Below are 144,179 nucleotides of genomic sequence, written 5' to 3'. Positions count from 1 at the left end.
TGCCACAACTAATGAGCCTATGCTGTAGAGCCCGTGCTCCACAACAAGAGAGGCCCCCGCAATGGGGGGCCCCGTGCACCACAATGAAGAGTAGCCACAGCTCACCACAACCATAGAAAGCCTGTGTGCAGCAATGAGGACCCGATGCAGCCAATAAATAAATAAATAAAAATAAATAAATTTATAAAAAAAAAAGAATGGAAGAAAGGTAATTTCCTACTTGTAAAAAGAGTGGGTCTCATTTGCTTTTGGTTGGTGTCTTGGTATCACTTCCACAGTTAATTACAAGAAAGAAAAAGTGTTCTGACCTTACAACTGCCTCCAGCATCTGTCTTCGGCTCTAAGTGCAGAAAGCAGGAGAATGCAGGATCTGTGCGGGAACATGTAACCTTGGTTTGAGCGTCTGTTTAGTCTGTAATTCTTCTTTCTGTATCTTTCTGTCTCTGTGTCTTTCTCTGACTTGCTTATTCCTCTTGTTTCTATTTTCCACTCTTTCTTCTTTACCCCAAACTTCCTGTTCCACTTCTGCTGACAGGCCAACATGTAGAAAAAATGATACATTTCTAATTTTTTTTCAAATTTATTGAATAGAATGTGATGTCTTTGTTCTTGGAAGCACTGAGAATAAACTTTTGGTTTTTACCAAATCTTACAAGCCTACCTCGTAAGTCCTATCTATCCTGAAATTCTTGGCTCCTTTTCTCTAAGTTCCATCCTTTCTCCAAAGTTCATCATCATTTACCCAGTTGCTTAAGCCAGAAATCTAGAAGTTATCTTTGATTTCTGTTTTCCTTATACCCCATTTCATTTTTTTAAAATTGACATTTAGTTGATTTACAATGTTGTGTTAGTTTCATGTGTACAGCAAAGTGATTCAGTTATTTATATATATATAAATATATATATATTCTTTTTTCAGATTCTTTTCCCATATAGGTTATTACAAAATATTGAGTATAGTTCCCCATGCCATACGGTAGGTCCTTGTTTATCTATTTTATATAAAGCAGTGCCTCACACCCCATTTCAAATCCATGAGCAGATCCTGCAGGCTCTATACCCAAAACACACCCCAAATCTATCCACTTCACCCCAAGCCCCCTACCACCCTCCTGTAGAAGACACCATCATCCCTCACTTGGACGTCTATAGTCGCCCCCTATTTAATATCTCTGCTTCTGCTCTTGCCTTCCTTAAATACATTCCTCAAGGAGTGTTCACAATGAAAATCTCTAACAGACACCAGCTCATGACCCTCCTTTGCTTAAAGGCCTCCCATCGTCTACCATTGCAATTAGCATTGAATCCAAACTTCTTATCAAAAACCCCACAGGTTGGGACTTCCTAGGTGGCACAGTGGGTAAGAATCTGCCTGCTAATGCAGGGGACATGGGTTCGATCCCTGCCCCAGGAAGATTCCACATGCTGCGGAGCAGTGAAGCCCGTGCACCACAACTATTGAAGCTGCGCTCTAGAGACCATGAGCCACAACTATTGAGTCCATGTGCTGCAACTACTGAAGCCCATGCGCCTAGAGCCTGTGCTCTGCAACAAGTGAGGCCACTGCAATGAGAAGCCTGTGCACCACAACAAAGAGCGGCCCCCCTCACCACACCTAGAGAAAGCCCGTGTGCAGCAACAAACACCCAACACAGCCAATAAAATAAATAAATAAATAGATAGATAGATAAATAAGTAAATAAATTTATTAAAAAAAAAAACCCCACAGGTCCACACGATCTGGGATCCCTACCAACCCTTCTGATCTCATCTTCTTGTTCCTCAAACATACCAAGCTCCTTCCTGCCTTAGGGCCTGGGCACCGGCTACCCCTCTGCCTGGAGGGCCCAGATCTCGCATGCCGGCTTCATTCTTGTCATTCAGGTCTCACTAAAACGTCACCACTTCCAAGCAGCCTATGTTGACCAACAATCTAAAGTAATCCCCCAAGGCACTCTATCATATACCACCCTATACTGAAGTTCGGCAGAACCGTTATCAAATATTTCTTATTAGACAGACTTTTTTTCTCTGTTTACTGTCTTGTTCTCCCACCAGAATACAAGCACTTTAAGAGCAGAGAACTGGTAAATCCTGTCCGCTGCTCTATGCTCAATACCTAGAGAGGATCCAGGAACTTAGTAAGGTCTCAACAAATCTTTTTTTAAAAAATATTTTTATACAATTGTTAAAGGTTACTTTCCATTTACAGTTAGAAAATATTGGCTCTATTCCCCATGTTGTACAATAAATCTATGTATTTATAGATAAGTCTATCTTACACCCAACAGTCTGTCTCCCACTTCCCACCCCTATATCGCCCCCCAACTTGTAACCACTAGTTTGTTCTCTACATCTGTGAGTTCACTTCTTCTTTGCTATATTCACTAGTTTGTAATATTTTTTTTTAGATTCAACACATAAGTGATATCATACAGTATTTGTCTCCTTCTGTCTGACCTACTTCACGTGGCATAATGCCCCCCAAGTTCATCCATGTTGCTACAGATGGGAAAATTTTGTTCTTTTTTTGTGGCTGAGTAGTATTCCATTGTGTGTACACACACACACACACACACACACACACACACACACACACACACACACACACACACCCCTTCTTTATTCATTCGTCTGTTGATGGACACTTAGGTTGCTATCATATCTTGGCACCTGTAAATAATGCTGCTATGAACATTAGGGTGCCTGTATCTTTTCAAATTAGTGTTTTTGTTTCTTTCCAATACATGTCTGGGGTGGAAATGCTGGTCATATGGTAGTTCTATCTTTAACTTTTTGAGAAGCCGCCCTCATGTTTTCCACAGTGGCTGCACCAATTTACATTCCCACCAACAATGTACCAGGGTTCCCTTTACTCCACATTCTCGCCAACACTTGTTATTTGTGTTCTTTTTGATGAGGACCATTCTGACAGGTGTGAGGTGTTAACTCCTGATTTTGATTTGCATTTCCCTGACGACTAGCGATACTGAGCATCTTCTCATGTGCCTGTTTGTCACCTGCATTTCCTTTTTGGAAAAATGTCTATTCAGGTCTTCTACCCATTTTTTAATCAGGTTGTTTAGTTTTTTGCGGGGAGGGGTCTTGTTTGGTTTTTTTTGTTTTTACTGAAGTATAGTTAATTTACAATGTTGTGTTAGTTTAACCAGGTTGTTTATTTTTTTGATGTTGACTTGGATGAACTATTTATACATGTTGGATATTAACCCGTTATCAGTCATATCATTTGCAAATCTTTTCTCCCATTCAGTGGGTTGTCTTTTGTCAATGGTTTCCTTTGCTGTGCAAAAGCTTTTAAGTTTATTTAGGCCCCAATTTTTTATGTGTACTTTTATTCCCTTTACTTTGGTGGGAGATGGCTCCAAAAAATATTGCTGCATTTTATGTCAAAGAGTGTTCTGCTCTTGTTTTCCTCTAGGAATTTTATAGTATCTGATCTTACATTTAGGTCTTTAATCAATCTTTGGTTTGTTTTTGTATACTGTGTTAGAGAATGTTCTAATTTCATTCTTTTACATGTAGCTGTCTAGTTTTCCCAGCACCACTTACTGAATAAACGAACAAAAATCCCCACAGTCTTCCCAAAGCCGTTCCTTACCACTCTAGCCTTCAATGATATTTTTCCTTTATGACTTCAGAGCATTAATTTGACTGTGTCTTGATACATCTCTTATACTGATGCTTTCAATTAATACATTATAAAACTTTTCATGATGTCACCAATGTCACCCACAAATATTAATTAACTTAAATATTAAATATGTACTTCCTATAGTTGAATGAATAGAGGCAGGAAACAAAAAATACTTTGGTCACAAAATTAATTAGCCTTTTTACCTGGGCATTCTACCTCAAGGAGATCTTTGAATTTCTGGCAGTCATGCTGTACAGGTGCTCAGATCATTAAAAATAAAACTATACCTGATACATTCTCCATACACCATCCAGGTGGGTCGTAGGCAAAACAGTACTAAGTATAAAGTGGTGTTGATATGAAAGAATTTGAAGAGAAGATGTCATGCAGGTGTTTAATTTGATCTATGGTAACAAGATAATTGGAGCAAGAGAAAAATAACTGTACAGATCTAATATAGCTTGAGAAACGAGAAATTGCTGGAATTTTGTATTTAGAGAGAAGGGCATCACTGCTCTACACATATCATTTGTTAATAAAGGTCTGGTGTCCTGGTTGCTGGTCACAAAAGGGTGGATGCCTTTAAAGGTAATTAATATTTTAAGTCTTGTCACCTTGACTTTGCCACTGAAACTATCTGTTGATGAGAGAGGGGCCTTTATTTTGTAACTATATCTTCTAGAAAACTGACCTTACTAATGAGTTGGCCAGCTACCACCATCTACCACAGTGTGGGCCACATTCCAGTTCAGAGGAGGCTCCATTAAAGTGGGAGCCACTCTTTAGTTTATAATCAGAGATTATCTGACAAACAAAACAAGACTTCTTTAGTCACCCATGCAGTAACGTGTATGTGTTGTAACATCACTGTTAAAAAAAAAAGAAAAGAAAACATATGTAGGACTTCTTAAGCAGAAGTGACACCTGATCTCTAGACACACACCACACACAACACGTCCTGAAGGAGAGAGAAAATCTGGTGCAATTTAATATCTGATCCAGCGTACGTGGTTGCTTATAAATAATGTAAGATGATTTGTGGAAATCAAACTTGGAATTGTTTAAGCCATCTCTGCAAAAGAACACAGCATTTTATGGGCCAGAACCCATGATCATATTTCCAGCAAATGTTACTATTTTAAAAGAATTCCTTTCAGGTTTTGTTTTTTTGTTGTTGTTTGTTTGTTTGTTTGCACCATTTCTTTTAACATCGTTCCAAAAGGTAATTTAAAATTTTTAATACTCAGCTAATAATACAAATTATAAGCCATTAGAAACAACGCTCCCGAGTTGCAGTTTTCCTTATCCTGTCCCGTAGGCCCCCTTCTCATCTCACTCTTCTAGCGCTCATGTTCTGATCACTCAAATTATTAACCTGTTCAAATAGGAAGACGAAACTTGCCTTCCGTCACTGTGGAAAAGACAGATCCGCTATTGTACAAAGTTGCGGGTTTTTTTTCATTTTTAAAAAAGAGAAAGAAAATTAAAAGAAAAAGTTATTAGGGGGACATGAGAAATAAGTTTGGTTTGGACCCAGATGCAATCAACAATTATTAGACAAAAAAACAAATTTTAAGCACCTACCCCATAAGCCATGTCTATTCCTACCTCCTCTGAAAAGGGGAAAAGAAACCAAAACAGTGTGATGATTCAAATATGAAGTAATTAAAAATCTTGTTTTTTTTAATCTTCCTTTCACAAAGAAAGGAGACAATCTTTGCACATACACCTTTAGAGCTGATGGTAACCTTCGATGTACACACTGTACTTAAAAGCCTATTCAGTCTCGCTCTGAAGTTGCTTTGGGAAAACCTCCAGCGCCTGGCGACTGGGCCGGCATGGTGCCTTTAAATGGCTTCCCCTGCCCTGGCAAGACACACTGGACTCCACATAAAAGGAGCCTTCTACCACCGCCAAGTGTCTGCAGACTTCATTTCCTGTACAGGCCAACTTCACCTGCCCAGTGTTTTTTGCTCCATTCCCTGGCCCTGCTATGCCTCTGAGAGTTCCATCTGTGGATTCTTCCCTTGCAACTAAAATAACCCAGTCTCTCCCAGGTCCCTCCCAGCCACCCTGCTGTCCTACCTTCTTGGTTGAATGCATTCCATTAATTGCATCCAGGGTAAACTCTCGCTGCCAGCCAGGCTAAGACACCTCTTCCCCATGTACTTCAGCAAATAACCCCGTTCCAGGCCTATCCTGGCGGCCCAGACAAGAGCCAGACAATGAAAACTCAAGGGGAAAGGAAACTTAGGGTCTGTTTAGCCAAAAAGGAACCAAATGGTATCCTGTTCTGTGTCCTCTCCATAAAAATCTGATAACAATTTAGTCAAAAGGGCAATACTAGGTTTTTAATCTGGATGTTAAATTAAGTACAATTACAGGCAACGACAAAGTAATTCATTCTAACGCTCTGATACAATCATCACAGGCTTTTCTTTCATTTTATTTTGAGTTATGAAAACAACAGAGCAACAATATTAAAGGAAATTCTGAAAAAGTAAAAAGAAACCTATTGATAATTCCACAACCATAAAACACCAACTATTCATTTAGGGATATTCTTTTTCAGTTTTTTTTTTTGCCACATACACATTCACTTTTGGACCAGATCTTTCCATAGGCTGGTGCCTTTGTATACTTCTTTCCCACTTTTCATCTGGCATATTCCCACTCTCCTTTCAAACCCAGCTCATATATGATGTCCTCCCAAAATATCTCTAGGCAGAGCATCTGCTGGGCTCATCAGACCTCACAGCATCCTCTTCCTATCTCTGCTGTAGCACTAAACCTGCGGAATTCATCTGACTCTGCAGAATCCATCTGTTTTCATGACTAGTCGTCAATAAACTGCACGCTCCATGAGAGCAGAGGCCTCCCTTAGTCACCTTTATAACCCAGGACCTAGCCCACCACTTGTATGTTGTACATGAAAAGAAGGAATGAAACAACTGTGTTGTACATATAATTTGGATTCAGCTTGGTCAGCTTCATGTTGTACCATAAACATTGTCCAATACCCACCTCAAGCAACTGCTAGAAGAAAGAAGGAATCTGTTTGCATCACAATCTCCAATGAGAAGTTACTAGGAAACTATAAAAGGACTAAAATGAGTCTTTTTCTATGTGGTGTGCATGAAATCCTCTGGGGAACAAGTCAAGGTTGAGTCCATTATACACACACACAGATACACACATGCACGCATGTGTACACACATACATGCCACACCAGCAGAATATGAAAGGGACCTACAGCACATGCAGAGCAGACCTCTCTAGTATCCTTTTGTACTTAGAGACAAAACCCACATCCATTATGACAAATAATTCAGATGACTTATTAGAGAAGCAGCATGGTATCATTGAGAAAGAGCTGAATTTAGATGTTAAAACAACTAAGTTTAAATTATTAGCTATATGATCTGATACATCCACAGACAAAACATCCTGGCATTCTGCTGGACACGGGAAATTCAGTGACAAGAGACAGAGTTCCCGTTCACAGGGCTGCCAGTCTAGTAAAGGAAACAGACAACAAACAGGCAACACAGTTCAGGTGGTTGGCACCACAGTGGGAAAATAGTGCTAAGAAGAGTGTTAGCAGGTCAGGGAAAGCCTCCTGAAGGAAGCTAGGTCCTGAAAGAGTTTAGCAGAGAAAAGGGGTGGTATGTGGGGGACGGGGGCAGGGAAGTGTCTCTCTAGGCAACAGGAACAACGTGTATAAATGCCCAGAGGCATCTATAAAATAGGAATCTGAACGCCAAACCACCGCACAGAGCAATTTTGAGGTTCAAATTAGATACTGATGTGGAAGGGTAAATTCCTTTGTGAATGGTACATATTAATAAGATTGTAAAATTGAAAACCAATTTTGCAAATTTTTAAAAAAGATTTATTATTTATTTATTTTTGGCTGCACTGGGTCTTTGTTGCTGCGCACGGGCTCTCTCTAGCTGCGGCGAGCGGGGGGCAACTCTTCATTGTGGTGCACGGCTTCTCATTGCGGTGGTTTCTCTTCTTGCAGAGCATGGGCTCTAGGCGTATGGGCTTCAATAGTTGCGGCGTGTCGGCTCAATAGTTGTGGCTCGCAGGCTCTAGAGCACAGGCTCAGCAGTTGTGGCACACGGGCTTAGCTGCTCTGCAGTATGTGGGATCTTCCCGGCCCGGGGATCGAACCCATGTCCCCTGCGTTGGCAGGCAGATTCTTAACCACTGCGCCACCTGCGAAGCCTGCAAATTTTTAATAACACGAGAACTGGAAAGAAATAGATCTGAACTTAAAAGAACATAAAACAGAGCAAGTTACTCTACACTGGCGTTTCTCAACCCTTTTGTCATGATTATCCCCCTTTATTAGTCCGCTAGAGATGCCATAACAAAGTACTGTGGCTTAAACAACAGAAAGTTATTCTCTCATAGTTCTAGAGACTATAAGTCCCAGATCAAGGTGTCAGCAGGGTTTTCTTCTAAGGCCTTCCTCCTTTGCTTGTAGATGGCTTTGTCTTCACATGGTCTTTCCTCCGTGCTCGACTTTGTACTAATCTCCTCTTCTTATAAGGACACCAGCCATATTGGATTAGGGCCCATCCTAATGACTTCATTTTACCTTAATTATCTCTATAAGGCCCTATCTCCAAATTAGTCATGTTCGAAGTTACAAGGGGTTAGGACTCCAACGTATGAATTTGATGGAGAAGCACCGCCCAAGGAACCTTTTAAGACATTCTCCTCCCTAATCACTCCCCTCACCCATGAAATGTAAATATCTGCTTATATACTGTGGACCTTTGGAAGGCCACAAACCATTGTTAGATCTAAGATTTTAGCCCCCCTAAGAACCAATTTTTGTGCCCTTGAAGACATTATCCTCCCTGTAGAGAACACACACTCCTCATTAAAAATAACCAGATCAAGGGACTTCCCTGGTGGTCCAGTGGTTAAGAGTCCATGCTTCCAATGCAACGGACACGGGTTCGTCCCCTGGTTGGGGAACTAAGATCCCGCATGTCACGCGTGGCACACCCAAAAAACAAATCAAAACAACCAGATCAAATGTCTGGCTAAAGGGCATGAAATGGTGAATAATTCTGAACTAGAATTACATGTGACCCCCAATGTGGCTAACAGGATGATTTTTTTCTTTTTTTGTTAATACTTTTCTGAGTTTCATACATATTTTACAATGATTATGTCATATCCTTTTTAATTAGGAAACTAAGCAAACTATGTTTTTTTTATTATCTATTGTTCATCCACCTCCCACTAGCCAGTGATCTTCTTGATGATTTTGGTAATCTGATGCTGGCACAATAAATGTTGACAGAACAGATCTAAACTCTAGAAACTTGTTAAAACATAGAAAACTGCTTACTAGTTGTTGGTAACGTTTGTGCTGAGAGAGGTCTCCTGCCCTGCCCCCACCCTCTCAAAAGATCCTTGTCTGGGTGAACTCAAGATAAATGAACAAGGCCATTCACTGACTGGGAGAGCAGGGGATATGGGTCTAGGACTGGGGAGAAGGGCAACCCTTTACCAGCTCACTGTGTGAATACCAGTCTTATTCATGATCTGTGCCTTTCCCACTGGCTTTATCCCTAATCCAATAAGAGACAACGCCACTGTATGTAACTTAAATGCCTCTTTCTACAATGTGAGTATTAAAAGGAGATGAGTAAAGCCATATTAATCAAGACAGTATGGGACTGGCATAAGGACAGACATAGAGAACAATGGAATAGAATGGATAGCCCAGAAGTAAACCCTCCCATTATGGTCAACTAACTTTCAACAATGGTGTCAAGACAATTCAATGGAGAAAAGAACGGACAATTCCACATTCACATGCAAAAGAATGAAGTTAGAGTCCTACCTTACACCATATACAAAAATTAACTAAAATTGATCAAAGACCTAAAATGTAATGGCTAAAACTATAAAGCTCTTAGAAGAAAACACAGGCATAAATCTTCATGACCACTGATTAGGCAATGGTTTCTTATGTTTGACATGAAAAGCACAAATGATAAAAGAAAAAACAGATAAACTGAACTATATCACAAAGTAAAACTTTTGTGGTTCAAAGGACACCATCAAGAAAGTGAGAAGACAACCCACAGAACAGAAGAAAATATTTTGCAAATCATATATCTAGAATATATAAAGAACTCTTACAAAATAATTTTTAGAAAACCAACCCAATAGAAAAGAATTCACAGAGAATCTCAGTAGACATTTCTCCAAAGAAGATATACTAATGGCCCATAAACACATCCAAAGAAGCTCTACACCATTAGCCATCATGGAAAGGCAAATCAAAATCATACTGAGATACCACTTCACCGCCACTAGGAGAGTTATAACCCAAAACACTCATAATAATAAGTGTTGCAAGAATATAGAGAAACTAGAACCTGGTGGGAATGTAAAACAGTGCAGCCACCTTGGAAAAGTCTGGCAGTTCCTCAAAATATTAAACACAAGTTACCACATGATCCAGCAATTCCACTCCCAGAAATACACCCAAGAGATTGTAAACGTACATCCACTCAAAAACTTGTACACAAATATTCATTATATACAAAATATAATATAATGTACCCAGATGGAAAAACTTATATAAAAATAACTTATTAGAGTGAAAGTATAAATAGAAGCATAATTTGTCTCTTACACTATGAACCTTAGCCAGAGTTCATACTTAATCTGAACCCAGATATTCCAATTTTGAAACTTTTGTAAGAATTAAAGAAAGAAAGAAATACAACCTGCACTAACAGTAACTGTTATCATCGCAACATATTAAGGTAGAGAAAAACAACCTAGATCTTCTATTGACAAGGTAAGTATAATTTTAGACAGAAGAGCAAAGGTAAATACAAGAGGATTGATCCTTCATTACTGTCACTCCAGAAGCTCTGATATTTCTCAGACCTTGAAGCAAGAAACAGTCTATTTGAAAAGATACCAATTAGCATGGGCACACATCACTGTCACCAGCATCTTTCTTGCAAAGAACCAGTGTTCCTTTTTCCTGGGTTGTCCTAAGTTTATCCTAGTGCAAAAACTCTAGGGGATAAAAGTCTTAACCAAAAGAAGTTATTTGATTCTTAGAAGTTGTCAGTACAAATAGGGTTATTATGCTAGCTATTTTAATTCAGATACTAACATGAGAGGGATCCAACTTTAAACCCTTACAAGGTCTTTTTACAAGGTAATAAAGACTGACAAAATGTCACACAGGCCACACCATACACAACACACAACTTCTGTTAGCAGAGACTCATCAGGGAGCTGCCAAGCAGAAAAGACGGTTCTCCTCTCCCTGGGAGCCCAAAGGTACACCTGCCCATGGGGGTGCCTGTGCACACACGTGCACACACACACACCCTGCACAGCCCCTGGGCTGCTTCCCTCTGTATTTATCTAGTAGGTTCTGCTCTGCAGCACAGGCAGGAAACATGTGCAGATTAGGGAGGCTAATAGCATCTTACTCCCCATCACCACCACCACCATAGCCGCAGCACCCAGATATTGTCCTGGGAATCACGCTAGAGAATTTCAAAGGGGAAGAGAGAAATGTGACTGGACAGGTTGGGAAGGAATTCACAGGTGTTGTCAAAGCCATGAAAATGGACCAGGACCTGGACAGGGAGAGAGGGAGTGGGAGGGCCTGCAGACAAAGCACACGTAGGGAAAGCATGGAATTGACAGGGACCAAAGGCGGCAGAGAGAGCGGGTGACTAGAGGCACCGAGCAGAGGGTCAAACAAGAGAGTGAGAGTGGTGGGGGAGGAACTGGAGTAGAAATGGAGTTGGAACCAGAAAGCAGAGAGCCTTAGGTGCCAAGCTAATTTCTTTTCACCGATTTCTCTCTTTGCGCAGCTTAAGGGAATCAGTGTTGGTTCCTGAACAACTGAGTTTCAATTTCCTTATCTATAAAGTGACAGTTTAGGATTAGAAAATAGCTATTAACTAATAACAATTATATATGTTGTTCACCCATTACATGTAGAGCTGTGTGCTGTACTTGTACACACACGATCACTTTAATTAAGCCCCTTCTAGTCTCAACCTGCTACGACTCTTTGAAAGAATCTCTCCCTCTAATTAATTTTAATTCCTCCTTTGATTTGGGGTATTCTCTCTTTGGAGTGGGAGAAGAGAAAATGGAAGACACAGCTTCTTTGCTGCTCCAGTTATATTCTGGAAGCTTTCTATGCAAGCTCATTCTTAAACAGGATAAAGGGTCCCCCATCCTTTCTTCCTCCTCTGATATAAAATATTCCCTGGTGGAAGATACCTGGGGTTAGTACAGGACAAAAACTAGGGACTTCCCTGGCAGTCCAGTGGTTAAGATTCCGTGCTTCCATTGCAACTGACTTGGGTTCAATTCCCAGTCGGGGAACTAAGATCCCACACGCCACACCACATGGCCAAAAAAATAATAATTAAGAGGAATCTTAAAAAAAAAAAAAAGAAACCAACTAAATGAGCACCTTAAAATTAGGAGGTCTCTAAGTCAACCCATAATTTTTCCTCTTGATACTCAGAAAGGGAGAAAGGTTCAGGGCTTCCTTCCCAGCCTTTTGTCAGAAAAAGCTCACTAGCTGGTCTTCCTAAATCTTCCTCACTGTCCAACCTCTGAACACAGCAGAGCCCCGGCACTCGGTCCATGGACCTAGTCTCTTCTGACACTTTCTTCTGGGGGATTTCATCCACACTCATTGCTTTAAGCATTACCTCTACACCAAAGGCTCTCGATTTTATATCTCCATAGAAAATAGCATGAGAACCTGTGACTGGTGTGATCCTAAATGTCACCAGGTTCCAGAGGCAGTCACCTGGAGGGCTCTGGGGAGCCTACTGCATTTGGTTAGTGTCCTCCACCCACTGCCCAAAAACCACGGCTCGTTGCCCCAAGCCACGAGGCCAACCCTCAGATGACTTCAGTTTCTTTAAGGGTGAAGAATCACTTCAGACATCAGTGACCAACCGTTGTTCAGATACAGATGGCAAAAAGGGCACTGCAATTTTTTTGGCTGGGATTTAAATTTTTGGTGAATCTGTAAAACATAGTAAAAAGAAGAGAATAAGGAATTCGTGGAAAATTAAAAAGTTAAGATGGAAATTGAGGCTATACTTACAGAAAATCTGTGAGTGAGTGAGTGAGTCGAGAGAAAAAGACAGAATGGCATCTCAAAGAGGGAGTAATTCCTGAGAGTTTGTATTTCAAAAAAAATTTTCACACTCTAAGTCAGGCCTAAGGATACTTATATTAAGAAGGGAAAGAGGGAATTCCCTGGCAACCCGGTGGTTAGGACTCCACACGTTCACTGCCAAAGGCCTGGGTTCAGTCCCTGGCAGGGGAACTAAGATCTCACAAGCCACGCGCCACGGCCAAAAACAAGAAAAAAGAAAGGGGGTGGGGTGGGCAGAATCAGTGAGGAAAAGGAGATACTCTGAGAAGATGGGAGGTAATAGGATCAAGAGAATAAATGCAAAGTTTGACTTCGGAAAAAGGGAAGTTTTTCTTCTGGGACACTAAAGAAGAGGAGCTTGGGTGATGGTTAAGTGAGATAATGTATATGCAAGCATCTTGTAGAGTGCACTGACTCCTCTAACATTAGTTATTATTCTGCAGCATCTACCAAATGCCAACAGAGCAGGCACTCAAAATGTCTTTAAAAACAAAAACAAAAACCATGTCTGTTAAAATAAATGAGATCTAGAGAAAACCTAAGATAGTAAGATAGTTATAGGAACTGAAATGCTTAAGAAAAAGAGAAGAGAAACAAGCTCGCGCTGAATTTCTTGAGAAAAGCAAGAGGCGAAGTCATCCAAAACTGAAGGCAGATTTGAAACGTATGGAAAAGGTTTGAAATAACGGCTTGGAAAAAAATGTGTGAAGGAGTCAAGTGCAATAAAATAAGTCACTGAAAATTTTAATTAGTATTTTATTGGAAACCTTTTAGTCCTGACAAATAATGATGGCTCAGCCAAGGACTGGCAATATAAATGTGTAATAGAACAGGGAAGAGGGCTAGAGGCAGAGGGAAGTGCTCCAGGGGTGTAGCAGCTGGGGTTCGGATGGGTGCCGAGTGCTAGGAGGGGAGTACTGCTGAGTATTGACATGTCTGCTCATGGAGCCCAGGCTGAGCCTGAGGGTGGGTAAAACTAGGAAACTGCTGCACTGGGCAAATGGGGGTGGGGGGAGTAGAAAAGGGGAAAAAACTCAGAATGAAGGCAAAAAAGAAAGACTATCACTATGAGGAGATGGTGGGACTGAAAGGCAAGAAGACTGTGGTCAGAGAAGAGGGCTCCATCATCCACAGGGTTTGGAGCAAGAAGTCTCAAACGCTATCAGATGGAGAAGAGCTCAGCGTTCAACCCTGAATCCTAGCTGTCTCTACCCTTTAAACAGCGCAGAGATAAGTAGAGATGGACAAAAAAACATCCACTAAGGCCAAGGTCCAAAAGTTCGAATCTACTCAGAATAACAAAGTCCTTATTTATTTCTTCTCTTGTTGCAAGGTTGGTGGGTGGTATGGAATTTACATTAAACTATTCTAGCTCCAGGACAGATGCTAACACATTCGTTGCAGCTGAAGGAAGGAGGCCAAAAAATACTGCGAGACTCTATAACCTGAGGCTAGGTACAGAAATGGCTCATTTCTTTTACGTTGAAATATTACTTGGTGCAATAAAATTCTGAAATATCCTCTGAGGAAATACTTGTTTCCTTATTACCTTTTTAAAGACACTGGCTCTCTAACCAATCAAAAACAAATACTCTAGAGGACTGGGACAGGGAGGGTGGGGGGGACTCGAGGGGGGGGGACTCGAGGGAGGGAGGGAATACGGGGATATGTGTATAAAAACAGATGATTGAACTTGGTGTACCCCCCCCAAAATAATAAATAAATAAATAAAATTAAAACAAACAAATACTCTATTTGCAGAAACTATTTATAAACAAGTTTGCATAAAAACAGTCGTACATATATATGTACATTTATACACATAAAAAATTCAGTAACTGTAACATTATTCCAGCAAAGCAGTTTTATGATGTTTCATAAAACTTTTTTTAAAAAAATAAAAATTCAACTGCATCTAAAAACAATTCTTACTATCTTACAAGAATATAATAATTCCCTCCCCCCCAATTCTATACTGGCTGAAGCTATTCGTGCAATACAGGGGACATGAAATTAACCCTTTCTTGAGAACTGAAATGGCACCTGGGAGTGGAAAGAGGACATGATTAATAGCTCTATTCCTGCATTGATATTAACCTATTTGTCAATGCTGGTTCTCCACTTGGAATTGATCTCATGCACAAAGAATGGGCTCTTCTATGCACCCCTCTTATCAATTAAAGATGGAACTATACCGGTTCGCATCTTTCCATCTCTACAGAGACATGTCAAGAAACACCACTAATTCTAAACTTCTTAATGACCTTCAATCTCCTAAAGAACTATTTTCTGTTTTGCTTTGATGTTACTTACTAGACTTAAATGCAAGGGACCACATACTGAAAACTTATGCTATCTCCTCATACTATTTCTCCATCTAGCACATTGTAAAGACGATTTCCTGCAAATCTGTACTGCAAGTGTTTTGCTTACCTACTCAGCCTCACATACCACCACAAATTCTTGGCCAGACTGAGAGAAGCAATAAGTACACAATTGCATTTTCTTCTCGTTGTCCTAAGTATGAGTTTTGGGAGAGTAATAAAGGAAATCTTCTTCATTCTGACAGTGAAAACCATAAGCACTGCCACTGTAAGCTTCAGGTTGTAAACAAGGACAGTTGCAGTCAGAAAGGCAGATGGCCTGAGCAAGTTGCATACAGCAGTTGTAAACAGAAGATTTCTAATTTAAAAAATCTTGTAGGTGAAAATGTAATGGATAATCCTGTCCCCAAAAGAAATAACCAGACTGAAAGTGTATCTGGTTACTTACCCAACTAGCACGTAGCTTTTCTCTCACTAACATGAGAGGCACTAGGACAAACATACAATTAGCACAGAAGGAGATATGACAGGAAAAAGCAGGTGAACACCACAGGCAGAATATCACTGCTGAAACAAAGTGGATCAAAATATGTAAGAAAACCAGAACATGGGGTTATCAGCAAAGTTTTGGGAAGCAACATGGAGGAAAAATATATGAATGACCAATAGCCAACTCCATTCTATGTCAGATGCCCTGGCTGTAGGAAGCCCTACATTTCTCAGTATTCACTCATGGCTTTGCCCACTGGCTTCCCAGAAGGAGCACTTGTAAACTCTTGGGGAACCTGAATCCAGACTGTGACTCAGAGACTTCATCTTGTCTACTCCTGGAAGCTTTCACCAAACAGCATCAATATTACCATCTACTTGAATAGCTGAATTTGTGTTTGCTGCTTGCTTTTTAATCTTCATTCACACTCATGTATTAACTTTTACAGCTACGAAAACATGTAAACATCAGCAAGAAAGGGAAAAGAGAACACTTAGAAAAAGAGAAAATAGTTACAAATGATGTATCCGATAAGTGATTGACACCCAGAATATATAAAGAATTTCTACAACTCAACAACAAGAAAAGCAAACATCTCAATTCAAAAATGGGCAAAAGGGAGAGGGATTCTGGGAAGATGGCAAAGAATCTGTCTCCCCACCTAGAAAACAACTGTACTGGCAGAATCTGTTAGATGTAACCATTTGGAATTTTGGAGTCTGTTAAAGGCTTGCAATTTCCAGAGGAAGACCTGGACTGTAAACTGTGGTTAATTTAAGTCAAATTAAGTTAATTTCAGCTCTTAGCTCCATGGCAGTTATCATCCCCCACGCCCAGCCACATGGCAGGCAGCTTGCACACAGCCTGTGAGAGCCAGGGTGGGCAAAAAGGACTCTGCCCTCAAAATACTTGGGAGCTGTGCTGTGACTGCTGATTGCAGCTCCAGATCACAGAGGTGCAGACAAAGGGGCTGGCAGCCATTGCTGTCGTATTTCTTCCCATTGTCGTAAGCCCCTCTCCCTGAGGCTGAAGTGACTTATGGGATTTACAAGGCCAGTGCCCTTCCCCAACCGCAGCCATTTTTCACTTTTTCCCCTTTTGGGAACCAATATTGAAGACTAGGACATTCAAAAACAACTGCATACATGGAGAAAATTAGGAAGTGGCCATACATACTCTGGGAAAGGCTGAGAAAAGATCTGAGAAGACATAAAGTTTACACTTCAGGCTAATTCTCAGCACAGGGACAGCCTACAACAATTACAACAACAAAATAAGAGAAAACAGCAAATTCCAGAGAAGGGAGAGAATCTGATTTCCAGAGCTAGATTCAAATATCCAATATTCAACGTGGCTTGCAAAGAAACAGGGAAGCAAGTTCCATTCAAAAGAAAAAATAAATCAATAGAATAACAACTGTCCCTGAAAAAGACCTAATGGCAGATATACTAGACAAAGACTTTAAAATGACTATCTTAAAGATGCTCAAGGAGCTAAAAGAAGATGTGGAGAAAGTCAAGAAAATGGAAATACCAAAAAAGAAACACAAAACCTAAAAGAAATTCTGGAGCTGAAAAGTTCCCGAAGACATTCGGGAACCTTTCTGAAACCTTGAAAATGTTAAAGTATGTGGGCCGAGCGATGGGATTCAGAATGTCCTGCTTGAGCAGTGGAGGAACTGAGGGTGCGGGGCGTGGAGACTAATATCGCCCTGTTTGGCCCTGAAGGACGGCTGGTTAGCCAGAGATGGGTAAGATTCCTCAGAGGAGGAACAACCTAAGACAGGCACAGCCGCAGAGGGGCCAACAGGGGTGGTGCATAGAGCCTTCCTTGTATCACCCTGTTTGGCCCTGGAGGATGACTGGTTAGCCAGAGACGGGTAAGATTCCTCAAGGGAGGAACAACCTAAGACAGGCACAGTCGCAGAGGGGCCAACACGGGTGGGGCACAGACCCCTAATATCTGAGAGAGGTCTCCTGCCCCCAGGGCTGTTTTGCTCTCCTCGCCCAGCTCAAATCCACACCTGCTCAACTCCGACCCAGGAAGTAAACAAAGATAATTGCCTCAGTCATGTGAGGCCTTTGATTGTTTATGGGTGTAACCTGAGAATGTTAGCCCACGAACTCAATAAAAGCAACCTGGGATGAGTCAGCAGGGCTCTTGATCCGTGAGGTCTTGAGTCCCCCGGTCCCACTTTTCTCTTCAGTCTGTGTCTGTGTCTTCTTCAAGCTTGCGGCACCCGTCACTCACCTTGAGTCGCCGAGCTGGTCTCGGCAGAAAAGTACAACAGAAAGAAAAATTTCAGTTTCAAAGACAGATTCAAAGGCAGATTTAAGCAAGTAGAAGAAAGAATCAGTGAACTTGAAGATAGCACGATGGAAATTACTGAGGCTGAGGAACAGAGAGAAAAAAGACTGAAGAAAAGCAAAGAGAGTTTGAGTCCTAAGTGACCTGTGGGACACCATCAAGCTGACTAACAGATGTATCACGGGAATCCTAGAGTGAGAAGAGAGAGAAAATGACAGAGAGAATATTTGAAGAAATAATGGCTGAAACTACCCAAATTTGATGAAAGACATGAATACCAAAATCCAAAAAGTTCAATAAATTTCAAGTAAGATAAATCAGAGACCCACACCAAGACATGTTATAATGAAACTTTCAAAAGACAAAGAGAGAATGGTGAAATCAGACAAAGAGAAAAGCAAATCATCACATACAAGGAATCCTCAATAATATTATCAACTTATTTCTCATGGGAAACTTTGGAGGCCAGAAGGCAGTGGGCTGGTATATTCAATGTGCCAAAAGAAAAACACTGTTAACCAAGAATCCAACATCCATCAAAACTGTCCTTCAAAAGTGAGGGAGAAATTAAGACATTCTCAGATAAACAAAAGTTGAAGGGGTTCACAACCACTAGACCTGACCTACAAGAAATGCTCAAGAGAGTCCTGCAAGGTGAAATGAAAGGACACTAGAGAATAACAAAGTCATATGGAGAAATAATGATCTCAATAAAGGTAACCATATGGGCAATTATAAAAGCTAGTATTACTGTAGCAAGGGTTTGTAACTATGCTTTGTGTTTGCTTTCTATATGATTTAAGAGACTAATCCATTTACAGAAAAAAAATAACTATTAATATAAAGCTAGTATTACTGTAACTTTGGTATGCAACTCCAAATCTCGATTTCTACGTAAGTTAGGAGACTAATGCATTTAAAAGAATTATTAGAGTATGTATTTTGTCACACAATGTATATAAAGATAAAATTTCATGCCAAAAACAACCAAAAGGGGTGGAGACAGAGCTATAAAGGAGCAGTTTTTCTATGTTATTGAAGTTAAGCTAGTAAAAAGTCTAATTAGAGTATTATAAATTTAGTATGGTAAATGTAATCCCCATGGTAATCACAAAGAAAATAGCTATAGAATATACACAAAAGGAAATAAGAAAGGAATTTAAACATTTCACTATAAAAAATCAACTAAATAAAAGAAGACAGTAATGCAGGAAATGAGGGATAAAAAAGTCATAGGGCAAATAGAAGACAAACAACACAATGACAGAAATAAGTCCTTTATCAGTAATCACTTGAAATGTAAATGAATTAAACTCCCCAATCAAAAGACACAGACTGGCAGAGTAAATTAAAATTCATGACCCAATAACAGGTCCCCTATTTACAATGGCTCAATTCATTTACGATGGCACTAAAGCAATATGCATTCAAAACAGTACTTTCAAAATTCGAACTGTACTTTGAATTTTGAATTTTATTCTTTTTCTGGGCTAGTGATATTCAGTACAATACTCTCTCATGATGCTGGGCAGCAGCAGTGAGCTGCAGATTCTAATCAGCTGTACAACCACAAAAGTAAACAACTGATACAACCATTCTGTTTTTCACTTATAGCTCAACAGTAAATGAATTACATGAGATATTCAACACTTTATTATAAAAAAGACTTTGTGTCAGATGATTTTACCCAACTAATGTAAGTGACTGAACACACTTAAGGCAGGCTAAGCTAAGCTATGATATTCAGTAGGTTAGATACATTAAATGCATTTTTTACTTATGATATTTTCAGCTTATGATGGGTTTACTGAGACATTATCCCACTGTAAGTCAAGGAAGATCTATATATGCTGTCTGTAAGAGACTCATTTGAGATCCAAAGATACAAACAGCTTAAAAGTGAAAGGATGGGACTTCCTAGGTGGTGCAGTGGTAAAGAATCCACCTGCCAATGCAGGGGACACGGGTTCAAGCCCTGCCCTGGGAAGATTCCACATGCCACGGAGCAACTAAGCCCATGTGCCACAACTATTGAGCCTGTGCTCTAGAGTCTGTGAGCCACAACTACTGAGCCCATGTGCTGCAACTATTGAAGCCCACGTGCCTAGGGCCTGTGCTCCACAACAAGAGAAGCCACTACCATGAGGAGCCTGCACACCACAATGAAGAGGGGCCCCCGCTCCCAGCAACTAGAGAAAGCCCATGTGCAGCAACGAAGACCCAACGCAGCCAATAAATAAATAAAATAAATTAATTAATTAAAAAAAAAGAAAAAGTGAAAGGATGGAAAAAGATAGTCCATTCAAATAGTAACCAAAATACAGTATGGTGGCTATACTAACATCAGAAAAAATAGACTTTAAATCAAAAAAAGGTTACAAGGACATTATAAATTAATAAAAGGTTTAATACATAAATAAAATATAACAATTATAAACACATACATCTAACAACAGACCATCAAAATATATGAAGTAAAACTGACAGAATTGAAGAGAGAACTAGATAGTTCTACAATAACAGTTGGAGACTTGAATAACCCACTCACAATAATCGGTAAAACAACCAGACAGAAGATAAATAAGGAAAGAGAGGACTCATTATAATAAGCCAACTAGATCTAATAGACATACAGAACCCTCTACCCAACAAGTGCATGTGGGACGTTTTCCAGGAGAGACCATCTGTTAGACCAAAAATTAAGTCTCAATAGACTTTATTTTTTATTTTTTGGAAGTTTCCAAAGATTTACTCAAGTAACCTCCCTTATTTTTCAACAGACTTTAAAACACAGGTATCATACAAAGTATCTTCTCTGACCATAAGAGAATAAAGTTAGAAATCAATTACAAAAGTAAAAGTAGAAAACTCACAAAAGTATGGAAATTAAACAATATACTTTTTTTATACTTTATTTATTTATTTATCTATTTAATTTTATTTATTTATTTATTTATTATTGGGGGGGGGGTACACCAAATTCAATCATCTGTTTTTATACACGTATCCCTGTATTCCTTCCCTCCCTCGACTCCCCCCCCCAAACAATATACTTTTAAACAACCAATGGATCAAAGGAGAAATCACAAGGGAAATGAGAAAATACTTAGAGATAAATGAAAATGAAAACACAATATACCAAAACTTATGGGACATACCAACAGCAGTGCCAAGAAGGAAATTTATAGCTATAAACACATTTAAAAACAACTGCCCAAATCAACAACTGAACTTTGTAACTTAAGGACCTAGAAAAAGAACAAATTAAACCCAAAACTAGCAAAAGGAAGGAAATAATAAAGATTAGAGCAGATAAACAAAACAGAATAGTAAAACAGCAGAGAACATCAATGGAACCAAAAGTTGGTTCTTTGAAAAGATCAACAAAATTGACAAGCCATTAGCTGGATTAAGACAAAAAGAAAGAACACTCAAATTACTAAAATCAGAAATGAAAGTGGGGGGAAATGAGTACTGATTCTACAGAAATAAAATGTATTATAAGAGAATAGTATGGCAATTGTATGCCAAAAATTTGGATAACTTAGATGAAATGGACAAATTTCTTGAAACAAAAAACCTACCAAGATTAAATCATGAAAAAAGAGAAAATCTGAATAAACCTATAACAAGTTAGGGGAAAAAAGTCAGTAATCAAAAATTTCCCAACAAAGACAAAGTCCTAGACCTGAGAGCTTCACTGCTGAGTTCTACCAAACATTTAAAGAAGAACTAATAGCAATCCTTCTCAAACTTTTCCAGAAAATTCAAGAGGAGGGAACACTTCCTAACTCATTCTATGAGACCAACATAACCCTGATGCCAAAGCCAAAGACACTACAAGAAAAGAAAACCACAGACCAGTATCTCTTAGGAACACTGATGCAAAAATCCTCAACAAAATTCTAGCAAACAGAATTCAGCAGCATATTAACAACTGGGATCTATTCCTAGAATGCAAGGATGATTCAACATATAAAACTTGATTAATGTAATACACCACATCAAAAAAAAAAAAAGAAAAACACCACATGATCATCTCAACTGATGCAGAAAAAACATTTGACAAAATCTAACATCCTTTCATGATAAAAAAAACTTAATAAAATAGAAAGAATAGAAGGAAACTACCTCAACATAATAAAAGCTGTATATTAAAAACCCAAAGTAAACATCATACTCAATGGTAAAAGATTAAAGGCTTTCCCCCTAATATCAGCAACAAGGTAAAGATGTCTGCTCTCACCACTTCTATTCAACATAATACTGGAAGTTCTAGCCAGAGCAATTAGGCAAGAAAAAGGGAAAAAAGCATCCAAATTGGAAAGAAAGATGTAAAATTATCTATTTGCAAATGATATGATCTTAGATGCAGAAAACTATAAAGACTCCACAAAAAAAAGCTGTTAAAACTAATAATGTATTCATCAAAGTAATGGCATACAAAGTCAGCACACAAAAATCAGTTGTATTTCTACACACAAACAATAAACAATCTGAAAAGGAAATTACAAAAAACAATTCCATATACAATAGCATCAAAAAGAATAGAATACTTCACAATTAACTTAACCAAGAAGGTGTAGACTTGTACAATGAAAACTGCAAAATACTACTAAAAGAAATTAAAGAAGACATAAATAAATGGAAACACATCCCATGTTCACAGATTAGAAGACTTGATATTGTTAAAATGTCTATACTACTCAGAGCCATCTAAAGACTCAATGCAATCCCTGTTAAAATCCCAATGATGTTTTTTGGCAGACATGGAAAACGCATCCTAAAATTCATATGGAATCTCTAGGAGCCACAAGTAACCAAAACAATCTTGAAAAACAAGTACAAAACTGGGAGATTCACATTTCTGATTTTAAAATTTACTACAAAGCTATAGTAATCCAAACAGTGTAGTACTGGCATAAGGACAGACATATAGACCAGTGAAATACAACAGAGAGCCCAGAAATAAACTCTTGCATATAGGGTCAAATGATTTTTGACAAGAGCACTAAGACATTTAACGTGGAAAGAACAGTCTTTTCAACAAATGGTGCTAGAAAAACTTGATATCCACATGCAGAAAAATGAGGTTGGACCCTTACCTAACACCATAAACAAAAATTAACTCGAAATGAATCAAGGATCAAAATGTAAGATCTAAAACAATAAAACTCTTAGAAGAAAACACAGGACAAACGCTTCACAATATTGGATTTGGCAATGATTTCTTGGATATGACACCAAAGACAGAGGTAGCAAAAGAGAAAAGTGGACAAATTGGACTTCATGAAAACTTTAAAATTTTGTGCATCAAAAGACACTATCCACTGAGTAAAAAGGCAATCACAGAATGGAAGAAAATATTTGCAAACATATATCTGATAAGGGATTGATATCCAGAATACATGGAGAACTCCTAAAACTCAACAATGAAAAAAAGAAAACAATCTGATTCAAAAGTGGGCAAAGGACATGAATAGAAGGCATTTCTCCAAAGAAGATACAGGAATGGCCAATAAGCACATGAGAGAAATGTAAACCAAAACCACAATGAGATATCACTTCACACCCACCAGGAGGCTATTATGAAAAAACAAAAGATAAGAAATATTTGTCAAGGATGTAGAGAAATTGGAACCCTTGTGCACTGTTGGCAGCAATGTAAAATGGTATAGCCACAGTGGAAAACAGTATGGTGGTTTCTCAAAAAAATTAAAAATAGAATTACCATATGATCCAGCAATTCATTTCTGGGTATATATCCAGAAGAATAAACAGCAGGTTCTCAAAGAGATATTTATACACCCATGTTCATAGAGGCATTTTTTACTATAGCTGAAATATGGAAGGAATTCCTTAGCAGTCCAGTGGTTAGGGCTCCACGCTTCCACTTCAAGGGGAACAGGTTCGATCCCTGGTCAGGGAACTAGGATCCCACATGCCACACAGCAGGGCCAAAAAAAAGAAAAAAACACCATGGAAGTAACCAAAGTTTTCACTGACAGATGAATGAATAAACAAGAGGTGGTACATATATACAATGGAATATTAACTGTTAAAGCAAACAATCACCAGTGAGGCTGTGGAGAAACTAAAACCCTCGAAAGTTCCCATTCATGGTGGGAATTTAAAATAGTATAGTCACCATGGAAAACAATTTGGCAAGTCCTCAAAAAGTTAAACAAAAAATTACCATATGATCCGGCAATTCCACTCCTACCTATATATTCAAAAGACTAGAAAGCAGGGACTCAATGAGATACTTACATAATAATGTTCATGGCAGCATTATTCACAATAATCGAAAGGTGGAAACAACCCAAATGTCTATTAACAGATGAATGGATTTTTTTTTAATTTATACACACACACACACACACACATACACGCGAATCTTATTCAGCCATAAAAAGGAATAAAGGTCTGATCTATGCTACAACATAAATGAACTCTGAAAACATTACTCTAAGTGAAATAAGTCAGCCACAAAAGGACAAATATTGTATGATCCCACTTCTCTGAGGCACCTAGAATATTCATAGAGAATTCATAGAGACAGAAAGAAGAATCAAGGTTACCAGGGGATGGGAGGAATGAGGGGTTTTGTTTAACAGATACAGAGTTTCCATTTAGAATGTAAAAAAGTTCTGGAAATAGATAGCGGTGATGGTTGCATAATTTTTTTTTTTTTTTTTGGCCACACCATGCAGCTTGTGGGATCTTAGTTCCCCAACCAGGGAGAGAACCCCAGCCCAAGGAAGTGGAAGCTTGGAATCCTAATCACTGAACCACCAGGGAATTCACTTTTTTTTTTTTTGCATAACATTTTGAATGTACTTAATGCTAATAAACTGTACACTTAAAAGTGGTTAAAATAAATTTTGTTACAAATATTTTACCATAATAAAAATATTTTTAACATTTGAAGGAAAAAAAGCAGAATACTGGAAATTCTGATATAATGAGCAAGCCAAATACTAACATGACCTGTTAGTACAGTGTCCAAACAGAATTCTCTTTCTTCTTTCCCTCCTTTCCTTCCTTTCTCTTTCTTATTAAGCTATACCAAACAACAAAACATTCTAAGGAGGATACATGCATGAGGGAATTATAATGAAAATTTAATTTTAAAATGATAAATCATACTGCAACAGAGACTAGCAGAATGAGGTAATCCAGAGCAGGGATTATAAAAAAACAGCAGGCAGAACCGAAGGCCAGGAGGTATTTCTATCTTCAGTAAAAGGGAAAATGAAGAAAGGACAAAAATATATGTGCAAGCCCCAAATTTGTAAGTCATTTAGTTCTAAAACAACTCCTTGTAATTATCTTAAAGGATAAAATAAGTTAATAATTCAGGCGGGGCCAGTCTCATTGGCTGTGAACTACCAGGCAAGGAGACAAAACAACAGCCTGGATTCCATGCCAGCCGAGGCCAGGGATCACATCTCACACCATCTCTAAAAGTATAGTCTACCACTCTAGTTTCCCAACACTGCAGACATAATTTATGGGAAATCTGTTTAAAACTCTATGTGAAAAAAGACAAAACAAAAACAAAAACAAAACCTCTATGTGAATGGTCCTCAGTAAATAGTAAATCCAGAATTCCCAACTTCATAGTTCATGTTCAAGAACAAGCCAGTTTTAAGTATCTTTTTCTGCAAATTACTGCTCAGTTGTTTCACATCCCCAAGAAAAAGGTCTAGGGCCAAAGAAGAACATTTGCATTCCTCTGCCTTTCACTTGATTTGACAAGAATCATCTATAAAATAAACTTTATGACCTCAGGAAAGACCCAGCTTATTAAGGATTCTTTTTTTAAAAAACCATAATGCCACTATTACGATTATAACTGGCAGAAGTGGTCTCCTAAGATGCATTCCAACTCTAATTAAAATAGAGCTTTCCCAGGGCTCCTGCTTAATTTTAATTTATATTAAAATAGAAGAGCCACTTGATATACTGAACAACCACCCTAAATCTAGTGGCTTAAACATGAGCATCTTCCTCTTCCATAAGCCACAAGCTTTGAGACAGATAATGGGCTGAGGGATAACCATGCTGTGTGCAGGACTGCCCATGAAAGGGGCATTTTTCCAAAACACTGAAGAAATTGTTTTCTAAAATGAGATTATGGGAGATAGGATTAAGATGGTGGAGTAGGAGGACATGCACTCACTCCCTCTTGGAAGAGCACTGGAATTACAACTAAATGCTGAACTATCATCGACAGAAAGACACTGGAACTCACCAAAAAAGACACCCCACATCCAGAGACAAAGGAGAAGCCGCAATGAGACGGCAGGAGGGGTGCAATCACATTAAAATCAAATCCCATAAATGCTGGGTGGGTGACTCACGAACTGGAGAACAGTTTTACTGCAGAAGTTCACCCACTAAAGTGAGGGTTCTGAGCCCCACATTAGGCTTCCCAACCTGGGAGTCTAGCAACGGGAGGAGGAATCTCCAGAGAATCAGACTTAGGAAGCCAGCGGGATTTGATTGCAGGACCTCCACAGGACTGGGGGAAACAGAGACTCCACTCTTGGAGGGCACACAAAAAAGTGTGCTCACCAGGACCCAGGGGGAAGGAGCAGTGACCCCATGGGAGACTGAACCAGACCTACCTGCTGGTGTTGGAGGATAGCCTGCAGAGGTGGGGGGCAGCTGTGGCTCACCAAGGAGACAGGGGCACTGGCAGCAGGGGTTCTGGGAAGTGCTCATTGGCATGAACCCTCCCACAGTCCACCATTAGCCCCACCAAAGAGCCTGTAAGCTCCAGTGCTAAGTAGCCTCAGGCCAAACAACCAACGAGGTGTGAACACAGCCCCACCCATTAGCAGACAAGCAGATTAAAGTTTCACTGAGCTCTGCCCACCAAACAGGATTAAAGTTTTACTGAGCTCCATCAGTCCCTCCCATCAGGAAGCACACAGGAGCCTCCTAGATAGCTTCCTCCACAAGAGGGCAGACAGCAGTATCAAGCAGTATCAGCAGTATTTTGTCTTGTGGAACTGAAAACCACAGCCACAGAAAGACAGAGAAAATGAAAAAGCAGAGGACTTTGCACCAGATGAAGGGACAGGATAAAACCCCCGAAAAGCAACTAAATAAAGAGGAGATAGGCACCCTTCCAGAAAAAGAATTCAGAATAATGATGGTGAAGATGATCCAGGACTTTGAAAAAAGACTGGATGCAAAGATCGAAAAGTTTACCAAAGACCTAGAAGAATTAAAGAGCAAACAAACAGAGATATGCAACACAATAATGGAAATGAAAAATACACTGGAAGGAACCAACAGCAGATTAACGGAGGCAGAAGGGCAAATAAGTGACCTGGAAGACAGAATGGTGATAATCACTGATGCAGAAAAGAATAAGGAAAAAAGAATGAAAAGAACTGAAGACAGCCTAAGACACCTATGGGGCAACATTAAACGCACCAACATTAGCATTATAGGGGTCCCAGAAGGAGACGAGAGAGAGAAAGGACCTGAGAAAATATTGGAAGAGATTCTAGTTGAAAACTTCCCTAACATGGGAAAGGAAATAGCTACCCAAGTCCAGGAAGCGCAGAGAGTCCCAGGCAGGATAAACCCAAGGAGAAACACACCAAGACATATAGTAGTCAAGCTGACAAAAATTAAAGACAGAAATGTTATTAAAAGCAACAAGGGAAAAATGACAAATAACATAAAAGGGAACTCCCATAAGGTTAACAGCTCATTTCTCAGCAGAAACTCTGCAAGCCAGAAGGGAGTGGCACGATATATTTAAAGTGATGAAAGGGAAGAACCTACAACCCAGAATACTCTACCCAGTAAGGATCTCATTCAGATTCGACAGAGAAATCAAAAGCTTTACAGATAAGTAACAGCTAAGAGAATTCGGCACCACCAAACCAGCCCTACAACAAATGCTAAAGGAACTTCTCTAAACTGGAAACATAAGAAAAGAAAAGGACCTACAAAAAGAAAAACAAAACAATTGAGAAAATGGTAATAGGAACATACATAGCGACAATTACATAAGGCAAATGCTAACAACTATGAAAGAGGAAATACAAGGCAGAAATAGAGACACAGATGTAGAGAACAAACACATGGACACCAAGTGGGGAAAGTGGGGAGGGTTGGGGGGGGATGAACTGGGAGATTGGGATACCAAATTGTACACTCTAAATATATGCAGTTTATTGTAAAAAATAAAAAATATAAAAATAAATAAATATATGCTGTTTATTGTCTGTTAACTGTATCAATAAAAGTTCTTAAAAAAATAAGAAAATACAAAAATAAAATGAGATTATGCTGTCCTTAGTCAATTACTTTCAAAGACGGAGCACTAAAAAGAGTCTGCCCATCAACAGCCATACTGGTGGACCTAATCAAAACTGTAAGAACAACATCTGTCTGGAAACTGACTTTAATCAATGTTGAGGAGTTGAACTTCCACAGCTTTTCACTTAATTAAACCTATGATCTGAGATCTGGAAGAGGATCTAAATAGTCACACGGCTTCTTCCACTTCTTTCAAAGTTCTCTGGCTGCTCTGTCTAGAAGCTTCTCACTCCACTCTCTCAGCTTGACTTTCCTTTTAGCACTTATCACAACCTGACATTGTGATACATACATATTTGTACACTGTTTCTTGTCCCTCTCTCCCACCAGAATATCATCTCCACAGTACAGGGGCCCTTGCTCTGTTTGCTCTTGTATCCCAGCACCAACAACAGCACCTGGCACAGACCAGGCCCTTGGTAAGTGCTGCCTTTGTTTACTGACTGACTGGATAACTCTTGCCAGAGAGTTATCCTAAGACTTTTGTTTTATTTATTTATTTATTTATTTATTTATTTTAAAATATTTATTTATTTGGCTGTGCCAGGTCTTAGTTGTGGCATGAGGGATCTTTGTTGCAGCATGCAGGATCTTTAGTTGCAACATGTAGGATCTAGCTGCCTGAGCAGGGATGGAACACCAGCCCCCTGCATTGGGAGCACAGAGTCTTAACCACTGGACCACCAGGGAAGTCCACTCTTTTGTTTTATACATGAGATAATTTGAGGCCCAGAGGAATAAAGTGACTTGCCCATGGTCACTAGACTAATTGGAGGGAAATCTGGCCTTAGAACAAAGCTTAACTCCCAGTCATCCTTCCAAAGTAGACGCAGTTATGCTACGCTCTGCTTTTGATAGCACCCCACTGCCTAAAAACTGTCAGTATGCTTTAGCCTTTTCAAATCTCTCCAAATTTTGCCTGATCCGCTTTCTCTAGTCTCGTCTCCTACCACTCCCTTCCATGCCTGAATGTTTCCTCCACCTCAGTATACTGTGGCCTCATGCTTGCCGTATCTTTGCTCACTCTGTTCCCTGCCTCTGGAATACCTTTCCACCTTCTCTCCATCTGTCAAAATTGTACCCAACCTTCAAGACCCAGCTCAAATATCACTTCCTCTGTAAGCGACATCCTTACCTTTCTTCATTCTATCCTCCTGCACCAGAATAGTCACCCCTTTCTCTGAGTCCCCATAGCACTTGGACCTTCTACCACAACACATTTTACATTCTTGTCTTTCTTCTTTACTAGACTGTGAATTCTTCATTTTTATATTCACTAGCAACTCCACAGCGCTTGGTACGAACAGCTGGATCAGGGAAAGAAGGAGAAATCCAGGGGACATGTGTTCAGTATGATTCCCAGTGTGACCACAAGCCTCCCGCATCCCCACTGACTGTTCCAATGACCCAAATTAAAAAAATCAGTTACCACCAGAAATGAGACATGACAGCACATGAAATCAACCAGTGAACTGTAGACCAAAAATCATAATGCATTCGTTCATTTTGCAGCAATGTAAAAATGCTATATTCTTTTCTCACGCTAGAAACTACAACAAAAGTTCTCATTCAAGGGACCTGTACTCCCCCAACCTTTGTTCTCTTCATGCTCTGTCCATGGTGCCCACCCCATGGCGCGCAGCACTCAACACACATCTGCTGACGTGAGATAAACTGGGTTTACAATGACTCAGGCTGCACGGGATGTGGGTGGCCGTGGTACTTTTCATTAAACTTCATACAGGAGGACACAGTTACTTATTTTTGGCCTACTCCAAGGTAACCATTTAAGATTGCTACCTTGTTTTGTTTCTCTGATCAGCTTGGGTTGTTTATAACAGACAAAAAGCATAGAAAATGATAACCATGAAATAGTTCTATAAGCCACCTTGCTGGAAGTAATTGCATATCTTCTCTGAACCTCCACACTGCTCCTAGTAAAAGGATAAGTTCCTGCATATCATGAGCTAGTTTGCATGATGAGAGTAACTGAAGTGTCACCGGTTGCCTGACAAAGTTGCTGCTCGTGAGTTGCCACTGCTAACAAACTGACAGTGACTCACAACGCTGTGTGGGCGAGGGGGGAAAAGGGAAAGACTAGATCTGACCTGCATAATGTAAACATCTTTAAGATGTTACCCTTAGCTGCCTATGTTGATTAGGAAAACAAAAATCTCAACTAAAAATAACAAATTTGGTCCTGAGGTTTTCTTCCTTTCTGTCTTTGCCAATTGAAGGCTATTATGTCACAAAACTGACAGGAAACCCCCACAGGGGGCGGGGTGGGGCATGGCTTCTGCACCACCCAATCCTGGCTATTTCTTCTTTGACTGGACCATCAGGCACACCCATGGGTAAGAGAGTCTCTAACAGCTCATAAGCCCTTCCTTTGGAACACAGGCTAAGCAACCTCTCTTCACTTCAGCTCTCCTCCCTCCAAGAGGAATACAGCCTGAAAAGCTTGCTGCTTGGTCCTCAAGGGTCATTCAAAACTATGTGAAATCTCTGCAACAAGAAATATATATTAAAGTACCCACTCGATTGAGCACATCTTATTTATCCTGGAGTTACACTGTTAATGTCTAATAATTTAATGTGCTCTTCTCAGAACTAAATAAAGCTATAGGACTTCTGACCTATACAGGAAGGTAAAACTGAGCCTAAATACGAGGGTGAATCAAAAATTATCCGTACTCTGGCTGTAGAATTTACAGAAGTTTTAATGTAACCAGAGTATGAATAATTTTTGACTCACCCTCGTATCAACACTATAAACAAAACAAAGCCCCACTCCTACACATACACATAAACACACACACACCTGGCATAATACCTAATATGCAAGAACTCAGGCACAAATCTTGCAACACATGAAAGTTGTCATGCACTAAATAGTCTTTTAATGGTTCAAAGAGTTCCTATCTTCCTGAACACCTAACCTATTAGCAGGGAGACATTACAAGCAATGGAAAGAACTCAGCTCAGTTACTTAACCTCTGAACTTAGCCTTCTCATCTGTAAAATGAAGGGCTGGTCTAGAACAACACCACCCAACAGAAATACAATGCAAGCCGCATATGTAGCTTTTAATTTTCTAGTAGGCACGTTTTAAAAAGTAAAAGAAAAAAAAGTAAAATTAACTTTAATAACGTTTTAGTCAATCTAACATAACTAAAACATTATTTCAACATGTTGTATTTTTAAATTATCAATCACATATTGTACATTTTTTTCATACCAAGTGTTTGAAATCCGGTGTGTATTTTAAACTTAGGGCTCCTCCCACTTTGGACCAGCTATATTTCAAATGCTCAATACCCACATGGGACCAGTTACTATACAAGACAGCACTAGTCTAGATGATCTTGGATATTTCTCTCGACACTAGAAGTAATTTTAATAAAGGGAATAAGAGATTTGGAGATGAAGGTATGTTTAGGAAAACTATAAAGTGTTTTCCTGGATATTCTCAGTCTATTCAATCTCATCCAAAATGGTGTTTTGCTTTAACTTTTAATTTTTAAGTCAAATGTGGTTGAATCTGTAAACAACTGAGTAGGTGGTCTCATCTACTACTGTCAGACTGATCCTGTTCTCGCTAACAGAGCCGCTGTCCTACAAACCTACAAGGAAGCTAAGAGCATTCAAGACAATGTATAACTGCTGAATAAATGAGATTTCTGAACATTCAGAACTAGAAAAAAACTGTTAAAATGGGAGTTCAACAGAAATGACAAAGAAAATTATGTGACAACGATGTTATCTTCCACATATTAAGACAATGCCAGGAAACACAAATGTGCACATGCTTTTGGAATTGTTTCTCTAATTACTCAACATCCACTGAGGACGATTCATGCTACTCCTCCCACACCGTCTTGCTTATGAGTCCCTTTGTGATCAATGATCTGCCTTCGCCAGATGGCTGGTCTGGGTTAGCAGCACAATATGAGATCAGAGAACAAAGCAAAGCTAACTGGCCTTCCTGGGAATTGAACCTGTGACCCGGACCTCATTAACTCTAGAAAACAGTTAACCCATCACAAACATGCCCCGGCAGCTGCATCCTAAGGAGTGCCAAGCAAGCCCACTGCATCTGTCCCAGTAATACTCTGCTAGAGAAAAAGTCACTCTACGTTTATTAGGAACTTTTCAAAATGAAGAAAAGCCAGAATGCAATCATTGAGGGCAGCTGGAATTCATCAGTAGTGTCTTAGCTCTGCTGAATCCTTCACAAGCTCCCCTAAGAACATCAGCTGTGGCCCTGGCCTGAGACCACAAATGGCTTTGACAATGGGGTCCTGAGGTTTCCTCTTCTAAAAACAGTGATCTTAGGGCCACGGACTTTCCTTTTTATTTCTCCCAACTGGGGACACTGTGGGTTAATAATTATGTACGAGAATTTTCACAGATTATTAATTGAATCCAGTTTATCCCAGATTTAAACAATAACCGAGTTTCTCCGTTGCTGCCCCCACTCCCACCCGCTCCCCTTCTCCCCATTAGTGCCAGCCAATCCCTGACCAGGGGAGTGAAGCAGGCCAGTGGACCTCTGGGTGGGTTATTCCTACCCTCCCCGGTAAAAAGCCCAACACCATTTTTGAAAGTGCTCCCTCCTTTCTCGTTACTGAGAATAATTCTTCTTAGCAGCTGGTACCTGCTCTAAATTCTATTCTAACAACCTGTCTCTGGTGAGCTGAGTACTTACTTCCAATTTAAATATTTCCCAAAGTATTTCAGGGATGCAGCTTCTGTATCTTTTTCTCAAAGACACATTTTTAAAATAGTACCAGTTTCAGAAGTTTATTAAAATTTCCACACAAGCCTCAAAGCATACTATTTGAAAAATTCGACAGACATCTGGAAGAGCTGGTGAAGATTTTAAAATCCGATTGAAAATACTTCTGCATTGCATTTTTGGTATTTTAAATGCAATCATCTTTCCACATGCAAATTCACTAGAATATAAAAGCTATTATATATGGTTGTTCTATTTGCCTTAAATATTTCTGATAACATGTGACTAAAGCATTCAACAGCTCTTAAATGTTTTTACTCAGTTTTTTCATTTCCACAAAGTTACTTAAGATAATTTTTTAACTTATGGATTAAGAGCTTGTAATCTTGCACTTCTCAATGTAACTGTGGAAATCATACATAAGTAGATCCAAAATATGCCTGTGTATCCGTCTCAAAGGCACTAGTACAAGTACATATCTAAATTGATTTTGCTCTTTTTATCTCTAAGAATTTTCACATCAAGAATAAAAGTAGTACAAAATGTAATAGGAACCCAGTTTACCTGCCTGAACACAAAAAAAATTACAGTGACCATTCAATAGCTGGAATGTTTCTTGATGCTCATAAACACTATACCAATCCACTAAGGGTCAAGTGTTAGACAAAAGGAATAAATTAATAAAATAAGCATAACACATAAGCTTATGACAACTGTACACAACTTTGTTAGGGGCAAAACCAGTTTTTGAGGGCTCATCTAAGGATAAAATCTGATGTCCAACAATAAATGAAACAATATACTTACTTTTATCTGATCTTAACAGAATAACAGAATATGATGGCCGATGAAAAGAAATACGTGGTTTCACATAAACCATGAAACTGTTGTTCTTTGTCTAATACAGCATCGTGATCTGCACAAACACTGATTTTAAAAAATTGTCAGTTTTGAAAACACCAACCTTAATTCAACAAATAAACTAAACATACAGGTGAAAGTTTAAAGCTCCATACACCTGGAAGTGATAATGCAAAAGCAAGAGAGTATTTATGTATCTTTAAGCACCTGGTAATTATCTTATGTATAAGATACACTTCTACACAAGAGCCTGAATCTGTCAGACATAAGTGTGAAAGAAACAGCGAAATTTTCCTTTCCATTGTCATGTAAATTTATCTATTTGTGTTTCTAAGCACTATTTATAAAACATATTTCCTCAATTCTTCTCACAATATTTTTAAGAGGAGGAAAGTCCCAGAACTACCAAAAAATTGAAATTAAAATACTGCTAAAAATTTAAGAAACATTTGCAAGGAACTGAAATACAAAAACAAAAAATTAACAGTACAGTTAGTGGTGGTTTCCTACAAGCACTTAACAAAATAAATACTTTCATTGCCTGGTGAGTTTGAAGCAAATCAAAAAGTACTCTTTGTAGCTCTTAAGTCATTTTGTGCCTTAACAAAAGCCGACATTCATTTGTAATGAAGTCTTTTTACAGTTACACAGCTATTTCATGTGTCTTCTGAAGCTATATTAAACCTCTGGGTGCTCAATAAAACGGACCAATTAATTGACTCTGTCATAAAAACCTAAGAAGCTATTCCAAAATATTTACATCAAAGACCAGCCTAAGTCAAAATGAAATACTTAGTCTATGCAGTATGCTTTCTTACTTTATTAACTTGAAGATTTTCTTCAAATGTGGTCCTCTCAAAGGAAACTACAAAAGATGTACCACAACGCATAAGTTCTCAATATTGCCATTCAAATTTATGTAAAGGAAGGAGTGACATGTCTTCAGAAATCACTGTGAGAGAACCTCAGAACAGAGGGTGGAGGGTGAGATAGCAGTGAGCTTTGGGGTCAAACAGAACAATTCTTGCTTCAACTCTCACTAATTCTGTGACCTTGAGCAAGTTCCTGAAACCACTTTCAGTCTTAATTTCAATTATCAAATGGAAACAGAAGACCTTACAGGGCTGTCATGAGCACTAAATTAGATAACATACCAAAAAAGACTGCTTAGCACAGTACCTAGACAGTAATAAATACTCAATATATAGTTAAAATTACTAAGAAATGTTTAAAAACCTATTTACAGTGTAATTTAATATTCAAATTCCAGAAGATGTTGTAAATCATTAGAGGGAAAAATGTGAAGATTCAATAACAGACTTTCCTTTAGTGCACTTATTAACCTGATTATCTCTTTTACATTAGTGTTTTCAAATTGCAGTTCCTGGCACATTCATGGTATACGAAATCATTTAGTGTATCTCAACCAGCATTTCTAAATAAAACATAATGAAAAAGATAAGAATGCGTTGCACATAGGAAGTCTAAGCATTGATAAATGAATTTTTTTTTAATTAAACACACTTTTAATGTATCTGTATACTGGATAGCAAAGTAAAATTCATCTCTTATTGTGCCACAAAAAAGGTTTAAAAGCCACTGCTTCATTACAATAACGAGAATAAAAGTAATTAGCTGATACTGAATGCTTAGTTTCTACTAGACCTTGTGCTAAGCATTATGCTAAGCTTTAACCTAAGCACATCATTTCATTTGATCCTCCCCTAAATCCTGTAAGGTAGGCAGCAGGTACTATTACTTCCACCATCCTACAGATGAGAAAACTGAGACTTTGAGAGATTAAGTCACTTGCCAGAGACGCAGAGCTAGTAACTGGTACATTCAGAGTTCAAATTTAGTCACCTGTCTCCAGAACTTGCACATTTAACCTCCACTAATTAGTAGGTTATAATATGTAACTTTTCCTTATGTAAAAGTTATTCAAAAGGTAGACTTTTCATATAGCCTAATTCAAGAGAGATTTTCTGGAGGTGCAGCATATCTTGGAGAAGACAGTGTGATTCAGAGATGAAAGCACCAGGTGTAAGGTCCAGCTCTGTCCCTGGCATTGCTGCTTCGGTGGCAAGGAGTTGGCAAGTCATTTAATCTCACTGTGTCTGGATTTCCTCACCTACAAAACGGGAATGATAGTATCTGCCCTGCCTCTCCACAGGCCATTGTGAGAAAGTACTTGTACATATAACAAGTGAAATGTTCTGTGCTACTCAGTTATACGAGATGGTCATTAACACGACTCAAGGGGCCCCCGTCTTTATAGAAACATATACCACACGTGATCAAAAAAGGAAGGTCACCAGGCTTTTACAAACTGAATGTGGAAACAGTCTGTACAGTTCTTGGCACACAGTAGGCCTTCAGTAAATGTTCATTAAACTAAAAGAAGTAAACTAATTCAATCTGCATGCATGCGTTATCCATTTGCATTTTATTTTCCACTAATTCATTCTTTCCTCAATTATTTATTGAACACCTAGTATACACCAGACTGTCCCTTACCCTGGAGAATTTCATATTAATTTCAATTAATTTTCCCAAAATTGTGTAAGAAAAAATTGTAAAATACAGCTTCTGCACCTATCAATAATAACTTACATTTATTACAGTGCTTTATTGTTTTTGGAAAGAACTATGTGGAAGCTTTTCTTTCTCACACCAATTGCCTAAGTGTGTCAAGTCAGTATTACTATCTTCCTGACTCCAAATTCAGTGCTAAGTGACTGCTAAGTCTTTAGAGTGAAAGTTTCTCCATTTCAGAGGTGACCATAAATACAGAGTTTGGAAGAAACTACCTTTTAAAACTGGAAAGGAGCACTCTGGTAGCTTGATTATTGTCCTTTCACATATCTGAGCTGAAGTAATGCAACGATATCGCCTACATAAGGTGCATTTTTAAAAATGTTTCTTAAAAAGAAAAACTGCCTTTGAAATTTTTTTTCTTACAGGAAATTTTTTGTTGAATATATTGAACTAGGATTCAGTTTTCTCATGGAATAAAAGAGGGAGTAGAGGAAGTGTCTTTCCTTTGTTGACTTTTTAAAATTACTCAACATTGGTATTTCCAGATTCCTGAGTCACATACAACACCAAATAATTGTTAGCCATTTTATATATAATTCGACAACTACTACAGGTGATTTTTACAGGGAAACGATGATTTAATGACAACTTGAATTGAAATTTTAATACAGGATATTGACTAAGAACCTTTTACTAAAATTGCCTTATCCTTTGTATTCTAACCACTCCCTCTCCAACACCACCACCCCCAACACACACGCACTCCCTCACCTACACCAGATCAGTTTCCGGGCCATTATTCTTAAAACTATATTAAAATTTCACAACCCATGGTCGTAGTTACTAGGTTTTCTGCCCCCTGCCACCCCGCCCATCCACTGAATCAATGTGTCTCTAAATATATATATTTTCTCTGAAAATGCACAATTCAGAAGATGATTACGATGCCTCTATTCTGAGAACACCTCAAATGTAGCCGTCTGCCCTTCTGCTTACTGATAAACAGAAATAAACGCCATACCCCACCCACTGTCTCGGCAGGGTTAGGAGGTCCAATCTCGCCACTACAGAGTTCTGCAAGAAAAGACGGTTATAGAACCAGGAAAACCATCGCAAGAACCCCAGGGAGAAGATAAGGAAAACACATTTTACACCACTGGCAGCGTGCAATCTCCCGGCTCCAGCCCTTGTAAACAGGGAAAACCTTTGTCTCGCCTCAGCCATCAAACTGGTGGCTCATCAGAACTGGGGCAACAAGAGTTTGTGCGAAATGGCTCGGCAGAGGTTAAACAAAGCAATGCAGCTCAGGCGTGGGGGGCAGAGCTGAGCCGGGTCAGCGTCCGAGAGCCCAGACGGCGGGCGAGGTCTCGCTTTAACCCCCGCCGCCGTCGGGACCCGAGCCGGGGACCCCAGCCGGGGACCCCGGGGCGGGATGCCGCGGCGCGGGAAGGACGGAGGGGATGAGACGGTCCCACGCTCTCGGCAAGTTCCCGGGGGCGCAGCCCGTCCGCAGGTTCCTAGCGTGGCGTCCAGAGCGGCGCACACCACGCGCGGGTGCCTCGGGGAGGGTCCGCACGGCACGCGCGGAGACACCGCCCCGAAGTCCACGGCCGGCCCCGCCGAGCCCGCGCCCCCAGGCCAGCGGCAAGGTCGGGGACGCCGAGGCTCCGCGGGGGCCCGGCCCGGGGGGGGCGCCAGGGGAAGGGAGAAGCCCGCCCGCTGCACCCATTGTCTGGCTCCGGCCGCGGGCCGGGAGGGCGCTCACCTGACGTCCCCGCCTGGCGCCGGGGCGGGCAGGGTGGCTGGACAGCGACGGACGGTCCCGCGCGGGCGGCGGGCGCGGACGCACAGCCCGCGGCGCTGCCGCAGCCCCAGCAGCCTCCGCAGCAGCACCGGCAGCGCACCCGCCTCTCAGGCGGCCGCGGCCTCCATTGCTCTCCCCGCCGCCGCCAGCGCGCGGCACTGCGCGCCCGGCCCCGCGCGCCGTGGTCACATGCTCCGCCCGCGCCCCGGGCGCTCGGACCCGCGCCGCGGCCCCGCCCGGCTTCGCCCCCGGACCGCCGGGCCCTGCAGCGGGGCGCGGGGGGGCCCCGTGTTGCCTTTCGCGCCCCCCAGGAAAGACGCGCGCCGGACGCCTCCCTTCCCCGGGGGCTGGGGGGGCCCAGAAACCGGAGCCGGGCACAAGGAAGGGCGTGGGATTGGTCCGTGGCCTCCCCACCAATGCAGGGGATGGCCCGGCTGAACCCGTGGAGTCTGAGGTTACTGTGGTGGGCTTCCAGGGAGGCTCACGTGGGACTATAAGTCACCACCTCACGGGATGCAGATCTGGCCCCTGGTACCTGGATGAGCCAGAGACTAAGGGGAGCGACCTGGACTCCAGAAGGGGTTTCGCCCTGCCTTGCCCCGACAGTGAGAAATGGCATTGGGACTCCTGAAAGTCAAACAAGTTGAAAGATGCCACACAGAAACAGAAAGGCTCAAAATTGCTTTCCTGAGCCTCTACGTGTGACCAGACTGACACTAACATTGGGCATTATTATCCCTAGCCGTAATTAAATTAAATATTAACTTTGATATTTTAAGAAAACTGTTTCTCTTTTGTGGCCTAACTGGAAACACTGAGGCTTTTTCTCCAGGTATTTGACTATGACTATTTCGGTGGAGCTTGGAAATCCGTTTCTAGTGCTCTTCCCTTTCACTACGCATGCAAAGATGCTAAAAACAATTCTGTATACATTATTAATCAGGAAATTGAAAACAAAGCAAAAGAAAAAAATCCTCTGTGACAAAAAATGCAGAAGATGAGGGATAACCCTGGTGTTGGATCTTGAGTCAGATATCCCAATACCACAAACAGGACTACTAATTTTAATGCAGATGCCTGACTTAAAGGAGCAACTTTGATAGTGGGAGAGTCTAGTGCATATTGCCTTATCCAACTGAGTTTTTCTAGATAAACATTTTAATTAACTAACAGAATATGGTTGTGTATTTTTGTGAATATAGATATCATTGTTCAATGCTTGCATATTCTAAGCGGTGTCTGCTTTATTCCAGATGAGCATAATGAAGAGTTTTATAAAGGCTTGAGCAAGTTCTCTTTGATTTGATATAGTAGCACTAGAAGTTCTCAGAAGCCAAAAAGTAAATATGTGTAGAACATATAGCTGGAGTCTTTTTCTTGACATAGTCTTGCCAAGGACATGAATACACACACTATGAAAAGTAAAATTTACATAAATCAAGTGTAGATCCACTGTCTTTTAATTTTGCCAGGCAAGGAACACCAAATTATACACCCTTAAAATATTGAGAGAGTTCTAGAGAATTTATGCTCATGATAGAGCTTTCTAGCTGTAATAGTCTTTGTGTCTCATGGGCCTCAGAAGTCAGAAGCTATCAGGCACCACTTTTGACAGGTGCTGTTTTTTCCCTCACTTTTCAAACACATTGGTTCCTAGTTACTGCTTTCAGGGTTGTAATAACATTGTGGCACATCAAACCAGGTATCAGTCCACTATTCCACTTTTGACATGTAACACATGGATTTTCAGAGACCATAATACAATATAAAAGAAAGATGGAGAACATTAAGAATTTTTAAAATATTTAACCACTTAACTGCTGTATTAGAGGACATAAGTTAAAAGATATGAGAAAGAAATTAGATCGTTAAACCAATAGTTCTCAATTGTGAGTAATTTTTCCTCTAGGAAACATTTGGCAGTTTCTGGAGACATCTTTGGTTGTCACAACTTGTTGGTAGGTGCTACTACTGGCATCTAGTGGGTAGAGGCCAGAGATGCTGTTAAACATCCTACAATGCACGGACAGCCTCCAAAACTAAGAATTATCTAACCCAAGATGTCAGTAGTGCCAAAAGTTGAGAAACCCTGAGTTAGACCATGGACTCCCAAAGCCTCAAGATGCTATACTCCACCCTGTCTGCTTAGCATCCCTTTCTGTGTGTATTCACATGGAATTTCCTTAGTGCTCAGGGAAGGAGTAAAATAGTAAAATCATTCACTGGGAGGAGAGACCAATGAACTGAATGGGACAAAAAGGAATTGTACAAGTTAAAGTTACATAGGTAATACATAAATAAAAATAGGAAAACGCTAAAGTAGTAGAAGTATTGTGGTGTAGGAAGTATCTTGATTGTCCCTTGCAACTTCTTTAGAACCTTGTTGTCTTCTCATCAGCCTTAACCTCCAAAGAGCAAATTGAAATATACCAACATTTTGAAAATTTCTATTAGTCAAGCATAAGGTTAGTAATTCCGTCTTGACCACTACAGGGGATGGGCTGTTTTGAATATTCAGAGTTCAAGGTGAGTGAGGGGACTTATTTAAATGACTCAAAGGGCAGGCAGTGGCTCTTGGGATGGGGTGAGACTCAGAAACCACCTACCCTATCCATAGTACTGACTTTCCATTCTGTGCGTGAATTTGTGGCTAACTCACTTAATTTCAGACATTTCCTCAAGTCTGTAATGTTACATATCTTACATCTAAATTACAAAGTTATTCCTGTGATAAACCATAATAGAAAAGAATATGAAAAAGAATGTATATTTATATATATATATCTGAATCACTTTGCCATACAGTAGAAATTAACACATTGTAAATCAACTATATTTTAATAAAATAAATTTTAAAAATAAATTACAGAGTTATAATGATGTCTAAAACTAAAGTAATAGCAAAGTATACTAGCAAATACTAACAAAAAGAAAGCACATGACAACTGAATGTTAATATGCAAAAGAATGCAGTAAGACCACCATCTCATACCATATACAAAAATTAATTCAAAATAGATCATAGACCTAAAAGTAAGAGCCAAAACTGTAAAACTCTTTGAACAAAACATAGGAGTAAATCTTCACATCCTTGGGTTAGACAATGGTTTCTTAGCTACGACACAAAAAGCACAAGCAACTAAAGAAAAAATAAATAAAACAAGACTACATCAAAATTTAAAACTTTTGTGCTGCAAGTAATATCATCAAGAGAGTGAAAATATGACCCAAAGGGTGGGAAAATATACAAGTTTCCCCTACTATCTGAAAGCAGAGCATTCCTATGAAACCCTTCATAAACCAAAATGGTGTAAAGCAAAGAAATAATTACCTTAGGACACAGCTTGCTAATGGATGCACAAAATAAAGCAAGATAAAGCGCTTAAACAACAAGCTCCTCCTGTATAGCACAGAGAACTATATTCAATATTCTATGTCAAAACATAATGGAAAAGAATATAAATAATGTTGGACTCCCCTGGTGGCACAGTGGTTGAGAATCTGCCTGCCAATGGAGGGGACATGGGTTCGAGCCCTGGTCCAGGAAGATCCCACATGCCATGGAGGAAGTAAGCCCGAGTGCCACAACTACTGAGCCCGAGTGCCACAACCACTGATGCCGGCACACTTAGAGCCCTTGCTCTGCAACAAGAGAAGCCACCACAATGAGAAGCCCACGCACCACAACGAAGAATAGCCCCTGCTTACCACAACTAGAGAAAGCCCTCGAGCAACAATGAAGACCCAACACAGCCAAAATAAAAACTAAATAAATAAAAATTTAAAATTTAAAACAAAAAAGTATATATGCACAACTGAATCACTTTGCTGTACAGCAGTAATCAACACAACACTGTAAACCAACTATACTTCAATAAAAAATACAATTTAAAAAACGATAAAGCACAGATACTCACAGACAGTTCAAACTATGGCAGCTTGATGCTGAGATGCTAAGCATAGTTTCCAGGGAAAGAGCTTGGCAGTGCCAGTCTCACTGCTTGCGTGCGCACCTTTTCCATAACAGCTTGCTGTAAAACAAACGCTGACCGCTATTTCTATTTTTTGCCTTTTGTTTGTTTGTTTTTTGTTTTTCCTCTTTTTGTTTTTTTTGCCTCCTTGGATTTCTTTCAGTTAGCAAAAACAAGTACTATTACAATGAAGTGGCATAAAGCCAACTTTTGCAAATCGGGGGATACCTGTATTTACAAATCATATATATATCTGATAAGAGACTTGTATGCAAAATATATAAAAAACTTGTACAACTCAATAGTTGAAAAGAAAAATATCCCAATTTTTAAATAGACACTTCTCCAGTAAAGATATACAAATGGCCAATAAACAAATGAAAAGATGCTCAACACCATTAACCATCAGGGAAATGCAAATCAAAGCCACAATGAAATACCGCTTTACACCCACTAGGATAGCAATAATTAGCAAGATAGATAATAACAATTGTCGGTGAGGGTATGGAAATATCAGAACCCTCACACATTGTTGGTAGTAATGTAATATGGTGCAGTCTCTTTGGGAAATAGTTGGCAGTTCCAAAATATGTTAAATATGGAGTTACCTACCATATGAACCAGAAATTCCACTCCTAGGTACATACCTAAGAGAACTGAAAGTATATAGGGACAAAAACATGTACATGAATGTTTATAGTAGCATTACTTATAATGGCCAAAAGTGGAAATAATCAAAATGTTCATCAACAAATGAATGGATTAAACAAAAGGTGGTATTATCCATACAATGGAATATTTGGCAGTAAAAAAAGGAATGAAATATTGATACATGCTACCACAAGGATGAACCATGAAAACATTATGCTAAATGAAAGAAGCTAGGCATAGAAGACCACATACCATATGATTCCATTAGATCAAATGTCCAGACAGGCAAATCTATAGAGACAGAAGTAGATTCATGGTTGGGGGGAAAGGGATGGAGAGAATGGAGAATGACTCAATAGGTATGAGATTTCTTTTTAGGACAATGAAAATATTCTAAAATCCATTGTGGTAATGGTTGTACAACACTGTGAATATACTAAAAATCATCAAATTATACAATTTAAATGGGTGCATTTTATGGAGATATATAAATTTTATCTCAGTGAAGCTGTTCAAAAAGAGTAGAAAGCATAAGTAGCAATATTAATATCTGATAAAAGAGATTTTAAGGTAAAAAGTATCAAATGCTAAAAGGTACAAGCCAACAACAACAAAAAAAGTCTTGAAAATTTATGTATCTGACAATATAAATTTTGAATTATTTAAGCCAAAAACTAAAATAAAAGGAAAAGTTAAAAATCTGCTGTCATAGTGGGAGAGTTTTTAATTTTTCTTAGGAATTGACATACCACATAGACAAAGATAACTATATAGAAAATTAACAAGCTTGATCTAAAAGATATCAAGAAATGTGTATCCAACAGAAAATATGCATTCTGTACAGAACCATTTGGTAAAGTCATAGAAATTCACCAAGTTTCAGTGCCTCCCCCAAAACATCAATAAATTTAAAAAAATCCATGCAGACCATATTCTGTGATTAAAATTCAGTAAATTAGAAATTTGTAACAAAATCCTGTACGAAAAATTTAAAACTTCCTTTTAAATAACTCATGTTAAAAATAGGGTGATCATACTTTCTGGTTCACTCAAAACAGTCCCAGCTTACACTTATTGTCCAGACATAATATGTATATTTCATTCACAAAAGTATCCCAATTTGGATGGTGAATTATATAGTGACCCCAGTTAATAAATAATCCAGAACTGAAATAGGAATCTGTTTAGGAAGCAGTGACAGGGCTTCCTAGGTGGCGCAGTGGTTAAGAATCCGCCTGCCAATGCAGGGGACATGGGTTCGATCCCTGCTCCAGGAAGATCTCATATGCCGCAGAGCAACTAAGCCCGTGCGCCACAACCGTTGAGCCTGTGCTTTAGAGCCTGTGAGCCACAACTATTGAGCCCATGTGCTGCAACTACTGAAGCCCACGCACCTAGAGCCCACGCTCCTCAACGAGAGAAGCCACGGCAATGAGGAGCCCGCGCACAACAAAGAGTAGCCCCTACACACCGCAGCTAAAACAAAGCCCGAGCACAGCAAAAAAGACCCAACGCAGCCAATAAAATAAGTAAATAAATAAATGAATTTATATCAAAAAAAGAAAGCAGTGACAAAAAGTAATGACAAAATACCTTTGGGAGTACAGCACAAGGTTCTTAGAGGAAATTTAAGAAAGATTAAAAGTAAACTTAGTATATAACTGAAGAATGAAAACACATAAAAGCAAAGAAAGCAGAAAAAAGGGAATGAAAACAGAAGTAATGCAATAAAAACAAACAGTAAATTTGATCAGCAGAGTAAAATGCTGATTCTCAGGAAAAGGTCAATCAGTGAAGAGACACACGCAAAAAATAAGCATTTCACAAGAGAAACAATTAAGGTATGGATTTTAAAAACTCTAGATGAAATAAACCTTCCAGAAAAACTAAATTTCCAAAAGTGACTTGAGAAGGAAAAGAAAATCAGGAGAGATGAATATTGTAGGAGAAATAGAGAAGGTGGTCAAATGTTTTCTTCTGAAAAAGACACATACTCAGGTGATTACATGAGTCAGCTCTCACAAACTTTCAAGGCATCAACAATTACCATGTAATGTAAAGGGTTCCAGGGCATGGGAAAAGAGAAGTTTCACTACCCATTCTAGCACATGATTGACCCAAGAAGCATTGCTATGTATTTTAGAGAGTGATACAATTACCATCACCATGAGAAGCTGTTAGAGCTTAAAACTGATCGAGGGCTCATTATACAACTCACGGCTGTCGTCCTCATTCACATTTTGCTCCTTTAGGTTTTTGTTCCACCCTCGTGTATATTATAAACATAAGTTTATTACTGCAAAATTTTCAAAAATGACACATCACAAAATTTTGAGTGAACAAGAATTTTTCAGTGAACTTTATGCAGATACTTGCTCTGATTGTCTGAGCGACATATATACTAGTGTCTCAGAAGATGACAGTTCATCAGAATATAGTTCTGATTCAGGCAATGTGAATATTGGACCAAAAAAAGATTAAGAAAACCTTAGTGATTGATTCTGATATGGAAAGTGAAAATGAAACTCATGGTGCTGGAGGGTGCTCCTTTGTGTCTACGGAAGAGTGGATTGAAGACAACATTTCACAAAAATTAGAAGACTTTACAGGTGTGTCAGGTGTAACTAGTGAATGGAATAACCCACAAAGTGTTAGTGAAATAACAGAATTAATTTTTGGTAACAACTGCCTCCAGTTGGTCACTTCTCAAACAAGCTTGATTCACCAACAGAATGAAAAATCACATAAAAAGTATGATAAGACTTTAAAATGGACTGATGTAGCCAATAGTGACATGAAGAAGTTTCTTGGATTAATTATTTTGATGGGACAAATAAGAAAGTCACACTGGAAAGAATATTGGTTGACTGATCCCTTACTTGAAATACCTATCTTTCCAAAGATTATGGCGAGAAGGTTTGAACAAATAATGATTTCTTCCCTTTAATGATAACTTGGAAAGTCTACTTCGTGCAGACAGAATTTCAAAAGTTAAACCTCTTTTGGATTATTTTCTACCAAAATTTCAATTGCTCTATATACCCAAACAAGAGCTATCACTTGATAAGGCAATGATAAAGTGGAGAGGACGACTCAGATTCAAAACCTAAAATCCCAGGGACTTCCCTGGTTGTCCAGTGGTTAAGACTCTGAGCTCCCAGGGAACTAGATCCCGCCTGCCACAACTAAGAGCCCACATGCTGCAACTAAAAGATCCCACTTGCCACAACGAAGATCTCATGTGCAACAACTAAGACCTGGTGCAGCCAAATAAATAAATTTTTTTATGTAATGAGGTGGATAAACCTAGAGTCTGTCCTACAGAGTGAAGTAAGCCAGAAAGAGAAAAACAAATACTGTATGCTAACTCATATATACAGAATCTAAAAAAAAAATGGTACTGATGAACCCAGTGACAGGGCAAGAATAAGGATGCAGATGTAGAGAATGGACTGGAGGACACGGGGTTGGGGGGGCGGGGGGCAAAGGGGAAGCTGGGACGAAGTGAGAGAGTAGCATAGACATATTTACACTACCAGCTGTAAAATAGATAGCTAGTGGGAAGTTGCTGTATAACAAAGGGAGATCAACTCGATGATGGGTGATGCCTTAGAGGGCCGGGACAGGGAGGGTGGGAGGGAGTCGTGGGAGGGAGGGGATATGGGGATATGTGTATAAATACAGCTGATTCACTTTGGTGTACCTCAAAAGCTGGTACAAGAGTGTAAAGCAATTATATTCCAATAAAGAGCTTAAAAAAAAAACCTGTAATCCTGGAAAACTTACAAAATATGGAATTTTGTTCTGGATGGTTAGCAAAAGTGAAACTGGATATATATGCAACCTTGAGACTTACATGAAGGAAAGAAACTTCAAGAAACAATATTATCAATCCTATCTTGGTTCATGGCACCATATTTACCAAGACTATTATTACAACACTGTGTCCACATCTGAAATATTGTTGAAAAATAAAACCAGAGTTTGTGGGATTATAAGGGAGAATCGTGGTCTACCAAACCAATTAAAGGAGAAATCTAAAAATCTACTGAGGGGAGAAAGGACATTCTTACGGAAGGGAGAAGTGATTCTTCTTATATGGAAAGGCAAGAGCCTCGTCCTCATGGTGACAACTATTCATGGCCCCTCCAGAGCATCTACAGGAAAGGCAGACAGGAGAACTGGCCATCAGGTAACTAAGCCCACTTGTATAGTAGAGTGTAATACATGAAAGGAATTGATCAATCAAAGCTTGCAAACTTCAATATCCTCTGGAAAACTAAAAAATGGTATAAAAAAGTGCATTTCTGTTTCAGTAATTGCAGTTTAGTCAATGCGTTTAAAATTTATTATAGCCTTGGGGACTTCCCTGGTGGCTCAGTGGTTAAGAATCTGCCTGCCAATGGAGGGAACACAGGTTCAATCCCTAGGCCAGGAAGATCCCACATGCCGAGGAGCAACTAAGACTGTGTGCCAAAACTACTAGCCCATGTGCCACAACTACTGAGCCCTTGAGATGCAACTACTGAAGCCCGCACACCTGGAGCCAGTGCTCCGCAACAAGAGAAGCCACTGCACTGAAAAGCCCACACACCACAATGAAGAGCAACCTCCACTCACTGCAACTAGAGAAAGCCCTCACGCAATAATGAAGACCCAATGCAGCCAAAAAAAAAAATTATTATAGCCTTAATGCAAAGAATAAAATCACTTACAAACAATTTTTATTAGCAGTAGCCAGAAAATGGGTAACTGACAGTTCTGGTTGATGTAGTGGTAGTCCCACACCTGGTCCTTTTTGTGGCATTTCTAAAAGAGCCCCTGCAAAGATCCACCTTATCAAACTTCCGGTAAAATAAAAGAACATATTCTAGAGGAAATGATACTCACAGGACTAAAAAAAAAAAAAAAAAAATGCCACCAGAAAGTGTAGAGTCTGCTCTTCCAGGGGAAAGTACATTGAAGCACAGTATATTTATAATAGGTGTTCTGTTCCCCTGCACAGAGGTGCCTGCTATACTGTCTATCCCACTCTAACAAAATATTACAATGCTTTAGTATGACATGTACAAAGTTTCAAATAAATGCATTAAGTGCAAAAAAAGTTGTTGATATTTACTCAAATGGGGGTGTTTCAATATTCACTTATATAACAAATTGCTGGACACAGGCATTAGTTGCTGCAAAAATCCCCCAGTCAGTAATGTGCTAGGAAGCAAGGATGACTATGACATCAAAGCTAGACAATGCTACTTTCACACCAAAGATGACTATGGGCCAGTCCCACCTATGAGCACAGATAAAAAATTCGAATTAAATGCAAAACAAGCAGTGCATTAAAAATAACATTACTGTTCTGGAAATCGATAGGGGTGATAGTTCTACAACATTGTGAATGTATTTAATGCCACTGAATTGTTGCACACTTAAAAATTGTTAAAATGGTACATTTCACATATATCTTACCAGAATTAAAAAAAAATAAATAACAGTACAGGTGTTGGAGACACCTCTCCATAGAGCTCTCATTTCTCCACATCTTTGTCGCTGAGGCATGGACAGTTTTTGCTCTGAACAATCTTTTCAAGGATGCGTGTATAGCTTTGGGAGGTAGAGACAGTGTCACCTCAGAGCATGGCACAGCTTTGTTTTCTGTCCCATATTAGAAAGATAACATCTCCTTCCAGGGCAAAAGTTGCGCAGGTTTGTTTGAAGCCCCTTATAGAAGGCTGAGGTTTCCTACATTCTGATTCCTCAGTTGGGATATAAACCCACTGCATGTGCAGCATCTTTCTAGGTCTGCCTGAGTGCTCCCTGTGGGATCTGGGAACATGTGGAACTGGTGTAAAACTCACACTGCCTGCCGTGCAATAATAAAGATCTTCGTTCCTGATCCAGGAGTCTCTTGGCCTCGGCTGGCGCCCATGAACCTGGGGCAGGCTACGTGCCAGGCCGCGAGCAGGACAAAGTCTTGGACCGCTCAAAATTCTCCAGTGTGGGCAACAAAAGGATGGGTGCGGACAGACACGGCTCTCTGAAGAGAAAGGGTGAAGTTAAGGGACAGGGAAAGATTGCACAGAAACTGAGCATAGAGAATGCTCTCACCCCAGTGTTGGGTGAGGGGGAGGAAATAGGGGTCCTGGACTGTCCTACCTGTTAGTGAATATTTAGAAGCTGAGCAATGAGAGGGGATTGACACAGGCTGTCTGAAAGGTGTTCTCCTCCTCAGGTGGGACAGGAAAGAGATGTCGTTGTGACAACAGGCAGCAAGCCCTGCAGTCCTGGTCCAAAGGCAATACGCTGTGGCTGCTGAAATAAATGGTCAGCAGTAAGGACACAGAACTTTGGTTCAACCACTTGAAATGAGAAGTCACTGCAAAGCTTTGCTTATTGGGGATGTCGGCTGAAAAAAAATGGTACAACCTAAAAGTTGAGAATTATGTTTTATTTGGCGGACCAAACTTAAGACTTTAGCCTGGAAGATAGCCTCTCAGATAGATCCGAGGGACTGCTCCAAAGAGGTAAGGGAGGTGCCAGGATATATGAGTTTTTGCAACAAAAACCAGATAGTTGAAACATCAAAAGATTACAGTTAATGAAAGAAAAACAGACATCTGAAGTTAATGAATTTAGTGCTTTTCTAGGTATGCGAAGATGCAAGAGTCTGGGCTCATTGAAATCATTCCTTTGATCTGAAACTTAGCTATCTAGGGCCGGGATCCTGCTTTTGTCCATCCTGAAATGCCCTCAGGGTGCAGTCACTGATGGCTTGATGGCCACAATATCCTTTGCTTACTGCTTTGGCAGGCGACATTCTTCGTCCACAGGGAGGAGCCGCTCTCTCCCTCTGAGCTGGACCTCCAGTCTCTCACTCCTTCTTTTTCCTGACCTCAGGAAAGTCCTGCTACTCTAAGAAACCAAATGATTGGGTCAAGGTCTCCTTGTCCCCAAGGAGCACTGAAGGCCATACACACTCATGTACGAATATACTTAGGAATTTCAGGGAGGGGAGGGACTCAAATTTCTATGGCTCCCTTAGACGTAGGCACCCAAGTTACCATCCTACCTGGTCCAGTGATGCTCAAATTTAACTGATGGGATTAGGACAGGGTTCTGAATGAGGAAGAGAAGCTAATTTGATTTTATGGGTGGAACGAATTTAATGTGCTGCTGTTGCTTGTACATCTGAATGAGTGGTAGGAATTGAGGTGCTATGTGCTCATGCTCCCATCCTATAAGTGCGAGAGGGAATTATCCCAATCACGGAAGTGCAGAAGGTAGAGACATGCGCGGGAGATGAACTCCCTGCCATTTGTCACTAGCGGGTGAGCCAGGATTTAGCATGTGTGCCTTTACCCTCTATTGTCAAAGTTTTCACCCTATAGGTGATATCCTACTGGTTGGCAAGTCAGAAGCCTCTGTCTCAAGGCCCCTGACCATCACACTTACACCAGCAGGGTGGCTGATAAGCCCCAACAAGATTCAGAGGCTTGCTTTCCAGGTGAAGTTTCTTGGACTTAAATGGGCAGATTCACAGCCCTCTATTTCTCTGGCCTCTCAGGAAAAAGTGCTCTATATCTGTTCCACCTCCCGCCTTCCCCCAACCAGAAAGGAGGTGTAGCTTCTTGTTGGACTTTTGGGGAAATGGACCCAGTATGTGCCTCACTTGGGCATTCTATTTGGTCCTTTATATCAGCTAACCCACAAATCAGCATTTTTTGAGCAGGGCCCAAATCAGTAGCAATGAATGCTCTCTTTGTCCCCTACAAAGAGCCTACATTGCAGCCTGGCAAAAAATCATATGGTCTGCCTGAATCAAGAAACTGCAGTGGCTGGCAATCTGACCTGCTGCTGTGTCTGTCACCCCTGTCCGCGTGCTATGAAAACAGAAAAACTCATCCACTCTTGAACCATTCATTTTGTTATACCTAATGCCATCGATGGCAGCTCCCAGGCATAGACTCTGCCTTGTGCATGTACAAACACACAGACCAGCACAATCTTTTAAAGTTTTGATACACATTCACATGCTCTTCCTGACTGCTGAGCAGCCTCGGGTTATGCCGTGTACGACTCTCAAGGCTGTCACTACCCAGGGAGACAGCCCATATTTCTCAACCAAACCAATGTGATGATGATCCAAATCAAGTTTAACAACAAACCCCAAACTGGAGTGACTTGTGATCTTTGGGCTATCTGTTTGTATGTGGGGGAGAGATAGCCATGGGCTCTCCATTGTGGATGAGGGCTGCTTTTTTGCACATCCATTGCCCCATTGGCAATGACACCAGAGATTAGCCAGTCAGTCTAAATTGCATAAGTCACGATGGATAACAGAATGACTTTACATCCTCCATGTCTAAAATAACACTCTCTGCTCCCCATGAGAGTCACAGCTGGCTGTGTCCAGGACCCGGGGAGGCACGATCGAGGTCAATACTGCTGGTTAGCCTCTTCCTTCTGCTTTTGGAATCTTACTGATTAGCCTTAATTAATGCTAGATGAGAGACACATTCAACAGGTCTGGTCCCAGCCCCTGTTGGGCAGTTTAAGCAGGTGGTCAATGGACTGGCATATTCAAGTTTGGTCAAGAATGTATAGGATCCATTACCAATAAGAAAAAAATATCAAATTGTATACTTTAAATATATCCAGTTTATTGTATGTCAATTGTATCTCAATAAAAGTTCTTAAAAAAAAAAAGAATGTATAGGATCAAGGGATAGAATATCCTTGAGAGAGGAATTTGCCATGGACCCCTGAGTATCCCTGTACATTCTTGTTGTGAGTATGCCAAGAATGCAAGGCCCTGATTGATTTTCACCCAGGCTATTTCTCAGCATTGTGTTTGCAGTGAGCAACCTTGGGGGATGAAATGGAATGAAGTGATGTATCCTTCTGGGACGAAGAGCAGGCTTACTAATTGCTTGCTATAAAAGAGATGGATTAACTAAGTTCAGTGTTCCTAGGCTGCCATGTGAACCTCTGCATGCTTATTATTCATCTGGGCCCCTCCACATAGCCCCTGTGGGGCCTGGGGAGGTAAGGAGAACAAACATGATGCTTATGCTGCTTGCTGTGCTAGGAGTAATAAAGGCCTTTGTCTCTGATCCAAGAGTCTCCTATTTTATTTCTGCATTTAGGAAATGGTAATAAATAGGTTAACCTATTAGCTTGCAACTAAGGTAAAATAAAATCCCGACCCTTATGTTTGACTGTCTCCCAATTTCTTTAACACATATTGTTCATGTTGAGTTCTATTTTATTTCTTGTACCAAATTTCAGAATTCTAACTTTCATTAAATTTATCCATTTCATGTAATAGCATATATTCATTCACTCTTCATACTTTTATTTTCTAGATAGCTGATGAATTTGTAGTTATTTCCCCTTCTATGTTTTGAATATATATTTGTCTTGTTTCAAATAAATTTCATTAATCAGTCCCTTTATAGATTCAACACTTAATTTTGTTAATCTCAATTTTTGTGGTTGATGTTATTGTTCTCTAACTCATTGCTTTCTGTCCTTTATTATTTCCGTTATTTTTGGTGGGGCGGGGAGCAGGGATTATTGTTACTTTTTCCCAATCTCTTGAGTTAAATGCTTGCTTATTTGTGAACAGTTTTATTTCCCAATCAACTTTTTTTTTTAAGCTCTTTACTGGAAAATAATTGCTTTACACTCTTGTACCAGCTTTTGAGGTACACCAAAGTGAATCAGCTGTATTTATATACATATCCCCATATCCCCTCCCTCCCACGACTCGCTCCCACCCTCCCTGTCCTGGCTCTCTAAGGCATCACCCATTATCGAGTTCTGATCAACTTATTTAAAATGACAGGTTCTCCTCTACTCATACTTTAGCTGTGGCCCACAAATTTGATTTTAGTGGTTTATTACTTGATTATCAGTCTAAATTATTTTACTTTATGAGTTTTGTCTTTATCAAAGGGTAATTTGGAAAGAAATTTTGTTTCCAAACGCAATGAAGTTTTGTGCATCCTTTTAAAAAATTATTTTCTAATTTGATTCATTATGGACAGAGAAATGATTTATATGATTTAATTCTTTTGAGTCTGAGGCGTCCTTTAAGTGGTACTATATGGACTATTTTTTCAAATGTAAGAGATATGCTTGAAAACATTTGTGTAGTCTCAGTTTATACGGTGTGGAGTTTTATACGTGTATGTACATATACAGCTGTATGTTTATGTCGGCTGTATCTTCTTGTTATATTGTTCTTCTTCTTCTTGTTCGCCACTGTATAACACGTTTCCCCCCCTGAGATTCTATCTCCTAATATAATAAGGTTAATACTCCAGCTTTCTTTGGGTTCCCATTTGCCTGGTGAATCTTTTTCTTCCTTCTATTTTCAGGCTTTTAAAAGTATATCTCTTGTAATTCATATACTGTTTTTTAACTCTAATCTGATTCTGTCTTTTAATTGATGAGTTTTATCCACTAACATTCACTGTGGTTACTCTTGCATAAGGATTTATTCCTGCCATTTTGTTTCATATTTTCTATCTACTGTACTTTAATTTTGTTTTTGTTTTTTGATCTCTCCACTGCAGAGATCAAGTTTTCTTCTGCTGGTTTAAATATTAAATCACTTTCGAAAGTGTCCAAAAATGACTTCATCATTATCAGTTAAGTGTCCATGGGCAAGTCTTGCCTGTGCTCTCATCTATAAAATGAGAATAAAGGAGAATATGGTTGCTGTGGGGATTAAATGAATTAATATATGTAAAACTCTTAAGAAAGTGCCTGGTAAGAATAAAGTTCTATGTAAGTATTTACTGTTATATTACTTTGATAGTTGCTCTTAAGATACCTGTGTTACTCCTTGTTGATTTCTGAAATATTGACATGTGTGTTCTCCTGACAAGTATTTTTACCTTTTCTCATGTTCCTTTCTTCTCTTTCTGTTCTCTTCCCCACTATCCAGCATGTTTGTATTATCCAGATTCTAAAATTTTTGGTCTTAATTTTTATAGATATATTTTCTCTGTTTCTTTTTTGGTCGCTTCTCTTCTTTTTATTATTAAAATAGACTTTACCGAGCTATTTAATTCTCACATCTCTTGCAGCATCTTCTATACTTACTTCTCTGATTATTTCCTCCAAGTTTTTTCAATGTCATTCTTCACTTGACAAACCTTCCGAGACTTTGTATGCCTAAGAACATTTTTATTACACCTTCAGATTTGAATGACAGCATAGTTATAATAGGTTCAAAATGCATTTCTTTCAGTATTCTAAAAATACTATGCTGCTCTTGTTTCCAGTGTATTTACTGAGAAGTTTGATGTTGTCTCAGTCTGTTTGAATTGATATAATAGTTTACCAAAGGTTGGTAAACAACATAAATTTACTTCTCACAGTTTTGGAGGCCAGAAGTCTGAGATAAGGGTGCCAGCATGGTCAGGTTCTGGTGAGAGCCCTTTTCTGGGTTACAGACTGCTGACATTATTATATCCTCATATGGCAGAGAGGGCAAGAGAGCTTGTTGTGATTTCTTTTACAAGGGCACTAATTCCATTTATAAGGGTTCCACAGTCATGACCTAATTACCTCGCAAAGGGCCCACCTCCTAAAATCATCACATTAGAAAACAGGGTTTCCACATAGGAATTTTGGGGGACACATTCAGTCCATAACAGATATAAATCTGATCCTTGTTCCTTTTCAGGTGACCTGTTTTCTCTCTGAAGCATTTATCATTTCTCTCCTTGTCTTCAATGTTGTGTCTGAATGTGGGTTTTTCCTTCTCTCCTACTTGGCTTTCTCTGAGCTCTTTTAATAAAGATGTTGGACTGTATCCTTAATTTGGGGACACTTATCTCCATTACTTCTTAAACTATTTTCTGCACTCCTTTCTAATACTTCTCATTTCTAAGGCTCATTATTACCTGGATGTTGGCACTCCTACACACATCCTCCATAATGCTCATCTTTCCTTTTATAGTTTTGATCTCTTTTTCTGCTGCCTTCTGGAAGAAGTCCTCAATCTTATCTTCAAATGCATTGTTTTAAAGCTATGTCTATACCTAATCCTTCCTCAAAGAAAAATATGAGCAGTATCAAATAACAAAAAAGCACTAAGTGGAAATATTAGGTATGAAAAAGGTAATAGTGGAAATAAAGAACACATGGGGTTGTTGGTGCCTTGATAAGAATGGTTTCACTAGAGTAATGGGAATAATGTGTGATTAGACTAGTTCAAGAAGGAAAGGTGGGATGAAGTAAGTATAAACTCTTTTCAAGGAATTTTTGCTATAAGGAGTACCAAAAAAATGGAATGGTAGGGTTTGGGAGCTTTTTACAATGGGAGATTAAAAATGGGAGGTATGTATGCAAGAGGGAACAAACCAATAGAGCAAAAATGACTAGGAATGTGGGGTTAATTGCAGGAGTCTTCTGACTAGAAGAAATGAACACTGGTCACAACTGGATGGAACAGCTAGAGGATAGAGATGGTTCATGTTATAACAAGAGGGAAGGAAGTTATATGGATACTGATGTGTTAACATATTTGGTGGATGGAAAAGTTATTTTCTTATGATTTCCATCTTCTCAGTGAAAAAAAGAAGCTGAGAGTGAGAGGGAGGGAGGTTAAAGGGTCTGAGTAAAGAAAAGAAGGTGTGAAATACTTGTTGGGGAAAGGTTAAATGTGAAATGACCAGGAAAATGTTTAAGTATTCTCACGGGGTGTTGTAGGCTCTTGGTTTTCAGGGCGATATTTCAAGTAAAAAGTGTCAGCATCGTGTCCCTTTTTTTTTTTTTTTTTTTTTTTAAATTCCAGGCATGTTCAGCTGTACAGGTGCAGAGTAGTTGAAGTAATTTGGATATAAACAAGATTTGAGTTTTCAATTCAGAGGGACAAGAGAATTTAGAGCCTATGCAAGGAAAATGATGTCTATAGTAGATAAAGAGGAAAGTGAGAGAGATGGACTTTTAGATGAGGGATAGGTGATAGGATCAATTGTCTGGAGATCCTGGTAGAGTCAAAGAATTGTCAGGACAGGCATAATAAATAGAGTGACCTTGGAAATGGAGTAAGTAGGATGCTAGAAGTTGAGAGTTTTGGAGGTAATGACAAAACCTAGAGCAGTGTTTTCAAACTATAGGCTGAGTTCCATTAGTGGGTCAGGAAGTCAATTTGGTGGGTCAGTTTCTCAATTAGCATTTTAAATCCTGCCTACACATGAAAGTCATCTAGGGAACCTAAAAATTAAAAAAAATACTCAATACCTCACTCCCAGAAATCCTGATGTACTTAGACTGATGTAGGGTTCAGAAATGAGTTTTATATTAAAAAATTTCAGGTAACTCCAACATGCAAGCCGGTCAATAACCACTGTTCCAAGAAGATACTGACATAAAAACATGAAGATAGAAGTAATGGAGTTAAGACAGTGTAAGCCAGGTACTAAAATTTTCCAAGAATTGAGGAGTATGAGATCAGATGTCTGATAGATTGTAATAAGGAGAGGTAGCAGGTGGCATATTCAATGATAATTAATGTAGTGAAAAAACAGCATTAAGAGAAAAGAATGTACACATACACACACAAAGCCTGTTTAACCATTTTGTAGACGGATTTCAAACAGAAACTGACTTCATTTCTTTTTCTGAACTAACTGGAAATAAGTGAAAGTCGGCAAAAAGAAAGTGCCTGGAATCTGAGTTCAGAGACTTCTCCATATCGCACCATGATAAAATTTGATTTGAATAAATTATACTTAACTTTAAAATTAAGAATATTGCTACCATTATAAAAATTATTTGTAAGAAAGAGAAAATAAATTGACTGGAAAGTTTATTGGAAAATCTATGCCAAGCTTCATAATTTAAGATTATTTAAAACAAATTAAAAACATCTATAAAAGGTCAGAACATTTGGTATTTTAAAACTACTTAAAAATTATAGTATCATGGTTATAAAAATAACAGTTATGGCAAACTATACACTTTTTAATTATAGAAAACATTAAAAATATCTAACAAAACATGTCTTGCTGTTGCTGTGGGGGAAAAGGTGGGGACAAATTTTTTAAAATTTTATTTACGTATATTTATTAAAAGGTTTTCCATATGACACTGTAAATAGTCCCAGTTCTGTTGTATTTTGCTGTAATCTGTGAATTCACACACAGGAGATAAGAATACATAAAATTACATGGATGGTGAAAAAGTAAGCCCCATCACACCCTGAATAATTGCAAAGAGCATAATCTGAACATAAAAGGAATATTAGTTTTAGAAAAAGAGCATTGCCCACCCCCAGGTACACACAAACTCCATTTTACTAAACCACAGGAGAAAATAAAATGCATCATAAATAACTGGTCTTCTACTTTTCTAAGTTATTTCTTAAGTTCTTTTTCGGTCATAATGAAGTCTATTAATAACAGGGTTTTCTTCAAATGTGTATGGTTTGAACACGATTAGTTTTTGTATGACAATCTATTTTGTACTTCTGTTCTTTTATTAATATCTGTATATATCTAAATTCTTTAAAGTTACAACTTTGAAAATTGATTGTAAAAAGTTGTTTTCTATTTAGTATGCCACAACAGGTCAGTGTTTACATACTATTCTGAAAGACTGATAAATTACAACACACAGTTTAGAAGCAAAAAACCGGATATTATTGAATGTATATTGGAATTTCAACAAAATGTTTTACTGTATTTACCTCATATACTTTTGTACTCAACATTTTAGATTAGTACAGTGAGGAATTTTATTTATTGAAAAATATCCCAAATTTCTGTTCTACCATTTCCCAAAATTCTAAATGCAGCTTTTAGTTTAATTTTGATAGCATTTGTATTATGTGAAGAGTCCATGTGATAGCCAAAATATTATAATATTGTATATAATACATGAATGTATCTTTTCTATCACAGTTCTTCTAGTTGGCAATAACAAATTATATATGGTAGCCATTATTTTATCAAGACCTCTGCTATTATAAGAATAGACCTGAATATAGTCCTCTCAATGACAGACAGCAAAATGGTGAATAATTCATTTTACATTTAGAAGAAAAAAGTTAAACATGACACCACAGCATCAAGGTTGATCATCCTTCGTGAATGCATTAAAGGTATGGGTTATAAACACAGGCATGGAAACTAGAATATTTACATACATGTATCGTGGCTCATTAAGAAAACGATTATTAAAGCATAATGTGAATAATACATTATACTAATTCACAGTATAAACACACTTTGAGGAGTAATTTAAGGCAGGAGTAATAAAAATACAGAAAAAACATCAGCACTATTAATACATATTCTCTTCTGTCACACATATGAAAATATACACATAGATATAGCTCTTTTAAATCAAATTTTTTACATAAATATTCACTGATTTAAATAAAAGTTGACAGAGGTAGAATTTGTGTCAATGTTCATGATTTTCAGGAACAAGTACTTCAAATATTTCATTACAGTTTGTCCTTTAAAAAATCCATATAGCCAACTCACTGAAAGCCATCATTCTGAAAAAGGGGGGAGAGGAAAGGTGGGTTAAGAAAAAAATGATAAACAAAATTACTCAGTACATGCATGAAAAACTGAAACAGTAATGTTTTAACTGAAATTATAGTCTCTAATAAAACCTTTGCCCACAATCAAGTTATATTTAATAGTTAAGTATTATTCCATATTTCAAAAAGATATTCCCTTTAAACTTATAAAAGCACATCAAAGTATACGAGTACTAAAAGAACAATACACAGAAAAGAATGGGGCAACATAAAATGTTAACTGAGAAAAAGCACTCAAAATAAGGGAAAATATGTCTAGGTTCAATAAAATTATAAACAAGTATTGTACATTATGTTGCCTGAATCTTAAAATAGCATGTTAGGGATAGTCAAATATTTTTCCAAATATTTTGACCTTATGTCCTATCTAACCACCCTCCCAACTGAAACTCACACACATTAAAATATAAATAATCACACAATGGAAACATTGAGAAAGTATTTTTTTATATACTGAGGAAGACACACTTGAGAAGAAATTATCAGACAGGTTGTCAAATACTGATGTAAAATATTATTTATAAGAAAAAAAAATGGAAACAAACTATATGTCCCATAAGAGGAGAATGATTAAATGAATCATGGAATATCCATGTGACGAACTGTTAAATCACTATCTTAAAATGGCATTTTTGAAAGTGCTTTTAATGATAACAATAAACGTATGCAACAATACTAAGCAGAAAACCCCCACAGAACAAAACTGATAAAAACTTTTCTGAGTATGATTTCTATTAGAATTATATACTTATGTCTATGCATGTATGTATATTTACTACAAATTAAACATAAGAATGGAGTATGCCAAAATATTAATTGCTATTTTCTCTGGGTTGTAGGATTAAAAGTGATTTTGATTTGTACATCCATGTTCACAGTAGCATTTTCACAAGAGTCAAAAGGTGGAAACAACCCAAGTGATGAAAGGATAAACAAAGTGCGCTATATACATAGAATGGAATACTATTCAGCCTTAAAAAGGAAGGAAATTCTGACACATACTCCCACATGGATAAAACTTGAAAACATTATTGTAAGTGAAGTTAAGTCAGTCACAAAAAGACAAATACTGCATGATTCCACTTACATAAGGCACAAAGAGTAGTCAGATTCATAGAGACAGAAATTAATGATGATTGCCAGAGGCTGGGTGAAGGGAAGAATGGGGAGTTGTTTAATGAATACAGAGTTTCAGTAGGGGAAGATAAAAAAGTTCTGGAGATTGATGGTGGAAGTGATTTTTGCACAAGAGTGTGAATGTACTAATTGCCAGAGAAAAATGGTTAAAACGATAACTTTGATCTTATGTATATTTTACTCTAATAGAAAAATGTAAAAAAAGTGATTTTCGTTTTCTTCTTTATACTTTTGTATTTTATGTTTTCTCAGTGAGCATTTCTGAAATGCAACAATCAAAACAGTAAAAGCAAAATTGGATTATATATTTTAACTATTAGAGACACTGTACTGTAAATATGGCTTGATTATGAATATTTCATATTCATTTCTGGATACTTATGGGGAAATCCCTTAAAATTAGTTTTGGTGACACTTTAGAAAATATGAATGGAAATGTGCTACCAATTAACAACATCATTAGGATATTCTGGGAATTTGTTAATGGTTGTAGGTTTTCTAATCTATATCTACTAGAATGGCTACAATAAAAAAATGGAAAATAACAAGTGTTGACAGGATTTGGAAAACGAACTCTTACACTGCTGGTGAGAATGTACAATGGTACAGTCAAGTGGAAAAGTCTGGCAGGTATTCAAAAAGTTAAACATAGAATTACCTTATGACCCAGCAACTCTAGGTACTCCCAAAAGATATGAGAACAGACTAAAACAGATACTTGTACACCAATGTTCATAGCAGCATTATTCACAATAGCTAAGATGTGAAAACAACCCAGGTGTCCATCAACTGGTGAACAGAAAAAACAAAATGTGATATAAATGCAAAGGAATATCGTTCAGGGATGAAAAGGAATGAAGTTCTGATATATGCTACAACACAGATGAACCTTGGAGACGTTATTATAAATGAAATAAGCTAGATGCAAAAAGACAAATATTGTACAAATTCACATATGAAAATCTGGAATAGGCTAATTTATAGAGATAGAAAGCAGATTAGAGGATATCAGGGTGGGGGAAGTGAAGACAGGACTGCAGAGTTATTGCTTAATAGATACAGAGTTTCTGTTTGGGGTGATAAAGTTTTGGAAATAGTGGTGATGGTTGTACAACATTGTGAATTCAATGTCACTGAGTTGTACACTTTACAAAATAGTTAAGGCAAAGTTCATGTTACATATATTTTATTATAATTTTAAAAAGTTTTCTAATTCATCACAGCTTTAGAGATTGCTGGAATCCACTATGTTCTAAATCAGTAGTCCTTAAAGTATAGTCTGGGCTGGGAGTCAAGCCTCTTTTCATTAAACTAAGGAATTCTTTGCTTTTTCACTCTTATTATCTCATGAGTGTACAAATAAGGTTTCCAGGGGCAACATGATGTGAAAGGCCAGTTAGTGAATAAATATTTCAGATTTGTGGGCCACAGGGTCTCTGTCACAAATACTCCATTCTGCCACTACAGAAAAGCAGTCTGAGACAATATGTAAACAAATGGGTGTGGCTATGGTCCAACAAGCTTAATTTACAAAAACTGGCAGTTGGTGTGGATTTGGCCCATAGATCCTAGTTTTCCAACCCTTGATCTAAAATGCAGCTGTAAATCAAGCATGAAAAAAATGTCTGTCACACCTGCCACGAGGCTTTATAATGAGAAGCTGAACCTCCATCTAATCACATTCAAATTAATGCAGCAGCTTAGAAGTTGTGAGGACACAGTGATTGCAGTCAGCACTAGGAAGTGGTCCTCAAAATGAAAGAGGAAAACAAATGTTTTAATCAAATAAACAAACACAAAAGCAAAAGCACAGCAATCAGGAATCATTTAAACATCGGCCCCACAAATACCAATAAACCCTGAGGCATCAGTATATTAAAGAACAGAACACAACTAATGTTCTTATGAGGATTCTCAGTCACCAAGGAAATGCTTAATTATCTTCTATATACTTCTACTGAAAGAGGCCAAAAAATGCATAATTTTTAAAAGAAGTGACTTTTACTATTTCTGTCAATAAGCCTTCATTTTTCAGTCACCTACCTTTCAAACCCTGGGTCTGACATGCTTCTTTCCCATTCATTCCCATCTCCAATGAATGAGCACATCACTCTGACCTTTCCTCAGTCAAATGTGTCCTAGCTCTTTGCAATCACTTTGGAAAACTGACTTGCCATATCTACTCAAGCTTCAACACATGCATGTCCAGTGTCCTGACAATTCCACTCCTAAGTATATACCCAAAAGAAATGCACACATCTGTTTGCCAACAGAAGGTACTAGAATGTTCATCATAATTCTATCTGTAATAGCCCAAACTGGAAATTATCAAATGCCCGTCGAAAATAGAACAGGTAAATGGACTGCGCTAAGTTCACATAATGGAATACTACATAGCAACAAGACAGCCACCTACAAGTACACAGAAGTATGGGTGAACCTTACAGAAGCACTGTTGAGGAAAAAAGGCCAGAAACATATGATTCACTTATAAAATGTCCAGAAACAGACAAAAGGAATCTATGCTTTTAATAACCAAGACAGCTACTTTTAGAGCAGGGCTTATGAACAGAAGGAAGCCCAAGAGAGGTCATGCTTTATTTCTTGATCTGGGTGCAGGCTGCATAGATGTGTTTAGTTTGTAAAACTTCACTGAGCTGTATATACTATGATATAGCACTTTTCCGTATGTATATTATAACTTATTTTTAAAAAAATCTGTCCTAGCTTTCAATATTAAGTAATATTTTCTCTGTTCACACTTTCACTATCTGTTATTTGTACTTTGAGTTCCACACAGCATCAAATATTACCCTGTGAAATCTCATACTGTCATTTAATTTTTGTTGTGGATGTCTTCTCTTTTTTAATTATGGTATAATTTATGTACAATAAAATGCATGGACTGTACATGTCCACGTCAATGTTTTTACAATTGTATACGCCCATGTAACCATCACCACCATGACAAAGCACATTCCATTACTTCTGAAAGTCCCCTGCCACCTCTGAGGGCAATCTCCTCTCCCCCAACACAGAAAACAACTCTGTTTTTATAACCAGAAATTAATTTTGCTATACTTGGTGTTACATACATACCTTTCTGATAATCAGTTTACATGTTCAGGAGAATGTAAAGGAGATCTGAGAGTAGAACTAAGGGGTGGTGTGCGAAGACCATGCCGGCGCATCTCTTGGATTGCTCGTTCTCTGTCAGTAAAGACAAAGTAAGAGATCAGAGCAAAAAGTGGTATACAGATAAAAGGTCCTGTTATTGTTATTAGTTAAGTAATTTCTACTCAATTAATTAATTAGTATTGCTACTAAATTTAAATCATATGTCTTTATATCATTTTTAATTTGTGGATAAAAGATTTCAATTAAAGGAATATGTACCTTAAGAGATTGTTCAAAGCCCCTGTGAATATAGATTTTCAACGCTGGTTGGTTCCCCTCTCTGCCCCTACCTTTCACACCTCTTCTTGCATATAAATCTAGTCCTCTTCCTTCTTCTTGTCTCAAAACGCCCAAATGTTAGAAGTAAAATAATCTATTTTCTGTTATGTCTGGGTCTGCCCCACAAAGCATGATGACTGTTTTGCCACCTCTACTGTGGGCTACTCAGAGTCCCTTGCCTAGACTTCCTGGCTTGAGCCCTTCAGTATCTAGGATTTCTACCTACACGGGTGCTTCACAAACTTTTTTTCATTATAATTCCCTAAAAAAACTTTTTTAGATGTCTGCCCCCACAAATTACCCTCCCCTCCAACAAATTTTAATACCTCAATTTTTAATACACAGATACACTGTTAATGTACAGTGGCCCTTTGGAGGGCCATAAATGATTGTAATACCTAAGGTTTTCTTCTGCCACTCCCTCTTCCCCCAAGAATCCATATTGTCCCCTGCAATGATGATATTACCTCTTTAAAAATGCATGATCTAGTTGGATGGTAAAGAGAAGGAAAGACACGGTGATATGGGTCAAAGGTTCTTTGGGGATCAGGGGCAAGGAAAAAGGAGAGAAATTAAGGGGGTCTATAACTCTAGGCAATAGAGAGCTTGACTTAGGACCCTTGAATTGAAGAGAATTTCAGTCGTCATTAATAAATGAAAACTATTACACATATACAGTTTAGCACATCCAGAAAACAGATCTAAATTACAAGAAATAACAACACTGCTTTCATGACACTGATGTAACCTCAGACTTCATTTCTCTTTGAAATCATAAATATTGATTTCTTAGCAAATTCCATCTATAATCCAAATTGCAAATCACTTAAAAGTTTTGATGCAAATAGGTAAGAATAAGATTAGAGAACTCAAAAAACTGACCTACATAAGCAATCTGACCACTATTTGAGAATGAAATCTTGGGAATGTTGATATCTATGGTATTAATACAGTAGGTAAGAATAATGGAAAAAAAGTAAGCTGACAAATTGATTTGCAAATTAGACTTGGTTTAGCTGTTAAAGCAGGTCTCATTCCTGTGTGTAACACCTGGAGATTAAATTTTTCAACATAATAAAGCAAATGAACTGAAATATAAACTGTATGAATATTACTAAGCTGGGAGCGGGGAGGAAGAAAAAGAAAAAGAAAAAGAAAAGAAAATTACTAAGCTGTAGCGAAAATATTATAAGGATTAAGAGCACAGGCTTTAAAATTAGATTTGTCTGGATTTTAGTCTTGGCTCTGCTATTTACTATCTGTGTGACCTCAGTTTCTAATAATAATACAGGCACGATAATAGTTAATAGGACTAATCAGATACATACATATATCTGGCATATATTTGTTAACTGCTCTTCTGAACATCAGCATCATCACTTTTATGATGATTTGTATTTAAAATTTCCTACTCGACCATAATGTTTTGGGCTCTTGTAGAATCCTTACTAGCTTGCTGATCCTCTAACTATATCCTTTGAAATATTTTTGCCTTGAGGAATGCTATGGCAAACATTTATACAATACTTGCTACTTTATTGTGGGGATATTATCTTCTACAACACTTGTTGCCTTTTTAGAAAGATTTACCACAGAAATTTATTTTACATATTAATGCTAAGAAAAGTTTGCTATTTGTAAGCCATATTAAATCCTTTTTTGGAATAGAAGAGGGAATAAATAAAAATACTGTTCAACGTTAAAAATATTTTCTTACCGTTCATATCTTTCAGTTGAAATCTGCCTTTTCAGAACATCAAGATCTGTTTGTAATTGTGCCATTTTAGCCCGAAGCATGGTGTTTTCCCGGCTTTGACTATTTCTTAAAAGCAAATTGAAAAAATCAAATAAGTAAGCAATAAATATTCTGTTTTGTAGGGTCAAGTGCTATGGATTTTTGCTTTTGTTATTAATAATACAAATGGAGGTGACATATAAGGATGAAAAAAGAGAAGACTTTTCAACAATAATTCTGTAAACGTCTAGAGCTTCTATCATAAGTTTTCTTTTTCATTCACCTTATTTAACAAACATTTACTGACCTTCTAGTATGTGCTAGGCACTGCAGCAATGCTAGAGATGCAAATTTGAGAAGACGTGAATTGTAACATCAAAATGTAAAGTAACTCTACTGGCTCTTACTTGACTCCTACCTCAGAAAGGGAAATAATTCTAACTCTTTTTAAAAGTTAATTATTCCACTTGTACTATCTACTCTGGGTTTCCTCTCCTCTTCCAAAACTATGTCCAAACTTTTCCATCCTAGAAAGACACCATCATCAATCTCCTAAAAGGTAATCAATACACTTATGAGGGTCAAATTTCATGGTCTCTTCAAAGTCTATTTCCTAATCCACAGCAGGAAACACAGCCAACTCTCCCCATTCTGAAATGCTCTCCCCTTCACTGACTTTTCTCTTCATTCCTCAAATTTAGGCATTTTTCTAAAGTTCACTCGTTCACTTTCATGGGTACCACCACTGTGGTGAACATATACAAATTACATCTCCAAACATGATGTCTCTTCTGAAATAAGTCCCTGAATTTCCAAAAACAGCTTATATGTAAGCAAAATATTTTGGTTTTGTACAACCTGTCACACTCCCATCCCCCACTCTCACCAAAATTGAAAAAAAAAAAATTTTTTTTGTTCCTCCAGTATCTATCATCTGTTTTATGCTACTAATCTACAAAAAACATTATTCCTATTGAAAAATTATTTGTCACAAGCTATCTTCCTCACAAGCTGATTTATGACACTTACAATTTGCTTTCTGAAAGGGTTAACTTCTCTTTAAGTAGCTGAATTTCTGTATCCTTCTCGTGGGAGGTTAAATGGGAATGAAATTCTTTATCTCTATTTGTAGCCAACAATGATTCAAGGTTTTTAATTGTATGTCTCTCACTTGACAGTTGTTTTTTTAACAGCTCTGATTCTGATTTTACATTTTCTAATTCCATTGCAACCTACGAGAAGAACAAAGCAAAATTACTTCAGTACAATTTTAGACTTACTCTGAAAAATTATCTGCAGAACTATGCACACATCAATTGCTTTATTTTGGATACCAATTAAAGATTCTGAAATACTTTTTAAGTATAAGAAAAACATTTTACTTTCAAAATAATCTTTGCTATTTTTAGTAAGGGCTTATTTTGACTATAAGACCTGTTCTAACTCTCAAACAGTTTTCTTTCATGTTATCTAGTCGAGAGGGTAATTAACATAAAATTCTAAAATGTGGCCACCCTATCGGTAAGGAGGCCCTTCTGGTTTATTAAATATGTATATTCTGATTCACAGTCAAACCAATCTTGAAGCTTCTCAGTACCTGAAAATAAAGTTACTACTAAATGAGTGAAAATTGGAAATACCCATGTTCCCATGTTAAAAACACACACTGGGCTGTTTAAAGTAATGCTTCACTTTGGGAATGGGAAGCTCAGCTAACTCGACTTTTTTTTTTTTTTTTTTCAAATTGGCTGTGTTGGGTCTTCATTGCTGCACGCGGGCCCTCTCCAGTTGCGGTCAGCGGGGGATACTCTTTGCTGTGGTGCGTGGGCTCCTCATTGCAGAGCACGGGCTTCAGACGTGTGGGCTTCAGTAGTTGCGGCACATGAGCTCAATGGTTGTGGCTCACAAGCCTAGCCGCTCTGCGGCATGTGGGATCTTCCTGGAGAAGGGATTGAACCCATGTCCCCTGCATTTGCAGGTGGATTCTCAACCACTGCAGCACCTACGAAGCCCTAACTTGACTTTTAAAACTGAGATTTTTATCAGGAAAAATATTCCACTTAGGAAGGAATGAACTGCTCAATTCTTCATATAAGTCTTACTTTTAAACAGAGAAAGAATGTATTGGGATACGCTCCTATTCTGTAATTAGAAGACTGTATTCTCCTAAATACCCATCTGCTTCAAAACAGCACCTAATTTCATCGTCATGTTTGCCAAAGAAATCTTGACAAAGAATCTAGTAGTCAAACCTAGTTGTCAAAATCCTGTAGTCAGAAGTCACTACTCTAAAGGGGAACAAATATATTGGGTAGTGAATGGTAACGTAAAACAATTAGAGTAGGACTGAATAAAACATTATGCTACAATACTATCTTTTAAGTTCTCACCCTCTCAAATTCAAGATTTTTGGAATTCAATTGTTGGGTCATAATATCTTTGCCTGAATCAAGCTTAATGCAAAGTTCTCTAAGAGATGACAAATCATTTAATACTGCTGCTTTCTCATCTTCTTGGTGTCTCAGCTCTTCTTCTAATCTAGATATGCCTTTTGTCATCGATGAGATCTGAGATTCATATGCATGATGTGCATTTATGTGCTGCAAATAGAAAAAGAAACAGGTACAAAGTTAAAGTAACCAAATAATTTTAAAGGCTTGAATCTGTGTAGCTACATTGTCAGTTTATAAAACAAAAGTGCCAATTTTTGCAATTTAAAAAATTTTGCAATTTTAAGACACTCTCCGAAAGTTGTCTGCTATATAAAGATGGCCTATTTAATGCTTAAAAAAATAAATTATGTATAATTATTAATCATGGTAACTAAGTACCTCATGTATATATCTGGAAGACGCAAAGATGAAAATTATTGTTTTAGGGTTGTGAACATGAGAGATCTTTGAAGTTATATTAAATTTTTTCTTTATGAACTCTGTTATAATGCTTTTGTAAGAAAAAAGTAACATATATACTTATCACTCCTCAACTGCCTTTAAATTCTGAATTTCAAAAATGCAGTTTGCCTTAAAGCTACACACCTAAAGTCATATTTAAATTTTTAATTTAACCTAATAATAGTATACAACTTTATAAGAGTTTAATAAATGAAACAATGAGCACAATTTGAAATACTGATAAACACTTCTTTCTTAGAATAATCCACATTTTAAATTTTGCACAATTTAAAATGTGAGTGATAAATACAAACATATACAAACTCTACTTCTAGAGTTTAGGAAGAATTCCACACTTGAAAATTAAATTATTTAATAGGCTTTACTGAAATGAATCAACATTAAAAATCTAACAGAGGGCTGTGAAGATTTAATAAATTTTAACAGTTGCAGAAAAGTATTTGGATTTTCCAAATATTAATGAATTAATCAAAATTCCCCCAAACAAATATAAATATGTAAGTCAATTTTATATACCAAATAAGAACAAGAACAACGACTAAGCACAAAAGTACAAAAGAAAAAGTTTCTCCTGAGAACTATTTTGAAGGTTGAAAACCATTCCTTTAGTTACTATACTCTTAACAGAAAAACTTATAGAAATAGTGTATTAGTTTCCTAGGACTGCTGTAACAAGTTACTGCAAATTACTAGGTGCTTAAAACAACAGAAATTTATTCCCTCACAATTCTGGAGGTTACAAGTCTAAAATTTAGATGTTGGCAGGGTTGGCTTCTCCTGGAGGTTCTGAGGGAGAATCTGTTCCATGTCTCTCTCCAAACCAGCAATCCCCAGAAGTGCTGTGGAGAGACACATCATTCCAATCTCTGTCTTCATCTTCACCTGACATTCTCCCTCGTTATCTTCTGTGTCCAGATTTCTCTTATCTCACAAGGATATCAGTCATTGGATTATGGCCTGCCCTCGTTCAGTACGGCCTCATCTTAAATTGATTACACCTGCAAAGGTCCTCGTTCCAAAAAGGTCACGTTCACAGGTACTGGCGGTTAGGATTTCAATATACTGGAGGGGGCTCTAATTCTACCAACTCTCTGGCTCCCTCAAATTCATGTCCTTTCCACGTGCAAAATACATTCATTCTATCCCAATAGTCTAGCATCAACTCTAAGTCCAAAATCTTATTTAAATCAAAATGGGTAGGACTCTGTGTATGGTCCTTCCTGGGGCAAAATTCCTCTCCTTCCACGGATCTGTGATACTAGAACACACGTTACCTCCCTCTAAAATACAATGATGGCACAGGCAAAAAACAGATAATCCCATTCTGAAAGGGAGAAAACAGAAGGAATACAGGTGTTACTAGTCCAAAGTGAGCTTGCAGCCAAGCAGGGCAAATTCCATTAGAATCATTTAATCGGGGTTTAAAAATAATTATTATCTATGTCTTGATGCCCTGTCCTCTGGGCCTGCTAGGGGAGCTCCACCTTCTCAGCCCTTAGCTATAGTCCCACCTCTTGGCCCACAGTGGCAGTGGCTCTGCCTTCTGGAATCAAGGAGAAAATAGCCCAGTCCCTTGGGCCCATGCCCCTGGGCATGTGGTAACATAGCATCCCTACCAGCTTTTGAGCTTTGGCAGCCCGGCTGGTCTCTAAGCCACTTTCAGAGTCATTCTTCCCTTTTCTTGAGGAAGAACATATGTTTATAACTCTACTGGACTGTTTTTTGCTAGTAGGATCCAAGAAGTTGATGAACTTCCTTCCTTTCATTTTGTTTCTATCCTTTTCAGCTCAAGCTGGCAGTATTTCTACTAAGGTGATTGGCTGGATCTATGAATCACTCACTTAATCTCTTTACTAAGAAGTTATCTAGCCACACTCTTGGCCCTGCCTCCAGGACACACTTATCTGCCCCAGATCCTTTTTTGCTTAGCAAATCATCAAGTCCTGGATCCTTTTTTTGCTTAGCAATTCTTTCCTCAATCTATCTCTTTCCTTCACATCTTACTACAGCAGAAGGAGAAACCATGATGCACCTTTCATACTTTGCTTGGAAATTTCCTCAGCTAATATCCAAGTTCATTACTTATAAATTCTACTCTCCTAAGAGCAGACCATAATTCAGTCAAATCCTCTGCCATTTTATAATAAGAATCACCTTTCCTCCAGCATCCAATGACATGTTCCGCAATTCCATCTGAGACCTCACTAGCAGGAACATTCTTATTTCTGGACAAATTCCATTCATGATGACTCTTGTATTTTGTAAATAATAGAAGTTTTCCTTACAGCTTTCCTCTTTTTTTCTGAGTCCTCACCAGAATTGCCTTTAATGTCCATCTTTCTACCTACAATCTTTTCAAGGTAATGTAGGCTTTTCTATCAGGCACCTCAAAACTCTTCCAGCCTGTATCCATTACCTAATTCCAAAGACCCTTTTTAGGTTTGTTACAGCAGCATCCTACTTCCTGGTACCAAAATCTGTACTAGCTTCCTAACACGGCCATAACAAATTACCAAAAACTAGATAGCTTAAAACACCAGAAATGTATTCCCTCACAGTTCTGGAGGCCACAAGTCTGAAATCCAGGTATCAGCAGCATCGGTTCCTTCTGGAGGTTCTGAGGGAGAATCTGTTCCATACCTCTAGCTCAGCTACGGTGATCGCTGGCAATCCTTGGGGCTCCTTGCCTTGGTAGACACATCATCTCAATCTCTGCCTCTATCTTCATATGGCATTCTCCCCTGTGTCTTCTGTGTCTGAATCTCCCTTATTTTATAAGGACACCAGTTATCAGATAAGGGTCCACCCTACCCAGTATGACATCACTTTAACTTGATTATATCTGCAAAGACACTATTTCCAAAGAAGGTCACATTCGCAGGTACCGGGAGCCAGGACCTAAATATGTGTGTGTGTGTGTGTGTGGGGGGGGGGGGTGCATAGTACCCACTACAGGTGATCAACACGTTCTTCTAAAAACGAAGAGTGCCTACAGCACACCGACAAAACCAAACAGAAGCAGAACAGCCAGCTGCTCTGTTACCAATCTAACTCCCTACCTAAACTCAAAATTTTATTGAGAGATTTTCATTAGACTGTCTATGACAAAAGCTTACGTAAATCCATAGGCAAAAGAATGAAGTTGGAACCTTAGCTTATATCATATATAAAAATTAACTCAAAATGGGTCAAAGACGTCAATATAAGCGTTAAAACTATAAAACTCATAGAAAAAATAGGGGAAAAGCTTCATGATGTTTGATTTGGCAATGGTTTCTTGGATATGACACCAAAAATACAGGGAACAAGAAAAAAATAGATAAATTGGACTTCATCAAAATTTAAAACTTCTGTGCATCAAAGGAAAAACTTAGTGACAAGGTAACGCCACGAGATGGGAGAAAATATTCACAAATCATGTATCTAGCACGGGATTAACATCCAGAATATACAAACAATTCCTACAACTCAACAACAACAAAAACAACCTGATTCAAAAAAGGCAAAGGATTTGTATAGACATTTCTCCAAAGAAAATATACAAATGGCCAATAAACATACAAAATATGCTCAACATCACTAATTATTAAGAAAATACAAAATGAAACAAAAAACCAAAATGAAATACCACTTCACTCCCACTGGGATGGCTATTATTAAAAACAAACAAACAAAAAACAGTAAATAACAAGTGTTGGTGAAGATGTGAAGAAACTGGAACCTTAACATTGTGGGTGGGAATGTAAAATGGTGCAGCCCCTCTGAAAAACTGTATGGCAGTTACTCAAAAAATTAAACATAAAATTACAATATTATTCAGTAATTCCATGTCTGGGTATATCCTAAAGAGCTGAAAGCAAAGACTCGAGCACATACTATACACGCATGTTCACAGCAGCACCATCCTCAACAGCCAAAGGTGGAGGCAAACACTGACAGGTGAGTGGGTAAGCAACATGTGGCACACACCTACAACAGGACATTATTCAGCCTTAAAAAGGAAGGAAATTCTGACACATGCTACAACATGGATGAACCTTGACGTTTAAGGGAAACTTAGGGCTAAGTGAAATAATTCAGTCACAAAAAGACCAATATTGTATGATTCCACTTACAAGAGGTACACAGAGTGCTCAAACTCATAGAGAGAGTGCAGAATAGTGGTTGTCAGTGACTGCGGAAGGGGAGAATGGGGACTAAGTGTTTAATGGGTACAGAGTTTTAGTTGGGGGACGATGAAGAAGTTCTGGAAAAGGGATGGGGATGATAGTTGCACAACGATACACATGTACTAACTGCCACTGTATACTTAAAAATGGTTAAAATGGTAAATATGATGTTACGTATATTTTACTACAGTATAGAAGTAACGGGGCTCTCCTAAGCAAATTATCACAATTAATGACAGAAGATTATCACTGAACTTGATTTTATCAATGCTTAAACCTCACTTCAATAAAGTGCCTTTGAATGTTTTCTGTTTTACTAAATTATGTCTGCGTAAGGCAAATGAACATATTACCTCCTGAATTTCTTTTTCTAGTAGCTCCACTCTTTCTCGAAGGTGTCTCCTCTCTGTGTCAATAGAAAGAAGTTCCAGTCGAACTGAGCTGCTTTCTCCCTCAGCTTGATGGGCTTTGACCTCCCAGTCTTCAGCGCGGTTATGAAGCATCTGAAATCTATCTAACAAATCTTGATTTTCTTTTTCCTGGTTTAACGACAATTAAATTGTTTCTAAATTAGTAATTGTCACTCCCTGGCATACCCATACCATAAACATATATACACACTGGGATTTTTGTTTTAATTTAGGAAGCATAAGCTATCTGTGCAGACATTATACTAAGATCTGTAAGAAAATTTACAGACAGTAGGCAAGATTTCCACTTTTATATGCTAATATCTAATAAAGGAAACAGAATAAAGAAACATGAAAAAGTTAAAAAGAAATCAGTCTTAAATCCAATCTAAACAATATTTTTTCACCTTAGCAGCCATTAAGCTCTCCCATCGTGACACTTCAGTTATGTAATTATGAACTCTACTCTTCATTTCTTCTTTTTCTTGCACTGCTGCTTCTAATTCCAATGAAATTTGCTATAAATCAGAAAATTGAAGACAAATCTAAAATGAATGTAGCACCTAATGAGTTCTATATATGTTCAAATAGCTCCTTCTGAATTTGGGGAATAAGAGACAGTAGGAAAAAAAGGAAAACTGTTTCTGTTATTTTCACATGTTTTTCTTGACTGATCTTGACTTTCTGACCAAATATTACCATATAGCTCCCACAATATACAGAGCCACATATCTGGTATTTAAACTAAATAAGGGCTAGCTATGCTCAGGGGTTGACATTAAAAAATTTATATATCAACAATATGCTCTATAATGAATACTTTTTTAAAAACATAGAATATTTAAAATAAGAAAATCATTGGTTTTCTTGGTATAATCTTTTAATAAACCAGCACAAACAAACCCAATACCTTTCACTATCTGCCATTCTAAAATATTCACTAATTAACTTACAGGCATATTTCTAAGTCACTGGAAGTAAGTATGAATAATTAAAATCTATCATGGGTCTTTAAAACACAGCAACTTTGCCCTGGGAGTGATGCTGAGGTCCTCCCTTCTGGGTGACACTGATTTCTGCCACAGAGAACACCATGCTCCCAGATTCAGGATTCCTTGCAACAAAGACCACAATGGTGCGGGGACTACAGTTGTACCCATTAGACACTCTGTAATATACAGCAGCATTCTAAACCACATTTTAAAATACCCTTATAAACACTATTCTCCTTAAAGAATTATTTCTTTTATTGTTGATATTTATATAATTAAAATTTTGAAAGCACATTTAGAGCTTTGAAATCTAGCAAACAATAAATATATTGTACAACTGCATACTATAAAACTATCAAATTTTATGCATAGTGCTCATACCTGGTTTTCTCTTGCCACTGTAGCCAGATCATCTTGCAATCTTCTGTTTTCCTTAAAAGACATTTCCTTAGATCTTCCTACTTCATCAAGTTCCTTGTGAGCTGCATCAAGCTGGCGCCGCAGGCTGCTTATTTCACGGTCCCGATTAATCAATGTTTCCTTTAGGTGGCTGTTACATGGGTGGTATAGCAATAATAAAGAAAGCTTTTTGGAAAATTTAATTCATTTAAAAGAAAACTTTTGTACTCTGAATTATGTATACTAAGAATGCAAGAAATTACAATTACTCAACCTATGGAGAAAATATTTGCAAATAATGCAACTGACAAGGGGATAATTTCCAAAATATATAAACAGCTCATACAACTCAGTAACAAAAAACAAACAACTCAATCAAAAAATGAACTGAAGACCTAAAGAGACATTTCTCCAAAGAAGAAATGCAGATGGCCAACAGGCACACGAAAAGATGTTAGACATCGTTAATTATTAGAGAAATGAAAATCGCAACTACAATGAAGTACCACCTCACACCAGTCAGAATGGCCATCATTAAAAAGTCTATAAATAATAAATGTTGGAGAGAGTGTGGAGAAAAGGGAGCCCTCTTACACTGTTGGTGTGAATGTAGATTGGTACAACCACTATAGAAAACAGTATGGAGCTTCCTCAAAAGACTAATAAGAGAATTACCATGTGATCCAGCAATCCCAATCCTGGGCATATACCCAGACAAAAGTATAATTTGAAAAGATACATGCACTCCTATGTTCACAGCAGCACTATTTACAATAGCCAAGACATGGAAGTAACCTAAATATCCACTGACAGATGAATTGATAAAGAAGCTGTGGTAATATATACAACGGAATACTACTCAGCCATTAAAAAGAATGAAGTAAAGTCATTTGCAGCAACATGGATGCAACTAGAGATTATCATACCAAGTGAAGTAAGTCAGAAAGAGAAAGACAAATACCATATGATATCACGTATATGTGGAATCTGAAATATGACACAAATGAACATGTCTATGAAACAGAAACAGACTCACAGACACAGACTGTGGTTGCCAAGGGGGGGTGGGGGAGGGTAGGACTGGGAGTTTGGGATTAGCAGATGCAAACTAGTATATGCAGAATGGATAACCAACAAGGTCCTACTGTAGAGCACAGGGAACTATATTCAACATCCTATAATAAACCATAATGGAAGATAATATGATAAAGAGCATATACATATACATGTATAACTGAGTCACTGCTGTACAGCAGAAATTAACACAACACTGTAAATCAACTACACTTCAATAAAACAGAAAAAAGGGAATTACAACTACTGCATTAAGGTACTGATTAATTAGGTGAAGCAGATATTGTGGATCTCTACCAATCATTATGTGCAAATGAAGTCATAAAATAAATTTATTGATTCCAAAAGTCAAGTAAAAACAGAAGATTTTCAAGTGTTAGGAGCAGAATATAAATGATTTAATTGGCAAATGTTTATTTATTGTTTAAGTCCCCACTAATTATATAATATGTAAGGGTATATAAAATAAATACAATTAGTGACTTTTGTCTTAAAGTAGAGAGAATAGACATAAAATGTAAAATCTTGTAACAATGTTCAAAAAGATTTAGATGGGGAGTAAATTCAACACTGGCTACTAAGGTAATCTAAATTTTAATGATTAGGGCCTACACAGGGTAATCAGGGTAGAAATAAGGAGCAAGTAGGTATGTAAAAGAATAATTAATAAGACATAATTGTTTAGATATGGGTGACAGAGAAAGAAAGAAAGTTAAAGAGGATAACACCTCCATGCAGGAGACTGAGAAAATGATAACTGCCATTGGTAAAAACAGGAAAAGTAAAAAAAGAAATTTTCCTATTGTCAGATTGCTACTCAAATAGATAAAGCTGTATTCACTGAAAATTTCTAAAAAAACTGGATGCCATTCCATTGATTACTTACTTCATAGAAGATTCATACTCTGACACTGCTATCTTCATCTGAGTAATAGCTTTTTCCTATAGAAATTATAAAAATATGTAAGATTCTAAACCATTCATATAGAAATGTCTTCATCTGAATTATTACAATTTACCACAATTATATAGTTTAAATCCAATTATATAAATTATGTTATAAAAGAAAGCTCCAAGTAAACATATTTCCAAGTATCAATTATATTCCACATATTGGCATATTTTTACCCATTGTAAGAATTTCAATTGTTTGAGTTTGCTGTAAACACATATGATAAAACTGTATTCTTGAAATAGAACTTTTAAAGATTCAAATTATTGGTATAAAATGAAATTTAAACATATTAGAAGATATGGCCTTGGGTTTTAGGAACTTGTACACAGGCAATAAGAACTGTGTATCTGAAACAGAATAAAATAAGCTTTTCTGTTCAGATGCTGGATAACATTACAGTCACATACTTTATTAGCTAGGTTTTCATGCAAGTTTGCAATCTTTTCTGTCTTCTCATCCACAGTCTCCTGAAGAATGTCTTTTTCTTTATCAATAACACCAATGGTCTTTTTCATTACATGAGCCTCTTCATTCTGTGAAGTCATCTTGAGGTGTAGTTTACCTATAAATGAAAAGAAATGTTTGTTAGACTAAGTAAATTAGGATTAGCAAAAACAGAATTTAAGAACAGTTACCTATTTTTTCCTCCAGTATTTTAACTTGTGCTTGGGCTGATTCAAGTTCACTTCTTTTCATGGAAAGTCGGTGCTGATAGTCCTCAAGTGACCGCTGTAGCTGCTCATTTACTAGCCTAAAGAGTCAGTGGACAGAAACAAATGGTATTCTTTATCTCTGATATAAATAATTTTTTAAAAATGAAAGATCTTAAAAAATATTTTTCTTATTTTTAAAGTTTCTTTTCTTATTTTAAAGCTCTTCCAGTATAATCAATGGCATTATATTATATATATATATTATTCCTTTCTTCAAAATGGTTCCATCTTCCTCAAAACAATACAGTGTAAAATCAAATTAACTGCATGCATTTTTCCTAGCAACTTGCTAGTATTTTTAAAGCTTTTCTCAGTTTCCTAGTATCAACCCTCTTTCTCTTAAAATCTATTTCCAACAGTCAAGGCAAAGGAAAGTCTTGTTTTTACAGAATGGCCTGGCACTTCAAGATCCTGACCATCCTGACCAGTGAGCTTTTAATTCTGCTTCTTATTCTGAATTTTCTGAGGTAGTCAACTGGAGGTCACAGTAAACAGGGAAACAGGCATTTACTGTAGTGCAATGAGGATTTAAGACTAAAGATTGGTTTCAGGGATCAAAAAAAAAAAGGACACACAGTAGAAATAAAGACAATTTCAGATGAATCTTACTGATTAGTAAGATTAATTTTTTTCAAAAGTAACAAGAATTTGCTCTCATGTCATCTAGGGTCTTTGGAAGCTTTCAGTCCTGACCTAGGAATTCTCAGCCTGGCCTTGCTGGAAAAACATGGCTCTCACGTTAGGCTATTTATTGGGAAATTCCACAGGCTCCTTTTAGGGTTCTTTGAAGATAAGATGAAAGAAGATACTAAAGGTGGCTTAGTTTAGAACTGCCTAGTAGGGAGGAGGTTGGATTCTGAAACCACTAGTAAGATGGGACATCTCCCACAGAAATGAATAAGTTTTACAGGAAATATGGAGATATTCTGAAACACAAAAGACATGACCCTAACTGCTCTAACAGCAAGTGGATGATGACCCAGAAGCAGGGAGGGAAGTCAAGGTGAGGCTGACTTCTTCAGAACTGCACAACCAAACAGAACCAAGTCAAAAAGACTCTAGGTTCAAGCAATTTTACTTAATAAAAATCATCTGTGAAGCCCAGGTGACTCACTGTATTCAAGCTGCTTGTAAAAGCTACAGCTGTTACTCTGAGGGATATAACTATAGGGAGTGGAGAAAAAAGAAAGCTAATATTCATTGTACTGATAATTTACAAACATTAGCTCTTTTATTCCTAGGACAGTTCCACAATTAGAACATTATCTCAATTGCACAGAAACAAATAACTAATAACTTGTTCAAGATGGCAAAGCTATTAAAGAAAAGAAAATATGTAAATCCAGTTTAGTCTAACCTGATATCAGTGTTTTTCCACTACATCACATTGCCTACTACGAAGAACACAGGACATCTTCCATGTGGAAGGAAAAATGTCTGCCAGTAAGCTATAAAGAATCCTTTCAAAAATGGAACGGCTCTCAGAAATTCTAAGTAGAAATGTAAAGATTTCTTTACATCTAAGTTCATTAGCAGGGTTAATTCCTAATGAAAGTAGGGTTGATAAATGAAGGCAGAATAACATCTTGATTGATTACATATATATAAAGGAGGCCCTTAGTGAATCTTAAAAATAGCTTTGCCTTTTCATATTCTAGTGTAGACAGGCAAGGGAATAATATTCCATACAGACCTTGGAAGTAACCTTCTGACAGAAGGATTGCTGCTAAGATAAAGGTCTTCTTAATGAAAGAACTGAGGTATAAAGTTCATAGGAAAGAATAGTTAAGTGACATATTATTTGTCATCATGGTGTTTGGAAAGGAAAATTTGAGAACCTTTTGAGAATTAAGTTGCTAGGAAAATTGAGCCAATTTCTTAGCTTCAAAAGTGCTATAAGCAAAGCAAAAGGAAGAGATGACTTCCCACCAGAGAGTGAAGCAATAAAACTTAGAATCAAAATTCTAGCTCTCTACTTACCAGCCATGTGGCTGGAAGAGGACCATCTCTCTGAGCCTCAAATTCCTCAGCTGTATTACAGTGCATGGAAGTATTCATGTTTTCATCTTAGGGGGCAAAAGTAATTACTTCTCTTCATGATGGAGTATATTTTAAACAAAGACAACATCTTAAAGGGTCCTTTATTCATAAGAAGTGTTCAAGTTGTAAAATGGAGCTGAAGCTCCATCTAAAAAGGTACGTTTGGAATTTTAAAGGCCTCTTATAGGAAAGAGAGACTGATATGGTATCCCTGTTTTATTTCACATGTCTCTAAGACTCTACGGTTATGACCCACCACTAACTGAGAAAGTATAATCTTTTGATGACCAGGGAGGGGAAAAGGGATCAAAACTGGCTTTTCTTTCACATTTCTGCAAAGGGATGATGATTTATACCTGGTGGCCCTCGGTCCTTTCTAAGTCCAGTTCCATGAGTTCAGGTGTCCTTACTTAAGTCCCTGGCTCCTCTTCCTGTCTTTCCAGAAAAAAATTTTAGGCATGCCTAGAAGATAATTCTTAGGCATCCTAAGGAATCTATGAGCCTTACCTAAAATGGTTCTCAATTCCCTTAACAAATAAATACTTCTCAAAGGAGACCAGTTATATTTGGTTTTCTGAATATACAAACATACTCTACTATAAAAATTGATACTTATTGCCATAATAATAACTCTAACTAGAGCCTATGGGCTCTTTCCAGAGAAAACCTGGTAATGCATTTATTTGATCCTGGATAAGTATATAACCCTGTGGTTTTAAAAAAGGTACACAGAATAACTAAAAGCTAAGGTGAAATGAAAACAGTCTAAGGGTATTTTCAGCTGCAGGAATCTAAATGTTTAGAGCCTCATAGCTAGCAGTGGTGAGGATTAAGGCTATTGTCCTCTGCTGAGGCACCCAACAGACTAGACCAAAGATTCTCTATTTGGATAATTAGAGACTGTGCTTGACAGAGAAAAGACTGTTTGGTGGCACTGAAATTTGATGAAAAATGCCTTTCCCTCAGGAAGGGAAAGAGAAAATGGGCCCACCAGGTGGATAAAAAGAAATATACGCTTGGGGCTTCCTAGGTGGCGCAGTGGTTGAGAATCCATCTGCCAGTGCAAGGAACATGGGTTCGATTCCTGCTCCAGGAAGATCCCACATGCTGTGGAGCAACTAAGCCTGTGCGCTACAACTACTGAGCCTGTGCTTTAGAGCCCGTGCACCACAACAATTGAGCCCAGGTGCCTAGAGACTGCGCTCCGCAACAAGAGAAGCCATAGCAATGAGGAGCCCGCACACCACAACGAAGAGTAGCCCCCACTCACTGCAACTAAAAAGAAAGCTCACGCACAGCAAAAAAGACCCAACACAGCCAATAAAATAAATAAATAAATAAATAAATAAATTTATTAAAAAAAAAGAAAGCAATATACACTTCATCTATCTGAGTATCAGCTTCTTAAATGTCTTCATGCCAAGGGAAACAGGGCTTGATGTGATTAAAGGGACAGCAAGATCTCTATTAAACATATCGAAAGTGGCATGAGGTTTGGATAAGATGACTTTATTTGTATACAATGCTTGGTATTATGTTTGTACTGGGTTCAGCTCTGGATTTGGACTTGATGGCTTGAACTCATGGTTCTAATGTTTACTGATATATACTAATATGCAGAATGTGACTGACACACTTTCCTCAGAGACAAGTCAGATTTTTCTGTGAGAGCAAAACAAAGTTAGGAAATCCTGCAATCCCCGCAAGTGATACAAGGTAAATAGAAAATTCTCCACAACTCATTCCTATAACACAGTGACTGAATTATTCCTAGGTGAGGGAAGTAGCAGACTGAGTAAGAGAAAAGGGTATTAGTATAGGAAAGAAAATGCTAAAGGAGTTGCAGGATAGGGAATCCAAGGGAGGGCACTGAAAGTTCTGTCTTATAAGACTGGAAACGGCATCCTGTGAGGGAAGGAAAGGGGAGTTGTAGCTACAGTCTGAAGGAAAAACCAAAATGGACTAAATACAGCTCCAATCAGCTGGACACAAAATGGAAAAGGGTAGACTAGTAATTCTGAGTGATAGAAATATACCATGGTATTGTACTTTGGAGCTGAACATAGACATGAACCAGAAGGAGAGAGGCCATTCCATTCAGGTAGGTCTCCTTCATAGGATGTATGTAGCGTCTTGCAAGGAAAAGAAAAGAGGGGGTGGGGGGGAAGAAGCTTCTACTTTAGTTCCTCCTAAATAGTATTCCTTAATTAAACAGACACAGCCAGCTCTTGGTCTCATCACATTGTCTGATTTTGTGTAACAAATGTTTCCTAAATCTGGCCACTGTTCTCCAAGCTCATTGCCACTGTTTTACTCCAGACACACTGCCTCCATTGTCTGTCATAAGTCTCTTAAGAATCAAAATCCACCTTCCCTATTTTTGCCAAAGTTCACTTCCTAAGAGGCATGTTAGGAAGTCACCCTCTTGGTTAAAAATTTGTTTGTTCTCCATGTTTATAAGGTAAAATCCAGACACTCTTGGTTATCACACCAAATTCTTTATAACCTGACTCCAACCTGTAGATACAGCCTATTTGGGCCATATCGACCTTCTTACCATTTTTCAGACTCTGTATATAAATAGTCTCATTTTTCATTTCTTTGAAAGAAGAATGAGAAGAACAAAGACACAGGTAGCAAAAAACTGTAATTTTCAGCAATTCTACACTATGGAGTACAAATAATCTGAAGTACAGGCATATCTTGGAGATATTGTGGGTTGGGTTCTAGACCACCACAATAAAGAGAATATGGCAATAAAAGGAGTCACGTGAAGTTTTTGGTTTCCCAGGGCATATAAAAGTTATGTTTAAGACTCACAAACATAGAAAACAAACTTATGGTTACCAAAGCGGGAGGGAGGAAGAAGTAAATTAGGAATTTGGGATTAGCAGATACAAACTACTATATATAAAACAGATAAACAACAAGGTCCTACTGTATAGCACAAAGAATTATAATCAATATCTTGTAATAAACCATATGGAAAGAATATGAAAAAGAATATATATATGCACATATATATAAATGAATTACTTTGCTGTACACCAGAAACTAACAAGCATTGTAAATCATCTATACTTCAATAAAAAAATTAAATTAAAAACTCAAAGCCATTGGGGCTTCCTAGGTGGCACAGTGGTTAAGAACCTGCCTGCCAATGCAGGGGACACGGGTTCGATCCCTGCTCCAGGAAGATCCCACATGCCGCGAAGCAACTAAGCCCGTGCGCCACAACTATTGAGCCTGTGCTTTAGAGCCCGTCAGCCACAACTACTGAGCCCATGTGCTGCAACTACTGAAGCCCACGCGCCTAGAGCCTGTGCTCCGCAACGAGAGAAGCCATGGCAATGAGGAGCCCACGCACCACAACGAAGAGTAGCCCCCACTCACTGCAACTAAAGAAAGCCCATGCAGAGCAAAAAAAGACCCAACACAGCCAATAAGAGAAATAAATAAATTTATAAAAAACAAAACAAAACTCAAAGCCATTAAAAAAATGGGTAAATAAAAATAAAAGTTATGTTTATACTATACTGTAGTCTATTAAGTGTGCAATAGCATTATGTCTGAAAAAATAATGCACATACCTTAATTAAACAACTTTATTTCTAAAAAATACTAACCATTATCTGAGCCTTTAGTGAGTTACAGTAATAGTCAAAGCTCACTGATCACAGACTATAACAAATATAATAATAATCAAAAAGTTTAAAATATTGCAAGAATTACCAAAATGTGACACAGAAACACAGAAGTGAGCAAATGCTGTTGGAAGTATGGCACCAATAAACTTGTTTGATGCAGGACTGCCAAAAACCTTCAATTTATAAAAAACACATCTGCAAAGTTCAATAATTTGAAGCACAATATAACAAAGTATGCCTATATCTATTAGGGAGATTTTTGAAGGAGGTAGGTACAAAAATTTGCCTGCTCTTAAAGTCATTAAAAGTACAGATACTCAAAACCTACCCAGATTCATTCAGTGAATAAGAACCTCCAGAGATCAGTCCCTAAATCCACACTTTACAAAAGCTCCCCAAGTGATTCTGCTGCAAGGCCAATTTTGAGAACAAAGGCATAGTCCAAAATGCCACCATTATAAACCTTATACTGTACAGCAACAAGCTCATTCCCAGAAGTGAAATAATAAAACTTTCAATAAACTTACCTAAGTGAGTTCATCTCTGTTTTCTGATGAGATGAGTCACCAGTCACATGGCTAAGTTTCTGAGTTTGGAGTTTTACTTTTTTCTCTAAAGACTCTATTGTTTCTTTCATTATTAACATTTTAGACTTTAATTCACAGTTTTCGTTTTCAAGCTATAATTAAATTTTAAAAATTAATAGGTATATGTCTCAGTTTCTTTTCCTTAAGCACTCTTTAATAATATTTCTGGAAGAAAACTAAGGAAATAAATTAGATTTATTTAAAAATACTTTAAAAGTCAAGTGTATACTTTAGGTTCTAGATGCCAGAATAGGCAAACACATTTATCTCTCCTCTTCAATATCACTGAAATCAAAGAAAAGATACCAGAGAAAGAAAGGCAAGAAAGCAAGAAAAGAATATATCCACAACAGCAATGAAACAGGAAGGGAAACCACTAGCAGGCCAAAATTTTGAGAAGTTTCTAAAAAAAAAAAAAAAAAAAAGATATGACTGAATTGAAGAAAAATCAGAGCAGAAAATACTGTAACCCAAACACAAAATGGACAAGACTCATACGAAGAACCTGTAACATTTCCTTGAAGAGCATAACACACAAGCTGACAATGTAAAGAGACACTATTTTTCCAAATGGGAACACAATATTGGATATGGATTAAAATTTCCTGAAATAATTGTAAATTCAATAAGATTTCAGTAAGAATCCTAACAAAACCTTTTCAAAATTAGATGGGTGACCTAGATTTCATTCTAAAATTCATTTAGGAAAAGAGAAAGTTAAGGAAAAGAAACAGTAAAAATTGGGGGGCTGGGGTGGGAAGCATGCAGCTAGACTTGCTTTATGAGATATCAAAACAAATTAAAAAGCTACTGTAATTAAAACAGTATGGATTTCACATATGGACAAGCAAATACAACACAGATGTAAATTTAGAAAAGGTAGCATTTTAAGAAAGTGGGAAAAGAATAAACTCTTTAAAAACAGAGTTGGGGTAGCCACTCATTGGAGACAAAGAATTAGCCAGATTTCTATTTTATTTTACATGCAAAAATAAATTCTAGATGGAATAATGATCCATATATAAAATTCAAAACCAAGAAATATTAGTGATAAATTTAAGTTTTTCGGTTGAAACTGTAGACTGACCACACACATTTTTATCTCCCTTTCCTCTGGAAACAGTGCTAAAATGACAGTAAAGAAATAAGAAGGTTACATGCTCATAAGGACAGAGAGAAAAAGAGAGAAAAGAAGGATGAAAGAGGGACTTCAAAAACTTGTGGAAGACAAAGAGTAGATAGAATAGTGGTTCAGAGTGGAAGAAAGATACGATCTAAAGCAGATTCTGAAATGGTACAAATCTCAACCAGTTTGCAAGGCAGAAACAGAGACACAGAGGTAGAGAACAAACATATGGACACCAAGTGGAGAAAGTGGGGGGGGGGGTGGGTGGGATGAACTGGGAGATTGGTATTGCCATATATATATACATTACTAATAAGAAAAAAAACATCAAATGGTACACTTTAAATATATGCAGTTTATTGTATGTCAAGTGTATCTCAATAAAAGTTCTCAAAGAAAAAAAAAACCAGATTCTGAACCTAGGAACTAATGACCTTTGAGGCCAGATAATTCTTTGTTGTGGGGGGCTGTCCTGTGCATTGTAGGATGTTTAGCAGTATCCCTGCTCTCTGCTTACTAGATATAAGAAGTACTTTTCCCCCTAACTGTGACAGACAAAAATTCACCAGATATTGCCAAATATCTCTTAGGAGGCAGAACTGACCCCAGTTGAAAATCAAGGACCTAAAATGACCACAGTAGGGAATACCAACGAGTGGCCAGCTGACTTACCCTGAAGAAGCTCAACACATGGAGGCATGAAGTAATGGGGTGGGGTCACGAGGAGAACTGAACAAGGAGATTGGCTGAAAGTCTGTATACTGGGAAACATACCCCAGTTAACTCTTTCTAGAATGTTCTCTTGGAAATCAAAAATATATACAAAATCAGTAGAAGGGCTAAAAGACAGAGTTGAGGCAATCTCCCAGAAAGTAGAATAAAAAGTCAAAGAGAAAATAAAGGAGAAAGGATAAGAACATCAGATCTCTTTAGGAAGTCTAAAACCAACAAATAAACGTTCTAGAGAGAGAAAATAGAAGAGTATAATAAATTACCAAAGAAACTGAAAACACAAGATAAAGAGAAGATCCTAAATCCTTTCAGAAATAAAAACATGTCATGTACAGAGGACTTGGGAACAGAATAGCATCAGATATCTCAAAGAAAATTGAAAGACCAATGGAGGACACTATTCAAAATTTTTAGTGAAAATAATTTCCCATTCTAGATTGCCATATGCCTAAGCTGAATCATAAATTATGAAAGTTGAATAAAGACATTTTCAGACAGAGTACCAAAAAAATTTCCTTCCATGTATTCTTTTCCAGGAAACTGCTGGAGAAGGTGCTATACCAGAACGAAGGAACAAACAGAGAAGAAAACATGAGGTTCAACACAGGCGAGGGGGACAGGGAAAAGTCTTATGAGCATGACAGGTCTGGAGAGACACAGTCTATAACGAAGCAAGATAGAAAGCTCAAAAAGGGAGGTGTTCAGGGGGAAAAAGACCAGAACTGATAGATTTGAAAACTCAAAAAATACAGAAATATTGCATGTGGCAGAGATGGAGTTCTTGATAAAAATTAGCAATAAAAACAAAAAAGTAACAAAACCCAAAATGAAACAAAACAAGAGCAATTATTAACTCCAGGAAAATAGTCTACAAGAAAAAAGACAAGCGTACTACTGTCCCACTTGGCTGAGCCATAAACCACAAGAAGTCTTGGTAATATAAACAATACTAAAGTGAGCAAAATACGTAATTAAACTGTTAAGGAAATGGGGGAAGAAAAGGGAAGTGCTAATCCATCAGCTACCATCACGGAGACTCACTAAATAACCTCAAACCAATAAAGACTAAATAGCACAAGCACATTATTTAGGAAGAGGGAGGTAAACACCAGGAAAGAGTTAAAGAGTTGTCGATAGTAATTTGCAGGATACGGAGGTGGGAAAGGAAAAAAAAATTTTTTTGCACTAAAAATCTTCCAGAATTCTTATACAAAAAAGGGTACATCTATGGTATAAAAATCAAAAACATGAACATTTGTGTACCCATCACCTGGCTTAAAAAATATTACCTGAACCTTTGAAATTACTGTGAGCAGTCTCCAATCGCATCCCCTAACTCCTGTCCACAGTAACCACTATCCTGAGTTTTATGTTTCTCACTTCTTGCTTTTCCTTAGCACACCACACTTGTGACTCTCCAAACAATATACCATTAGTTTTTGAACTCTACACAAGCAGAATCATACTACATGTTTTCTTCAACATCATATTTGTAAGATTCATGCATGCTGATGTTTGTAGCTATTACTCATTCATTTTTGCTGCTCTGTGACATTCCATTGTATGACATACCACTGTTTATCTTCCTCACAACTGACATCTAGATTGTTTTCTTTTTTCTGTCAGAGAGTAAACATTTTAGGTTTTATGAGGCTTGTGGTCCTTTGCCACTACTCTACTGTAACACGGAAACAGCCAAAGGCCATGTATTAACAAATGAGAATGGCTATGTTCCAATAAAAACTTTACTACAAAAACAGACTGGAGACCAGATTTGGTCTGGGAGCCATTGTTTACTGACTTTGATCCAGGGTTCACATCTAGAAATGGATCTGCTGGCTAATAGAGTACGCCTTTGCAAACCTAACAATGCCAATTATTCTCCAAAGAGGTATCAGTTTGCACTACCAAAAGCTTCACATACTCATTAATAATACTAGCTACAGCTTGTTAATTTTTGATGATCTGATGGATGTGAAATGATTTTGCTTTGGTTTTAATTGGTATTTCCCCATTATTGAGGTAGAACATCTTTTTATATTTATTAACCATTTATAATTTCTTCTGCCATGAGTGTCAATTCGCAGCTTCTGTTGAGTTTTTTTTTTTTTTTTAGGTTAAATGTACAGCAAGTTGTTCTCTCAATTAGTGGCTTGTCTTTTCAATTTACAGCTATTTGATAAACAAAAATGTTCTTCTCAGTGTGGTCCTATTTATCTATGTTTTCTTTAAAGGAATAAACTTATTTGTGTCTTATTTAGGAGCAAACACTCTGGCACCAGACACCTGCTAGCCGTGTGATCTTGGGCAAGCTTCCCCTCTGTATCAGTCTCCCTATCTGTGAAATAAGGATAATATTAGCATTTACTTCTTATGGTTGCCATAAGAATTTGAATTACATATATGAATATATATAAAATGTTGAGAAAACTACCTAACACACAGTAAATGCTATATAAACAACTGCTATTATTATTTTGCCAAGGTAAAAAAGATTTTCTTTTGTATTTTCTTTTAAAATTTATAGTTATTTCTTAAACCTTCAAGGCTGCAAGTAACCTTGAACTGACTTCTGGGTCTGGTATATCTTAGGTAGGATCCAATTCCTTTTTAATATACACATATATGAACAGTCAACTGTCCCAGAAACAATAAATTACTGAATAATCCTTTTACCCCACTGATATGAGTCCTCTGTATATCAAATTTCCATAATTTGTGGGTTTGCTCTCTACTGGGTTTTATCACTCTCTTAATCCCTGAGCACTACCACAGTATCTTAATTACTGACTCTAAAGCCTTCATATCTAGTAGGACAAGTTCCACACCATGTTCTTCTTTAAAATTTCTTTGTGATTCCTGGCTCTTTGCTTCTATGTAAATTTTAAAATCTATTGTCAATGTTCTCACACACACCACCCCGCCCCCCCCATCTTCTTGGGATTTCAGCTGAAACTACATCAACTCTACAGATGAATTTGGGAAGAATTTACATTCTTTTTATAAACATAATATCTGTCACCTTTTTAATAAACCTGATGTATCTCTCCACTTACTTAGGTCTTCCTTAATGTCTTTTAATAAAGCTGCAAAATGTTTTCTATTAAGATCCTGCAAAATTATGCATAGGTATCTTGTATTATTTATTGCTACAAAAATGGTATGATTTTCTTTTTATCTATCTTGCTTGGTATTTGTCATACTACTGGAATTCACTGTGCATTCTGAATCAGAGGATTCCTGTGTTTTCTAAAATACCCAGAGAAGTATCAGTTATTATTAATTCAAATACAGCCTCTCCCATATTCTATTATATTCTCCTAGAATTTTGACTAAGTAAATGTTGTACCTTCTCACTTTATTCTCTAAGGCTTTAACTTATTTTATATTTTCTATCTCCTAGTCTCTTTCCAATGACTTCTAGTACTTCAGATATATTTTCCAGTTCATTAATTTTTGCTTTCAGATTCTGGGCAGGCTAGAGCGACAGGGACCCTTCTACCTAAAATAACTAAAAATTTGGGCAAAATATATGAAACAATGATTTTCAAGACACTGGGCATCAGGCAATGATGGATAGTGACCCCTGAGAGACGAAACAAGTGAGATGAGCCTTATGACTGTTCCAACTTATTGCCTGAAAAATTTCCATGCTATGGCACAGGGGAAGAAATCCATCTGATCCTGGTGATTCCCCTAAGTTCAGAATATAGGACTGAGAGTCAAGGGAAGCCAAAGCAGTTAGAACTTGCAGGGCAGATACTGGAGAAGAACTGCACAGAGTCAGAGCTCCAGAAACGGTGCCCCCTGAGTTCAGCTGTGTAGAGCTCAGCTCACAGAAAACTACCCAAGGCCAGGGAAAGAACCATCAAAGAGTACTGAGGGCTCATGCAGGGCTAGGAATAGTTTCTTTTCCCATTGGTCATTTGAAAACCTCACAATTCATGAGGCAACAGGTAGCAAGCCTACTCAAAAAGATTTGGTCTCAATGGTAAAACAAAATTAGTCCAAAACTAAATGCTACTCTAGTCCCACCTAACTAAGCTTAAAGGCAAAACCAAAAAGTATCAATCTACCTCCATCTGACTTAACTGTATCCCAGAACAAACTTCAACAGTGTTTCTAGGAATACAAATTCTCCAGCAAGCAAGAAAATAAAATTCACAATGTCTGACATTCAATCTAATGTTATCAGGCATGCAAAGAAACAGAAAAATACAACCTAAGAGGAAGAGGAAAAAAAATCAACTGGTCCAAAGTTGATAGAAACAGATGACAGAATAAGTAGATAAATAAAAACAGTGGAGACACGGAAAAGGAAACTAGCCAAAACGAAGCACAGAGTGAAAAAAAAGACTATCAGAATACATATTAATTTGTTAAAAAACCCTATCTCTAGTGAGAGCAATAAGGAATGAAATGATTTTCACTTTTTACTCTAAGTCTGTATTACATGATATTTTAACAAGAGCAAAACAACAATAATCACAGCTAACACTTAGAGTGTTTGCGACATGCCAGTGACTATTCTAAGTTCTTGATAGGTATTAACATTTAATTTTCACAAAAACTCTAAGAAGTAAATATTAGCACCATTTCTGTCTTAGAAATAAAGAAATTAAGGGATGAAAAGTTTAACAAACTTGCCCACATATAATAAGTAACAGAGATGGATTTGAATCCAAGTAGTCAACCTTCAGAATACATACTTCTAGTCACTATTATACAGTTTCTCTAACATATTATTTCGTAATTTTAAAAACATACAGTACACTAAAACTATAATTGGAATAGTCATTCATACAACGAAATATACCCCAAATTCAGTTTAATAAATTACCTGGTGATTAACACATGTCAAATGTTCAACAGTTTTCTCTAGCTCTGATTTTCCAAAAATACTCATTTCCTGGAGATGCTGTAAGAGAATTTTATAGAAGATGTTCATTCACATCAGATAATAAAACAAAATCACCAAATTAAGCAATGCAAGTCTACAGTACTATTTTATTTATCTTTTTATAACAGAAATGTTTAACAAAAAATCATTAATAATTTTACAAAAACAATGCTTTTGGTTGAAAACAAAAACACAAGGGGTTCTCATCTTTTACACTCTACCTCCATGTGTGACTATAACAGAAGACATAGATTGGTATAGGTTCATTTATAAAGATTTATACAGATCAATCCATTAGCACAACTATAAAGGGAAAAACCCAGCAGGTTAAGTAAGCTCAGGAGTAAGCCCTCATGAGAGGAGACATAAGAGGAACAGAGTGTAAAGGAAGAACAGATGGGATCAGAAAGACACAGAAAACAGAATACTACAGGGCCATGTAAGAGATCAGAGTTTTAAGAATGAGGTGATCAACAGTGTAAACACAAGTGTTGTTATTTTTGGTTATATATTACCTTACCCTACTCTTGCTGATGTTAAGTCTAGGACAAGTGATATGTTGGTGTTCCGTGAGAATTTTTCATGCAAATTTTTACTTCCATCCATGTTATTCATTAAAAATAAGTAAAGAGGGACTTCCCTGGCGGTGGTTAAGAATCCACCTGCCAATGCGGGGGACATGGGTTTGATTCCCAGTCCAGGAAGATCCCACGTGCTGAGGAGCAACTAAGCCCCTGCACCACAACTAGTGAGCCTGTGCGCTAAAGCCCATGAGCCACAACTATTGAGCCCACATGTCACAACTACTGAAGGCCGTATGCCTAGAGCCCATGCTCTGCAGCTAGAGAAGCCACCGCAATGAGAAGCCTGCACACCACAACGAAGAGCAGCCCCCATTCACCGCAACTAGAGAAAGCCTGTGCACAGCAATGAAGACCCAGTGCAGCCAACAAACAAACAAATAAACAAATAAATAAAAGAATATTATTAAAAAAAGTTTAAGTGGGATGAATTGGGAGATTGGGATTGCCATATATACATTACTAATAAGAAAAAATATCAAATCGTACACTTTATATGCAGTTCACTGTATGTCAATTCTATCTCAATAAAAGGTCTGAAAAATTTTTTTAAAAAGAAAAAAAATAAGTAAAGACATCTGATGTCTGGATTATATATTTCATTGAAAAGGTCACTGTGCTATATGCATTTTTTTGTTTACTAAATCATTCAACCGGTATTGAGTACATACTATACACCCAGCACCAAGTAAGGTGTTCCGAATATAGTAAGATGGATAAAGTCTCTGATGTCATTGACATTATAGTCTAGTAAAGACAAACTTTTTAAACAAGATATTGAAATAAAATCCATGAAAACTCTGCTAGGAAAAGGAACTTTATGGCAACATATTGAAAGGGAATCTAGGATCTAGGGTTCATTTCCTGTGTGAGGAAATGATGTTTAACCTGGCTCTAAAGGATAAATAGGAATTAGCCAGGTGAGAGAACTGGAAGGGATGAAGGATTGTTCTACAGCTTATGTAGAAAGTTGGGGGCAAGAAAAAGTCCATTAAACCTGGAGTTGAGAAAATGAGGGGTGGGGAATAGCGGGGGATGAGCTTGGGGAAAAGAAGCTAGACCTTGAAATAGATGAGGACCAATCATCGAAGTTGCTCAAAACAGTTACTGGATTTTAAATAGGAAGTCATGTGACTGGGATTTACATCTTTGAAAGATGACTCTGACCTCAGTGTGAAATGCAGATTTCAGAGGCCACTAATATACTAGTGCAATTGAGAGAGAATAATGGCCAGAATAGGATGGTAGCAAGGGAACAGAAATAAATAGACTGATAGAAGAGAAACCAACGTGAGCTCAGGAGCCAAATTCTTTGTGACTTTATTACCTAGGTGATCTTGGGCAAATTATTATTACTACTTTTTTTATTAAGGTATAGTTGATTGACAATATTATATGTCTTAGGTTTACAGCATAGTGATTCACTATTTTTAAAGATTATACTTCATTTATAGTTATACAATATTGGCTCTATTCCCTGTTTTATATATAGTCATTTGTACCTCTTAATCTCTTACCCGATCTTGCCCCTCTCCCCACTGGTAATCACTAGTTTGTTCTCTATATCTCTGAGTCTAGTTCTTTTTTGTTACATTCACTAGTTTATTTACATTCCACATATAACTGATAACATAAAGTATCTATCTTCCTCTGAGTTATCTCACTAAGGATAATACCCTCCAAATCCACCCATGTTGTTGCAAATGGCAAAATTTAATTCTTTTTTATGGCCAAGGAGTACTCCATTGTATATATACACCACATCTTCTTTATCCATTTATTTGCTGATGGACACTTAAGTTGCTTCCATACCTTGGCAACTATAAATAATGCTGCCATGAACATATATCTTTTCGAATTAGTATTTTCATTTTCTTCAGATATATACCTAGGAGTGGAATCGCTGGATTAAGCAGTAGTTCTATTTTTAGGTTTTTGAGGAACCTCTATACGGTTTTCCACAGTGACTGCATCAATTTACATTCCCACCAACAAAGTACAAGGGTTCCCTCTTCTCCACATCTGTGCCAACATTTGCTATGTGTGGTCTTTTTGGCAATCACCATTCTGACAGGTGTAAGGTGATATCTCATTGTGGTTTTGAAATTCATTTCTCTGATGATTAGCAATGTTCAGCATCTTTTCATGTGTCTGTTAGTTGGGCAAATTATTTAAACTCGTAACTCAGAGACTGCATCTATAAGCAATACCCAACTGAAAAGGCAATTGTGAAGATTTATTGAGATAGCCCTTGTAAAAAGCACTTAGAACAGAGATTCCCACATGGAAAGGGCTTACTAAATGTTAACTATTCTTTAAGAAGTAGCATCAACAGCACTTTGTAATTTAACGAGAGATAGGAGCTTTCAGGGAGAGAGGACTCAGTGCCTGGGTTCACAATCGGGTGGACAGTGGAATAACAGGAAACCACTAGAGGAGACTTAAAGACTGAGAGGATTAGTTCAGTTTTTATGTAAAAGACCTATTGTAAACTCATAAATCTTGCCTCCTGTAATCCAGAAAGATTCTGCTAATATGAATGTCACTTTTTCTGAGTTTTTGGTACCACTGCATTTTTTTAATCCTGTTTTTATATTCCTTACTCATTTCAATGATATGAATAAATCAGTAGTTTGTATTAAAAGTTGCCATATTGCACAGAAGTTTTCCATTTGGTAATTTTAACACTTATTTTTATAAAAAAGCACTTTCTGGAAGGCAATATTCCAAAAGATCCCAATTAAAAGTATTCTGTTAGGGTAAAACTTTAACTGAAAATTTATGACATAAAGACTACCCTTAAAGGGGACTTCCCTGGTAGTGCAGTGGTTAAGAATCGGTCTGCCAATGCATGGGACATGGGTTCGATCCCTGGTCCAGAAAGATCACACATGCCACAAAGCCTGTGAGCCACAACTACTGAGCCTGCTTGCGCCACAACTACTGAAGCCCATATGCCTAGAGCCCGTGCTCTGCAATAAGAGAAGCCACTGTACTGAGAAGCACACACACCACAACAAAGAGTAGACCCTGATGGCCACAAGTAGAGAAAGCCTGCGCGCAGCAACGAAGACCCAACGCAGCCAAAAATAAAATAAATAAATAAATAAAAAATAAAATAATAAATCTTAAAAAAAAGACCTCTCATAATATTTAAATGTTCTTATTCTTAACCTTAGCTACTAATTTCTTTTTTTTTTTAAGTTCTTTATTGGAATATAATTGCTTTATACTGTTGTGCCAGTTTTTGCTGTACAACAAAGTGAATCAGCTGTATTTATACATATATCCCCATATCCCCTCCCTCCCGCGACTCCTTCCCACCTTCCTTATCCCAGCCCTCTAAGTCATTACCCATTATTGAGTTGATCTCCCTGTGTTATGCATTAGTTACTAATTTCTAAGCATTAATTCAATAATATTTATTGGAAGTAAACTATGGACTCCATAACAGTAACAATAATAGTTAATATTGACTTCTTATAATGTACTGAGCACTATTAAGTGCTTTATGTATATTAACATTTTGGGAGAGATTATAAAATATAAAATACTGCCCCTAGATATTATAACAAAAGCACAAGCATCAAAAGAAAAAATAAACTGGACTTTATCAAAATTAAAAAATATCTTTCAAAGGACAATACTAAGAAAATGAAAAGACAACCCACAGAATGGGGGAAAGTACTTGCAAATCACATATCTCATAAGGGGATTGTATTGAGAATATATAAAGTATTCTTACAATTCAACAATAATGAGACAACCCAATTTAAAAATAGGGAAAGATCTGAATAGACATTTCTCTAAAAAGGATATATAAGTGGTCAAATAAGCACATGAAGATAAGTACATTAGCCATCAGAGAAATGCAAATCAAAACCACAATGGATACTACTTCACACTCACCAGCATGATGATATTAAAAAAAAAAAGATAATAACAAGCACTGGTGAGGATGTGGAGAAATGAGAACTCATACACTGCTGGTGGGGATACAAATGGTACAGCCACTTTGAAAAACAGCTTGGCAGTTACTCAATAGTTAGTTATAGTTATCATACGAATCTAGGTATATATCCAAGATAAATGAAAACATATATCCACACAAAAAGTTGTACACAAATGTTCATAGCACCATTATTCATAACAGCCAAAAAGTAGAAACCACCCCAGTGATAAAATGTTGTCTATCCATACAATGGAATATTATTCCACAATAAAAAGAAATAAAGTATTGATACATACTACATAATGGATGAACCTTGAAAACATTATGCTAAGCTGGAGAAGCCAGACATAAAAAAACATATACTGACTGATTCAATTTATATGAAATGTCCAGAGTAGGTAAATCGAGAGAGAGAGAAAGTAGATTAGAGGCTGCCTAGGCCTGAGGAGGCTCGAGAAATTAAGAGTGGATGCTAATGGGTACAGGGTTTCTTTCTGAGGTACTGAAAATACTCTAAAATTGATTGTGGTGACGGTTGAACAAGTCTGTGAATATACTAAAAACCAATGAATTGCACCCTTTAAATGGGTGATTTAAATGCTAAGTGAATATCTCAATGAAACTATTTTACAATTAAAGATAATGCCCCTCCACAGGGGGGACCTCCTATTGGGATCAGTGCTTGGTTCTTTTCTGTAAAGAACCAGATAATAAACATTTTAGGCTTTGTGGACCATACAGCTTTTGTTGCAATTACTCAACTCTGCCACTGCACACAAAAGAAGCTACACAAAACACATAAATGAATGAGTATTTCAACTAATGAGTATTATCAACAATGAAATCTGAATGTCATAATTTTCATGTGTCATGAAATATTTTTCTTTTAATCTTTTTTTTAATGATTTTAAATGTAAAAACCATTCTTAGCACACAGGCCATATAAAAAATACAGTGTTCTGGATTTGGCTCATGTGCCATTGTTTGCCAATCCCTGATCTAGATTCAAAATTGCCATGTCACAGGAAAACATATAAAAAGAACTCCCGTCTCAATAAATTAACTCTTAAAAATAAGTCAATACTTACTTTTAACTTTTCTTTTAAAGCTTCCTTTTCTGCCATAATCCTTCTTAAGTCAGATAATGCAAGTTCTTTTTCCTTTTCCATAAAACTAACAGTATTATGGGAGACTGTGGTTTGGGTAGATTCTTGTCTTAGTGCAGATAATTCTTCCTGAGCCTTAAAGTATTAAAGGCATAAATTAAAAAAAAAAAAAACATTGGATATGCTCCCAGTTAAGAAAAGGCAAACTAAATAAACATGCTACTTTTGCTCTCTTCCCAAATGCCACCAAAATAAGAGTAAAAGGATTAATGTAATAACAGTAATAAAAAAAAAAGACAAGGAAATTGAAGGAAGTGCCAGCCACAAAATTTGAGAAACCAAATAGCAGATGGACAACTAGTAATTAGAAAATTACTAGTTGAAAAATTTTTCTGTCCCAAGAAAGCTGAAATCTAAGCCAACAAGCTCACAAGTGGATCAATTTGTACTGCAGAGTCCCAAAAAAACTCCAAGAGTGAGAACAGTTTTTCCAACTTGGCCTTTTAACCCATATATCCTTCTCTCCTCTCAAAATAGCAATAGGATTTCATGGGAGATTGGTATGGGAACAAATTTTGGTGATAAACACCGTGCTTTGCTCAGACTCACCATACCCTCTGACAACTGAGGCTTTGTAATTGGCCCAAACTGTATTGAATCTCCCCTCCCTATCCCTAAAGGTAAGTCCTTAATATCCAATATATCCAATTAGTGAGTGCTACCCACTGATTGACAGACATATCCCAACATGTCTGAATCCCAAGGATACACTTGGCTCAGAGTCAGGCTGAGACCCCTTCAGTAGTTTTAGAAATAGGGAATTATCCCTAGCTGACCTGACCCACAGTTAAGCTAGAAAAAAAGAAGAAGAAATATGAAAAAACAATGGAAATCTCTGCTTTGGAGAGCAGGATAGCAGAAACTATTACTTATAATTCTAACTATGAAGGGATATCACTAAGGTCCATATATTACAGTAATTTAAAGGATATATACTGGTTTCATATAGTTAACTGGTGCTATATAATCTGTCAGCTTAATTATAATCAATATCTTACTTCATTATATAAGACACTTAGTTTATCTCTTTCTGCTGTCAATAATTTAACATTGGACTGTATATCCTCCATATGTTTTTCAAATCTTTCTAGCATACGCTGAAGTTCGTCTCTTTCTCTTGTGATCACATGAATTTCTGAGTTGTAATCACCCTGAAACATAATTAAAAAACAGAAGTTCTCATTTGTTATAATTATCACCACATGGTTGCCACAAGGATGCTGATGATAAGACTGACAAAGATGTTAACAGACAAAAAAAACACAACCTCCTCTAATGTAATTAAGGAACACAATTTTTAATCTATAAGGAGAGCAGAAGAGAGAGTGCTGGCAGTACTGGGGCAAATTTCCTGGCTTTCAAGTGCCCAGCAAGGGACCCAGCTGCCATTGATACTACTCAATCAGATCCCATCAGATGTTTCAACTGTCATTCTCCACTAGTTGTTTATACAGGTGGTAACAAAGTATAATCCGCAGAGGAGAAGCAGGCAGCATCTGGCAACTTGTTAGGCATGCAAGTTTTGGGGTCCACCCCACATCTACTCAATCAGAAACTTTGCGAACAGGGCCCAGTAACTGGTTTATCAAACCCTCCAGGTGATTCTGATTCATACTGCTCGTTGGGAATCCCTAGTTTATAACCCTCTCCAGGGGAGGAATTAAGAGGGTATGTGTACACCTGCTCACCCAGTACAAGTAACTGTAACAGTCTAGCACGTTCCTCAGTGTTTTCTGTGACTGAAACTAAGATCAATTTCCCAGGCACACGGACACCCAATGGTCCTAGCTTCAAACCTATGTGAGGTCTGCTTTTGCAATCAGATAAATATAAACATTTCTACCAGACGGTGTATGATCTGTGTTATTCAGTATCTACTGTGCACATACCATGTCCAATGTAGACTTGGTAAATGGTAGATATCTGTGAAGTAACCTTCACCTGCCACTTGGAAATAAGTTATCCTCTTGGTTAAACAAGCAAAATCAAGGCATAATGGATGAGATTAGCTATCTGGACACCTTAAAGGACAAGATATGTTATAGGACAAAAGCAATTAGGGTGAGGAATTAATCAAGGTTTAAATAATGATAAAAGAAAATTTGTAACTCAAACATATCTAAATAAAAATATCTTACAGAAAGGAGGTGGGCTGCCTAGATTTTAGAAGAGGAGAGCTCAGTGAATAAGGATTTGACAGTCTATTTTCATTACTGTCTAGGTCTCAGCCTAGACGTCACTTTCCGTAAGGAGTCCTTCCAGATTCTCCAATCTAATTTAGATCTCCCTCGATGTACTCTCATAGCATTCTGAATCTTTCCTGTATTCTTTCTTCATTAACACTTACTATACATGAGATTATAGTTATTTACATGATTGGGTGTTTAATGTGTCTTTACCAGTAAAATGTAAGCTCTATCACGGACACAGTAAGTATCTGGTCTTACCACATCTTCAGTGCCTAGCATGGTAACCAGTAAAACAAATGAATTCCCTACTTTTCTAAATATATCTTGTATGTAGGTATTTACACGTGTTAATAATTCCCTTTTACCACTCCATTGTTCCCAACACACACACACACAGCTCATTCACACACACGCACAATGCTAAAGACTGTGAGAGTAGGCGATAGGTCTTCTTTATCTGGTGCCTCATTCACAGCACACTCTCAGTATATATCTACTGAACTGAACCTAACTTTCTATCGAGGCCTGATGTGCCTTGAACAAGCAAATAATAAGGAAATGAAACATTCACTAGGACATAGGTGTTATGCTGGACCCTTACACAAATTCTCTCATGTAATCATCACAAAAGGTTGTAGTTACTTTTCCTCACTTTGCAAATGAGGTCATAAGGTCATAAAGCCACTGTGTGGAGTTGAAACCTCTATCAGGTTTCCAACTCCAAAGCACTTTCTCCTGCACTATACTCAAAACTCACATTTGGAAGCCTGGTGAGTACAAGGTGAAAGAGGACAGTGCCATCCCTTCACAGACAACAGAGAATCAATGGGTGTGTTGTTGAGAAAAATCATCAATATTAAAAATGTCAATACTTTTTCTGAGTTGCTGCAATCCCAAGAAACTCTGCCTAACAATTTGCCATAAGGCGAGGGCTGAAAGAGGGTTGAAAACTCACAGCCTGTACCCAAGTCCGGCTTTAGAGAGGTCTTTGTTGTCCGCCAACAAGTGTTTCTAAACATGTTTAAAATACCCAATTTTAGGTGAGAATTTACTCTCTAGTTCTCAGCACCCATTTCATTCACGTACATCACCCACTAATCCCTACCGTGCCTGAAATTTCTTACTGGGACTCTAAAATGCTATCAATGTCCCATCTTTCTGAACTTTAGAAAGTGAATTCTTTATCTATGTCAGGTAACATCAGGACATTTCAAGGAGTAAATAAGTTGAAGAGGGGAATGTCTCCCCTAATATTCCCAGTACCTTACCAGTATCTCAATTTGTCTTTCAATTATGAATTCATACCAAGCAAAAGAATTAAATATTTAAAAGCATTGCGATACTTACCTTCTCAGTTCTATTTAATAAGTACTTCATTAAACAAACTAACCGTTTTGTAGAATATTGTCTGACACAATGAAGGTGATCAATTCAGCGATTTATTTTCCCTGACCCCTAAGCATATATGGGGCTTAAAAAACAACTCCGTGCACATAAATTAACTTGCACTGTATTTTCCCACCAATTCATTGTGCTTGTAACAGATAACATAGCAGTGCTTAAACTAACACTTTGTAAATCAAATTCAGCCACTAGCCAATGAGGTTAAAAAAGTCTCATCAGAAAATGACTCAAAACCATGTAACAGCAGACAGAGGATCTTCAGGAAAAAGACGACAGAACTGGTAAATGCAGCCAAGTCTGAAATCAAATGTTCTGAGTTTTAATGACTTTATTTCCAACTTCCCTAATTTTATTTAGTGTGTAGATAATGTTAGGGTCGCATAAGCCTCTGGGACTCCTATAGCTCCAAAGTTTAAAAGAAAGAAAAATCTAAAGAGCCCAAATGACATTCATAAAATGTTGAAAATAATTAAGACCTAAAATAGAGACACATGCTTTTAATTTCTTATGAATCATGGTTAACTTCACATACTATACATCTCTAGACCACCGAGTTGTAAACATGGTTGCAGTGGACAAACAGGATGACCCGCCCAGCACCCACTGCCATTTTGTGCCTCCTCCTGTCACATGGTCATCACAGAAGATGACTGCTCTGTACCACGTGGCCTGCCTTTCTGACTGCTCAAGGCTGGGGACGGCATGAAGCCACGTCAACAAAGCCCCTTTGCTTCAAGAGAGAAAATGCAGTTGATACAGAAAGTAAAGGCTAGGAATAGAGGAAACATCCAACAGCATGAGTTCCTGGCTCCAGTTTCTGGAAGCTCAGATGCCCTGCATTCCTCCTATATATATATAATGAACCATTCAATCTTTCCTTAATTTCCAGGAATCAGTATGTTATGCTTTGTTCGTAAGTGGTTTTCCTAGTTAATGCAGTGTTCCTAAGGTACAGGTCAGGGAAGAAAACAAAAAATCGAAATGAAGAAACACTTCTTAAAAGCAAGTATGAATAATGTCACATTTAATACAATAATAAACCAGAAAAGTTTGCTCATAAAGATACTTTCTTGCCTTATCAATTACCCTTATAAAGAGATATTACCTTTTCTAGTGTTTTAAATACTGGAATTTTTTCACATGTAGGATGACTTCTAGAGCAAGATCGTCGCTGTATTATATGTTGCAGTCTTTCTAGCTCTTTCTTATAAAAATCTCGTTCATCTTCTATACCTTTCAGAAATGTATCTAAACGAGAAGGTGACTTGTCTCGTCGTTTTATTCCATGTTCTAGCCTCATCCTCTCAACTTCCAAAGTAAGTTCTCTTTCTGCAAATTAAAGTAATAAAATATTAAAACAATGTTGCATATAAAATGTATAATCAGCCAAATAAATTATATCAATAACTTTTACAATGTAAGCTACTAAAAATCATTAGCTGTTTTGTATATCACCTATTAACTGCCAGATATCAAAGGGGTAAATGCTGAAAGGAAAAGAGTAAAAAATAAAAGCAAAAATCAAATTAAAAGTTTAAATAAAATCCAGTAAGTCAAAGCCCTCCAGCTTTTGTCATATATGAGGATGTACTATGTAGTATGACACAGTGAAGCAATAAATTACCACCTGGTACTTTCTGATGACCTGAAAATGCATGAAAAGAATTTACCTATAAGCAATTGATCATAATATGTGCAATTTTAACATAAAACTTGAATTTAATATAGTACACACACAAAGAGGTCAAAAGAACTCGTCTTTCTTCAAATAAGCACATTTATTAACTTTTACCATAGAAATCACCTTTTTAGGAGTCAAAAGTAGCCTAATACTGGCAATTTCATATGGCTCAATCTAACTTAACTGATGCTCTTTACAACTCTAAAGCATGAAATGATTTTCAAGACATATTCTGATTCACTTCCCATCTTTTCTTTCATTCATCTGACAATTATTGACCATTTACTATATGCCCAGTATGAGCTAAGGATACAAGTATGAAAAACATAGCCAAGGTCAAATAATTATTCTAATCGTAGTAGGACCAGAGCTACAAAAGAACAGCATGCAATGCAATCTGGAGGTTGAATAGGGGAATTCATTCTGAGGAGTGACCAGAGGTTAAGAAGGTATGAGAGTGGAAGGAATGGGCAAGTGTGTTAAATGCTAAGAAGTCAAATAAATTAATGAATGAAAAGGGTCCACTGCATTTAGCACAATGGAGGTGAGTGGTGATCTTAACAAGAGCAGTTTTATTGGTGAGGTGAGGATAGAAGCCAACTGGAATGGACTGAGGTGCAAAAGGGTAGTGGGTGATCAAGCAGAAAAGCAAGTATGGATGACTTTTTAAGATGTTAAAGCTATGATGAGGAGGAAAAAGTGGCTGCATAGGAATGGGTCATGGTTTCTGCTCTAGAAGGGGAGAAGGGTAAGCAAGTTTGAATACCAAAGGGAAAAAGCAGTACAAAGGCTAAAGTTAGCAAAGGAGATAATTAATATGTAAGCATTTTAAAATTAGAGAGAACTGGATCTAGAGAAAAGATGGAGGCAATGGCCTTTCATAAGAGGTACGTGGCTCCACTGTAACAAGAGGGAAGATAAAGGTGGACAGGTTCAAGATCTGGAGACAGGAAACTGATGGAATGCCTCCCTGACGGCTTCCTTTTTATAGGGAAACTAGAGGTAAGATCATCCCCTTAGAATGGGTTTATTGGGAATGAAAAACATTTGAAAATGTTTCCTGCAGAGAGTGGGATATCAAGCAGTAAGAAATACAGAGTAAGATTTCCATACATCACTGAGGGGGGTGCTGTGGTTTGGGACCATATAATTTACAGTGCTACTGATACCGACTGGTGCACACGCAAGCAGTGCTTAGCTGCTCACGTGTAAATGTTTTGGTTGAGCCATGGCTGAGTTTTGGGCAGGGGGATGCATTCAAAACACAAAGAAAGGGACTTCCCTGGTGCTCTAGCTGCTAAGGCTCTGCACTCCCAAAGCTGCGGGCCTGGGTTCAATCCCTGGTCAGGGAACTAGATCCCACATGCTGCAACTAAGAATTCTCATGCTGCAACTAAAGATCCTGCATGCTGCCAAAAAAAAAAAAAAAAACCCCAAAACAAAAAAACCCCCAAAAATCCCACATGCCACAATGAAGATCAAAGATCCTTCATGCCACAACTAAGAGCTGGTGCAGTCAAAACAACAAAAACACCACAAACAACAACAAAAAAACCCCACCACTACCACCAACAGAAAAAACACAAAGAAGCGAGTTTTAGGTATCTCAAAGATTACACTGAAATGGCAGGATAGAGCAAGCATGAAAGGAAGTAAATTGCAAACTTTTATATGTAGGTCTAAGCATAATATATATATTAACCCATTTGATCCTCACACAACAACCTTCTGGGTTAGGTGCCATCATTAACTACATAGATATGGAAACTGAAGCAACGTTAAGTAATGTGCTCAAGTCATACAGCTGGTAAGAAGAGAAGGGTCAGAAAGATTATCTACATGGATGCTGAAGAGCCTAGGATATAGCCTTTTCTTAAAACAGCACACTGGCTTTCTTCCACTTCCTGAGACACATGGAGTTTGATGGCACCAGGCTTCTACACTTGCCATCCCCTCTGCCTTGAAAATTGCCCCCGATCTTCATATGGCTAGTGTCCTGTCACTGAGTCCTTTGATCAAGCTGATTTCTAGCATACCTTCCCCTATGTTATTTTAATACCCCATCATCTAAATTAACTTCTTCACTTATGTGCTACTAGTTTGCCTCCATAACTAGAGTAAAGCCACCACAGAAGCAGAGGCCTGTGTATCTTGTTTGCCATTATATATCCCAGTACCAAAACAGGCTCATGAACATTTGTCAAATGAATGAATTCTTACAAGTTCATTAAACCAACTCATTTAGGATGGAGTACCTGGCAGAAAGTGAGCCTATTTCAAGTGTGTGTGTTTATGTGTGTGTACTTTAAGGTAATAAAACTGCATTTACTTAAAAAGATTCTGTACTTAAATTTTTCACTATTTCAGAACGGTCTTCCTCATAGTCTTAATTAATTCTATTATCGTGTGCCTCAAAGAAGGCTATATATACATTCAAAAATATTCAAGTGGGGTTCCCTGTACCAACTAGTCAGAATATAAAAGGCTCCTGTAAGGTCCTTGAGGGAGAGAGGTTTTCTACTATATCTCAGTGCCTAGTCTGGTTTCTGATACACGGCAAGCACTCAACAAATGTTGAATGAATGAATGAATGACCACATACTACTAAAAATAATATATTAAGAAGAAATCACAATCACTTTTTAAGTTATCAACATTTTATATTTTACCTGTAACTGCAAAACTTTCAATTTTTTTGTTAAGTCTTTGCTTTTCTTGTTCAAGCTGATGAACAACAGTTTCCAGGTCTGATTTTATAAGGAGTTCATCACTCAGTCTCTCCTTTTCTTTATGACATAAGTTTAATTCCTGAAAAATTTAATACTATAATTAAGATTTCTAGCAACTTTATAAATATCATAGCACTTAAAATAGATATTTGTAAGCACATTTATTTAAGAGTAATTCACATACACACTTTTAGTCAAATACATACAGTTTCAATTAAAATTGATTATCAACTGTGGCTAAAAGCAACATAAAACCCAAATTCAACAGTGCTCCTTTGTGAAGTAGTAGATTTATCGGACTTTGTTTCCTTTTAATTTGTTTAGCATATTGTCATTTTAAAAAATGAATATGTACTTATGCAATAAAAATTTTTCAAGTTTTTTTATGTTTAAAGGAAAGCAGATGTTAATACAGTGCTCTAAGACTACCACAGGTATACGTAAGTACAAAGGTTACTCTCTCAGCCTCATCCGCACAATGGGGATAAGACCAGTACCTGGACCCCAAGGACGCATCTATGAATGGATGACTCTATGCGTGTGAAGCACTCTCTGCAGTGTCTGGCACATGGCAAGAACTTAATAAACGTTAACTAATAACATCACTAGTATTTATCTAAAAAATACATAAAATGTAGTACCAATGGAAAAAATAAGAAAAGTCAGAAAATAACTACAGCAACATCTTGCTGTCAGGCAACAATACTGAAACTTGGTCATAGTTTTGAGACAAGCATTATGAATCACATATAACTGTATACAGTGTGCATACAAACAGCAGTGAACGAATGGCAAAAATTCCTGTCCTCATGGAGCTTACACTGTAGTGAAAACGTCACCAGAACATCTACTTTCCATTTACTGACCTCACTGGAGAATTTTACAACATCTATGAAACTCAAGAGTAGACAACATTTAGCAGGTTTAGCTAATTCAATTATTCACTATTGAGCTGAACTGAATACCTGCAGTTGAACAAAACAGGAAGCCACTGTGATACGCTGTTCATAGTGAGCATACAAAATCAATAAATCATCCGAACACCTACCATGTGCCAGCATATCACAAATGGCATCGTTTTTTTTAATTTGCCTTATGACAGCCACCAGAACATTGCAGCTTGACTGTAAGAAGTGTATAAGTAATGAGAAAACTTGGAAATTAGTATTAGCCTTTGTTTGCAATATTAGTGGAAACTCATCCAATTTAACAGGCTATTAAAAAAAATTCTCAGCAATCTTTTGGGTGACTACCTATGAGTTTCTACCTGTAAGTAAGACATTCTTTCTGCCAGTTCTAAACTATAGGACTATGTGCTATATCTAGGTTTATGCTAGGATGAAATTACTAGTTTTCTCATTTGAAGATCACCAGAACAAACAATATGACTAGTAAAACAGTTTGTACTGCCAAAAAAAATTATTAAAAGACAACTGAGTGCTTTTAATAAAAGTCAACAATTTTACCAAGTAATTTATCACTTTTTAGTTTCAACTGACAAGTCATGAAGTCATTTAAAGAATATAAAATTCCTAACAGGTTTTCCAAATTTGAGTGTAATTTGCTACCTATTATATATGAGATTAAAGAATTATAAAAATATAAATGAAACTAAATGTACACATACAATGGACTATTACTTTGCCATAAAAAGAAGTAATGATACATGCTGTGACATGCATGAACCTTGAAAACATTGTGCTAAGTGAAAGCCAGACACAAAAGGTCACATATAATATAATTCCATTTATACATAATATCCAAATAGGCAAATCTACAGAACAGGCAAATCTAGAGAAACAGAAAGCAGACTCGTGGTTGTCAGAGGCTGAGGAGAGGAAAACGAGGAGTGACTGCTAATGGGTATGAAGCTTCTTTTTGGAGTGATGAAAATGTTCTGGAATTAGATAGTAGTGCAAAAAAGCACTACACCTCCTACTTTCTTCCTCACTCCTTTACCCACGTCAGCCTTGCCAAAGGCAAGTTAAAGAATGACCAGGCAGCCCCTCAGGGAGTGGCTACAAAGCTGTGGGAGCAGAGCAGCAAAAAGACTCCTAAGAGATGAAGATTATTTTAATATCTTAAATCACTTTCTCACATTTTCTAAGAAATCAGCTCATTCATTTTAATCTCTGATGCCTTCACCTTATTCTCCTTACACTTTAGATGGCTTTCCATTGTCCACGAGAATAAAATCCAAACATCCTACCACGGTTCAGAAGGTCTTTTCATAATGTGGACAAACTATGGTTGTACTACCTTGTGACTATACCAAAACCGCTGAATTGTACACTTAAGGAGTGAATATTATGATAGGTAAATTACATCTTAGTGAAAAAATGTAAAATAAAACATAAATATTTTCTTAACAAAAATTCTGGCAATTCAATGTAACACCTACTTACCAGTTGAAGTTTTCCCATTGTTTCTTCAAGATCCCGCATTTCAGAGAGCTTTTTTTTAATCTCTTTCTAGGAATAAAAAGCTTGTTAGATAAATACCTAAAAGTCAGGATTACTTATCACTAAGTAACAGTGCAAATGAGACCAAGTCATTTTTTGAGTAGTTCATGTTTCCTCTCATTAGTGAGATCTGAGGCATTAGCCAGCCCTAATCCTCAGTTCTAATGACAAGGAGGCAAAGTTTAGAGGTTTCTCTTTAATTTCCTGGTATCTTGAATGCTTACAAGGACCTATTTGTATGTGAAATGAGAGGGCCACTTGAGAATCTTTTTCTGTCTGTATACTTGTAGGATTTTCCTGGAGTCTTGATTTTTAGGATTAATCTTATGGCCCTTTCATTTCCTGACTTTCCTATCCTATTTGCTTTCTTACCACCTGCTACTACCAACCTGGATCCTCTATACTGCAAGGAGAGTGCTGAATGCCAAGATTAAAATATTATGACCTAATAGGAATCTTTTATTGAGCCAAGTTGTCATTCTTGATTACTGCCAATGGGACACGTGAAGCTGTGCTCAGTATGTTGTGTGCACAGCACAAAATATACAAAAGGAAGTGGAAAAGGAAAGGAATGAGATATAGGAGTGCTGCAGTAAAACTAAAGCCACAAAAGCAAAATTAAAACTGCACTGTTCTTCATTTTCAAGACTGTCTTGGCTATTCTGGGTCTCTTGGGATTCTGTATGAATTTTAGGATTTTTTCCTATTTCTTTAAAAAATGCCATTGGGATTTGGAGAGGAATTGCATTGAATCTGCAGATTGTTTTGGACAGCATGGACATTCAAACAATATAGTCTTCCAATCCATGAACACAGGCTATCTTTCCATTTATTTCTGTCTCTAATTTCTTTCACCAGTGTTTTATAGTTGTCAGTGTACAAGCCTATTGCCTCCTTGACTAAGTTTATCCCTAGGTACTTTATTCTTTTTTGATGCCATTGTAGATGGGATTATTTTCCTAATTTCCTTCTTGTATTTTAATTACTAGCATATAGAAATGCACCAGATTTTTATGCAATGATTTTGTATCCTCCGACTTTGCTGAATTTATTAGTTCTGTTGTTTTTTTTTTAAATGCAATCTTTAGGGTTTTCTACACATAAGATCATCTCATCTGGAAACATAATTTTATTTCGTTCTTTCCAATTTGGATGCCTCTTATTTCTTCTTCTTGCCTAATTCCTCTGGCTAGGACTTCCAGTACTATGTTGAAAAGAAGTAATGAGAATGAGCATCCTTCCCGTGTTCCTAATCTTAGAGGAAAAGTTTTCAGTATTTCATCACTGGGTATGATGTTAGCTGTGAGCTTTTCACATATGGACTTTATTATGCTGAGGTGGTTTCCTTCTATTCCACTAACCAGTGGAGGTGACACTGCATAAAATTCACTCATATTATTCAATTGATGTATAGTAGTGATCTTCAAACTAGGTTATACTCATTCCTGGGATAACACAAAGACTATCCAAGTATTATGTAAAACTATCACATATACATAGTTTTGAGGAATCAATATCCGGATTCTTAATTTGCACATACAGTCCTTCATAAAAATTATCTGAGAACTTTCTTGTGTTCTAGGTATCATGTGACTTCTTTCCCACCTCCCCTTCCACAACTGCCATTTCCCCACTTTTCAAAAGAAAGGCACGCATCTAATAGCATACTATCTCTACATATAAAAAACTTCCAAAGGACTAGACAAAAAAGATAATCTGAAGTGTTGGGGCTGGCCGAAGGATTTAATTAAGACACTATTTTCTCCCATTATGTCTTACGAAATGTATTTTCAGTAAAATTTTACTTTTTTATTTAATAAGTATTTATCAACATTTGTACTACACTTGTCACTTTGATCCACTGATTACTAATAATTATAATGATAATATTATTTAGTGGAAAATGTTAACACTCTGAACCTTATAGTCACAGAACACTTTTTAAAATAAAAAATTTCAATTCATGTATTTTTTAATTGCAGAGACTTTTGATATGAGTTATCATAAGAAGATATTCAAGCATAAAATATGTTAAAAGGATAAAATTTTGTGAGGATTTCAAGAAGGGTCATTTGGATTCTACTGGCTATATTTAAAGGAATGATATGACAGTTTTAAGAGATCAATATTTACAACTGATTAGAAATTACATCCTTTGCATCTATTTAAACTTAAAGATGAAAAGTGTTACCTATCAACTTAAAAATATGCAAGGATATACACAGTTTCAAAAACTACCTTTAAAGGGTTCATGAGCACAAAACAACCTAGAACACAAACCTCTGAAACCTGCTCACAATGCAGAGATAAACAGAGATGAAAATCTCGTAGGAAAAGAGGATAAGAGCCTGGAAGAGCGGTCCTAAGAAGAGGTGTGCTTCTGAAAGTCACTCAAACAACTAGAAAAAGTGCAAGCATTTAGGCGATGTAAACAACACTTTGAATTAGAAACCGAACCAAAAGACCCGAACAAGATATCAAAAGGACTCAAGCTCACTATACTCTAGGAGAATTAATGAGCACCCCTACAACCTAGACTTACCTTTGCTTCCTCGAGTTCTTTGTCGGCAGTCTCAAGCACTTCTTCTTTATGTCTTTCCAACTGCTGTGCTAACTGGTCTATTTCAGTTAATTCCTGGCAGAGTTTTTCATTTTTGTTACTTAAATTAACAACTTCAGTAGTTACTGTTTCCTTGGTTTCCATAAGCTCTTGTATATGCTTTTCCAGCTCTTTATTAGCTTGCTGAAGAAAGTCAACCTAAATTGAATTTTGTTAATTCATAAGGTATATAAAGTGGAAAATTATCAAAATATTGAACTTTCAAAATATTTCAAAATACTATATTTTTTAAAATACTGAAAGTTAAAGCCCCAGCTATTTTAATTTGCAAACTTATATCATTTTGATTTGCAAAACTGACAGTCTGCGGTTTAGTAAAAATATATATCCATTGTCTTCAATTTTCAAGCATGGAAGGAAAGGATAAGAAATTTGTGTGAACTTCTTCCCAATACAGAGTTCTAAAAATATCATAAAATATATCATTATCACTATGATGATACTATTAGTTTAGAGTGCTGTTCAATATAGCAGCCACTAGCATCGACACATGGCTACTGAGCACTTAAAATGTGGCTAGTCCAAACAGAGATGTGCTGTAAACGTAAAACACAAGCAGGATTCCAAAGACTTAGTACAAAAAGTAAAATATCGCAATGGTATTTGACAACGTTAATTACAGGTTGAAATGATAATATTTTGGATATATTTTAGGTAGATATATTATTAAAATTAATTTCATCTGTTTTCTTTTTACTTTTTAAATCAAGCTATTAGGAAATTTTAAATTACATATGTGGCTCATATCTTATTTCTACTGAACAGCACTACTCGAGAGCTCCAGCTGATATTTGGGAATTACTCTTTTCTGGTTGCAGTTCAGGCAGCAGTGACATCTAAATTTCTGAAGGATGGGACTTCCCTGGTTGCTCAGTGGTTAAGACTCTGCAATCCCAATGCAGGGGGTCCGGGTTTGATCCCTGGTCAGGGAACTAGATCCCACATGCGTGCCGCAACTAAGAGTTCATATGCCGCAACCAAGAAGCTGGTGAGCTGCAACTAAGAAGCCCACCTACCACAACTAGGACCCAGCGCAACCAAATAAAGAAATATTAAAAAAAAAAATTCTAAAGGAAACAACCTAAATGTCCATCAACAGGATAAAGAAGTGTGGTGTACATACATACACATACACACAGAGGAATATTACTCAGCCATAAAAAAGAATTAAATAATGTCATTTACAGACACATGGATGGACCTAGAGATTATCATACTAAGTGAAGTAAGTCAGAAAGAGAAAGACAAATACCATATGATATCACTTACATGTGGAATCAAAAAAAAATACAAATCAACTTACAAAACAAAAACAGACTCATAGACATAGAAAACAAACTTAAGGTTACCAAAGTGGTAAGGGGATGGGGGACATAAATCAGGAATTTGGGATCAGCAGATACAAACTGTCATATATAAAATAAACAACAAGGTCCTACTGTATAGCACAGGGAACTATATTCAATATCATGTAATAAAACATAATGGAAATGAATACGAAAAAGAATACATATGTAATATGTATAACTGAATCACTTTGCTGTATACCAGAAACTAACACACATTGTAATTCAACTATAATTCAATTAAAAAATAAATAAATTTCTAAAGGTCATTTGTCATGCTTCATGGAAGTCTCTTATTCTTTCACTCTTAGGTCAAACGCATGGCAAGGGAAACCACTCCATAGGTAAATGAAACCATACGTTTAATTTTTATATTTATTTCTAAAAATCATCTTTTTATATTATAAAAGAAATACAGTCATAAAAATTTTGAAAATGGAGAAAATCATAAAGAAGACTATCCCATCATACAAAGATAAACTTCGTTAGTATATTTTGGCATATTCTCTTCTAGTGTTTTCTCTCTCTGAATGCATATACACATTTTTTTTTAAAGCAAACTGAAGGTTATGTTTTACCTATGGTTTATTCTCTTCTTTTAAATATTTAACATCATCGTGTACATATTCCTACTTCATTAAATATTCTTTAAAAACATGATTTTTCAATGGCTGCACCCAATTTTGGATACTTTGACTCTATCAAACCTTTTACACTGTAAATAATAGCCAAGTGAACAACCTTGTCACTTTTATAAACCCATAGATCATTATAAACACTTATGATTTTAAACGCTCAGCGAAATAATTATAAAAGTCATTACCTGAATATTTAAATGAGCAATAAGCTTTTCATTGGCTTTATTTCTAGTTTCCAGAGACAGGATATCAGGGGAGCGACCCCCATCCAATGCAACCGACAGTCGTTCTATCTCTCGTTCTCTTAGTTCAATCTGAAGACATAGAGTCGCGCATCATTTTTAAAAACCTGGTTTTGAACTGAAATGAACACTGGACAAACATTTATTTGGATATACTTCCATTTTTCTTATGTCCCACAATATATACAAGAGATTAACATTCCTATATATATACCCACACATAAATGGGATTATGAAATGCATTCATGCAGAGCAAAAACATACACAGAAACTATCAACCTAAGAATTGTCAACATAGGTTTCATAAGTATTTTTAGTGAAGAGATTTTTCCTAATTTAATTGTTTTGTTTTTTTTTTCCTCCTCTAAGATTAGGCAACATTTATATAAAAAGAAACTACTAAGTACTGGAACTGAGTCTGAACTACACTGAAGTAGTGGAATAAATGTGGGATAAACAAATGAATGTAAAACACAAAGGAAAGTGATTTGCTATTGGAACTCAATATTAAAAAGGATATGAAGCTGGAGTAAATTTAATTATCTATTATTTAGAAAACAAAAGCGTATGATCAAAAACATCACTACCAACCATGAATTCACATGCAAGAATCTGGAAAAACCCACACACTTTCAAACTTTGGTTTTCTTTTCCAAAAAAACTGAAAACAAAAACCAAGTATTCAATTTAACAAACAACTATTGAGCACACTTATAAGTATACCAAGATGAAAAAAACACAGGCCCATACTTTTGGAAACACATACATAGTTTTACACGGAAAGCAAGCAAGCTAACCAAGAATTGCTTTGATATGTTGTTCAATGGTAAAATAACAGAAATAGGTATATGGTACCAAAGTAGGGGAAAAAATGATTTAGCCTCCATAATATAGTCATGACTGTGGAAATTAATGAAGGCCTCATCAAGTAAATAAGTCTAAAAAAGTTATAAATGATGCTGGGTAGAGAAGAAAGGAGGGATGCTCCAGGCAGTGGCAAAGAAGCATAAAGCAGGGAGATAGGTTTAAGGGAGTAGAAATGACTCAGTACGACTGGACTGTAAGGTGCAAGGGAACTAAGAGTTGGAGATGAGTCTGAAGAATTAGGCAGGAACTAATTATGATAAGCACTGAATACTTCCCTAGGGAGAACTATCACTCTGGACTAAAGGATGGATTTGATAAGAATAAGACCAGAAGCAGGAAGACTTTTGTAGGAATATATGAGAGGCGATTAGGGCCTAAAATAAAATAGTGGGATAGGGCAGAGCAGAAGAAATAAGTTTAGGAAGCACTAGGAACCAACACAGCATGGTGAGTGGTATGTGACAGGAGGAGAATGAGATCTAGAGAGACTATAGAATGCTGGCTTGGGCAGATGCTGATGCTTCCAACCGAAGCAGAGAATATAGGAAGAAAAACAGATTTGAGACAGAGGCTGGCAAATTCAGTACTAGGCATACGTGTACAGAGAGCATTCATCCAAGTGGAAATGCCCAGTGTCAAGCTGGGTATATGGGTTTCAAGCTCAGCAGAGAGGTTTGAGCTGGAGAGACTGGGGAGTCATCTTGCAGAGAACAGTAAAATCTGAACATATGCTGAGAAAAACAGAACCAACAAACTCAAGCAAAAAAAAAAATTAAAATGTAGGGTCAGGTTACTTTCTCCAAACACCTCAGCCACCTCACAGAGAGAGTAAAGATTGGTCAGTTTATGTTCATAAAGTACTTGGGAAAAAATGTGATGAAAGAATGACTGAATATAAATTGAAAAATATCAATACTATTCATCTCATGCGCATATCTGATACCTTCAACATCTCTCCATAAGGTAAGTTTTTTGGTTGACATTACAATTCCTTTCAATACCATTTTATCCAAGTAATCTTCAAAGTACTTTATAAACTTAATGGTTATATCAACACATAAGTTACATCTATATTTGTATGTGCAGATTTCTTCACTCCAAAAAAACATAGTCATGTGCAGAAAATGAAAAACGTGTTACCCAATTTAAACTTCAGTAAGCATATTAAGAAAGAAAACCTATAACTATCCAAATCAGAATTTAGCCAAGACACTAACAGAAAGTACAAAAGAACAAAGTTTATTAAAGTTATAATCTAACTCTGCATCTATTAATTCCCCTACTTCTTCAGAAAACTGTTTTAGGTGGTGCTAGTGCTTAGAGAGAAAACACAACAAATAGGGCAACACAGAAGAATAACTTTGAAAGAGACATATTCAAAATGACAAAATCTACAGTAAGATTAAAAGATTATTTAAAATGCCATTACAAAGCACAACACACTTCAATACAATACCTCCTGAGATGGAAACAGTTAATATGGTTACAATATTTGGGGAGATAGATGATTCACCTTAAAAAAGCAAAACGAAACAAAACAAAAAACTACTATGCACCTCAATGCATAATGAAGGGAATGTACTGAAAAGCCATCTAAGCCATTCCATCTATGAATTCTAAATATTAACAAATTTATGAAAAAGAAAAGCTGTATTAAAAACTCAGTATCAGTAATATCAAATAGAACTTATTTCCACTTACAGTCACAGCACACCCATCTCAATCCCTACTATGCAAGTGAATAAAAATCCTACCTGCTTGTTATAATCTCTCAGTCCACTTTCCATCGTTGCTAACTTTTCTTGTAATTGGTAGACCTCTTGCTGAAGTTCTTGAATTCTGAAACACATTTATAACTAATGCCAATATATTTTTGTTAAGAAATACAAAATAACAAGAAGTGAAACTAGATGTCTTCTTTTAAAAACCCTCTACTTTTTGTTTCTCAGTGAGGTAGGAGGTGCTGTACCAAAGGGTTCCAAAGCCACAGCATAGAGTACATCATCTTGGAGATTTAATTTTACAAGAATAGATAAAAAAATTGAGTGGTAAATAATTTGAAACTCAGATACATTATGCCTGCTACTGCATTTTGATCCTTAGGACAACTCTTCCAGGTACTGTTGCCAATTCTTAGGTTCAGGAAAGAAGCGTCTAGTCCAAAATTCACAATACTATAAAGTGCAATAAGGGACCCTACATGTTTTCTGACCCTATATGACCCTGTATTTTCTAATAAACTGTGCTGCAATCCTAGAGAGAAGAAAAATATTGAGAAATACTATAATTTTCCAGGTAACTACCTACTCCTTTCTGGAACTCGCTAATTCTAAGAGAATCAAGATTTGTCTAAATTATCTGAATTCTACAACTACCCAAATGTATTTGTACAACATCAAACTTTGCCAAGCATTAACATAAATATGACACAACCACTTTCATACTGGAAAAATAAAGCCTGAAGCCAGGTCTGCTTTAAAGAGAGATTTTCCACGGGGTAGAGTGAGTTAGGTTAAACACTGCTCATCTCTGCTATTATTGGAACCAACAATTCCTACCAGTCTAGGTGTAGGAGAGGAGTATGTATGCAATCACACTTATATATACACGAACGACTCTGAATACAGTTAAATGTGCATATGCAAATTAAAACAAACAAGATAATCAAGAGACTAATGCTATCCATGACAGTGTGATAGAAAAGAAGAATGCTAAGGTGAAAGAAAAAGACAGAAAATATGATCGTTTGATACAAAAGAAGAATGTTAAAGCAAAAAAAAAAAATAGAAAATGATACATATGTAGCCCCCAAAAAACTTAAATAATACTAACACACTGTCTAAATCCTAGCTTATAATCCTAGAATATAACACAAAATATTTCATGGCTAAGGTCAGATAACTATACATATAAATATAACATATATTTACATATACAAATTTATATGTATATAAATGTTTATATATTTATATATATTTATGTGTATAAATCTCTCTATATAATTTTCTATATTTATATAAAAATATGAATATAAAATTATATATATAGTTTATAAAAAACTATATAAATATAGGTACATAATACTGTGTGAGAAAAACTGAGCTGAGATCCTAATTAGTCTCAACCAATGCCTTTTTTATTGCTGTACTGAGATTAATAAAGTAGAAAACTTCCCCATACTCTGCATAACCTACAAAGTAAAAAGCTAATTGCACTAACCATTTCCACTAACGTATTCCATATTTTAAACTGTTTCTGCAGCCATGACCACAGAGGCTGTCACTAGTGCTCTCTCGCTCCTCTGAAACTCTTATAATTTTCTTAATGGCATTCTGTGTACTTCCCTTGCCTCACCTTCATTACCTGGTTATAAGCTTCTCAAGAAGCTGCAACATCACCTTATTCATCTTTACATCCCCTTAATACTTACATAGTGGCTTTTTCAGAGAGTTTAATGAAGTTTTAATTAAAACAGAATTTATATCTGATTCCAATTTAAGGAAATACCAACATACAGAGCTAGAGAATCATGAAGCAAGAATTTCAAAGCCAGTTACAAGTCTACTCATGTCTACTGGCATTTGACAAAAATTTGAAGTAATAAAGAGTCTAAAAGATTTACTGGGTGATGAAACTAAATGTCAAAGCAACTCTACTGAAATAGGCTCTAGATGGCACTAAATTGTTTTAAAGCAAATAGGTACAGAAACATCAGATACATGATCTATTTGAAACCAAAGTTGCAAAACAAATAAAAACCTTCTATATTCAGAATACATTCAGAATGTGTTTATTGAGTGCTTGTGCAAAGTTCTGTACTAGGCACCAGAGATATGCTAGTTAGGAAGACAGAAGCCCTACTATCAAGGAAATGATGGGTAACCAAGTGATCAATTAACTAAAGCCAACAAAGAATTGTTTAATGCACCTGTTATCAGCCACGTGCAACAGGTCTGCAATGTAAGGGTCATCCGGCTGAGGAACTGGATAAGAACTGACTTCAGAGGGAGGCGCTGGCTCGTCAATTTGCATACGCTGGCGCCTGAAAGCAATACTTCTTTTCTTGCCACCTAAAGAAAGCAAATGTGTATTTCAAAAAAACTGGATACAAAACACCATCTTAGAATTACATATTTCAGAAGGTTAGCCTTTTTGTTATAAAGTGTGTCCCTAGCTCATATTACATACGAATAAAATGTTTTCTCCCTCATATATAAATACCCACTCAATCTTTAAACAACGCATTCCTGAAAACCTCAATAAGACATGGTTATAAAACAAGCTTTATTTTCTGCATGCTTGGTACATATGCCCAGATTTAATCTGTTCCTCCATGAGATGGGGACCAGACTTTGGCAAGATTAAAAGCTAGGTATGCCTTGTGGTATTTGCTACTATGAGCTCAAGAAACCATCACCAGCAGAGAAGTGTCTAATGAGGAGCTTAAGGCAGTGATAACTAAAATGAACATGCTTATTAAGCAATGCCAAAGGAGAAGATAACTGAAACTTTTAGAAGCAAAAGTAGTATACAGCAGAATGTATACCCTTAATTAGTATAATTTCTTAATTAGTAAATTATCTTAATTATCCTTAAAACTAGCAGGAGTAATTTATTTTTTGGCTAGATATATTCTGTCTTGGTCCAAACCACATGGATAATTTACCTTTTCCAGTACCTGGCTAAGATTAGACATGTACTTGAAAAACTAACTGACCCTCACAAAGAACAAACATAACCCACAACTTTGTCTTCATTAGAATCCTAACAAATTTTTTATACTCCTAATCTCTTGATTTGAGGATGAAGAAACTGGGTCAAAACTATTTCAATGACCTGTGTGTATATATACCTGAACGAAGTAAACCGTTTTCTTCTTCCCTTATCTCCTGGTTTTCCTCCTTGGTTGCTCCTTCTCAGTTTCTTTCAAAGACCCTCTTCCTCCACCTGTGCCTTGAATGCCAACTTTCCTAGGGTCTGTCTTTGGTTCTCCTCTCTTTCCAGTCTATGTAATCTCACCAGATAATTCCTACCACATTCACAGCTTCGATTCTCATGATACTGCAATGATTCCCAATGTGAATTTCCATCTGGGATCATACTTCTGAGAACATCTACATATCCTGCTGCATTCTGGAAATCTCAATGTGAATGTATAACATTCTCTACACCCTTTGTAGAGGGTGGACTCCCATTCTGCTTTCCACCTTCTCTATCTTAAAGAAATAGTACCATCATCCAGCTACTCATTCACTTCAAAGAGAAACCTGGGAATTCCTCTACTTCTCAAGTCTACCACATTAGTTTCGAGATTGTAGAGATTACCCCTCCTAAATCTCTCTTGAATCTGTCCCACTCTTCTCAGAAAATCTAATTATCTTCTTTTTCTTGTTTTCTTAATCTTCTAGTTACTTCTGAGATCTTCTCCCACATTTCTCCATCTTTTCTGCCTTTGGCTCATGGTCCTCCCTCTGCATCTCATTTCCTGCCATCTCAGAACCCACACTGACCCCTCAGTTCACAACTCCTCAACTCTCACAAGTCTCCTCTTCACTCAGCTACAGGCACACAGTAACATGATTATGCCTGGACTTTGTCACTGGTTAGAACTGTGCCAGCCTCCAGATCTTCAACTCTCTTCTGATGGCAATCTTCACTCTGACCAAATTACTATTGGTCCTCACCATGCTCTTTAATCCCTCAGTCTCTACCTAGTCTCATAATTCAGCACGTTCCTACTCCTCACTTAACCCCATGGTTTAGACATCTCGATGATCTGGATACTAGTACTGGAGATTCTTTTACCAACTTTATGCCTGGACAACCACCAACTCTGCACATGCCCCATCATTTCTCTTTTCTTGCTTGAGAACTACTGAGCATAAAGCTAAAAAGAGTAAAGTAAACTAAGAAATAAGGAAGTACATAATTTCCAAGTTCTTTAATGAGTATGAATTACTTTTATAATGAAAATAATAATGATAATAGTAGAAAAAAGAATTAAAATTAATGATTAAGGAAATAAAATTCTGGGCATTGAAGTTGGACTACTTGTATCTAAGAAGCTGTTATTATATAAATTTCTACGCACATGTATAGAATATAAGCTGGATCTTCAGAAATAAATTTAGAAGTTTTTGTGACTATCCAAATACATCTTTTCAAACACTAAAGTCTAAGCATGAAAATCCAAAGTCCCATTTCAGTCAACAGTTTTAAAATCTTTAAAAAATTAGATGTGTATAATTTGTTTTGAGAGGGAACAGACACACCTGGAGTTTGTACTACAGCTTGCAAATTCTTTTCTTGAAGTTGTTGAATTTTTTCATTCTTAGCTTTGCTCTCTTTCTCCAAAAGTTTGAGTTTATGAACGTATTGATTATTTAGAAATTTCAGATCAGCTGTTTCACGTGCACACTTTTTCAATGTGGTTTTCAACTCTTAAAATGAAAAAGATTCAAAGAATATTTTACAGATCAAGAAGTTCTTCCATTTCACAAAATACTCACAATAATTTGAAAGGCTCCACCTGATTCTCATGTATGCTTTGTTAGAAAGCTTATACCTTTTCTACCACTATTAACAAAACTGCAAATAAGTCACTAAGCACAAAAAGGAATTACATTTTTCTTCTGCAGTATGAGCCTAAGATAAATCATGGCTTTTGATCCAGGAAATTGGATATGAAGCTAAGGTATTATGAATTCATGCCAGGTAACAGACAGGGCTTTCTACAGAATATAAGATTTTATAAGTTAGCGGTATAATTACCCTGTACTTTTGAAATCTAAAATGATTAGCATTAGAATATTCTACCTTCCAGGGCAAAGATGGGATAGTAAAGAATCAGAATGAAAGATACATGGCTTTCTCTCAGTAAGAGAAGAAGAAAAGTTGTTTCAAGAACATTTCTTCAGTACCAGCATTTAATATTTTCTACAGCAATTTTAATTCTAAAAATTCAATCCACATTCAGTGAAGATGAATATAGCTTTGGAATGCAAGTTTATTTTCCTTCTTGGAAACTCTTCAACAAATCCTACAATATTTCAAGGGCTGTTAGTAGGAAGACTATCACATTTTCTAATCAATATTTTTAAAGGTAGCCTTTCCTACATATAAAATTAAAAGGGGCAAAAACACTGCATTTTAAAAAACACAAAATTTTACCTTTAATGTGTTGGCCTGATTGTTCTCTCAGTTTCATTAATTCCAAGTATAATTCATTATTTTCTTTACTCAATCTTGCATTTTCAAGTTTATAAGGTTCCAATACAAAATCAAAATTGGCACTTTCTTTTTCAGCTTTCACAGCAGATAATTTTGATTTCCGAAGGCTTTCTGTTGTATGAACTAGATCACTAATATTAAAGAACAGAAAATGTAAACACAAGGAAATATTCCGTTAACTTTTAATAACTAAAAACATATTTCTAAAAAGACTTAAAATAAATGTTGATGTTAAATGAGCTCAAATCTGAAAACAAACAAATAAAAACAAACTCTAAGGAGTCTTTCAAGGTACTAGGAAATACTCAAAAATTTCTCAAAACAGGATTAATTAAAAGTTATGAAACATATATACGCAGGCAGAATCATCTTGCAATCTCCCCTCTAACTCACCCCCCAAGTCTAATTAGTCACCTGATCCTGTGGAATTTGTGAAACTTATTTGTTCATTCAGCAAACATTTACTGAATGCCTGCTATATGCTAAGGGCCAGGGATGCAACACATATCAATCAGTTCCCCACCTCTAAGGACATAGACCACTGGAATAGTCACTCCATCAACATTTAGTGAGCAGGGAACACGGTAAAGAACCCACTGTCATGGAGCTTATATTCTACTAACAATTTGTCAAAAGTTGTAATACTGTGTGATAAACTCAACAAATATTTCATTGCCAACCATGTGTTCAGCCTGTTCTAGGTATGCCAGTGATAAAGTCAGTCTCTAGTCTCATGGATTTTGCATTCTAATGGGAAGATAAAACAAGTTTCCAACAATTATAATAGCTAAGGTAACATGCAGCAGATTTGACAGAGTTCTGCAGGCCATGTGGCTAACTGAGCATAAGGGCAAGGCAGGAGGGAGAGGAGAAAGGGACTTTACAGGCAGATATAATAGCAAGTGGACAGACGAAGGGTGAGAGTGAACATGTGTTTAGGAGCTTCAGGTGGTTCATACATGGGAGATGAAGATGTAGGAGTGTAAAATCACTGTGGAAAGAGTCTGTCAGTTTCTCGGAAAGTTAAACATACTTCTACCCTGTAACTCTGAAATGTCTATCTAGTACTAGATCATGAAGGATTCTGGAGGCCACACTAAAGACCACAAAGTATCTTTCATCCATTCTCTCCCTTCCATCATCCTCACTTACAATCCTACTGCAAAAGCTTCCTAGGCCATTTCCGTACTCTAGTCTCAGATCACAGTAATAGAACTCATGTAGAAAAGAACAAAAGTCACAAAGAATCTTTCAGCTAAAATAACACGTGATAGCTAAAGTCATGGTCAACCACATTAGAGAAGCATTATAAATGTAACAGTAATTAGAGACCAGTGACTAACATAAGTCAATTATATTTCAATAAAAAAAAAATCAATGAGTAAAGCAGTTATAGAACTCCTAACTAGATTAGACAATTGCATTAAAAATTGTACTTTTACTTACAGACAAAACCCTCAGGAACATTTACTCTGAATAGTATAGTGTGAATGGTGACCCTAGAGTTTTGCAATGTGGAGGCCCTGGGTTAATGACAGCAGAGTAGAATCTAAGAAGACTAGCGAAGCTTCAGATGACTTAAGGACTTAAAAAAATCTACCCATTTCTCTACTGAAGCATGAAGTTCAATCAGAAACTAGATAAATGGGATTAAGGATCACACAGGTTTAGAATCGTATTTTTATCTTTACCTGAAAAGTTTTTCTACCAAAGGTAAGCACTCCACTGTCAGAGTCTGGCGGTATCCCAACTGATCCAATCTTTTCCTAATATTAATATATTTTCTTTCTGCAGCTGTAGTCATCTTGTCTCCAAACTAGTTTTATTCACTTCCAAAAATTAAAATCCTAAAAGAAAAGAGTGAAACATCATTCTATTAACAGCTGTTATTACTGTTTCATGTTAAGAAGAAAAGAATTCTTTTTTGTACACATTTAGTTTTACTGTAACAAAGCAACTTGTACACTTTCAACGTTCAAAACTGAGCATCATCTTTCCTTTCCACTGAAACAGAAAGAAAAATTTAAAAATAAACAGGAACAAAATTACAATAGAGAATGTCAATTGCAAATAAGATCCTATAGGTTCTGCTGATTCTCCCATGAAGTGGCAGGGCTCAAGTCATCATCAGGAGAATTTTATTTTAAAAGTGTCATCTTAAACTGCAAGGAGGTCCGTTAAACATCACAATTAAACATGCCAAAGGGGAAGCCATGTTGTCACAATGCCCACTTAACCCACCCAAACATCTCAAATCCACACTCTGCTGACCTATAACCCCATTTTTTAAAGTTTTTTTCTCTTTTTTTAAACAAGAGAAAGTAGACAGATACATGCTAACTGTACATACTCACATAGAGACACAGTGTAATCTCTGAGCCCAATAACAGAGAAAGGAGGAAAAAAGCTAGAATTCTATGCATTACTACACAGGGGCCTAGCACCCTCCAGCGTCCAGCAGAGCTAGGGGAGCAGACGGTTTTTCTTTTTCCCCAAAGAGCATGGTGCTGTTGATTCCATAAAGTTTTTCTTGAGATAGGAAGGGATAAAAATGAATTTGGAACAGAAACGGGGTAGAAACTCTTTTCCCACTGAATTCTGCTCAAGGTATTCCCCCTCAAATAGGTTGTGAACCATGGTATAAAGAAGAAAAGAGATCTCAAAAACAGGGTGACTGAGCACAAGAAGGAAAAAAAAAAAAAAGAAAAAGAAAAGACTGCAACTTGCTCCCAGGGACGGGAGAAAATTAAAAAAGGAAGCTTGGAATCCACCAGTGTTTCATTAGTCATCTTCGCCTTCATCTTCCTCTCCTTCCTCCCCCTCATCATCATCTTCATCTTCTTCACCTTCATCCTCATCCCCTTCTTCATCAATATCTTCCAATCCTTCTTCCTCTTCATCATCATCATCTTCTTCTCCTTCGCCTTCCTCTTCATCCATGTCCGGAACCAAGTAGTATGGATTTGGCCGAATATCATCTTTGATGACCTCTCCTAACTCATCTGTACCTGCATCAGAGTGATTAGTAAACCAGGTGAAGAAGCTTTCTGGTTCCTCATGCTGTCTCTTCCTGCTGGCTTTATTCTGTGTTTGACTTGAATGTTTCGTCAAATCCCTTCCAGATTTCCACGATTTCAGTGGACTTTGAAGATGGATCACCACTCTCATTCAGATGAAACTCTTTGGAGAGAACTTTATTTTTGAAGTAAGGGTTTTCATCAAAATAAAAGTCTATTCTGTGACCTGATTTAATATCTTCAAATTCTGTCACTTCAACTCTTGTCAAATAATGCAGCATCTCTTCATCCTCCTCCCCAAGTGGTGCAGACACTTGTGGATGGTTAACAAACGTTGTTACCCCAAAATCTGGGATTTTGGCGATCAAGTCAGACCTCTTCTGAAAAAAATGGTTGGTGGAGTTTGTCCTATTTTTGTTCTACTTTTAAAATCTCCTCATTGGCTTGTTCATTAACTCTGTCTACTTCATTTTGTACTTCATCAATATGTTCAATTGCTTCTTGCTGTTCTTTTTCTTCCTTTGGCAGGTTCGGAGTAGCAGGCGTTGTCTCTGACCCAGAGGTAGGGGTCAGTCTTGGTTTCTTTGGTTTCGTCGCTTGGGGTGGAAGTGTAGATTGGTGTTTGGGGGCCACGCTGGGAGAAAAGGCAAGAATCCACCCAGGGGAAGAGGTTTGTACCTGGAGCTCTGAGAACTCAAGAAGAAAAGAATTTTTTTAATATGATGCAATTATTTTTTGTTTCTTTACAGACAGGCAGCCTTCTGGAATATTTAAATTGATTTAAATCCAATGCTTATGATATTCACATTGCTGCATTAAAATAAACATCTCCTTATAAATCTATATGCAAAAGTTAAAAACAATAAAGCTTCTATGAAAAAAACAAGAATATTACCCCAAGCCTGAGACAGGCAGAGAATACTTAGAGAAGCCTCTTCTAACAAATATAAAAGAAAAATTTGATAAACTGGATTTCTTCAAATTAAAAATGTCTGCTCATCAAAATATACCCTTTTGACAAAACAAAAAGAGTAGGAGAAAAATATTCATAATATCTAACAAAAGATTTGTATATGGAATACAGAAAGAACTCTTACAATTCAATAATAAAGACAACCCAATAAGAAAATGGGCTAAGATTTGCAAAAGATATCTGAATGGGAATAATCATATGAAAAGGTGCTTAACCACAATGAGATACAATTTTGCCCATACTAGAATGGTTAAAATTAAAGGTACAATGCCAAATGTCATCACGGACTTGGAGTAACAGGAATCTTCACATTGCTGACAGGAGTGTAAAATCACTATGGAAAAAGTCTGGTAGTTTCTCATAAAGTTAAACATACTTCTACCCTATGACTCTGTAATTCTATTTCAAGGTATTTAACTCAAGGAAATGAAAATAGACATCTACAAAGAGACTCTACAAGAATATATGAAGCAGCTTTTTATTCAGAATAGCCCCAAACTGGAAACAACCTATTTATCCAACATCAGAGGAAGGATAAGTAAACTATACCTATACAATGTAATATCACTCAGGAATAAAAGGGAAGGAACTACTGATACAGGTCAATAGCATGCATGAACTTAAAAACATTATTTGAGCAACAGAAGCCACATACATATACTGCATGGTTCCATTTATGAAGTCCAAGAACAGGCAAAATTAAACTATGTGCACAGAAATTAGAATAGCAGTGGTCTATGGCTGTGGGGGGTGGGTGGAGCCTAACCGGAAGGGCTACAAGGGAACTTTCTGGGGTAATGAAAATATTGCGTTGATGGGGACAAGACACTACACCAGTGCATACATTAAAGCTTTTCACGCAGTCCACTTAAGATCTGTGCATTTCACCATGTAAATTTTACTTAGATTAAAAAAAGACAAATGTATTAGTATCTCTGTACATGTTTTTGTCCTTGTCTTTTTAAATATTTATGAATATTTTATCTATCTGCCCTAAAATGGAGTTATCCAAAGATCACTTCTTTAGAAAAATGTGCTCTTTTCTAATCTTTGCCAGGTAAATATGGTCCTAGTAGTCATATTTCTAAAGCAAACAAAAACTTTGTTTTACATCTCTACTGTTGTTCACAATTTATAAAACATGCATGCAAATGAATACATGCAAAATTTGATCCTCACAACTACCCTGTTAAGACATGCTCCCTATTCAGAGATGAGGTAAGGCTGCCACAAGGGAGTAACTTTTCCCAAACCACAAGGCCACAAAGTAGGGGGGCATTCTGGTCCCCTGAATCTTGATCCAGCATTCTGGTTTCTGTACTCTGCTGCCTCCACTGACCAAATCACTCCTAAATTAGTACCTCTCCTTGATTACTCCTTTCTTCAAATCTTTCCTTCTACACACTCTTGCTAGCCTTTTCTTTGAATGACGTCTCCATTCTATACTAGGTTCTTGCTAGGTTCCTTCCACAAGAGGGACCTGACTGATGCAGGGGGTTCTAGCAAAAGTCCTGGAGACATCAGAAATGCACCTGTCGAACCAAGAACTAGCAGGGCCTCACCATTCAAACACTTCTCCTTTTCGTCTGGTACCAACTTTGGTTACCCAGAAATAATACTTCCTCACATCCTTCTGAGAGAGACTGGGAGACTAAGAATAGGAATCAAAAAATCATCAACACACAGGACAGATGAAAAAAAAATTAAAATCCTCCCAAGAAGGACAAAAAAACATGTATTAGGCTTTCCCCATCCCTGGGCTGCTGTCCTTCACCACCACCCACATCTCCATCATCTAAATACTGTGGTTATATCGAAAGTTTCTAGCAAAACAACATAAAGAGTAAAGTCTGGAGGTCCTCCACGCATACGTGTTTAGAGCCATCCACTTGCTTAACTCTAGGGGGTGGATCTGAAAGCCAGTACATCTTGTATCTTATTTTTACAAAATATCCTGTGTGTATACATGCACAGGAGCAAAAACAAAAAACAAAACCCCCAAACCAACCTCAGCTGTGGTTATCTCGGGAGTCTTCCCTCACTGAACTAAAAACTGCAGAGTGGAAGAAAGAGGGGATGTTTACTGAGGCGTTGGACAAAGGTTAATACATGACTCCCGTCCTACGCTGTTGGGCACTTCTGTTTTTCACAAAGGGCCTGTATGATTCTTATGCGACACAGGCATTCTAACTTTTCAATCAGCCCATCAGTCAGCAGGAGGCGGATCTGCGGCGACCGCACACACAGCCGTGGCGAGCAGGACAGGAGGAACCAGGGGGCTCCCGCAGCCCCAGGCCCACCTCCCGGCCGCAGCTCCGCCGTCCGCTGTTGAAGGGCAGGCGTGTCGGCGGCGGCTCGGCGGGGAGTCTCCGCGCCCCGCCCGCCCCGGCCCCACTTCCTCCCGAGGCCGCGCGGCCTCCCTCCCGGCAGCGCCCGGGCCCGGCCCGCGGGGACCGCCCGGGAGGCAGAGGCACCGCCCCGCCCGGCCCTCCTGCCCCACGCCGCGCTCACCCGCTGCTCCGGCCGCTGCTCCCTCCGCCTGCGGTCGCATCCCCCCTCGCGCCTCGTCTCCCTCGCTGGCTCCTTCCGTCCCAGACACCGGCTCCGGTGCTAGCACAGTTTGAAAATGGCGCGGAGAGACGATCGGGGCAGGCGCGGAGGAGGCGGCGCGGTTGCCTCGGTAACGGGAGCGACAGACGTTTCGCCGCGCGCGGCGGGGACGCGCCCGAGAGCGATGGCGGCGCTGGGCCCCGGTGCCCGGAAACGCAACGGCCCGCACGGCGCGAGGCTGCGGCGCCCCCTGGCGGCCGGCGAAACCCGAACCTCAGCGGGCTCTGGAGATGGGGTCCTCCTCTTGGTGGGGTGCCTTGACCTTCTGGGCGCGGGGTTAAATCCCTGCCCACGTCGTCCCTGCAGCGGATTAGCCTTCACCCGCTAGGGGGACGCCTTCTCACCTTGTAAACTCCAGCTTAAATATCTGGTTGTCTTTGCAGCTTTCCCTGACAACCACCCAACACAATTAGTTGTTGCTCCCACACCCATGTCCCCGATGTATACAGATCCTTATATTATACTCATCCCGTTATGATGAGTATACCATCATTATGTTTGGATCCCATGCGTTATAACTCACCCCGTCAAAACGCAATTATTTGTTTATATGTCTCTTCCTGCCTCCCCCAACTGTGAATTCCTTGAGTCAAGATTATTCTACTCAGCTATGTTTCCCTAGGACCTACTGCAACAAACATTTGTGAATGGAATTAAATTCAAATCAACTGGTTATAGAGAGCCTGCGCACATACAGAAAACACACGGTCAAATTCTAGAATTCTATTTCTTGCGTGAAAACTAGATGATCAGAGAGGAGCTCATTTCCTTCTTTCTATTCACTACTCTCCCAAGTTGGACTTCCACTCTGAAAACGTACTTAATCTTTGGATATCAACTAACTGCTCTGTGCGTTGTGAATACTTTGTATCCTTTTCATATATTGCTTTAATCATTTCCTTGTCTGTTTTCCCACATGCTTTCATAAGTTATTTTATGAATTGTGGGGCAATCCTGGTGGGGCCACCCTCGAAGCTGATAATTGGAGGAGGGAGAGCCAGATGCAGAGTGAAAAAGAAATAACCTTTCACTGAAAATGAGCTTGCAAACCAAAAACAATGACGAAATCTAATGCTAACAAAGATAGCCAACAAAATAAAACATTAAAACATGAATTCTCTCCAGATGAAGTGAAAGAGTCTGATGAAGCCTTTAAAATGAATTTATGTAACATGATCTAGATCAAAGTTTCTTGACCTTGGCACTTTTGACATTTTGGGCTGAATAACTCTTTGTTTTAGAGGGCTTGTCCTGTATATTGTAGAATGCTTAGTAACATTCTTGGCTTCTACACACTAGATGCCAGTAGCAATCTCTCCAATGTCTGGAGAGATTTTTGGGACAATCAAAAATCTCTCCAGACATTACCAGCTGTCCCTTGGGAGGAAAAATCACCCCTGGTTGAGAACCACTGGTCTAGATGGAAGGAATGACTGCCATTAGAAAGAACAAGAATTGTTAAATGAAACAAGAGCAGATGCATATGAAAGGGAATCAATCAGGAAAGTTGGAAATTAAAAATACAGTCATCAAATTTTTTTTCATTAAGTGGGATGAACTATAGATTAGATGCAGTTAAAAGAATTAGAAAATTTACCTAGAATCCAGTGCAAAGAAGTATATTTAGCAAGCAATTAAGAAATACAAATAATAGCTTGAGAGACTTAAAGAAGGCCCCAGAACTATGATAGGCAGACCCCCCCCCAAAGATGTCCACACCCAAATTTCTGGAACCAATGAATATGTTATATTCCACGGCAAGAGGGACTTAGATATAATTAAAGTTGTTAAAGGCCTTAAAATAGGGTGCTTGTCCTGGATTTTCCAGGTGGGAAAATTTCCCGATGCATTTGCACAAACCCTTAAAAGCAGATGACTGTGAGCAGGACTTGACGGTGTTGGGGGTTTGAAGATGGAGGGTGTAGTGTGATGAGGAATGCGGGAATCCTAGGAGAGCTGAACGGGAACCATGAAACTCAGCCCTCCAGGAACAGGGAACTGAATTCCCGCCAACAACCTGAATGAGCAATTCAGATGCAATTCAGTGGAAGCATATTTCTTCCTCTGTTCTCTTACCTCCATATAAATGCCCAGGCTGTTGTCGCCTTGATTTTGGCAGCAGAAGTAGGTAGACTTCTGACCTACAGAACTAAGAGGTAATACATTTGTGTTGTCTTAAGCTGCTATGTTTATGGTGACTTGTCACAATAGGAAGAGAAAAACTAACTCAGCAGAGAAGCAGTGTTTGTAGAGATCGTCATTAAGGATTTTCCAGAACTGAATCAAGGTACAAATCAGATAAAAATTTTGCATCATTCTAATTAAAGATGGCGGATTAAATGTACACATTAGCTTCAGCCTTCTTCCCTCTCTCCCTCCCTCTTCATCCTTCTAAAATGACAGTAAAGGAATTTTAAAGGTACCTTTTAAAAGGCTTTAGAACAAATAGTGGAGGAGACAAGATCAATAACATTTGAGGACTGGCAAGCAGTTGGACAGCAGGACACAGACTTCTCAGCCTTGAAAAATTTGAATCCCAAGCAGCAGTGGTAAAAGCTAAGAAGCACCCTAACTACTGTGCAGAAACCCCAAAGGCCCAGGGACTGGCAGTACCAGGTTAGCCCTGATGGGGTTAAGAGCAGCAGAGCTGTTTTTGGTAGAGTGTTTCCTACTGTCTTGCTCTGCAGGCAGTCTGGTGCTAATTCCACGTAGCTCCACCTTCACCAGGGGTGGATGCTATGCCCCCTCACCTTCGTTACTTCATTACAGGTCCCCCAGCTGGATCAGCTGCAGGCCGAGCAAACTCTGTGGGTACAGACAGGCATTGTTCCTGCTGGACATCCGCAAGCTATTTGCTGGCTGCTATCAGTGTGTGGTCCTCTCCAGGTAGTAATGAGAAAGACGGCTGAGAAAGCTCCTAGACCCAGTGATACACACGCACAGACCAACCTGTCTCCCAGAGGCTTGCTCAGTGTGTGGGGTGTGGAAGGCAGGGATTTCCTAGGCTCTGGGCTTTGATACTGATTCTGTTCAGTCCATCTGCTCCATCCCCTATTTTTAATCCCTGTATTAGTTTCCTCAGCTGCCATTATAAGTGATCATAAACTGGGTGGCTTACCACAACAGAAATGTATCCTCTCCTGGTTCTGGAGGCCAGAAGTCTGAAACAAGGTGTCAAAAGGGCTGCACTCCCTCTAGAGGCTCTAGGGGAGGGTTCTTCCTTACCTTTTTCAGCTTCTTGTGCCTGTTGGCATTCTTTGGCTTCTTAGCTTATAATAACATCACTCCAATCTCTGCCTGCAGCTCCACCGTTGCCTTCTCTGTATCTTCAAATCTTCCCCTTGTGTCTTTTATAAAGACACTTATCATTGGATTTGGGGCCCACACAGACAATCCAGATGATCTCTTCATTTCAAGGTCCTTAGCTTAATTACATCTGCTAAGATCCTTTTTCCAAATATGGTAACATTTGCTGGTTCTGGGGATTAGGATGTAGACATATCTCCTGGGGGGCTACCATTCAACCCACCACACTCCCCTAGTTTTTGACATTTTTATTTCGTCTGGGTGACCAGAAAGACAAAAGGCTGTGTCATATATCCTACAGAGCTTTACACCTGCATAAGGTTTTTCATCTTTTGTTTCTTTCCTTTCTTCCTCCTTCCCTCCCTTTCTGTTTCACTTAAAAGCTAAGAACTTTCCATTTTTGCTTATTTGTTTAGTTATGGCTGAGGTGGGAGAGGGAAGAAGAGGGCTGTCCAGGTAAAAGTGAAAGAATTCAATGAAGTGTAAAAGCATTATTCCATCATTGCTGTATAGTGAAATAGAGCAGCCTAGCAAAATAGGAGATAGCATCTCATTGGAAGTGAAATGATAAAGTCAGCCTATAGGGCAAATATCACATATTACCAAATACAAATTTTTAAACACTAGATCACATTCTGAGTGACTAGATGAGTTTCCGAGGGGCAAAAGGAAATTGCATCTGACTGAGTGAGCAGCAGGATCTCATCTTGCATCTCAATTTCCCCTGGGGACCATAAAGTAAAACAGTGGGTAAAGCTGCCTAGATTATTCAAATTGTGTTTTTCCTTTCTTCTTATTTTTATAGTTCTTGGCTGAGAGCATTTTGCTGAATTTAGATGAGTGCTTTGTGATAGAACTCTGCGTATTGTTATGGGTTGAACTGTGTCCTCCTTACAATTCATATGTTGAAGTCCTAACCCCCTCAGAATGTGACCTAATTTGGAAATAGGGTCATTGCAGATGGAAGTGATTAAGATGAATTTGTGTTGGTGTAGGATGGGCCCCTAATCCAATATGCCTGGTGTCCTTATAAAAGGAACACACTATGTGAAGAGAAAGAGACATGCAGAGAAAAGACAATATGAAGACACAGGGAGAATGCTGTCCCCAAGGAATGCTGAATATTGCCAACAAACCACCACAAGTTAGGGGAGCGGCATGAAAAAGATCCTTCCTCACAGCCCTCAGAAGGAACCAGCCCTGCCAACACCTTTATCTCAGATTTCTAGCCTCCAGGCGATACATTTCGGTTGTTTGAGCCACCCGATTTGTGCTACTTTGTTACTGCTGTCCTAGCACACTGATACATATATGTGTAAGTACCAGTTGATGGCACAGAATAAGTGTCTCAGGAATTCATAAAAGAAAAAAAAATCCTTTGAGGAAAAAGAGCAACCAGAGTTTCATGGATCAGATGAAACTTGGAGCTGAACTTTGAAACAATTGGAACTTAGATGTATAGAGAAGAGGAAGAGACTACTCCCAAGCCCTCTGTGGCTGTTGGCAGGATGGCTTCGTTTCTTCCCATGTGGGTCTCTCTGTAGGGCAGCATGAGTGGCAACTGGCTTCCATGGCAGCTGACTTCCCTGCGAGTGAATGATCCCAGAGAGAGAAAGGAGGGCAAGGAGGAATCTGCATTGCAGTTTATGACAGCCTCTGAAAGCACCCACAGTCACTTCTTCCACCACCACCACCATCATCATCATCACATCATCAACACATCATCATGTATTCCATAGTAGCAAGCCACTAAGCCAGTCTATACTCAAGGGGAGAGGAATTACACCCCACGTACTGAATGAAGCAGTATCACAGAATTTGTGGATCTGTCCTAAAAGCATCACATTTCCAGTAGAGGATGAAACCAGGTCAACAGGTGTAGGTTTAAACCAGATGGTATACTGAGAGATATGTTGCTACATCTGCCTGACTACTATCAGCCCAAAGATGCTTATTTGCTAGTCCTTGGCTTGGTGTCTCTGAGACTCAATTATTTGCTGTCTCCCTTAGCAGGAATTGACAAAGAAAGGGATTTGGGTCCTTCTAGCTGAGCCACTAAAGCTGATTTAATTGGAGTCAGGATTGTCAAGCAAAGGGAGCAAATGTGAATTAGATATTAGGTTACTGGGCTGAAGAAAAGTTCACAGTTAAGATTCCGGGTGAAATAGATGATAGTATCTGGAAGTCAGGTCCGCACCAGAATCAATGCTGGGTATTTGGTCCCTCCAACCACACTAGCTTAAACAGAATTGAGCAGGCTCTCCTATCTAAGAAGCCACTTCTCAATAAAGTAGGGAACATGGGAATTAGAAATCTCTGTGTGTGCTTGATTTCTCCTTTAAATCCAGTGTGCAGGTTAACTCTGTGGGGCCCCCTAGTCCTGGGCTTCCTCATGCAAATATGTTCTTAAAGAGAACCAGCCCTGTCTTCACCCTCAAGAGAAACCTACATGAGGCTTGTCAGTGCAACACATTCTTTGTGAATGTCTACTGTATTCCTGGCACCCATGCTCAACCAAGTTTTTAGAGATTTCAGACATCTTAAAATTGCAAATTTGTTTGGATTGACGCTCTGCCTCTTCCTACCATATTCTTATCCATAGCCTTGCTTGCTTTAGAACATACTTGAATAAGAAGCATTGGCTTATTTAAAAAAAAAAAAAGGTACTTCTTCCACAAGTCAGGAACTCATCTTTAAAGCACCTTTAAATAAATGTTGTTTTTCCTTCTGATTTTGAGATGGAGTCAAAATAGATGGTCTTTTATTTTTTTTGCTGTCTGGGTTACCAGCTTTTTGGGACTCTCAGAATTTACTGTCTCAGTTCAAACATTTCCATTAGAATGCAGCCTGCTAGCACTGTTTACAATAACCAAGACATGGAAGCAACCTAAATGTCCATCAGCAGATGAATGGATAAAGAAGATGTGGTACATATATACACTGGACTATTACTCAGCCATAAAAAGAATGAAATAATGCCATTTGCAGCAACATGGATGGACCTAGAGATTGTCATACTGAAGTCAAACAGAGAAAAACAAATATCATATGATATTGCTTATATGCAAAATCTTAAAAAAAAGATATAAATTAACTTATTTATAAAATAGAAACAGACACAGATTGGGGAACGAATTTATGGTTACCAGTGGGGAGGGATAGTTAGGGAGTTTGGGACTGACATATACACACTGCTGTATTTAAAGTGGATAACCAACTAAGACCTACTGTACAGCACAGGGAACTCCAATATTATGTAACAACCTAAATGGGAAAAGACGTTGAAAAAGAATAGATACATGTATATGTATAACCGAATCACTTTGCTGTACACCGGAAACTAACACAACATTGTTAATCAACTAAACTCCAATATAAAATAAAAAGTTTAAAATAAAAGGAATGCAGCCTGCTAGCTCTGTGGGCTTCACCCTAGAGTCCAGTTCGGCCCGTGCATAACGAATGTCTGCTTTGAATCAAAGCAACTGGTGTAAGGGGCTCACCCGTTGTGAGCAAATTGTGTTGGCAGCAAATCCTAGAAAGAAGTATTTTCCCATTCTCCTCATCTCTGATGCTTCATAGGGCATCAAGCATTGTGGCTGTTTGCAGCCAGGGCCCAAAGCCTTTCTCACTTCCTTTTAGAGAAAAGGCCCACTGCCTTTCTCTACCTGGTTCAGAACGTCCCCCTCTTAGCACGTTTCTGGACGACATGCAATTGCACGCTATTTATGACTCTGTGAAACCTAGTCGCTTGCCAGCCATGCCATCTGGGAGGGGGTAGTATTTGTTTTAAAGAGTCATTGTTTCTTTAGGAGGACAGTTTCTTTCTGAAGGGGGTGTGGTTACATGCCTCCCTACCCACCCCTCATCCCCAATCAGGTCTTTACCTCTCAGTTTTTAATAAAAGATAAAATCAGATCTTGAAGCAGGTGAGTCCCAATTCTTTAGAATGCTTATCCCTGGGGGCATTTCCTGTTCCAGTTAGGATTTTTCAGCGTAGTATTGGAGTTCTTTGACGATAGCTCACAGACTTTTCTTACTGAAGACGCTAAAGATGACTGATACATTCTTGGTTTTTCAAATAATCGTTCACGTCACTTTTCTCAACCTCTGGAATTTCAATTTCTTTCTCTTGGCTGGTCCTGGAAATTGATACATTTTTATAAAGCTTAGATTTAGGAGAAGTCTTTTGAGTCCATATTCAGATGGTCTGTGGTGCAGCCCTGGCAAATTATTCTGTGTGAATGCCCAGTGGAAATCCTGAGGTATTTAAACCCTCAACCTGACTACACAGACATAAAAAAAGAATGAAATAATGCCATTTGCAAAAACGTAGATGGACCTAGAGATTATCATACTAAGTGAATTAAGTCAAACAGAGAGAGACAAATATGATATCACTTAAGTGTGGAATCTAAAAAATAGTACAAGTGAACTTATTTATAAAACAGAAACAGACTCACAGACATAGAAAACTTATGGTTACCAAGTGGGGGAATAAATTGGGAGTATAGAATTAACAGATGCACACTACTATACATGAAATAGATAAATAACAAGGATTTACTGTAGAGCACAAGGAACTATAGTCTACATCTTGTAGTAAACTATAATGGAAAAGAATAAAAAGTATAGCTAAATATATATGTATAACTGAATCACTTTGCTGTACACCTGAAACTAATACAATATTGTAAATCAACTATATTTCAATTCAAAAACGAAACAAAACAAAAACTTTCACCCTGTCATCTTTGTAAGAGTGTGAGGCTGGCAGAGAGGAGCTGCAATGCTTGATAGTCGTTTGGCCACAGTGAAATTTCCAAAGGGAGCACTTGCCAGTGCTTGAAACCAAAATCCCTGGACACTTCAAACTTAGAGAATCCCGTGAATCTAGCACAGAATGTTCATTCTTGCTCCAATGTACTCCTTTACTCTCTATCTTGATGTTAAAACAAAACAAAACAAAGCAAAACCTTGAGCCCAGACCAGGGGTAATTTTCACTGGAAACCAGGAGAGTGGAGGAGGGCCGCTGCAGAGATAAAGGGCGAGCAGTGCAGGTGAGCCATCCTGCACTTATTGTCTGTATCCAAGTCACCGAGGACTGGGAGCCAGTGCTTCTCCTTCACCTGAAGGTGGAGCCCATCTCTTTCCACCGGGGTGAGGAGACCTTCTGCTTCCCCAGGGATCAACCTTAAAGGTGTCTTGCAGAGTCTAGAGGACACTCACATTTGCAGCTGTCCATTTTAAGCATCTTTTAAATATCTTGTATATTTTTAAAGGCCCCTTCCTGTCTTCATGCCACCAGTGGCCCAGTTCCATCCATTCTGAATAGAAAAGCAGAGACTGCCAGTACTTTCCTTGGTCTTTCCTTCATCTCCATTGATGTGGAAGTTCCCCTACCTGTTCCATTCATTTCTCTATTGTGGACAGATAGCAGAGGGCACCAGGCAGTCCAGAGGCACTTCTGTGTGACTCCTCCATGATCAGTTTTTTGTGTCTTGTTTTTGTAACTGTCCTTCCAAACCAGTAGGTGTTTGGAAATTAGGGAAAAAATTAAATTCTCAACAGTGCTTGCTGTTATAGTTAAATCAATAAAGATCTTAAGTATTAAAAAAAAAAAAGAAGAGTGGGAGAGAGAGATTTGAGGAGGGGAGAAAAGGAGGAGAGGAGATAACACGATGAGAAAGATACTTATGGGGAAGATGATTGCTTCAGTAATAACAAAGAAGGCAAACTGACAGGGACAAGGACAAGCAGAGTGGTATAGATGATGACAAGACTGGAAATGAAAAGTGACGTCAGAAGACTGAAAGACTCACCAAATGTTAGATTTCAGAGCTTGAATTTTATCCAATATATAATGGAGAATTACTGAACATTTTTTAAACTGGAAAATTGCGTGATGAAATTAGTTTGGGGAAAGTTAATCTGGGTAGCAGAAGGATGGAAAGGTGAATGGTACAGAAAACAATATTTATCTAGGACAAGAGATTATTTTTAACAATGAGATAAAGGCCTGAGGGAAATATTACAAAGGAAAAAAAGGCAGGGCACAGTGAGGGGCCAGCCTCTAGAAGAGAAGGAGGGGAAGGAATCCTGGTAAACGTCAAGGATTGGAATTTCAGAGACTGAAGAACGTGCTGTCGTGCAGACCCCTGGGTATATAAGCAGGAGGTCCCCTTGAAGTGTGCTGGGGCAGGAAGGCAGACAAGGGGCGGATGGTAAGTGTGGCCTGTGAAGTAAGGGGCTCGAGGTGATATTGCAAAAATGTCCTGGCGTGGCATTGTGAGAAAGAGGCTTGGTCTTTTTCCTCAGTCCTGGAACAAGGCATCTAAAAGTCCTTGGAACTTCCTGAGTAACAGGGGTGACAGGCGCATCTTTTGTTCTAATGAGATGATTCTCAGCAGGGCCCTGGATAGCTTCAGGGTGAGAGTGGTCACCAGAAAGACCAAGCCTGGATGAGAAGCTTGGAATTTTCAGCTCCACCCCCAGCCTCTAAAGAGGAGAGAGGGGCTGGAGCTTAAGTTAATTGCCAGCGGCCAATGACTCAAGCAATCATGCCTACCTAGTGGAATTCCGTAAAACCCCTAAACTTCAGAAAGCTTCCAGGTGGGTGAACACATCAGGTGCTGGGAGGGTGGAGTGCCTGCAGAGGGCATGGAAGCTCCGTGCCCCTTCCCCCTTCCCCTGCCCTATGCACCTCTTCCATTTGGCTGTTCCTGAATTGTATCCTTTTTAATAAACCGGTAATAGTAAGTAAAGTGTCTTCTTGGGTTCTGGTTTAGTGAATTATCTAACCTGAGAGGGGGCTACCAGAACCCCCAATTTATAGCTGGTCAGTCAGAAGTACAGGAGGCCCAGGACTTGTGACTGGCATCTGAAGTAGGGACAGTCTTGTGGGACTGAGTCCTTAACCTGTGGGCTCTGTACTAACTCCAAGTAGTTAGTGTCAGAAGTGAATTGAATTCCGGACCAGCTGGTGTCCAAGAGAGTTGGAGAAGTGGTTTTGGAAGAGACACCACGTATTTGGGTGTCAGGAGGAAAAAACCTCTCATTTGGTGTTTAAAGTGGTGTGAATAAAAACAGCTGGGTGGGAACTTCCCTGGTGGTGCATCGATTAAGAATCCCACCTGCCAATGCAGGGGACACTGGTTCGAGCCCTGGTCTGGGAAGATCCCACATGCCGCGGAGCAACTAAGTCCGTGCGCCACAACTACTGAGCACTCTAGAGCCCAAAAGCCACAACTACTGAGCCCCCGTGCTACAACTACTGAAGCCCACGTGCCTACAGCCCATGCTCCGCAACAAGAGAAACCACTGCAGTGAGAAGCCTGTGCACCACAACGAAGGGGAGCCCCCGCTCTCTGCAACTAGAGAAAGCCCGTGCGCAGCAATGAAGACCCAACACAGCCAAAAATAAGTAAATAAATAATAGTTAAAACAAAACCAAAACCAAAAAACCAGCTGGGTGTATGCAGGCAACATTTAGGAGAAACTGAAAGATAACTTGAGGTTCCTTTTTCAGGCTTCTGCTCTATATTTTCAAAACCTAATTCTGTGTATCTGGATGTTGCTAACTCTCCTATAGTCATGAATTATCCTGTTTCCCCTTTGAGACTGTGAGCTCCTGACAGTACCCGGACGACTAATGTGTCCTTCTTTGTGCCTATAATCCAGGCAGAGTGTCTGGCACTTAACAAAAGATCAGGGAGTATGAATTGAATTGAGTTGAGCAGAACTGAAATGAACTGAATGAACCAGGCCTTCTGATACAAGTCTAGTATAGCACAGCTGCCTCCTTTCAGTGACTGGCCTAGAGATGGGGCTGAAATATCAACATCACTGTCAACTCATTCAGGTCCTTTTATTTAAGCAGCAGGGACTCAATTTCCCTATTGTCACAGGTGTGTAGTTTGGCTTGCAACTTGATTATTTATCAGCAGATAAGGATGATGGTTACGACAGTTCCAGTCTGTCTGAAGCCTTGCAGTGGAGCCTCTGTAGTGACTTGGCTACAAAATGATCAGGTGCTATGAAAAGCTATTCTTTAGCAGCAGAGACACTGGAAAATTATTGTCAAGAAAGGATGAGTCCCTTTTAAAAGCACAATGCTGAAGCATCTTGATGATGGAATAGTTTATTTTGTGTCTACAAAGACATCAGAATGTTCATTTCATAATTTTAATGCAAGGCACTATACCTTTTAATCACCTTTTGGAGCCAGTAAGAATAGAGATAAGAGTGGGGGCTCTACATGAAAAAAAAGACTGATAAACACTAATATATATATTTTAAAAACCTTCTACATGCTCTAAACTTCAAAAGAATCTCCAACAGTTCTATGGCCAAAAGATAAAGGATAAGCTGGGGAAAATGTTACAACTATTATCATAGATCTAATGTATAAAAAGCTCTGATAAATTGATAGTAAAATGACTAACATATAGAATATATCAGGAAAATAATTTTTAAATGGAAAAGGTATGAAAATGTAATTGCTCTTTATCATGTGACAAGAGACTCAAACTCACTGAAAATAAGAGACGTAAATTAAAACCAACAGAGATGTGAAGGATGAGTAGGTAGCCAAGTGAAAGCGGGAGAAAGACAATAAGTGCTAATAAACATAACACCCATTGGGTATTAAGTGCTTGTTGGGTTCCATTCTATGTGCTGTGTATACTTTACAGGTACTATTTCATTTAATCACCATAATAACCTTATGAAGTAGGAAGTATTGGTATCCCCACTTTACAGATGAGATTAAGTAATTTACCAGAAATCACAAATTAAGAGACAGAGCCTTGACTTCAACTCTGGAAGTTAAAACACCTCTGAATCTGGCAGACGATCAAGGAAGGGAACTCTATAGGACAATGGCTAAAAAGAGGATATTTAGACGAGAATCAATTAAACTTGGTGGAAACATAGAGTTGTCAAGGTCCTAAAATATCAATTAGACCAACTTCCCACGTCAAACACAGGTTTCGTCTGCAACCCCTCAAACAGATGGCCATCCCACCTGCCACCTGACTACTTCCCAGCTGCCACTGGACTATGACAAAAGGACTCATTGCTTTTCAAAGCAGCTCATTGCATTGCTGAAATCTTTGTTAGAAAAAGTCTTTATATGAAGCTAAAATCTGCCTCTCCTTGTGTGTGAACATCTCATTCTGAGCAATGAGAAGAAAGTGAATCTTTTCCCTCACACATGGGACGACCTTTCCGGATACTCAGATCCTTCCACCTTTGCTCACATGACACGGTCTCCAAGTCTATCGCTTATCTGGCTACCTCCTCTGGAGTAGAAACTTGCTGGTTTCTCAATTTTCCTATTGAAATTTATACCCAGAAATGGTGGCATCAGATTAGGACTCAGGACTGGGATATATTTGTTTCCCTTACTATAACTGCACAGTCCTTTCAACATATCCCAACACTGTCTAGTATCATATTAACCTTTTTAGTAACTGAGTCACATTCTCTGGCGAAGAACCATACATGAGCCTCTTTCTATGGCTGTGATATCTATATTTATTTATATTATCTTGAATGCAAATATGCCGTTTCTGGAGCAGAGATCAGTATTTATTACTTACATCAGTAACTATCCCTGCCTGATATTCAGGGCGAGGTGAAGGGCGTCAGATGCTGCCTATATGTACCAGGCTCTATACTGCAGGAGAGGACCCCACACACACTCCCTACCCCCCAACCCCCCCACACAAGAATCTGAGAGTTTATATATGACAGGAACAGCTCTCTTCCTTCCTCTCTTGAGAAAGGGAGGGAAAGCTTTGCTGCCTAGTTAATGCTAATTTTCCTTGGGAAGAGAAGGGAAAGGTCCTGGGATCTTACCTTCTAGAATATAAATATATGTCTCCAGGGGGAAGACGAGTGAGCCTCTCCTGGTTTACAGCTCCTGGATGTCTTCTTGGTTCCAGGTTTTGCCCCCATTTGAAATGAAAACACATACCTCCAGGGAGGTAAATCTTTCCAGAGTTTTCTCACTATCTATTGTGTCATAGTCATAATAGAACTTCCAAGTCTTGTTCTTTAACCCAGGTTCTGGTAAAACTTACTCAGAAGGCCCTAACTGTGCAGACACAGGAAAATACTCAATTGCTGACTTGGGCTCCAAATAACCCCCGCCCCCCTCCCACTTATCACGGGTTCCAGAGATTCAGCCTGAGTATCAGTCAACATGTGTTTGGCTGCAAGTATCAGACTGCCTGACTAAAAACTGGTTAAGTAATAAAAGCATTTCGTGGTTTCACTTGACAAAATACCTGACAGTAGCAGGTCCTAGCTTGGTTTGCAGTTCAATGGTGCCATCAAAGACCTGACCACTTTCCCTGCTTCCACTCTCTCTCCTCAGTGGGTGGCTTTTATCCTCAGATCGTTTGCCCCATGGTCACAGGACAGCTGTCACAAGTCTAAGAAACAGGTCCACATACTTCAGTACCGAAAGCAAGAAGTGAGGGCAGGGAACAGGGATTTCATGACAAGAAAATAAAAGGTTTTTCCTCATAGGTCTTTTTCTCATCAAGGAGAATTGTTTCCCAGAATCCACTGGTAGAGTTCCCTTTATTGGCCAGAACTGGATTCCAGGCCCACCCCTAGAACATCACTGGCAAAGAAGGCCGGAATCAGTTATGACCTATTCTCATACCAAATTATGGTTCTATTAATAAGTGTAACCAGATGTTAGAATGATCCAGGGATTTCTGGAGAACTTCTCTCTTCATCTCAAATTAAGAGAGAGGGGACTTAAAGAGACTACTTAATTCATGCCCCCTGATCAAAGAAGAGACTCCTGAGTTAAGGGTGCCCTCACAGACTTTGTCATATCGTTTCCACAATCAGGTATGAGCCTCAGGTGAGAGATGTCGGTTCCTGTAGCAGATCCTGTGAATTGGGTCCCTTGGCCTCAACTCCAGGCTCCTGGCATGCCTTCCTGTCTAAGAAGCTGGAAAGCTGGGTGTTGTTTCCTGGACTGCCTGCAGCTGAAATTCCACCATCATCTGCACTCACATGAGACTTGCATCAGGAATCAGATGGAGGCGGGAGAGTGTGGGACGGGAGGCATCCACCTAGCTGGGTTGGGTGGTGGAGGACGTAGCTTCAGGAGCTGCCGGCAGCATTGGTGGAGGCTTTCCTGACCACAAAGGAGATGTGATCTTGGGAGTGGGAGCTGTTTCTAGAAGCTTTGCCTAGCGCCTGCTCTTCTATCCCTTCCAAACAATTTTGTAAGCCTCCTGCAGCCTGGTTGTAAGTCCATTTCAGTTGAAACAATCTAGAGGGGTTTCTCTGGTCTGCAACTAAACCCTAATAGAGAAAGATCCTATCTAGGAAGGTCTGCAGGAAGACAAGGAGTCTTCTGCTGAGGGAAGCTGGGGCTGGGGCTAGTTCCAGGGGCAGAGGAAGGAGTAAGAGACCACTGGGAATTGAGATGCATTGACTCTTGGCAAATGAGCTGCAGGTGAGAGATCCAGAGATGGGAGGAGGGTCTCCAAACCATCCGCAACAGCAAAGGAGTCACGTTAAACACCTGAGAGCAGACGGTGGTGCAAAGAAACGCGGGTCAAGCAAGAACTTCCCTGCCTCTTCCCTCCTCTCCCTCCTTTAGCACTTTGGGTAGAGGAGGAACTGAAGTGGCAATGGGAAAAGAGGAAAACAAGGGATCACTTCCCTTCGTTTGCCTGCAGTGGGTCCAAGCTGGAAAAGGGTGAGAACAGTGACCACTAAGCCACATGTAATGTTCTGCTTATGACAGGGAAATCTTGTAGGTATTTTAATTACTAACCAAGGACTTATCCTCCTTCAGAGACACCAAAAAAGTCATCGGTTCTGCCTGCGTTATTATCCAGGGGCGAGAGGAAGAACTGGATGTGAGGAAATAAAACTGACGTTTTGAGCCATTCTGAGCAAACTGTGATTACTATCTAAACCTTGAACATAAATGAACATGGTGCCTTCTTTTTTTCTCACAGTAGGGGAGGAAGATGCTGATACACAGAGAAGCTGCCTTGCCTCACTCTTCCCAACTCACCAAAATTGGGTAACAAACAACGTTCTGAAATATCCTCTGCAGAGATTTAAAGCCTCCAAGAAATGGTGCAGATGTATAAAAATGTTCAAAGAGAGTTGTAGAAATTGACAGATGCCAAATTGGTGATATTTTAAGGAATACCCTTAAGTTTCCAGTTGATGAAATGCCAAGTCAAAATCAACCCTGCTCCCTTGCTCTGCCCCTCAGCACATACGCGCTGGTTTCACTGGGAAGACCAAATCCTAGGCGGAATGCTCTATGGGTCTGATCTAAGACATTAATTACTTCTGCTGCATAGAGCTCCCATAGGAGCTTCTTTTCATAACATTTAATGCCCTGAATTGTAATTGATTTTTAGACTTACTTAGCAGGATTGTTGATTTTAACTCACACCACATCTCCAAAGTTTGGAGAAATTGTGGCCCCTTTGTTAACTAATCCAGCCTTCTTCCCTGGTCCCCAACTGCTGGTAAGGAGTAAAAACAATTACTTTAAATCTGACCCAGTAATTTAAACACTCCCTTTAAAGGGGAATGTTCACATGTCTAGAAGAAAGAAAAGCTCAGTGTGTCATATTTCTCACCCTTTGGGCTCCAAGATGTAATCTGGGTGCATGCATGTGGGGAGGTGTGGGGTTGCCTGACCTTGTAGCTGCGGGAAGACTGTGGTCCTTGGGAACCTCCTCTACCCTTGTCTGCCTGGTTGCTTTTGCCGTTGCCGGCATCACAGCTGCTTGTGGCTGGCGTGATGCATGGGTCTCTCTTTCTCTCTTTCTTTCCCTGGTGGCCTTCTCTGACTCTCTCTGCCTCCCCAGGGCTCCTCCCAACACAACCTATTCCTCTGACCACTGGCTGGGACTCCCACTTCATCCCAGCCCATCTCACATGCCCTCACCCCCCTCACCGGTACTGTGGATCCCCAGTCAGATTCTCAGAGAGCCTCGGTCACAAGGGCCCCAGGAAAAGAGTATGGATGACTCTAAAGTTAAAGCTTGTGACCTCCCTCTGCCTGGTCACGCTGGCCCCACTAGGGCTGATATGAAGCAGCCTGGAATGAGGCCTCTTCTCCGAGTCTCAAACAGGGGGTGGAGATAAGAACCCCCTTCTGCCTTTGACGTCTTTTGCAGCTGATACTACATGCCAGGACGCATGTCTGACCGCTCTGTTCCTCTTTTGCTCTTTCCTTTCCACAATCCTGGGGCTGAAGAGGAATGGCTTCCCTCCCTGTTCCTCTGTAACACAGCTTTCTTCCACCATAGAGTAATTAGACCCTCTCTAAGGGACGTCTTCTCTACCCCAGCAGAGAACTCTCTGAGCCAAGTCATCCAGGCTTAGTATCTAACGGATGAGGGGCTGCAGGTAAATAAAAGAATTTAGAAAATCCCCTCCCAATACCATAGCCTGGCTTTTGAGGCTGTTGTTTGGCTGCACAATTTTATTTTGAAGGCCAGAAACTGAGTATTAATTCTGTCTTTCTCTTTGCGTTACGTGTAAATTGCTTAGAGCAGTGTCTTGCGCCCAGGAAGCGATCAATGTTCTCATTCTGTAACAGATCTCTTAGTGTCCTTCTGAGACTGGCTGATGTCTTGGGGCAACCAGGAAAAAATGTGCTAGGCAAAGGAAAAGAGAAAAATTATGTTGATGATGTCTAAGATATTAACCTTATTAACATTTCATTTTACCATGTTTCTAAATTATCAACTAGCATATGCTTGTAGAGGAATTCAAACCATATACGGGATTACAAATCGAAAGTCCCAAGAAACTCCTAGTACTTTCCCTGTTCTGGTCCCCCATTTTACCCTTTTCTCTGAAGATAATGACTGTAAGCATTTTGGTTGGATATTTTTTACTTGCCCATCTCTACCATTACACTATGAGCTTTTGATCTTGTCTCTGTAGCCTCACAGGCCATTAGTAACTGTTGATGAATAAGTGATTGAACAATGAATTATTGAATAATATAAGTCAATGAAACGTGTTAAAAATTTGCTGTTACGTAAACTTGTTAAGATGCGACTTCAGTTACTTTTGGGCTTTCTTCATAGTATTACATTTGATTAAAATAGAACAGTGATTAAATTATGATGCTTTGTTTACAGTTCTCTTTTAAATGCTTCCCATTATACTTCAGGAACCTTATACTGAGTAACAGAATGAGGAATTTGAATGATAATAAGGCAATTCATCAAGGCTTTTGGGTTTTTATGAGAATACCTGATACCACAGCGGTAATGTCCAGAGCTTTCATGGCTTATTTTATTTTTGATGTTGTAAAATATAGCCAGTACATACTCTGCTATCTAATGTGCTCAAGTAAAATGAACTGTGATGATTGATCAGTTGGATTCATCAACATTTTAAAAGGCAGTAATACAATTCTTTTTTAAATTAAAAAAAGACATAACTTTGGTGTTCTGATTAGAATGATGAAAGAGACATACCAATCTAGCAAATAGATTATTGGTATATGAATAAGAAACAGGACCCAGTTCATATCTAGTTTTCAGGATCAGTGAAGGAGCTGCTTTCCCAGGTCACCTGGGGGAATTGGAAACCAATTTCTTGGAAGGCTGGTTGAAGCTAGAAGCCTTCTGTGCTTTGTGTCACAGGGTTGCGAAAGGCTAATGAGATAACATTTGGCAAGTTACTAAAGACTTTGTGGGTAATGGCTTCACAAAGGCCTTGATGAGACTCCCTCTATCCTGAGAAGATGTGTGTGTGGTAGGGGGTTGGGTCGGGGTGAAGAGTGGATCCCTATTAGGTTTTGTCATTTTTTTGGCCCAACGATGTTGCTCCATTTCATCCACTCACCCTGGAGAGATGAGTCTGATTTCTCAACCATTGCCAAGAAATGCATGATTGATTCGTTTCTTTTTAAAAGTGAATGCTTATTAGCACTGTGCTAAACATTTTACAAACATTATCTGATTTAATCCTTACAATGAACCTATGCTGATGCTCTTCCTTTCTTCACGCAGATATGAGTTTCTGATCTGTGTCATTTTCTTTCTCTCTAAAGAAGTTCTTTTAACATTTCTTGCAAGGCAGTTCTACTGGCAGCAAATTCCTGCAATTTTTGTTCATCTGAGAAAGTCTTTACCTCTCCTTCACGTCTGAAGGATAATTTCACAGGTTGCAGAATTCTAGGTTGGTTTTTTCTCTCAACACTTTAAATATTTCACTCCACTCTCTTCTTGCTTGCATGGTTTCTCAGAAGTGGGATGTATTGTAATTCTTATCTTTGTTCCTCTATAAGTAAGATGTTTTTTCCTCTCTGGCTTCTTTCAGGCTTTTTTAATCTTTTTTATTTTTCTGTAGCTTGAGAATGATATGCATAGGTATTTTTTTTCTGGCACTCATCCTTCTTGTAGTTCTCTGAGCTTCCTGGATCTGTGATTTGGTGTCAGACATTGATTTGGGGTTAATTCTTAGTCATTATTGTTTCAAATATTTCTTCTGTTCCTGTCTTTCTTGTCCTTCTGGCATTCCCATTACATGCATGTTATACCATTTGTAGCTGTCCCATAGTCCTTGGATATTGTGTTTTGCTTTGTTTTTAAATCATTTTTGTTCTCTTTGCTTTCCAGTTTTGTAGGTTTCTACTGGGATATCCTCAAGATCAGAGATTCTTTCCTCAGCTGTGTCCAGTCTACCAGTAAGCCCATCAAAGG

General features: G+C 38.1%; 1 protein-coding gene and 1 pseudogene across 6 annotated transcripts; both read right to left on the bottom strand.

The window, feature by feature from the left end:
* Positions 1-56,711: 56,711 nt before the first annotated feature.
* Positions 56,712-125,235, bottom strand: CEP135 (centrosomal protein 135). Of its 6 annotated transcripts, XR_009052820.1 has the most exons (28): positions 125,046-125,235; positions 120,236-120,391; positions 118,485-118,675; positions 117,587-117,754; positions 115,243-115,384; positions 113,069-113,153; positions 110,391-110,519; positions 108,144-108,359; positions 105,545-105,610; positions 103,080-103,218; positions 99,835-100,058; positions 96,135-96,287; positions 95,059-95,211; positions 89,378-89,455; positions 82,620-82,771; positions 76,328-76,443; positions 76,100-76,254; positions 75,624-75,679; positions 73,646-73,814; positions 72,680-72,790; positions 72,216-72,401; positions 67,169-67,378; positions 65,808-66,010; positions 64,761-64,865; positions 62,687-62,797; positions 61,222-61,336; positions 60,246-60,376; positions 56,712-58,402 (listed from the first exon to the last, which is right to left on the bottom strand). XR_009052820.1 is itself a non-coding variant. In XM_057729322.1 (26 exons), the coding sequence occupies exons 2-25, from the start codon at positions 120,346-120,348 to the stop codon at positions 62,698-62,700; spliced, it is 3,420 nt and encodes a 1,139-aa protein (XP_057585305.1). In that variant the 5' UTR covers positions 120,349-120,391; positions 125,046-125,235; the 3' UTR covers positions 56,712-58,402; positions 62,687-62,697. The 6 variants fall into 6 exon arrangements, 3 of the variants coding, with proteins under 3 accessions (XP_057585305.1, XP_057585306.1, XP_057585307.1); XR_009052819.1 differs by lacking the exon at positions 60,246-60,376; XM_057729322.1 differs by lacking the exons at positions 60,246-60,376; positions 61,222-61,336.
* LOC130848424 (protein SET-like) lies at positions 121,326-124,462 on the bottom strand (annotated as a pseudogene).
* Positions 125,236-144,179: the final 18,944 nt, after the last annotated feature.

The sequence above is a fragment of the Hippopotamus amphibius genome, chromosome 3 (genome assembly GCF_030028045.1).
Source record: "Hippopotamus amphibius kiboko isolate mHipAmp2 chromosome 3, mHipAmp2.hap2, whole genome shotgun sequence".
NCBI lineage: Eukaryota > Metazoa > Chordata > Mammalia > Artiodactyla > Hippopotamidae > Hippopotamus > Hippopotamus amphibius.
Note: the sequence above shows the minus strand (reverse complement) of the source record. Positions and strands in the feature narration are given on the sequence as shown.

What these genes read in the sequence shown, in the direction of transcription:
- CEP135 (XM_057729322.1), bottom strand. Translation starts at nt 120,348, where the DNA reads ATGACTACAGCTGCAGAAAGAAAATATATTAATATTAGGAAAAGATTG. An exon ending in TTGCACGTGGCTGATAACAG is followed by an intron (nt 113,154 to 115,242) that starts GTGCATTAAACA and finishes AATGTGTTTCAG; the next exon opens with AATTCAAGAACTTCAGCAAG. An exon ending in TCAACTGAAAGATATGAACG is followed by an intron (nt 62,798 to 64,760) that starts GTAAGAAAATAT and finishes CTTTACTGACAG; the next exon opens with AGAACGAGCAATCCAAGAGA.